The sequence below is a fragment of the Martes martes genome (genome assembly GCF_963455335.1).
Source record: "Martes martes genome assembly, chromosome: 7".
NCBI lineage: Eukaryota > Metazoa > Chordata > Mammalia > Carnivora > Mustelidae > Martes > Martes martes.
The window spans coordinates 145,807,230-145,951,408 of record NC_137894.1 but is presented as its reverse complement, the minus strand read 5'-3'; positions in this window follow the sequence as shown (position 1 = coordinate 145,951,408).

Below are 144,179 nucleotides of genomic sequence, written 5' to 3'. Positions count from 1 at the left end.
CCACAGCTCCAGTGGTCCCTGGGTGTCCTCAGCTTCCTGCTTCCCTACCTTTCCCTGAAGACTAAGGCTCTCATTCCATGAGAAAAGTGTGTGTGGTCCTCAACAGAACTGAGACTGTGACGTCTGTTCCCTTTCCAGATCCTGTGGGGCTCCACCTGTGACCCCAGGATGCTGCTTCTGAGGGCTTCCTCGGCAGATAAATTCTTTATTTCTGTGATGGACACAGGGTGCGTGGATCTCCATGCATTCCTGCTCTGAGTCATCTTCCTCCCATCCTGCCAGGAACAGCAGGGTATGGGGAGTCTTTTCATGATTTGTCTACATCCTACATGATAGGAATGCATGAGGACAGGATGATTTAATGATATGGTCCTGGAGAACCTCTCACTATAACACCTTTAACTCACATGATGACAAGAAATCCATTAAATATTCTATCTAAACCTTGTGATAGTTTATTTGTCATCAGGGATCTGCATTCACAATATGCCAAGATGCTGGTTCTTAGCCCCTGTGAGTATTTGTCACTCCTGAGAGTTTAAGTTTATTATTTGTCTCATGACCACAATTAGAAGGTATGTTGACATGAATTTGTTGATCTGAAGTTTGTTCTATTTAGTTCTTTAGCTCTTGCAACTCCAATCTGAGTAGTGAGTTTATTGAAATACAGAAACACAACATCAAAACTAATAATGTACTGTATGGTAAATAAAACAAATAGAGTTTGGAGAGGGGGAAAAGATGGTGGGGAACTAGGAGGAGGCACCGTTTCAACCTGTACCCTAAAGTGAGCTGATTACCTACCGAGGAACTCTGATCACCCATGAAATCAGCCTGAGATCAGAATTATACACATCTGGATCTCTACGGGGGCAGAAGACACCAGTGGGCAGGTAAAGCAGAGTGGGAATGTTCGACTGGTATCGGAAGATAAACAAAAGGGGGAGGAGGCCACCAGAAGTGACCCATTGGAAAGTACTACCCCAATACAAGAATGCCCTGTGACGGGACCAGCATTAACATGGAGTCAGGTTGAAAGCACTCAAAAAGATCAAAGGATCACAGGGGGGAATTGTGGGAATTGTGGCAGTTAGGGACAGGGGCTTAAGTCCCTGGACCAAGGACAGCCAACCCTGGCGCTGAGCCAGAGAGAGTGCGGCGAAGAGAAGAAACCACGTCTTGGTCCCTGAGCCAAGAGCAAGCACGCCTGAGGGTGCATGGGGTGCGGCTCCCATGAGGGGCTGGGATCCTTGCCAGCTGGCAGAAATACAGCCTTTTTGTAGTACCCACACGTGCACCATGCCACGCTATCACAGTCTGAGTCGTGCCCTGCGCCCTCTCCTGAGAGAAGTGCGCACAGGCGCCAGATGGGAGCTCTCAGTCCGGAAAGGCTGAGTACTTCCTGCCCACCAAGCAGGAAAATCTCAGTGTGCTATTGCTGCTTGAAACCTCTCTGGTGGTCTGGAGCTGCCCAGACAGCCACCACTGTTGTGGTTTTGTGTACAAACAGGAGTTTCTGTGTCCCCAGGGACCGCGAGTGGGAATGTGCTCTGCCAGCAGCAAAGGGGGAATTTTTGTGCTCTGGTGCACCCAGAGGGGAGCAGACTGAGACTTCTCTCTGAGAGGGAGGTCTGGGTGCAGTTTGCTTTCCTCTAAACCTCCAAAAACCATCAAGAGCCACCAAGGGGAGAGAAAACTAATGAACAAACAAACATAAAAACCTCCAGAGAACAAAAGCCTGAAAAACCGGTTTCCTCAGGGCCCACACCCTTGAGGGAGGTGGGAGGACTTAAATCAGGAAACACTGCCTGAAAACCTATGTGGCAGACCCCTCCCCCAGAAAGCCAACCGAAAAAAAAACAAAACAAACAAACAAACAAACAAAAACGATAAGAGAACCACAACTACTTCATAGATACAACTTTTATTTTTAATTCTTTCCCACTATTCTGGTTCATTTTTTAATTTATTTTTTATTTTTATATAGATATTTTTTTAGCCTATTTACCATCACAGTGAGATGTCCCATACATCAAATTCCATAATACCTTTTAACCTGAACTTTTTGATACATATAACCGTGATTCTCTATTGTTTTTCTATTTTTTATTGTTTTTAAATTTTATTTTACTTGAGTTCATTCTTTTTGTTATTTTTATTTTTTAATATTCACATAGAGTTAAACTTCAAGGTAATCCCCTTTCCCCAATCAATCCTACCCCTATAGGTAAGCCAATTTTCAATCTCCCATTATCTTAGGAAAGATGAGTCCTTAACAAAGATATCAAGATACATCCAGGAAGAATCAAAATAACTGTCCTCGCCCACACTGAGAATTTATAACCACTTTCCAATCTTTTTCTTCTGCCAGTGTTTCTGTGTATTTATGTTTGTCCATGTAGTATATAAATCTTATACTTGGGTTCTTTTTGACAAGGTTCTTTTTTTGTTTGTTTGTTTCCTTTTATATATATATTTTTTTTTCTCTTGTCATATACTTTAATCAGTCTTTTTATTTGTCTGTTTTTGTTTGTATACTTCATAAATCTTACCTTGGGGCCCATTTGGGCTGAGCCTTCTCTTTTATCTTTCCTTTTATTTTCCCGTCTCTCTCTCTCTCACTCTCTCTTTTTCTTTTTTTCTTTTGTTTGGGTGGGGACACTTGATTGCTCAGAAGTATTCCAGGGTGCACCTTGGCTGCACCACAGTTGATACATCCAGGTATATCTGTTCTGTCATCTCTCACCAAAATGACTAGGAGGAGGAATGCCCAAAAGAAGAAAAATTCAGAGGATGGGCCTTCTGCAGCAGAGCTAATGGCTATCAACATAGACAGTATGTTGAAAAGGAAATTCAGACTAACAATTATCCAGGCAATAGCTAGGTTGGAGAAAGCTATGGATGACCAAATGGAACGGAAACACACCAGAGAAGATGTCCACAATGTTAGGGCAGAACTGAAAGCCACCAGGGATGATGTTCAAAATGCTCTCAATGAGTTCCAATCTAATCTAAATTCTCTAAAAGCTAGGGTAAGTGAGACAGAAGATATAATTAGTGACCTGGAGGACAAACAGATAGAGAGAAAGGATCCGGAGGAAGCCTGGAACAAACAGCTTAGAAGCCACAAAAACAGAGTCAGGGAAATAAATGATGCCATGAAACATTCCAACATCAGAATTATAGGAATTCCTGAAGGGGAGGAGAAAGAAAGAAGTCTAGAAGATATGACAGAACAAGTTCTCCATGAAAATTTTCCCAATCTCGCGAATGGAAGCAGTGTTCATGTACTAGAGGCAGAACAGTCTCCCCCCAAGATTATAGATTCTCAAAAGTCCTCGAGACACCTGATAGTAAGAATGAGGAATTACAATTATAGAGAAACTCCCTTGAAGGCAGCTAGGACAAAGAAGCTCCTTACGTACACAGGAAAGCCCATCAGAATAACATCAGACCTGTCCACAGAAACCTGGAAAGCCAGAAAGGGCTGGCAAGATATATTCAGGGCACTAAATGAGAAGAACATGCAGCCAAGAATACTTTATCCAGCAAGACTGACATCCAAAATGGATGGAGATACAAAGAGTTTCCAAGACTGGCAAGGCTTAAAAGAGTATGCGACCACCTAGCCAACACTGCAGGAAATATTAAGGGGGTCCTATAAAAGAGGAAAAATTCTAAGAATAGCATTGAACAGAAATATAGGGACAATCGACAGAAAGAAAGACTTCAAAGGTAACACGATGTCAATAAAAATGTATCTCTCAATAATCACTCCCAATGTGAATGGCCTAAATGTGCCCATCAAATGGCACAGGGTTGCAGATTGGATAAAACGACAGGACCCATCCATATGTTGTCTACAAGATACCATTAAGAACCTAAAGATACACCCAGACTGAAAGTGAAGGGATGGAGAAGCATCTTTCATGGCAATGGGCCTCTAAAGAAGTATGGGGTAGCGATTCTCATATCAGATAAATTAGATTTTAAACTAAAGAATGTAGTCAGAGATACGGAAGGACACTACATCGTTCTTAAAGGGTCTATCCACCAAGATGATCTAACAATTGTAAATATCTAAGCCCCCAATATGGGGGCAGCCAATTACATAAGAAAACTGGTAATCAAGATAAAGAGTCATATTGATATGAATACATTAGTAGTAGGAGATCTTAACAGCCTCTCTCAGTAATAGACAGATCATCGAAGCAGAAAATCAATAAAGAAACAAGAGCATTGAATGACACATTGGACCAGATGGACCTCATAGATATCTACAGAACATTCCACCCTAAAACAACAGAATACTCATTCTTCTCAAGTGCACATGGAACCTTCTCCAGAATAGACCACATACTGGGTCACAAATCAGGACTCAACCGATACCAAAAGACTGAGATTATTCCCTGCATATTCTCGGATCACAGTGCTTTGAACCTGGAGCTCAGCCACAAGGAAAAGTTTGGAAGGAAATGAAACACCTGGAAGCTAAAGACGACCTTGCTTAAGAATGCTTGGATCAACCAGGAGATCAAAGAAGAACTTAAACAATTCATAGAAACCAATGAGAAAGAAGACACTTCGACCCAAAACCTATGGGACAGAGCAAAGGCGGTCCTAAGGGGGAAATACATAGCCATCCAAGCCTCCCTCAAAAAAATTGACAAATCAAACGCTCTCCCTTCACAGATGACATGATACTTTATATGGAAAACCCAAAAGACTTCACCCCCCTAACTACTACAACTCATACAGTAATTGAGTAAAGTGGCAGATTACAAAGTCAATGTACAGAAATCAGTGGCTTTCTTATACATTAACAATGAAAATACAGAAAGGCAAATTAGAGAATAGATTTTATTTACTCCAGCACCAAGAACCATAAGATACCTGGGAATAAAACAAACCAAAGAGGTAAAGGATCTGTACTTGAGGAACTACAGAACACTCGTGAAAGTTATTGAAGAAGACACAAAAGACCATTCCATGCTCTTGGACCAGAAGAATAAACATTGTTAAAATGTCTATACTGCCTAGAGCAATATATACTTTTAGTGCCTTTCTGCTCAAAATTCCACCGGTATTTTTCAAAGAGCTGGAGCAAATAATCCTAAAATTTGTATGGAATCAGAAGAGTCCCTGAATAGCTAAGGAAATGTTGAAAAACAAAAAGAAATCTGGCGGCATCACGTTACCTGATTTCAAGCTTTACTACAAAGCTGTGATCACCAAGACAGCATGGTACTGGCATAAAAACAGACACATGGACCAGTGGAACAGAGTAGAGAGCCCAGATATGGACCCTCAACTCTATGTCAAGTAATCTTCAACAAAGCAGGAAAAAATATACTGTGGAAAAAGACAGTCTCTTCAAAAATTGGTGCTGGGAAAATTGGACAGCTATATGTAGAAGAATGAAACTCGACCATTCTCTTACACCATACACAAAGATATACTCGAAATGGATAAAAGACCTCAATGTGAGACAGGAATCCGTCAGAATCCTAGAGGAGAACATAGGCAGTAACCTCTTCGATATCAGCCAGAGAAACTTCTTTCAAGATATGTCTCCTAAGGCAAAGGAAACAAAAGCAAAAATGAACTTTTGGGCCTTCATCAAGATCAAAAGCTTCTGCACAGCATAGGAAACAGTCAACAAAACAAAGAGTCAACCCACGGAATGGAGGAAGGTATTTGTAAATGACAGTACAGACAAAAGGTTGATGTCCAGGATCTATAAAAAACTCCTCAAACTCAACACACACAAAACAGATAATCATGTCAAAAACTGAGCAGAAGACATGAACAGACGCTTCTCCAATGAAGACATACAAATGGCTATCAGACAAATGGAAAAATGTTCATCATCACTAGCCATCAGGGAGATTCAAATCAAAATCACATTGAGATATCACCTTACACCAGTTAGAATGGCCAAATTAAGCAAGAAATGAAACAAAATGTGTTGGAGAGGAGGTGGAGAAAGGGGAACCCTCTTATATCGTTGGTGGGAATGCAAGTTGGTGCAGCCACTTTGGAGAACACTGTGGAGATTCCTCAAGGATTTAAAAATAGAGTTTCCTTATGACCCTGCAATTGCACTACTGGGTATTTACCCCAAAGACACAGGTGTAGTGAAAAGAAGAGCCATCTGTACCCCAGTGTTCATAGCAGCAATGGCCACGGTCGCCAAACTGTGGAAAGAGCCAAGATGCCCTTCAGCAAACGAATGGATAAGGAAGATGTTGTCCGTATACACTACGGAGTATGATGCCTCCATCAGAAAGGATGAATACCCAACGTTTGTAGCAACATGGACGGGACTGGAAGAGATTATGCTGAGTGAAATCAGTCACACAGAGAGAGTCAATTATCATGTGGTTTCACTTATTTGCAGAGCATAAAAAATAACACACAGGACATGGGGAGGTGGAGAGGAGAAGGGAGTTGAGGGAAATTGGAAGGGGAGATGAACCATGAGAGACTATGGACTCTGAAAAACAACCTGAGGGTTTTGAAGGGGCTGGGTTGGGAGGTTGGGGGAGCCAGGTGGTGGGTATAATGGAGGGCACGGATTGCATGGACCACTGGGTGTGGTAAAAACAAGGAATTCTTTTACGCTTAAAAGAAATTTTAATTAATTAATTAATTAATTAATTAAGTGGACATATTGTGCTCTATGTCATCTTTGGAAATCTGCCCATCATAAAAAAAAGCATAATAAATATGGGGGTATTGTCAAGTATTTGTCTCAGCAATAGAAGCCCTAGTAATAAAGGTACATTTCATTCAATTAAAAGATTATATATTCTAGAAAATTAAAGCTAGTGTGAGGTAACATGAAGATCAATAGTAATGTGGGGATAGAGTGAAGAAGGAATGAGTAAAGAAAAACTGCAAATGCAAGAAATTTTGTGGATAATGGATTTTCTTGTTCTGGACACTGTTGATTCGGACAACCGTGTTTCTCATATCACACTCTCTGCCTGGTGCAGTTCATCCTGCATCAAGCACACTCATCAAAACTATTACAAATAACACCAGAGATGACTTGGGATGAACACAGTGACAGTGAAACCTTAGAGACTTGAAAGAACACCTGCATGCACCCTGATACTGTATTTCAGATAAATTCTAGAACAAAGTCATCTTGTCCTCACTACAGGCAGGATCCCACGTTCCCTATAAGCCTGTGCATTCTGTCCTGAAGGGGACTCAGGGTGGGTAGTAGGTCCTGTGGAAGGAGCACAGGTCCAAATCCCGGGGCTCACTCTCACCCGAGTGTTCTTGGAGTGTTCTTGGACACCTCACAAAGCCTCCACAATTATGGGTGTAGGATTATGTTACTTTAAGGGGAAACATGTTACCTACACCCTCGATATGTGTGACTATGTGAGATCAAACTGGTAAATGGAAATCAAGCAGGTACTCTGAAAATCATATAATCAAACTTCATCTTTTCCCAAATCCTGTCAGCATCACCAAATCAAAGCAATACCTGCTCTGGTTACTGTCCTCTCTGTCAGTATAGATACAGTGCTGGCTATATAGTCAAGGGTCATGCACATAGGGTTCATCTTCTGCTGATTAAACCAGCCCAGCCCCGAGCCTGCAGCTGGGTTGGGAGCCCCAGTCTCGGGATTCCCAGGTTTTCCATTCAGGGTTCAGGACAGAACACAGACAGCTCATGATGGAGTTTATTCTTGGCTGGGTTTTCCTTGTTACTCTTTTCAAAGGTAATTTACAGAGAACAAGAAACATTGAATAAGAAAGTGGGTATGAGTAAGAAAAATAGTGAGTGAAGGAGAGTTTCCTGACCAGGATGTCTTGTGTCTGCAGGTGTCCATTGGGAGGTGCAGCTGGTGGAGTCTGGGGGAGACTGGGTGAAGACTGGGAGAGGTCCCTGAGAATCTCCTGTGCAGCCTCTGGGTTCACTTTCAGTGACTACGGCATGATTTGGGTGTGCCAGACTCTAGGGAAGGGGCTGCAGTGGGTCTCAGCCATTGTGAGTGGTGGTAGTTACATATACTATGAAGACACTGTGAAGGGCCAATTCACCATCTCCTGAGACAATGGCAAGAACATGCTGATTCTGCAGATGAACCGCCTGAGAGCTGAGGACACCACTGTGTGTTACTATAATGTGTGTACCCAGTGTGTACACACTTGGGGTGAGCCCAGACACAAACTTTCCTGCGCAGACACAAGGGTAGCTGGGCTGCAGGGGTGCTCGAGGCTCCAGGAGGCCCTCTGGTCACCAGAGGGAGCTCAGGTCCACAACAGGTCCTCAAGTTTCCAGGAGTCAGAACACTCAGAACACCAGGGGCTCTCAGGGCACAGGGGCTCTCAGGGCACCAAGGAGTGCTTAGGATAGAAGGATCAGATAACTCAGTGCTCTTGAGGTGCTCAGGACAGCAGGAGGTGCTCATATCAGCAGGCTGCACTCAAGAACCACAGAAACAAATCAGACCCAGGAGCAGGGGCAGTTGGCGGGGGGCTTTCTATCGAGATAGGGTGTTTCCCCTCTAGCCTCCCTAGATTCACTCAGGGATATATATGTTTATTTCTTCATTCTCTATTTTCTCGCATTCTCCATGCAGCCAACCAGAACAAGATAACATTGTCTATGTGTAGAGGAGATCTCACCAGTCCCTAGGGAACTTTCCTTCATCAACCTCATCCATATCCTGTTTGTCTTTCTCCAAAAAGGACCTGCAGGAATTCTCATCATCCCTGAGAAGCACCTGCACAGCCCAGGCTTTCTGAGAGCTTTGTACCTGTTCCCTGCCCTCAGCGGGTGCATACTGCCTCCACATGGTTATGAAAATACCCCCATGACATCTACCCACACTGGGTCCTTGTCCTCCTAGCTACAGTTTATCCTCTGGCTCATTATCCAAGTGGGTGGACACTGGTGATCAGGAACTGTCCCTCTGGAGGCACCGCTCCATCTCTTGGGTGGAAAGGCAGCCCACCTGATGGGATACACTCTCTGATTTCCCCCAATGAAACAGGCAGGGTGACCTGCAGGATGACAACCAGAGACAAAAACCTATCGCAGTACTGCTGGGTCCTGTTCTGGAGTCTAGGAGAGCAGCTTGGGGGATGTGTCTGAAACGTGTGTCCTGGCTTCCACACAGGAAACCCACATGAATCATCAGATCTGGCTGGTAGAGCCTGGATCCTTGCCCATCTGTTGCTATCCTTCAATTATCCCACAGAAAGTCACCATGACCTCACTCTGCCCTATTGTAACTTCTCCCTCAACCTGTCCTTTACCCTGAGCCCCATGTGGCTGGAGTCCTGTCACTCTATCCTGATCCCCACCAGGTGCCAGTTGTCGGGTGAGGCTCAATAACGAACGTCTACCATGATGACAGAACCCTAAAGTGGGACTAACCTGGGAACTGTAACCCAAAATATGATTCAGAAGAAAAATAATGAATCAACCACTGATGAGACAACACTGACATTTCCTCTCATGTCCCTGCTTTTGTCTCATTTTGGCTGGATTCCATATAGAATTCAAAAATAACTTCTGGTTTTCTAGCTCTCTTTGCTTTGTCTTGTTATTATTATAGAAGATGCCTATCATAGGGGGATAAGGTGTGGGTATAGACAGGTGTCTGTAGTTTATGGTTGGTCTTTCTATCCCGGACCTGAGACCATTGATGTCATCCTCACAAGAGAATCTCAGGTTACACCTCACTGAGGTGACACAGGAAGGCCTAAGGAGAGGAGAGAGGAGGGGGTGGTTCCCTTACCCCACACAAAATCTAGAATGAACTGGATGTTGGTATTTAACTTCCTCCAGTTCTTGAATTATCTGGCAAATTTCTTAAGAGGATCTTTCCCTACCTGGGAAGCACAGCAAAAGTTCATCCTTTCATTCCTGGGGGAATGATGTGGGGCTTCTGGACTTAAAACACAAACTTGTAGGACACCGCTACAGTTTATAGGCTACCCAGGCAGTGGTTTTTGTCACAGCCGCCTGATCAGACGAAGATCCTCTCACAACATCTCTGGTGGGTCTGAGAAGAGCTGGTGACTTTCAGTTGTTCAGCTTATTGGCAAATTACAGACTTCCAGGTTTGACAGATCTGACCGGAAACTACTTCCTCATGTCACACATGAATAATGGGGATTTGGTTTGTTGTTACATATTTAGTACTTGTTACTTTACTCCTCCAAATGAAAAGGGTTTTTTTTTCAATTTAATTTAAATTCATTTAATTAACATATAGTGTATCATTAGTTTTAGAGTAATGTTCAGTTACTCATCGGTTGCATATAACACGTAAAGTTCATTACATCACATATCATGCTTCATGTCCATCACCTACTTTCCCCAGACACCAGCCCCTCACCTCTAGCAACCCTTAGTTTATTTCCTAGACTTAAGAGTCTCTCGTGGTTTGTCTCACTCTCTGATTTCGTCTTATTTTATTTTTCCCTCCCTTCTCCCATGATCGTGTTTTTTTCTTAAATTCCGCACATGAGTGAAAGTATATGATAATTGTCTCTCCCTGGTCGACTTATTTCACGCTAGCATAATGCCTTCTAGTTACACCCATGTCTCTGCAAATTTTTTTTATGGAGAAGTAAATTCAATTATATATATATATACCACATCTTCTTTATCCATGAAAGTAATGATACAGGGTGTCATGGAACCTTGTTCATGGCTTCCAAAGAAATGGTTTAGTCATTTAATATTAAATGAGACATCTTTCATTAATTAAATCATTTTTAGTTTAATGATCATGACTTTTTATCTTAAATAGGGGGATGACTTCATGATGTTTACATTTGAACACATTACCTGATTAGAAGAGACTCTGTAGGAATATGTAATTTTTACACACACAGTTATGTTAGGTTTACCAGCATTTCATTACAATATGTGCATTTGGTTCTATCAGACACATCATCCAGGTGACCTGACTCAGGTTCAGGTGTTTCTCTACCCAGACCCCACTTCTCCACCTGAGAAGGGAGGTGCACAGGGCATCATAGACACTGGTCCACAGGGACTGACACATCACATTTGCCGTCCCTGGTCCCCTGGTCCCAGATCAGCACTCGCTTCTGCTCCTAAGGAAATTGCCTTACCCAGTGGCCTCCACAGCTCTGTACTCAGGCTCATTCTCAGTGGAAAGAGCTCTGGTAACACAGGGCCGGGGATGTGGCAAGGGTGTATATCCTCAAACAGATGTTCAGATGCGGAAACTCAGCATGCCAGGAATGTGTTTCCCCTCTGATGTGTCTTCTCTCTGAATGAGCCATTTCCTGATATTAAATATTCTCCTTTGTGAATATGCAAATGAGCCAAGGTGTACTCGCTTAAATATATACATGTTTGGGCCCTGAGATCATCACTGAACAACTGCACACAATCCTTTGTAGAAACCGTGAGAGCACAGCACCTTACCATGGACTGGAGCTGGAGAATCCTCTTCCTCGTGGTGTTGGCTACAGGTAAGGGATTCCCCCAGTCCTTTGGCAGAGGAGGGGAACAGTGCCAGTCAGCATGACTTCATCCCTCCTATGCCCTCTCCACAGGTGTCCACTCCCAGTTGCAGCTGCTGCAGTCTGAGGCTGAGGTGAGGAAGCCGGGGGAATCTGTGAAGGTCTCCTGCAAGGCATCTGGGTGCACCTTCACCAGCTATGCAATGAACTGGGTGCGACAGGCACCAGGAAAGAGCCTGCAGTCCATGGGATGGATCAACAAGAATACTGGGAATCCAACATATGCCCAGGGCTTCTCCGGTCGATTTGTTTTCTCCACGGACACCTCTGTCAGCACAGCCTATCTACAGATCAGCAGCCTGAACTCTGAGGACACGGCCGTGTATTACTGTGCAAGAGACACTGTGTGAGAACCCACATCCTGCCTGTGCAAGATACCCTGTATAAGGCTCATCTGTGCTGGGCTGAGAAGGTAACAAGGACAACAAAGCTAAAGACACTCTATGACTGAGGGCCAGGCACTTATTTTTTTTATTTTTTATTGTTATGTTATTTTAGTCACCATACAGCACATCATTAGTTTTTGATGTAGTGTTCCAAGACTCATTGTTTGCATATAACACCAGGGCTCCATGCAAGACATGTCCTCCTTAATACCCATCCCAGGCTAACCCAATCCCTACCACCCTCCCCTTTAAAACCCTCACTTTATTTCCCAGTATCCATAGTTTCTCATGGTTCATTTCACCTTCTGATTCCCATAAAATCATTTTTCCCTTCATTCTCCTAATGATCTCCATGCTATTCCTTATCTTCCACAAATAAGGGAAACCTATGATAATGGTCTTTCTCTACTTAACTTATTTCACTCAGTATAATTTCCTCCAGCCTCATCCATGCTGATACAAAAGTTGGGTATTCATCCTTGGTGATGGATGAGTAATATTCTGTTGTAGATGTGACCTGCATCTTCCTTATCCATTCCTCTGTTGAAGGGCATTTCAACTGTTTCCACAGTTTGGCCATTGTGGACATTGCTGCTATGAACACTGGGGCTCATGTGGCCCTTCTTTTCACTAATTTGTATCTTTGGGGTAAATATCCAGTAGTGCAATTGCCGGGTCATACGATAGTTCTGTTTTCATCTTTTTTAGAAACTCCAACTTTTTTCCAAAGTGGCTGTATCAACTTGCATTCCCCAACAGTATAAGAGGCTTCTCCTCTCTCTACAACTTCTCCAACATTTGTTGTTTCTTGCCTTCTCTTTTTTTAAATTTTACTTCATTTTTTTAGTGTTCCAAGATTCATTGTTTATGCATTGTCACTTTTGCCATTCTAACTGGTGGAAGGTGGTATCTCAACGTGTTGTTGTTGTTGTTGTTGTTGTTGTTGTTGTTACTGGTATGTAATTTATTTTTTTATTAATTTCTTATCAGTGTAACAGAATTCGTTGTTTATGCACCACATCCAGTGCTCCATGCCATATGTGCCCTCCATAATGCCCACCACCTGGTTCCCCCAACCTCCCACCCCCGCCCCTTCAAAACCCTCAATTGTTTTTCAGAGTCCATAGTCTCTCATGGTTCATCTCCTCTTCCCATTTTGATTTGAATTTCCCTGAAGGCTAATGATGATGAACACTTTTTCATGTGCCTCTGGGTCATTCGTATGTCTCCTTTGGAGTTCATGTCTTCTGCCCATTTTTTGACGTGATTATCTGTTTTTTTGAGTGTTGAGTTTGAGTTCTTTCTATATCTTGGATATTAGTCCTTTGTCTGTAGTGTCATTTGCAAATATCTTCTCTCATTTGTGCATTGCCTCTTTGTTTTGTTGACTGTTTCCTTTGCTGTGCAGAAGCTTTTCATCTTGATGAAGTCACAAAAGATCATTTTTGCTTTCATCCCCTTTGCCTTTGGAGACATGTCTTGAAAGAATTAGCTTGGCCAATGACGGAGTGGTAACTGCCTATGTTCTCCTCTAGGATTTGGATGATTCTTGTCTCACATTGAGGTCTTTCATCCATCTTGAGATTATATTTGTGTATGGTGTAAGTGAATGGTCGAGTTTCATTCTTCTATATATAAGTAATTTCCCCAGCACCACTTATTGAAGAGGCTGTCTTTTTTCCATTGGATATTTTTTCCTGCTTTGTCAATTACTTGATCAGAGAGTTGAGGGTCCAGGTCTGGACTGTCTACTCTGTTCCATTGGTCTAAGTGTCTCTTTTTGTACCAGTACCAAGCTGCTTTTTTTTTTCTTAGTTTCTTTTCAGTGTACCAGAATTCACTGTTTATGTACCATGCCCAGTGTTCCATGCATTGCATGCCGTCCATAATACCCACTACCATGCTCACCCAACCTCCCACCCCCACCCCTTCAAAATCCTCAGATTGCTGTCTTGGTGATCACTACTCTGTAATATAGCTTGAAGTCAGGCAACGTGATGCCCCCAGCTTTGTTATCATTTTTCAATATTTCCTAGTGGACTCAGGATCTTCTCTGGTTCTGTGCAAATTTTAGGATTGTTTGTTCCAGCACTTGATCAGGATGACATTGAAAGTACAGGTTGTATTTGGCAACATAGAAATATTAGCAATATTTATTCTTCCAAACCATGAGCATGAAATGTTTTTCCACCTTTTTGAGTCTTTTTCCATTTCTTTCATAAGTGTTCTGTAGTTTCTGGAGTATAGATTATTCACCTCATTGCTTAGGTTTATTCCAAGGTATCTTATTATTTTTGTGCTATTGTAAATGGAGTCAATTCTCTATTTTCTCTTTCCACAGGTTCATTGTAAGTATATACAAAAGCAACTGATTTCTGTGCATAGGTTTTGTGTCCTGCCATGTTACTGAATTGCTGCATCATTTCTAGCTGTTTGGGGGCGGAGTCTTTGGGGTTTTCCACATAAAGTATCGTGTCATCTGTGAAGAGAGAGAGTTTGAATCCTTCTTTGCCCATTTGAATACCTTTTATTTCTTTTTGTTGTCTGATTGCTGTTGCTAGAACTTCTAGCACTATGCTGAACAATAGTGGTTAAAGGGGGCAACCTTGTCATGTTCCTGATCTTAAAGGAATGATATTGGCTGTGGGATTTTCATAGATGGAATTTATGAAATTGAGGAATGTTCCCTCTATCCCACACTCTGAAGAGTTTTAATCAGGAAAGGATGCTGTATTTTACTGACTGCTATTTCTGCATCAATTGAGAGGACCATGTTATTCTTCTCTCTTCTCTTATTAATTTGTTCTATCACACTGACTGGTTTGCAAATGTTGAAAGGACCTGTCAGCCCAGGGAAAATTCCACTTGATAGTGATGGATAATCCTTTTAAAGTACTATGATGCAATTATCTAGGATCTACGTGACACTTTTGGCATCCATATTTATCAGGGATATTGGTCTGAAATTCTCTTAATTGATGGGGTCTTTGCCTGGTTTGGGGTCAAGGTAATGCTGACCTCATAGAATGAGTCTGGAAGTTTTCCATCTGTTTCTACTTTTTTAAAACGTTTCAGGAGAATAGGTATTATTTCTTCTTTGAATATTTGGTAGAATTCCACACAGAGTCCACCACGTCCTGGACTCCTGTTTTTGGAAGGTTTGTGATCATTGCTTCAATCTCATTACTGGTTATTGGTCTATTCCTGTTGTTAGTATCTTCCTGTTTCAGTCTTGGAAGTTTATAGGTTTCCAGGAATGCATCCATTTCGTCTACGTTGCTTAACTTGTTGACATATAGCAGTTGATATTAATTTCTGATGATTGTTTCTATTTCCTTGTTGTTAGTCATGAACACCCCACTTTCATTAATAATTTAATAATTTACTAATTTAATTTACATAACTTAATAATTTACTCAACAATTTACATAACTTAACAATTTAATAATATAATATTATAATATAACAATTTAATAATATAATATATAGTATAATTATATATAATAATATAATATAATAATTTAATATGATAATAAAACAATTTAATAATACAATATAATATAATTATAATATAATAATATAATAATTTAAGAGTTTGGGTCCTTTCTCTTTACTTTTGGATAAGTCTGGTCAGTGGATTATTGATCTTACTAATTCTTTCAAAGAACCAGCTTCTACTTTCATTGATGTGTTCTACTGTATTTCTGGTTTCTAATTCATTGATCTCTGCTCTGATCTTAATCGTTCCCCTTCTAATGCATAGGTTAGGCTTCATTTGCTTTGATTCTCTTCTTCCCAGGCAGCTTCCCTAGCCCTAGCAAGAGGGCGTGCTCCTCCAGATGCCAGTCAGGTTGGGGAGGAGATTGCTCCATGAGGAAGGCAAGACCACTTCCCCTGTGATCTCTCCCAGCGTGCCAGCTGCCTCACAGTCCACTTTCAGGATACTTCCTCTTCTCTGGAATGTTTGAATAATTACTCTCACACCTGATAAACACCTTTTCTCAGGAGACAGGATGGTGGAGAAGTAGGAGATGCTGTTCCAGCCAGTCCCCTAAAGTGAGCTGATTATCTACCAAAGAACTCTGATCACCCATGAAATAAGCCTGAGATTAGAATTATACACTTCTGGATCTCTATGGGTGCAGAATACGCCAGCGGACAGGTAAAGCGGAGTGGGAACATCGGACTGATATAGGAAGATAAAGAAGGGGGGGGAGCCACCAGAAATGACCCATTGAAAAGTAATAACCCAATATGAGAGTACCTTGTGATTGTGGACCAGCATTAACTTGGAGTCTGGTTGAAAGAACTCAAAAAGAGCAAAAAATCTTAAGGGGAAATTGGTTGAATCAGGTGGTTAGGGACAGGAACTTAAGCCCATGAACCCAGGACCACTACCCCTAGTGCTGAGCCAGAGAGAGTGCAGCAGAGAACGAGGCCTTGGTCCCTGAGCCGCCAACGTGCGTGAGAGCATCTGGGTGGCAGCTTGAGTGAGAGTCTGGTGTGGAAGCTACCTGGTGCTTTCTAGAACCTCAGCCTTTTGTACTCTGCATGCACACTGTGCGAATGGGGTCTGAGTCACGCTCCACACCCTCCCCTGAGAGAGGTCCTAGCCAGTGCTCTCTAGGACCAGGAGACTCTGAACACTCCCAGCCTGGGCCAGCATGAAAATCTCAGTGTGCTATCTCTAGTTGGGAACTCTCTGGAGGTCTGGAGCTGCACAGACGGCCATGGCAGAGGCAACCACAGGAAGCCAGCTCTCTGGACTAGTATTTCTCGTGGTTTTGGGTAAAAGCTGGAGTTTTTCTGACCACTGAGACTGTGACTGGGGACATGTTTTGCCAGCTTCAGGGGGGGGATTTATGTGCTCTGGAACACCCAGAGAGGAAGAGACTGAGGCTTCTCTCTGAGACAGGCCTGGGAGCAGTTTGCTCTCCTCTAGACCTTCAAAGAAATGCCAAAATCTGCAAAGGGAGAAAAAAAAAAAAAACTCCAAAGAACAAAAGCCTGAAAAACCAGTTTCCTCAGAACCCAGCCTCTTGAGAGGGGGCAGGAGGTCTCAACTATATCAAGATTGCCTGAAAAACCATGCAGCAGGCCCCTGCCCCAGAAAACCAGCAAAAAAAAAAAAAAAAAAAAGAACAACCACCACTACTTCATAGATACAACTTTTATTTTTAATTCATTCCCACTATTCTGGTTCTTTTTTTTATATAGATAATTTTTTTAAACTATTTACCATCACAATGAGATGTTCAGTACAACAAACAAATTCCATAATAACCTTTTAACTTGAACTTTTTTGATACATATACCTGTGTTTTTCTTTTGCTTTTCTATTTTTATATTTTTTTAAAATATTCGTATAGAGATAAGTTTCAAGGTAATCCCCTTTACCCAATCAATGCTACTCCTATATAAACCAGTTTTAATCCCCCATTATCTCAGTAAAGTTGCATCCTTTAACAAAGATATCAAGATACATCCAGGAAGGGTGAGGGGGAGTGAAGATGGCAGTGAAGTAGCAGGCTGAGATGACATCAGGTAGCAGGGGATCATCTAGATAGCTTATCAAACCATTCCGAACACCTACAAATCCAACAGGAGATCGAAGAGAAAAAGAGCAGCAATTCTAGAAACAGAAAGTCAAGTATCATATGGTTTCACTTATTGGTGGAGCATAACAAATAATATAGAGGACAAGGGTAGATGGAGAGGAGAAGGGAGTTGAGGGAAATTGGAAGGGGAGGTGAACCATGAGAGACTATGGACTCTGAAAAACAACCTGGGGGTTTTGAAGGGGCGGGGGTGGGAGGGTGGGGGAACCAGGTGGTGGGTATTAGGGAGGGCACGGATTGCATGGAGCACTGGGTGTGGTGCAAAAACAATGAATACTGTTACGCTGAAAATAAATAAAAAATTTAATTTAAAAAAAAAAAGAAAAAAGAAAATCAACCACTTTCTGAAAGTTAGGAAGTGAATCCAAGGCTACGGGAAGATAGACTGCATGGGAAGGGGCCAGCTTCCAGCAAGCAACAGAGCAACGGAGCACAAAATCAGGACTTTTAAAAGGCTCCTCCCCTGAGGGACATAACTCCAGAGGCTAAGCCAGGGTGAAGCCCACGTGGGACAACATGGTCCTCATTTCCCATGGGGTCAGAGAAGACAAGAAGGTATATTTGACCAAGTCACAGCTAAGAACCTCCCTAATCTGGAGAAGGAAACAAGCATTCAAGACCAAGAAACGGAGAAGATCCCTCCTAAAATCAATAAAAATAGATCAACACCATAGCATGAAATATTGAAGCATGCAAATCATAGAGCCAGGGAAGATATCCTTAGAGCAGAAAGGGGGAAGAGTTTTCTTACATACAAAGGGGGAACATCAGAATAACATCAGAACTGCCCACAGAAACCAGACAAGCCAAAGGGATGGTAGGATAGATTCAGGGTATAAATAGAAAGAGAATGCAGCCAAGAACACTTTATTCTGCCAGACTGTCATTCAGAAGGGATGGAGAGATAAAGAGCTTTCAGGGCAGGCAAAAACTGAAAGATTATGTGACCACCAAGACAGATCTGCTAGGAATATTAAAGGGGATTCTGTAAGACACAAAAACATGGAAGACCATTCCATGCTCAGGGATCAGAAGAATAAACATTGTGAAAATGCCAAAATTTTGACATTTTAGAGCATAGATTGATTAGAGCAATCTATACTTTCAATGCCATTCTGATCAAAATTACACCGGCATTTGTCAAAGTGCTGGAGCAAACAATCCTATAATTTGGAATCAGAAGGGACGCTAAATTGTAAAAGAAATGTTGAAAAAGAAAAACAAAACTGGGGGCATCACGTTGCCTGATTTCAAGCTTTACAATGAAGGGGTGATCACCAAGACAGCATCGTACCCACACAAAAACAGACACATAGACCAGTGGAACAGAGTAGAGAGCCCAGATATGGACCCTCAACTTTGTGGTCAACTAATCTTCGACAAAGCAGGAAAAAATTCTCTTAAATAAATGGTGCTGGGGAAACTGGACAGCTATATGTAGAAAGGAAACTTGACCATTCTCTTACTCTGTACACAAAGATAAACTCGAAATGGATAAAAGATCTCAACGAGAGGCAGGAATCCATCAGAACATAGAGAAGAACATAAGCAGTATTGATATCGATATCGGCCACAGAAACTTCTTTCAAGATATGTCTCCAAAGACGAAGGAAACAAAAGCCAAAATGCATTTTGGGGCTTCTTCAGGATCAAAGGCTTCTGCACAGCAAAGGAACCATCAACAAAACAAAGACAACCCACTGAACGCGAGAAGATATACGCAAATGACACTACACAGAGAGCTGATATCCAAAGTCTATGAAGAAGTCCTCAAGCTCAATACACACAAAACAGATAATCATGTCAAAAAATGGGCAGAAGACATGAACAGACGCTTCTCCAATTAAGACATACAAATGGCTAACAGACACATGAAAAATCATTCATCATCACTAGCCATCAGGGAGATTCAAATCAAAACCACATTGAGATACCACTTTACACCAGTTAGAATGACCAAAATTAACAAACAGTAATCAACGTGTGTTGGAAGGGATGTGGAGAAAGGGGAACCCACTTACACTGTTGGCGGGAATGCAAGTTGGTGCAGACACTTTGGAGAACAGTGTGGAGATTCCTCAAGAAATTAAAAATAGAGCTTCCCCATGACCATGCAATTGCACTACTGGGTATTTACCCCAAAGATACAGATGCAGTGAAAAGAAGGGCCCTCTGTACTCCAGGGTTCATAGCAGAATGTCCACAATAGCCAAACTGTGGAAAGAGCCAAGATGTCCTTCATCAGATGAATGGATAAAGAAGATGTGTTCCATATATACTATGGAGTATTATGCCTCCATCAGAAAAGATGAATACCCAACTTTTGTATCAACAGGAAGGGACTGGAAGAGACTATGCTAAGTGGAATAAGTCAAGGACAGAGAGTCAATTATCATATGGTTTCGCTTATTTATGGAGCATAAGGAATAACACAGAGGACGTGGGGAGATGGACAGGAGAAGGGAGTTGGGGGAAGTCGAAGGGGGAGATGAACCATGAGAGACTGTGGACTCTGAGAAACAAACTGAGGGTTTTGAAGGGGCGGAGGGTGGTAGGTTGGGTGAGACTGGTGGTGGGTATTATGGAGGGCACGTAATGCATGGAGCACTGCATGTGATGCATAAACAATGAATTCTGGAACACTGAAAAATTTAAGAAATTAAAAAAAATAATAAAATAAAATCTCTGAAAAAAAGTGGAGAGAATTCTGCAAATGAAAAGAAACTACAAAAGTATTATGAACCAGAATGAAACAGAAAGCCTACAGAAACAGGGACCTTATGGGCAATACAAAAGCAGTAATTTCATATCTTATGAAAGTTACTCTCAACATGAATGGGATGAATACTCCCATCCAGAGACACAGGGTTTCAGATTGGGTAAAAAAGCAAGACCCATGCATATGCTGTCTACTAGACACTCATTCTGAACCCAAAGATACATCATGATTGAAGATAAGGGGATGGAGAATCATTTACAGCGCCAACAGAACTGAAAAGAAAGACAGGGTAACAATTCTCATATCAGACAAAGTAGACTTTAAGCCAAAGGCTGTACTGAGATGTAGAGGGACACTATATCACACTGAAAGGATTTATCAAACTACAGAACTATTATGAAAGAAATTAAGGAAGACCCAAAGGGATGCAAAAACTTTCCATGCTCATAGATTGGAATAATAAACATCATCAAAGTGTCTATGCTGCCGAGAGCAATTTACACTTTAATACCATCTGTATCAAAATACCATCGACAATTTTCACAGCACTGGAACAAACAATCCTACAATTTAATGGAGCCCCAAAAGACATCTAATCACCAGGTAAATGTTGAAAAACAAAACCAAAGCTGGGACCATCACAATGCCTGATTTCAAGTTATATTACCAAGTCGCAGTCATCAAGAGAGTATGGTATTGGTGCAAAATAAACACATAGATCAGTGGAACAGAATAGAGACCCCAGAAATGGACCCTCAATTCTATGGTCAACTAATCCTTGACAAATCACAAAAGAACATCCAATGGAAAAAAGACAGTATTTTCCATAAATGGTTCTCAGAAAACGGGACAACCACATGCAGAAGAATGAAACTGGACCATTCTCTTACACTATACACAAATATAAACTCCAAATGGATGAAGGACCTCAATGTGAGACAGAAATCCATCAAAATGCTAGAGAACACAGGCAGTAACCTCTTCGATGCTGCCCACAGCAACTTCTTTGAAGACACCTCTCTAAGGCAAGGGAAACAAAAGCAAAAATTAACTTTTGGGACTTCATCAAGATAAAAAGCTTTTGCACAATGCAATATACTGTCAACAAAACTAAGAAAGAGTCCACGGAATGTGAGAAGATATTTGACATTACAGAAAGAGGGCTGGTATCCAAGACCTATAAAGAACTTATCAAACTCAACACCCCCCAAAAAAACAATTCAGTCAAGAAATGGGCAGGAAACAAGAACAGACACTTCTCCAAAGAAGACATAGAAATGGCCAACAGACACAAGAGAAAATATTCAACATCACTAGCCATCAGGGAAATGCAAATCAATACCACAATGAGATGTCAACTTATACCTGTTAAAATGACCAAAATCAACAAGACAGGAAACAAAAAATGTTGGCAAGGATGTGGAGAAAGGGGAACTGTCTCACACTGTTGGTAGGAATGCAAATTGGTATAGCCACTCTGGAATACAGTATGGAGTTTCCTCAAGTAGTTAAAAATAGAGCTACCTTTTGACCCAATTGCACTACTGGGTATTTATCCCTAAAATATATCTGTAGTGAAAAGAAGGGGAACCTGCAATTCAATGATCATAGCAGCAATATCCACAATAGCCAAACTGTGGAAGGAGCTGTGATACCCTTCCACGGGTGAATGGATAAAGAAGATGTGGTCCATATACACAATGGAATATTACTCAGCCAACAGAAAGGATGAATACTAACCACTTACATCGATAGAACTGGACGATATCATGCAAAGTGAAATAAATCAATCAGAGAAAGACAATCATCACAAGGTTTCACTCATATGTTGAATAGAAGAGACAGGGCAGAGGATCATAAAGGATAGGAGGGAAAACTGAAAGGGAAGAAATCAGAGAAAGAGAGACAATCCATAGGAAACATTTAGCTCTGGGAAACAAAGTGAGGGTTACAGAAGGGATTGGGTGGAGGGATGGGGAAGCTGGGTGATGATTAAGGATGGCATATGTTGTAATGAGTACTGGGTGTTATATGCAACGAATGAGTCATTGAACACTGCATCAAAAACTGATGATGTACCATAATTGACTGATTGAACATAATTAAAGAAAAGTCCTTGTTTCCTTGTTGAACTTTGTTTAGATGATCTGTCCATTGCTGTGAGTGGGGTGTTAAATATCCCTACTATTATTGTACTATTATCAACGTGTTTCTGCATTTTCATATTAATGAGTTTATATACTTGGCTGTTCCCAAGTTAGGAGCATAAATATCTAAAATTTATAGAACTTCTTATTGGCTAAACACTTTTATTATGATATAGTGCCCTTCTTCATCTCTTATTACTATCATTGGGTTAAACACTATTTGTCTGATATAAGGAAGGCTTCCCCAGATTTCTTTTAATGTCCACTGGCATGATCCATCGTTCTCCATTCCCTCACTTTCAAACTGAAGGTGTCTTTGGCTCTACAATTATTCTCTTCTAAGAAGGAAATGATGGGGACTGTCCACTGAGATCTGGAATACGACGGAGATGTCCACTCTCACCACTGTTCTTCAAGACAGTACTGGAAGTCTAGCTGCAGCAATCAGAAAACAAAAAGAAATAAAAGGCATCCACAATGGGAAAGTAGAAGTCAAACTTTCATGCTTCCCAGAGGACATGAAACTCAATATAGAAATCCAAAAATTTCTGGCAAAAAATTACTAGAACTGCTAAGCAATTCAGCAAAGTGACAGGATATACAGCAATGAACAGAAGTCAACTGCATTTCTATACACTAACAATGAGGCAGAAGAAGGGAAATCAAGCAATTGATCCCCATGACAATTGCACCCAAAAAAAAACCATACCTAAGAATAAGCCTAAACAAAGAGATAAAGGATCTGTACTCTAGAAACTACAGAACACATATAAAACAAATTGAGAAAGACATAAAGAAATGGAAAAAACATTCTATGTTTTTCCATTCTCAATAAAGCAGGAAAAAATATCCAATGGAAAAAAGTCCCTTCAGTAGATGGTTTGGGAAAGTTTGACAGCAACATGCAGAATAATGAAACTGGACCATTCTCTTACACCATACACAAAGAAGAACTCAAAATGGATGAAAAGCCAAAATGTGAGTCCAAGAATTCATCAAAATCCTAGAGAAGAATGCAGGCAGCAACCACTTTGATCTCAGCCACAGGGACTTCTTGACAGTCACATTTCCAAAGGCAAGACAAACAAAGGAACAATGAAGGATTGGTACTTCATCAAGATAAAGAGCTGCCCAGCAAAGGAAACAGTCTACGAAGCTAAAAGGCAACCTCAGAGGGAAAGAAGATATTCGTAAATGCCTTATAGATAAAGGGTTAGTATCCAAGATCTATAAAGAACTTAACAAACTCAACACCTTAAAACACCCAAATAATCCAGGCAGGAAATGAGTAGAATACACAAATAGGTATTTCTCCACAGAAGACAGACAAATGGCTAACAGACGCAAGAAAAACTGTTCAATATCACTTGGCATCAGGAAAAAAGAAGTCAAAACTGCAATGAGATACCACCTCACCAGAGTCAGTAAACATTAGTTGGCAAGGATGCAAAGAAAGGGCAAACCTTTCACACTGTTGCTGGGAATGTGAGCTGGTACAGCTACTCTGGAAAACAGTATGGAGTTTCCTCAAGACGTTAAAAATAGACCTACCCTACAACCCAGCAATTCCACTACTAGGTATTTACCCCATAGTACAGATGTAGTGAAAAGAAGGGGCGTATGCACCCCAATGTTCACAGCAGCAATGTCTACCATAGCCAAACTGTGTCAGGAGCTCAGATGTCCTTCAACAGAGGAATGGATAAAGAAGGTGTGGTTCATATATACAACGGAATATTGCTCAGCCTCCAGAAAGGACGAATACCTAACATTGGCATCAACATGAATGGAACTGGAGAACATTATTCTAAGTGAAATGAGTCAGGCAGAGAAAGATAATTATCACATGGTTTCCCTCATATGTGGAATATAAGGAATAGTGCAAAGGACAATAGGGGAAGGGAGGGAAAACTGAATGGGAAGAAATCAGAGAGCGAGACAATCCATGAGAGACTCTGGACATGGAGTAACATGTTGAGGGTTCAGAAGGGAGGGAGATGGGGAGATGGGGTAAGAGTGTGATGGATATTAAGGAGGGCACATGATCTAATGGACACTGGGGGTTAATGCAACTAGTTAATCATTGAACACTACATCAAAAACTAATGATGTAAAAATCCAATGATGTACTGTATGTTAGATAATTAAGCTTAATGAAAGAAGGATTAATACCTAAAATCCACAAAGAACTTACTAAACTCAACACCGAAAAATCAATTAATTGAGTCAAGAAATGGGGAGAACGCAAGAACAAACATTTCTCCAAAGAAGACATTCAAATGGCCAACAGACCCATGAAGAAATCCTCCACATCATTTAGCGTCAGGGAAATACAAATCAAAACCACAATATGATATGACTTCACACAGGTGAGAATGGCTACAATGACAAGACAGGAAACAACAAATGTTGGCAAGGATGTGGAAAAAGGGGAACCCTCTTCCAGTGGTGGGAATTCAACCTGGTGCAGCCACTCTGGAAACACTATGTCTGTGCACATCCCAGAGCTCAGGACACCCTGGGAAGTAAGACCATGGGATGGCAGGTAGTGGAAACAGCAATCTCTGGAGGGGAGGTGGAATCTGGTGACTTGGGGCCCTCAGGAATCTGACCACAGATTCCAGCCCTAGATGCAGGTGCAGAGAGAGCCTGGGAAGTGATGGGTTCCTGTAGGGCTCTGCAGTGTCCATTGCTGTGATAAAATACATGCTTAGGGCTCCTCTGTTTTCCTGCCTCTGAGTCTCAATTTCCCTTATAACTTCACACTCTGGGAAATGGTTCAGGTACCCCTGGTCTTCATTGATTCAGTCATTTCAAGATGCTAAATAACCCAAATGACCTTATTTACGTCCTCTCCATTTAAAGATGTTATCCTGCTTATGTAATGATTTAGGATTCAAAGGCATATTGCATGGGCTGTTATAGGGGAAGATCTGCTCCAGAGCTTAGACAAAATTACACAACAACCAATATCTACAAAGAGGCATCACCACCCTAAGTGGAAACTCTGCTTATTCATTAAAAAACTAACACATACCATTACTTGGGTGTCAACCCAAAGTTGACATCAAAATATTCTATCATCATGAAAATAAGGTTTTAAAAACATTGACAATTATGGACATTCCATTTGATGTGTTCATAATGATATGATTCCTCTCCAGTGTCTTAAAATAATATAAAATTATCTAAGTATCCATCTGTCATCTATCTGTTCTATAGTCATCTGATCTCTATTTGAAGTCTATTCATCCAACATAGCATTTATCCTCTTGCCCCAAGTCTTTCAGGAATATGAACATAACACCTACAATCTCTTATTAGACCTCTAATGTTTAGATCCTAATAATCTCCAGGTCACTAACACCATTTTCTTCAGGGTAGTATTTGAGTGTCATTAACTCAATGCCTGAATTAGTGACCATCTCTGTGCTGCTTAAGAGAAAATTACCCACTTTTCTTTAAAGCAAGATCCTCCTTCCAGAGATAACAGGCCCCTGTGTGAGGCAGATTTCTCAGGACAAGGGAGGCACCCTCCAAGCATAGGAACTGTAACTGCAAAACACAGAGTAGGTGCCTTGTGTTGGTGTCCATGCACTTGAGGAAAAAGATATCACTTACATGTTTTGCAGAGATCTTCGCAGAAAAAACGCACCAGCAGAGACCATCAGGATCAAAGGTCTCCAGATGCACCCATGCTGTGCAGGTAGTTGTTCATTTGGGAAGCTGTAGCTACAAAGTGTGGATCCCATTAAGTATCTTTTTGAAAAATAGTTTAGATTAAAATGAATTTTGAATCACTCATTTATTCAACATTTATTCTTTGCTCAGAAAGTGAGACCATCTATTGACCTGCTTCCAACACAGCTCATAGACCAAGGGCTCACCCATCCCAGAACAACATGCCTTGTGAGTTCAACAAGGAGATACCCACAGGTAGTCTTGGAAGGTCCAGAGGAGCCTGACTCTGTCCCTGTCAACTTCCAATGACAGGCTCCCTCCCACACATGCAAACTTCTCCTCGACCTCTAGGGTAAAATTCACTCTCGGGCGTATGAGCTCACAGCTCTCTCTTCAGACAGGGTGAGGTCTCTGAGGAAGTCAGAGCTGTGGTCTATGGGAATATGAGTTTCTAGGCCCTTCTCTGTGTCTGGTGACAGCTCCTCAAGGAGATGGTCCTGATGTCAGACATGGCACCATTGGGATGGTTGTGAGTGTCTTGAGTGACTTCGCCTTGTGCCCAGGTGTGTCCTGTCCCAGGTGCTGTTTCTGAAGTCAGGCTCATGACTGGTGAGGGGCTCACAGACCCTGCACCTCACCAATGTTGTCTCCGCATTCTCCGTGTCAAGCAGTAATTTCTGGTGGAACTGAATCCACCAACCCCAGGTGACTGGGGGCAGTGAATTGGTTTATAAATCATAGGTAAAGCACACATGACAGCCCATCCAACAAGAGCCACATGTCCATCTCCAGAGTCACATCCAAGAACGAGTTCTTGCAGCGACTGATCTCAGTGCCACCAAGGTCCTGGCCCTGTATTACTGTGTAGAGACATAGTGAGGGCATGTCAGTGTGAGCCCAGACCAAAACCTCCCTGCAGGGACACAGGAGAGGCTGGGCTGCAGGAACAGTCAGGACACCAGGGGGCGCTCAGGCCCACCCAATACAGGGTAGGTCTAGCTGCTGGTGAAGAAGGTGAATTGTTTTCCTTCTCAGCTAGAAAAATATGTACTGGGCTTGGGGGGTCTGGATTTGTACAGGTTCTGATATTTTATTATTATTGCATGTTATAATCATTGAGTTTTAGGTGAAATAATTTTTACACTAAAATATATTTTATATGTTCTCTGGAAATAAAAGATGAAAAATATATATTCCAAAGAAATAATAAGGTGCAACTATTTCCTCTTATTCTTCCAGATTTTATGAATATTTATTGATATTTCTAACTACAAAGCAATTAGATTTTAATATATAACTATACACAAATGCATAGTTTAAAAAATCCCTAGGGTAATCTATTTATTAAATATTTAATGAAGTATTATTATTAAATATTTTAATATTACTCAATACCATTAAACACTCTTATTAAACATTTCAGTATAATACTTCTATAAATAGCTCCTAAAGAATAAAATTGAATGATGGACAAAGTATCAGTATTTGGGATTATCCATGACTGACTTCAATATATCCATATACTATACATAAATCAATTTTCAATTTTTCACTTCAAACGTACTTATTCATTAGACTGTTGTTTGACAAAATCATTATTGCTCTGTGTTTTGAAAAGATGACATTGTCCTGAGATTCTCATCTGCAGTCTTGCTTCTGCAAGGCTCTAAAAATAGCCTCAAGGATGAACAGAAGCAGGTTTCTCCCAACAGTGTCCAAGGACAAGGGGTCTCTCCCTTCTTAGATCTGGTGATTCCTTCATCATCTGTTCACTCCTCATTATCCTCACCCAGCTCTTGTCCCAAACACACAGCATGAAACTTCATTCATAGAACTTTGACTGTTAGGCATTTATATGTCTGACATACTTTGGCAGTTACAGTTAACCACAAGAACATTCTAGAATCTTCATGTATTAGTCATAGTTCTCCTGCAGAACAGAACCCATAGCTCATTGGCATATATCACTGAAGAGTCTGAGAAGTCCCATGATCTACTATCACAAGGTGGATACCCAGAATGGCCAGTGATGTAAAACTCATCAGATTCTCAGGGAGGTCTAGTTGGAGATCCTGGGGACCTGATGGTGTAACTGCATCCAAGGGCAGGAGGTGACCAGTGTCCCTGCTCAAGCATGCACACAGGAAGTAAACATGTGGGAATTCCTCCTCCTTCAACATTTTATTCTTCTCAGAAGCATAATGGATTGGATAATGCCCACGTACACAGAGACCATGGATGCAAATGCCAATCACTTCTAGAAACAACATCACAGACACCCAGAGAAACAATGTTCAATCAGCTCACCCATGTCCCATTCACTTAACACATTGAGTTGACCATCAAGCATCAACGTTCCATAAACGTGGCATCCATATTTATTGCCTTAATCACACTCATTCTGCAAACAAAGAAAATACCACAGTCACAGTTTCACCATATATTATACAAATACCCTGCATACAAAAGAAGAAGAAGAAGGAGGAGGAGGAGGAGGGGGAGGAGGAGGAGGAGAAGGAGAAGAAAACACTCCAAACCCTTCCCCAGAAGAAAAGGTGAAGCTCTGAATTCAGTGGTGTTTTCTCTTCTCATTGATACCCCTCAGTTGAAATATTATGATGGAAAATTAAGAATTCATAATGCAATGGTGTAAAGTCAATACATATTCTGTTACATGGCAAAGAAAAAGACAGGGGACAAAACGAAGACATACCCATATTTTTAAAAATTAAGGAGGACATGAGCATGATAATTAAGGTCCTCTTTTCTGAAACTGGAAAAGACTGAAAACTGGGATATAGAGCTGCTTTTGTACTCTACCAATGATATATTCTCCCTGTTGTCAGTCAAATCTTCAAGATGTGCCAGGGATTACCTGATAGGATGACCAACATCCTCATTCCAGAAGGATCTCGACTTTGCCTCAAATTTGCAAGATGTTGCACTGAATTCATTCTGTAACCCTGCCTTCATTAGGGAATTTATGTCGTATAAAACAGGTGCTCCAGGGAGATGGAGAACATGATAAGACAAGTGAGTTTCCTTTGAGGAACTAACTGAAGGTTTTGGAGGGGATGGGGATAGGAGGTTGGGTGAGCATGGTGGTGGATACTGTGGAGGGAACATATTGCATGGATCAATGGGTGGGGTACATATTCAATGAATTCTGGAACACTGAAAAGAAATTCAAAAAAATAAATTAAAAAAATTAAAGTAATTAGAAAATAAATGATTTTTTAAATTTAAATTTTAAAATTTTTTAAAAGTTCCAAGTTTAACTGGTATGTGAATATCATGCAGAAACAAATGTGAACCAGGTTCAACTTTTTCTTCCCCGCTGGGGTAATTGTAAGACTCTCCCCATGACCATATATGTAGGTAAGGAGAGAGAAAGCAGTATAGCAGGACTGGGGATCATGGGCATGTGGAAAATACTCCATGTGACTTGCTTGTGTCTTCAGGATCTCTTCAGACACCATCATTTCTTCCATCAGCTGGTAGAGTATCACTGTACATGCTCCATTTTATGGCTTGGACATCCAAATAACACCCACTTCAGGATGGACAGCTCAATTTCCATGGCAACCTGGTGACTCGGGCTTGAACCTATAGTTCCTAAGAACCAGGAACAGGCTTCCAGCTATTTCTCAAAAGAATAATCATGATCTGCAGGGAATGGTGGGGCTTTACCCCAAAATTTTAAAGTCCAAGGCTATGATTTACCTATCGGGGACTGCCACAGCTCTTAACAAATTGTGTGGCACAAACTGGACATGGGAATGGGCATGGGGTGACCATCACCACTCCTACATCCTCTATATCCATGATAGTAGCACAGAACTTTTAATACAAGGTGCAGGGTGGGGATGAGAATGCTAGAGAGGATAGTCAGACGGAAGGGACCAAAACAGACAGAAGGAAAAACGGCAAAGCCAGCAATAATGAGACACAGTGAACAAATCCTCCAGGAATCCACAAGAGATACGAGGACTGGGGTGGAACTGCCCTTCTCATGGGATGAAGGATGGAGACCTCGAACTCTGGGGCCGATAGCTGGGCCCTCTCCTTAACCGCCTCTTTCTCTCACTCCATGGCCAATTAGTCAGCAAGTCTTGCCAGTGACAAGTTCAAGACACACTCAGAATCCAACCATTTCTCAGCCCTTCACTGCTGCCACCGTGGACTGAGCTCCTATCAGTTTTCACTTGGACACCAGCAAGAATCTCTTCACCTTCCAGACTCCAAGCTCCCATGTCCCTATCCAATTCCTAAATACTCTCCACACCAGAGTCAGTCAGAGAATCCTTTACCATCAGGACAAAGAGAGGATTGTAACTGGATTATGGTCTGTCTTCCCTCCTCAAAGGTAAGCCCCATGAAGGCAAGTTCTTCTATTTATGTTCATTGCTGCAATCACAGAGACCAGGCAGGGCTACAGTTTGTGCAGTTAGAATCAAATAAATATTAGTTAACGAATTACACAAACAGTTATAAAACTGTACACTAGACTTCTGAGTAAAGAATAAAGGATCTGCATTTTGTATTCATTTGTGGGTCTTCAGAATGGTCGGGGTCTGGAAATCATGTCTTTTTTGTCATCATCACTGAGACTACAGTGGCCTCTTCATAACGTTCACTGCATGAACTAGTGGAAAGAATGTCCGATAGGTTGACTACCTTATATGGTGCCTAGAACTGGCCTGGGCAGAATATGGATGCTGTTCCGTCACCATGCACAAGAGCAGGTACATGTAAAGAGTAGAGTTCTTAAGTAATGGCCAATCTGCAGGAAAACCACTATTCAACGTGGGATGAATGAATTCTGCACCAGCAACACACAGTGCAGAGGTGATGAAGATAACTCTTGTCTTCGAGGACTAAGAAAATTGTAGGCATCTGTGCTTCTACCTGCTTGTGAACAAGTACCACGGCAGTATACGTGTTCTAAGGGAGATGCACACAGGGAACATTGGGAGACACGAAGAAATAAGTGATCGTCTTACCTGAGGAGGCCACATGGTCAAGGAAGGACTTATGAGAAAGTTTTTTACCTGAGCTGAACCAAGGCTTAGGACGATGTCTAGTGGATGAGGAAAAGCACATTGAGGGAAGAAGGCACAGGCTGTGTGAAGGCCCAGCACACATGGTTGCCTTCCCGAGTGGATGCTGGGAGGAAGTTAACAAAATGGGGAAAGACAGGAAATGCTTATAGCACACGTTCCTCTAAGAACAGAACCTGTGCTTTCCAACACTCATGGACACTGCTCCTCTCAAAGTACCCATTTTCCCCTAGAAAGGTGACCAATAAAGGGGCTTAACAGAGTTGAAAACACTGGGAGACAAAATCAGAGAAGGGAATCAACTATCTGGCTTCCACTCCAGTTTATGGGAGGACTGATGCATGTATGTAGAGCACGGTGTTCCCTGTGATTGTCACCACTTACAAGGAAGAATGTGGCTTCACACCAGTTCTGTCCCAAAGCATGACATGGCTGCCAGGAGGCTCCATGTAGGGCAACACAGTCTTCTTCCTGGTTGTGCAATTCCTGAGGCATTCCCATTGGAGTTCCGTTCCTCTCTTCTAAATACACTTTGTACAAAGAAACAGACAGAATCTGAAGGAGAGATCATGTTTTCAGGAAAGCATAATGGTTCTTATTTTCCGATTAAAATAGAAAACTAGGAGGGTGGCAGAGTAGCAATAAATTTGCACTGTTTTGACAGAGACTACATTCTAGTCACAGTTAATACCCACAGTCAAGGTCCACAATGGCTCAAAGGAAGTAAGTTCTTGGAGTCAATGGGAGACACACATGTGTCGAGCCTCCTAATGAGCCTCAGTAATGCAGGGAAACTATTCTCAACAAAAGGAGATTCCACGCGTGTCAGGTACACTCTGTGGGGTTGTGGGCAGGTGTGGCTGCAGAAATGGGTCCTCTCCATGCACTGGTGACAAGGAAAGAAGGCTCCTGGTTTGAGGCAAAAAGCATCTGCTGTTCCCAGGTGGTGCCTGCAGCTCACAGCTGAGGTTAGCAGTGGAACTGAGTGGAGAATGTGGGAGTTATGGGCATAGTCAGAGGCTGGCCACTTGACCTGACATCCACAGGCTGGTGCCTGAGTGTCGGATTTGTTTGTGCACAGGTTTCTTCTGCAGCAGAACAGCTCCCCCCATGCTGTGCTTCCTCCTGGTGCCTCGTGTCTTCCACTGGCAGGTCTTTCTGAGCTTCTAACTTAAAGTTCTCTGGTCCACCTCTTGCTGCCTTTGGTTCTCTTCTCCACAGCCAGCAGAATCGGTTCCTGAACAACAAGGGAGTTCTTCTATTTCTGGAACGAAGAACGCCTGGGTCAAGAGGGTGTGTGGATGAGGCTTGCAGCAAGTGGCTTCTTTCTGCTCTTCCAGATCTTCCTCCAGCTGCTGCTTCCTACTGCTGCCTTCAGAGTTGTCAGTCATTAAAACCAGTGACTCCTGATACAGACAGCAGCACGGCTGTATCCACAAGGATTGATTCTGGGACAAAGATGCCCCACAAAGAAAGTACATAGCGTACAATGACCCATTTATGAATTCTACAGAATTAAAGCTAGTATAAGGTGACATGAGAAAGAAAAATAGTTATATGAGGACACAGTGAACCAGGAAAAGGGAAGGAGTAATTCCAGAGGAAAATGCTGGAAATTTTAGGGAGAATTGGAGCACTCAGTGTCAATAATGTTGATTGTGACACCTGTGTTTATCATATCACACACTCCGTATGTGTGCCATTCGTCTTGTGTCAAATATTCACATCGAAATAATTATAGGTAATAACAAAGGTGACTCTTGCAGTACACAGATAAAGTAAAATGTTAAAGATATGAAAATACACCTACACAATGCTGATTTTCTCTGTATTTATGGTAAAGTATAATATAAGCAAAATCAATCCATCCCCGTTACAGGGGGGTTCCACATTCCTCATAGCCTGACATTCTGTTCTGCAGATGATTTGGGGTGGGGGACAGCAATTCCTGTTGGGGGAGCACTGACCTAGATCCTGCGGCCAATCTCACCCCATATATGTTCATGGACACCTTACAAACCAAGTATACACCCTGGAAAGTTATATAATAAAAAACTTTTTTTTTCAAAATTGGTCATTAACACTAAATTAAAGGCATTCACAACTGCATGGGTAACTGCCTCTCTGTAAGAATAGATCCCCAAGGTGAATATATAGCCAGAGGACATGCAAATAGGGCCTTCCCTCTGCTGGTTTAACAAGCATAGACAAGACCCTGCAGCTGGGAGAGGAACCCCAGTCCCGGGATATACAGGTGTTCATTCAGTGATCAGGACAGAATACAGACAACTCACCATGGAGTTTGTGCTTGGCTGGATTTTCCTTCTTGCTCTTTTAAAAGGTAATTTATGGGGAAAAAAAAGAAATCGAGTATATGAGTGGATATGAGTGAGAGAAACACTGGATATGTGATAGTTTCCTGACCAAGGTGTCTTCTGTCTGCAGGTGTCCAGTGTGAGGTGCAGCTGGTGGAGTCTGACGGAGAACTGGTGAAGCCTGGGGGGTCCCTGAGACTCTCCTGTGCAGCCTGTGGATTCACCTTCAGCAAATACGACATGCACTGGGTCCGCCAAGCTCCAGGAAAGGGGCTGCAGTGGGTCGCAAGTATTAGTGATGGAAGTATGTCTTCATTGGAGAAGTGTCTGTTCATATCTTCTGCCCAATATTTAATATGATTGTCTATTTTGTGTGTGTTGAGATTGAGGAGTTTTTTCTTTTTTTTTCTTTTTTTTAATTAAATTTTTTATTTATTTTCAACGTAAAAGTATTCATTGTTTTTTCACCACACCCAGTGCTCCATGCAATCCGTCCCCTCCCTAATACCCACCACCTGGTTGCCCCAACCTCCCACCACCCGCCCCTTCAAAACCCTTAGGTTGTTTTTCAGAGTCTGTAGTCTCTCATGGTTCACCTCCCCTTCCAATTTCCCTCAACTCCCTTCTACTCTCCATCTCCCCTTGTCCTCTATATTATTTGTTATGCTCCACAAATAAGTGAAACCATATGATACTTGACTCTCTCTGTTTGACTTATTTCACTCAGCATAATCTCTTCCAGTCCTGTCCATGTTGCTACAAAAGTTGGGTATTCGTCCTTTCTGATGGAGGCATAATACTCCATAGTGTATATGGACCACATCTTCTTTATCCATTCATCCGTTGAAGGGCATCTTGGTTCTTTCCACAGTTTGGCGACCGTGGCCATTGCTGCTATAAATATTGGGGTACAGATGGCCCTTCTTTTCACTCCATCTGTATCTTTGGGGTAAATACCCAGCAGTGCAATTGCAGGGTCATAGGGAAGCTCTATTTTTAATTTCCTGAGGAATCTCCACACTGTTCTCCAAAGTGGCTGCACCAGTTTGCATTCCCACCAACAGTGTAAGAGGGTTCCCCTTTCTCCACATCCTCTCCAACACACGTTGTTTCCTGTCTTGCTAATTTTGGCCATTCTAACTGGTGTAAGGTGGTATCTCAATGTGGTTTTGATTTGAATCTCCCTGATGGCTAGTGATGATGAACATTTTTTCATGTGTCTGGTAGCCATTTGTATGTCTTCATTGGAGAAGTGTCTGTTCATATCTTCTGGAAAAAAGACAGTCTCTTCAATAAATGGTGCTGGGAAAACTGGACAGCTATATGTAGAAGAATGAAACTCGACCATTCTCTTACACCATACACAAAGATAAACTAGAAATGGATAAAAGACCTCAACGTGAGACAGGAATCCATAAGAATCCTTGAGGAGAACATAGGCAGTAACCTCTTTGATATCAGCCACAGCAACTTCTTTCAAGATATGTCTCCAAAGGCGAAGGAAACAAAAGAGAAAATCTACTTTTGGGATTTCATCTAGATCAAAAGCTTCTGCACAGCAAAAGAAACAGTCAACAAAACAAAGAGGCAACACACGGAATGGGAGAAGATATTTGCAAATGACAGTACAGACAAAAGGTTGATATCCAGGATCTATAAAGAACTCCTCAAACTCAACACACACAAAGCAGACAATCATATAAAAAAGTGGATAATCTTTTTAATGTGCTGTTGGATCCTGTTTGCTAGGATCTTGTTGAGAATCTTAGCATCCATATTCATCAGGTATATTGGTTTGAAATTCTCCTTTTTGGTGTGGTCTTTTCCTGGTTTGGGGATCAGGGTAATGCTGGCTTCATAAAAAGAGTCTGGAAGTTTTCCTTCTGCTTCAATTTTTTGAAACAGCTTCAGGAGAATAGGTGTTATTTCTTCTTTGAAGGTTTGATAGAATTCCCCAGGGAATCCATCGGGTCCTGGGCTCTTGTTTTTTGGGAGGCTTTTGATCACTGCTTCAATCTCGGTACTAGATATCGGTCTATTGAGGTTGTCAATTTCTTCCTGGTTCAATTTTGGGAGTTTATAGTTTTCCAGGAATGCATCCATTTCATCTAGGTTGCTTAGCTTATTGGCATATAACTGTTGATAATAACTTCTGATGATTGTTTCTACTTCCTTGGTGTTAGTTGTGATCTCTCCCTTTTCATTCATAATTTTATTAATTTGGGCTTTCTCTCTTTTCTTTTGGATTAGTGTGGCCAATGGTTTATCGATCTTATTGATTCTTTCAAAAAACCTGCTTCTAGTTTCATTGATATGTTCTACTGTATCTCTGGTTTCTATCTCATTGATCTCTGCTCTAATCTTGATTATTTCCCTTTTTGTGTGTGGCGTTTGCTTAATTTATTTTTGATTCTCCAGTTCTTTAAGGTGTATAGACAGCTGGTGTATTTGGGATTTTTCAATTTTTTTGAGGGAGGCTTGGATGGCTGTGTATTTCCCCCTTAGGACTGCCTTTGCTGTATCCCATAGGTTTTGGAGTGAAGTGTCTTCATTCTCATTGGTTTCCATGAATAGTTGAAGTTCTTCTTTGATCTCCTGGTTGATCCAAGCATTATTAAGCAAGGTGGTCTTCAGCTTCCAGGTGTTTGAGTTCCTTCTGACCTTTTCCTTGTGATTGAGCTTCAGTTTCAAAACATTGTGGTCTGAGAATATGCAGGGAATAATCTCAGTCTTTTGGTATCAGTTGAGCCCTGATCTGTGACCCAGTATGTGGTCTATTCTAGAAAAGGTTCCATGTGCACTCGAGACGAATGTGTATTCTGTTGTTTTAGGGTGGAATATTCTGTATATATCTATGAGGTCCATCTGGTCCAATGTGTCATTCAATGTTCTTGTTTATTGATTTTCTGCTTGGACGATTTGTCTATTACTGTGAGAGACATGTTAAGATCTCCTACTATTAATGTATTTATATCGATATGACTCTTTATCTTGATTAATAGTTTTCTTATGTAATTGGCTGCTCCCAAATTGGGGGCATAGATATTTACAATTGTTAGATCATCTTGGTGGATAGACCCTTTAAGAACAATGTAGTGTCCTTCTGTATCTCTGATTACTGTCTTTAGTTTAAAATCTAATTTATCTGATATGAGAATCACTACCCTGGCCTTCTTTTGAGGCCCATTGGCATGAAAGATGCTTCTCCATCCCTTCACTTTCAGTCTGGGTGTATCTTTATGTTCAAAATGGTATCTTGTAGACAACATATGGATGGGTCCTGTCGTTTTACCCAATCTGCAACCCTATGTCGTTTGATGGGCGCATTTAGGCCATTCACATTGAGAGTGATTATTGAGAGATACATTTTTATTGACATCGTGTTACCTTTGAAGTCTTTCTTTCTGTCGATTGTCTCCATATATTTCTGTTCAATGATATTTTCAGGATTTTCCTCTTTTATAGGACCCCCCTTAATATTTCCTGCAGTGTTGGCTTGGTGGTCGCATACTCTATTAAGCCTTGCCAGTCTTGGAAACTCTTTGTATCTCCATCCATTTTGGATGTCAGTCTTGCTGGATAAAGTATTCTTGGCTGCATGTTCTTCTCATTTAGTGCCCTGAATGCATCTTGCCAGCCTTTTCTGGCTTGCCAGATTTCTGTGGACAGGTCTGATGTTATTCTGATGGGCTTTCCTGTGTACGTAAGGAGCTTCTTTGTCCTAGCTGCCTTCAAGGGAGTTTCTCTATAATTGTAATTCCTCATTCTTACTATCAGGTGTCTCGAGGACTTTTGAGAATCTATAATCTTGGGGGGAGACCTTTCTGCCTCTAGTACATGAACGATGGTTCCATTCACCAGATTGGGAAAATTTCGTGGAGAATCTGTTCCGCTATATCTTCTAGACTTCTTTCTTTCTTCTCCCTTTCAGGGATTCCAATAATTCTGACACTGCAATGTTTCATGGCATCATTTATTTCCCTAATTTTGTTTTTGTGGCTTCTAAGCTGTTTGTTCCAGACTTCCTCCTGATCCTTTCTCTCTATCTGTTGTCCTCCAGATCACTAATTCTCTTTTGTCTCAGTTACCCTAGCTTTTAGAGAATTTAGATTAGATTGGAACTCATTGAGAGCATTGTGAACATCAACCCTGGTGGCTTTCACTTCTGCCTGAATCTATTCCATGTTGTCATTAATTGTTTTCTCTAACCTAGCCATTGCCTGGATAATTGTTACCCTGAATTTCCTTTCTGACATACTGTTGATGTCCATATTGAATAGCTCTGATGGTGAGCACACACAGTCTGAATTATTTCTCTGTTGGGAATTCCTCCTCCTAGTCATTTTGGTGAGAGATAGTTGAACAAATGTGTAGTTGAATGTATCAACTCTGACCCAGACAAGCTGCACCCTGGAACACTTCTGAGCAATCAGGGGTCCCCTCCAAAGAGAAAGAGAAAAGAAAAAAAGAGAAAGTGATAGGGAAAAAATGAAAGAAAAAAAAAAAGAGAAGATCCAGCTAGAATGGGCCCCAAGGTAATATTTATAAGGTATACAAACAAAAAAGGACAAACAAAAAGACTGACAAAATAAATGACAAGAAAAAAAGAATCCAGCCAAAATAAACCTCAAGTATAAGATTTATGTAATACCAGAACAGAAACAAATACACAGAAACACTGACAGAAGAAAGAGATGAGAGGGTGGTTATAAATCCTCGGTGTGCGCCAGAAAGTTTACTTTGATTCTTCCTGGGTGTATCTTGATATCTTTGTTAAAGGACTCAACTTTTCCGAGATGAGGGGGGATTAAAACTGGTATATATATCGAGGTAGTAGTGATCGGGGAAAGAGGATTACCTGAAGCTTATCTCTATATGAATACTTTTAAAAACAGAAAAGCAAAAGTAAAACACACTTATATGTATCCAAAAAGTTCAAGTTAAAGGTTATTATGGAATTGGTTGTATTCAACCTCTTGTTGTGATGGTAAGTAGGTCAAAAGATATTTAAAAACTTTAAAAGAATGAGAATAGTGGGAACAAATTAAAAATAAAAGTTGTATCTATGAATTATACAGGTTTTAGGGCAATATTGGGAGCTTAACATCTTCCCCACCCCATATTGGGTTTCTACAGTTTTATGGGGACACTGGTGGTTGTCCTCTCCTTTTGGTTGGTGTGGGGGGGCTGGCTTTCTGGAGGAGGGGCCTTCTGTATTGTTTTTCAGCCTGTCTTACTTGGGTTTTGTCCTCCTGCACCCTATCACAGGGCTGGGCTCTGAGGATACGTTTTTCAGGCTTTTGTTCTCTGAAGGTTTTCCCCTCCTCTGGTGGCTTTTGGCAGTTCTTCAGTGGTTTAGGGGAAAGCAAAGTGCACCCAGACCTCTGTTTCAGAGAGAAGCCTCAGTCTGTTCCCCTCTGGGTGGTCCAGAGCACACAGATTCTCCCTCTGCCAACTCCCACCAGCAGAGCATGTTCTCAGCCACCTTCTCAGGGGTCGCAGGAGCTCCAGATTGTCTCTACACCCTGGTGCTAGTAAAACCATGATATTGATCTAGGGAACTTTTTTCCAGTGGCTGCTTTTACCAGGCTGCTGTCTGGGCAGGTCCAGACCACCCTACAGATCCCAACCAGAGGCAAAACACTGAGACTTTCATGTCAGCCCAGGTTGGGAGTGTTCAGACTCTATAACGGTCCTAGAACCCACCAGCTAGCACCCACATGGACCTTTCTTTGGGGAGGGTGTGGAGCATGGCTCAGGCCCCAGTTGTGCAGGGCGTGTGTAGAGTGCAAAAGGCTGTTGTTCTAAAGAGCGCAGGATGGCATCCACCCAGACTCTCTCACGTGGGTGCCAGCAGCTCAGGGACCATGGCCTGCATTCTTCACTGCACTCTCTCTGGCACGGCACCAGCAATGTCCGTCTTGGGTCCATGAGCTTAAGCCCGTGCCCCGGACCGACCAATTCCACAAGTTGCCCCTTAAAATCTTTTGCTCTTTTTGAGTGCTTTTAACCAGTCTCCGAGTTAATGTTGTTCCCCAATCACAGGGGACTCTCGTATTGGGGTATTACTTTCCAATGGGTCACTTCTGGTGGCTCCCTACTCCTTCTGTTTATCTTCTGATATCAGTCTGATGTCCTACTCTGCTTTACCTGTCCACTGGCGTCTTCTGCCCCCATAGAGATCTAGAAGTGTATAATCCTACATCTCAGACTGATTTCATGGGTGTTCAGAGTGCTCTGGCAGATAATCAGCTCGCTTTAGGGGACCAGTTGAAACAGTGTCTCCTACTTCTCCACCATCTTCTCTGCCTCCTTTAATTGAATTTAAAGTAAAGAAGTAAAATAAAATAAAACCTTCAGTTTCAGAAAAAAAAACAAGAAAAACAAAGAACAACAAAAACAACAACAAAAAAGGTTACCAACATCAGATGGTTTTCTCTGTGAAAGCTAAATATTGAAAGATAAATGAAGGCTAATACATCACAATCTCTTCCAAAAAAAAACTGATGGGAAAGAAATATGCCCCATTTCATTGTATGACACCAGCATTACTCCAACACCAAAGCCAGGCAAGGACCACACAAGAAGGGAAAGTTCAGGTTAATATCTCCCTTGAACATGCCTGCAAAAATCCTGGTGGAATGAATGCAAATGCACACTGAAATGGTCGTACATGATGACCTAGTGTGAATCACCTCTCAAATGCAAGGTTCCTTCAACATACACAGATCAATAAATGGGACAAACTGCTTCAACAAGTGAAGGATTGAATCTACATTAACCTCTCCATTCGTGCCTAAAACCGTTTGAAAAACTCAACACATGTTTATCACTTAAAAATCTCAAAAATTGAAGAACAGATGGAAATTACTTCCACATAATCATGGTCATATATGAAAAGTCTAATACACCTGACATCATATTCAACAGTGAAAACATGAGGCCTTTCCTGTCCCTGAGAAGCCAGACAAGGATGCTCGTTCTTACCATAAGGATTCAACATAGCATCCTGAAGGAGAATAAAATACGCAATCCCAGTATGTCATCTGGTCCCTGGGTTATTGTGAATGAAAGTCACTTGAGAACCTGCCAGTGGACAGACAGACTGAGCCTCCATTATCCATAACATCAAGAAACAAATCTGTGGGAAAGTTTGCTTCCCTGTACCAGGAAGGGAGAACCATCCTCAGCCACATAATAGGGAACATAGGGCCCAGAACACTCTGCAAACAAATCTTGTTATTTGCTAACCAAAACCCAAATATTTACATCAAATCTTCACAAATCCAATGTTTTGTTGTCTAAGAGGAACAAGTGCTGCCTACTTTGGTCATTCTCTAAGTGGCATATTTTTGGGAGCTCATGCACATGCAAACTGAAATTCATTTTCCTCTTAGACCTGGCCTATGTCCATTGAGTTGTTAGGCCAAAAACCCAGAAGAAAAGAAGGGAAAACTTTATGAGCCTCACGTGGAAAACCTTTGCAAAGAGATTGGCAATAAAAAAATAAAAGATATTAAAATCAATAGACAAGAAAAAATATTTGTTTCCATATGACATGGTCTTATACATAGTCAAACCCCACAAACTCCATAAAAAAAATCTTAGAACTACTTAACGATTTCAAGGAAGCTTCAGGGTACAAAATCAACATTCAACATACAAAATAAAGCAATGCTTCCATACACTAACAAGAAATTATCTAAAAAAGAAATTAACAAAATAATTTCATTTCCACTGGTACCGTAAATAAAATAACTAGGACTAAACTTCATTAAAGGGGTAAAATAATGTATATTTAAAATGACCTACATTAATGAAAGACTTTTAAAAATGCACACAGAAATGATAAGACAACTCTGTGGCAAAAATCGACAAGGCAAGAAACTGTAAATGTTGCAGAAGTTATGGAGAAAAGGGAGTCCTCTTACACTGTAGGTGGGAATGTACAATGGTGAAACCAGTTTGGAAATCAGTGTGGAGTTTCCTCAAAAAATTAAAAATAGAGCTACCCTCCGTGGTAAATAAAATAAAACAAACATAACACAATAAAAAATAATAAAAGGAAATAAATAAAAACATGCACATAAAAAAATAGAGCAACCCTAAGATCCAGCAATTGCACTACTGGATATTTACCCCAAGGATACAGATGCAGCGAAAAGAAGGGCTAATGAATTCTAATGTTCATAGCAGGAATGTTCACAATAATGAAACTGTGGAAAGAGCCAAGATGCCCTTCAACGGATGAATGGATAAAGAAGATGTGGTCCATATATACAATGGAATATTACTCAGCCGTCAGAAAGGATGAACACTGAGTTTTTGATTCAACATGAATGGGACTGGAGGAGATTATGCTGAGGGAAATAAGTCAAACATAGAAAGCCAATCGTCATACGATTTCACTTAATTTTGCAACATAATGGATAGCGTGGAGGACATTAGCAGAAGGAAGGGGTGAAGGGGAGAAATCAAAGTGATAGATGAGCCATGAGAGACTATGGACTCCAGGAAACAAACTGAGGGTTTTAGAAGGGAGGGGGGATGGATGATCCTGGTGATGGTTATTAAGGAAAGCACAGGTTGCAAAGAGCACAGGGTGTTATACGCAACCAATGAATAATGGAACACTACATCAAAAACTAATGATGTGCGGCATAGTGAGTAACATAACACAACAATTTTTAAAATTCTGTAATAGAAAAAAGAAGAAAAGACAATTCTGTTCATACATTAAAATACTACATACTGACACAGTGCCATCTAAACAAAGTGATCTACAAACAATGGGATCTTTGTTTTTAACTTGTAAAGAATTGAACCTACGTCTGGAGCTAAATATATACTCAGAGGACATGCAAATAGGGTCTTCCCTCCACTGAATAAAACAGCCCAGCCTGGACCATGCAGCTGTGAGAGGAGCCCCAGCCCTGGGATTTCCATGTGTCCACATCCACTGAACAGGACAGAGCACAGAGAACTCACCATGGAGTTTGTGCTTGGCTGGGTTTTCCTTGTTGCTCTTTTAAAAGGTAATTTCTGGAGAATAAGAGACGTTGAGGATGTGAGTGGATATGAGTGAGAGAAACCATGGGTGTGTGACAGATCCCTTACTTGGATATCTTGTGTCTGCAGGTGTGCAGTGTGAAGTGCAGCTGGTGGAGTCTGGGGGAGACCTGGTGAAGCCTGGGGGGGGGTCCCTGAGACTCTCCTGTGCAGCCTCTGGATTCACCTTCAGTAGTACTGGCATGAGCTGGGTCCGCCAGGCTCCAGGGAAGAGGCTACAGTGGGTCACAGGTATTTGGTATGATGGAAGTATCACAAGCTATGCAGACTCTGTGAAGGGCCAATTTGCCATCTCCAGAGACAAGGGCAAGAACACGCTGTATCTGCAGATGAACAGCCTGAGAGCCGAGGACATGGCTGTGTATTACTGTGCAACAGACACAGTGAGGGGACATCAGTGTGAGCCCAGACACAAACCTCAAACTACAGTGGTATTAGACCAGCAGAGGGTGCACACTAATCACCAATTCTGTCCTTAAGCCCTAGGAGCGACTGCAGATGGAAGTTCTGGGAGGTTTCCTATCAGAGCCTGGGGTTTCCTCTCCTTAGAGCACTTTCCCTATGGGAGCCTCATTGGCATTATTCTGTGCTTACCTATTCACTCTCTGACTTAGAAACTTAATTGTAACAGGAAAACTAACATGCTAACATGCAAAAAAAAAAAATGGGAGTCAGTTACATTAGTTTCCTCTTGTCCTTAAATACCAATAAATTACAAATATCCTGATGCAAGTCAACAAAACTTTTAAAAGAATCACAGTGACACTCACTGTGGATCACAAAAACCTCCAGCAAAGCCAGAAGATCACACACACACACACACACACACACACACACACACACACGAGTAGAAAACCTCTGTCACCATCATGTAATTTCTCTTCAGCAAAGGTGGTCCTAGACAGAAGTACACAGCATACAGGAAAACCTCAAGAAGCAAGAAAAATATCAAATAAACCACTAACATTACACCTAAAGGTGCATTAAAAAGAACAACTAAAACCTACATATAGCAGAAGGAATGTAATGGCAAGATTAGAGCAGAAAGAAATTATGTAGAAACTAGGAAACAACAGAAGAGGTGAAAGAAACCAGGGTCTGATTCATTTTTTAAATCAATTAGGTAAAATATAGTACATCATTGATTTTTTTCTTGAATTTCTTTTCAGTGTTCCATAATTCATTGTTTATGCACCAAACCCAGTGCTCCATGCAATACGTGCCCTCCATAATACCCACCACCAGGATCACCCAACTTCCCACCTCCTTCCCCTCCAGAACCCTCAGTCTGTTTCCCAGAGTCCACAGTCTCTCATGGTTCATCTCCCCCTCCAATGTCCCTCAACTCTCTTCTCCTCTCCATCTCCCCATGTCCTCCATGATATTACTTATTCTCCACAAATAAGTAAAACCATATGATAATTGACTCTCTCTGCTTGACTTATTTCACTCAGCATGATCTCTTGTGGTCCATTTTGATGCAAAAGTTGGGTATTCATTCTTTCTGATGGAGGCATAATACTCCATAGTATATATGGACCATATCTTCCTTATCCATTCGTTCGTTGAAGGGCATCGTGGTGCTTTCCACAGTTTGGTGACTGTGGGCTCAATGGAGTTTTGATTTGAATCTCCCTGATGACTAGTGATGATGAACATTTTTTCATGTGTCTGGTAGCCATTTGTATGTCCTCATTGGAGAATTGTCTGTTCATATCTTCTGCCCATTTTTTGACATGATTATCTGTTTTCTGTGTGTTGAGTTTGAGGAGTTCTTTATAGATCCTGGATATCAACCTTTTGTCTGTACTGTCATTTGCAAATATCTTCTCCCATTCCGTGGGTTGCCTCTTTATTTTATGGCTTTTTCCTTTGCTGTGCAGAAGCTTTTGATCTTGATGAAGTCCCAAAAGTTCATTATTGCTTCTATTTTCTTTGCCTTTGGAGACATATCTGGAAAGAAGTTGCTGTGGCTGATATCATAGTGGTTACTGCCTATGTTCTCCTCTAGGATTCTGACGGATTCCTGTCTCACGTTGAGGTCTTTTATCCATTTCGAGTTCATCTTTGTGTATGGATTTAAAGAATCATCAAGTTCCATTCTTCTGTACTTAGCTGTTCAATTTTCCCAGCATGGCTTTCTTTTTTCCACTGGATATTTTTTGCTGCTTTGTCAAAGATTATTTGACCATAGAGTTGAGGGTCCACATCTGAGCTCTGTATTCTGTTCCACTGGTCTATGTGTCTGTTTTTGATCCAGTACCATGTTGTTTTGGTGATTACACCTTTGTAATATTGATTGAAATCAGGCAACATGATGTCTGTAGCTTTGTTTTTCTTTTTTTTTTTAAATTAAATTTTTTATTTATTTTCAGCTCAACAGTATTCATTGTTTTTTCACCACACCCAGTGCTCCATGCAATCTGTGCCCTCCCTAATAACCACCACCTGGTTCCCCCACCCTCCCACCCCGCCCCTTCAAAACCCTCAGGTTGTTTTTCAGAGTCCATAGTCTCTCATGGTTCACCTCCCCTTCCAATTTCCCTCAACTCCCTTCTCCTCACCATCCACCCTTGTCCTCTATATTATTTGTTATACTCCACCAATAAGTGAAACCATATGATACTTGACTTTCTCTGTTTGACTTATTTCACTCAGCATAATCTCTTCCAGTCCTGTCCATGTTGCTACAAAAGTTGGGTATTCGTCCTTTCTGATGGAGGCATAATACTCCATAGTGTATATGGACCACATCTTCCTTATCCATTCATCCGTTGAAGGGCATCTTGGTTCTTTCCACAGTTTGGCGACCGTGGCCATTGCTGCTATAAACATTGGGGTACAGATGGCCCTTCTTTTCACTCCATCTGTATCTTGGGGGTAAATACCCAGCAGTGCAATTGCAGGGTCATAGGGAAGCTCTAGTTTTAATTTCCTGAGGAATCTCCACACTGTTCTCCAAAGTGGCTGCACCAGTTTGCATTCCCACCAACAGTGTAAGAGGGTTCCCCTTTCTCCACATCCTCTCCAACACACGTTGTTTCCTGTCTTGCTAATTTTGGCCATTCTAACTGGTGTAAGGTGGTATCTCAATGTGGTTTTGATTTGAATCTCCCTGATGGCTAGTGATGATGAACAGTTTTTCATGTGTCTGGTAACCATTTGTATGTCTTTCTTTTTCTACATTTCCTTGGCAATTTGGGGTCTCTTCTGGTTCCATACCATTTTTAGGATTCTTTGTGTCAGCACTTTGAAAAATGCTGATCTTATTTTGGTTTGGATGGTATTGAAAGTATAGATTCCTGTGGGCAGCAGAGACGTTTTAACAATGTTTATTCTTCAGATCCATGAGAATGAAATGTTTTTCCATCTTTTTGTGTTGCCTTCAATTTCTTTCATGAGTGTTCTGTAGTTCCTCAAGTATAGATCATTTACCTCTTTGGTTAGGTTTATTTCACGGTATCTTATGTTTTTTGGTGCTATTGTAAATGGAATCGACTTCCAATTTCTCTTTCTACCATTACATTCTTAGTGTATAAGAAAGTAACTGAATTTTGTGCATTGATTTTATCTATGTAATGACTTAGGTTTGAAAGGCATGATCTATTAGCTCTGATAAGGACAGATCTGCCCCAGACCCTTAGGAAAATTAAATCAACCAATATCTACAAGGAGGTATCACTAACCTATGGGGAGGCTCTACTTATTTAAAGTAATACAATAGAACCCATGAATTTTAACCCTCAGGAGGGAAAGACCTCAGGGGACTGAGGGTACCTTAGAGATCGTAGGGACTTGATCCAAGATTCCTGCTCACCTCTGAATATAATAAATATAGCAGGATGTTGTAGCCTAAGGAGCTGAGTGAGGAGCTCAAGTAAAGGAGGTAAGTATGAGGACATATCCTTTCAACAGGACAATCTGTAGTGGTTACACTGAGAGGGTAAATCCTCTCATGTTGGGTAAATGGGGAAGGGAAAAGAGGAGTCCCTGCATCTCTGCAAGGGTCTGTGACGCCTGCTGGTGCACTGGGACCATCAGGGTGACTCACAATCCCTCTGACTCAAGAACCATGGAGCTCATGATCCAGGACAAGAGGTTGGTTGGTGGCTGGTCTCCTCTCGATGGTTTCCAGCTAAGTGTTCTGTTAAATTCTCCCAGTCAGAAACACAGTAAACAGTTTGTAAATCTGTGGAAATAGAGAAGAGTCCTACATTTTCAGAATAAACCATCATAATGACAAAAAACAGATTGCCAAGAATGAAGCATTGGGATAAATATTATTTATATCATCATGGAAATAAATATGAGCATAGAAATACAATGATCACCATTTCAGAAATGAAGAATTGCCTATAACTAACAGCATGCCTTCTGATCTCAGGTGTTCTGACATTGTTTAACCAATAATTCTATTCTTTTATCTTTATTTAAAGTTTTCCATTATGTGTACAGAGAGAACAGGCATAGATGCCCCTTGTGGTTGTTGATAACCCACAGCATCTCCAGAAGCTCTGTGAGTCTCTGTCAAGGCTTCTCAGTGTCTCCAAGTTTCTATGACAGAAAGAACTGATCTCCACACATCAGTCTACTGGGACTTCTGGAAATTCAGGAAGCCTGAAAATCTCATGTCCAGCTCTGTCCTGCAGGGGGTTCAAGGGAGCAAACAGGTCCCATGGTGAGGACCACAGACTCAGACACTGGGGCTCAACTTCACCTGCTGTGCTCACCTGGAAATTCACACAACGATTCCGTGCTGCAGTGCGTACATATCCACCTGTAAAGCAGTGGTAAAACTGGTACCTAAATCACGATGATGGGGTTCATATGTGAAAAAAGGAAAATAATGGGTGCTAAACAGTTTCTCTAGCAAAATAACAAAATAAAAGGGTGCGGCATGAAAAAATGTTCATCATCACTAGCCATCAGGGAGATTCAAATTAAAACCACATTGAGATACCACCTTACACCAGTTAGAATGGCCAAAATCAGCAAGAGAGGAAACAACGTGTGTTGGAGAGGATGTGGAGAAAGAGGAACCCTCCTACACTGTTGGTGGGAATGCAAACTGGTGCAGCCACTTTGGAGAACACTGTGGAGATTCCTCAGGAAATTAAAACTAGAGCTTCCCTATGACCCTGCAATTGCACTGCTGGGTATTTACCCCAAAGATACAGATGTAGTGAAAAGAAGGGCCATCTGTACCCCAATGTTTATAGCAGCAATGGCCACGGTCGCCAAACTGTGGAAAGAACCAAGATGCCCTTCAACGGATGAATGGATAAGGAAGATGTGGTCCATATACACTATGGAGTATGATGCCTCCATCAGCAAGGATGAATACCCAACTTTTGTAGCATCATGGACAGGACTGGAAGAGATTATGCTGAGTGAAATAAGTCAAGCAGAGAGAGTCAAGTATCATATGGTTTCACTTATTTGTGGAGCATAACAAATAATATAGAGGACAAGGGGAGATGGAGAGTAGAAGGGAGTTGAGGGAAATTGGAAGGGGAGGTGAACCATGAGAGACTACAGACTCTGAAAAACAACCTGAGGGTTTTTTTTAATTAAATTTTTTATTTATTTTCAGCATAACAGTAGGTTTTGAAGGGGCGGGGGGTGGGAGGTTGGGGGAACCAGGTGGTGGTATTAGGGAGGGCACGGATTGCATGGAGCACTGGGTGTGGTGAAAAAAAACAATGAATACTGTTATGCTGAAAATAAATTTAAAAAAAAAGCGTGCGGCTTCATGAAAGATATCATGGTGACCAAACTCCCCCAGGACCCTCACAACTGCTCTAGGTCACTGCCATCATGAGGATGCTACCTGGAAATTTGTTACATACTCAGAGAACATGCAAATAGGGCCTTCCCTCTGTTGATTAAAATAACCCAGCCCTGACTCTGCAGTTGGGAGAGAAGCCCCAGCCCAGTATTTCCAGGTGTTCCAATCAGTAATCAAGACAGAACACAGACAACTCACTATGGTGTTTGTGCTTGGCTGGGTTTTTCTTGTTGCTCTTTTAAAAGGTAATTCATGCTGAACAAGAGACCTTGAGTGTGAGAGTGGATACGAGTGAGAGAAACAGTGGGTATGTGACAATTTCCTGACGAGGATGTCAAGTGTCCTAAGGTGTCCAGTGTGAGGTGCAGCTGGGGGAGTCTGGGGGAGACCTGGTGAAGCCTGGGGGATCCTGAGACTCTCCTGTGCAGCCCCTGGATTCACCTTCAGCTGTTACCATGAGCTGGGTCCGCCTGGCTCCAGGGAAGGAGCTGCAGTGGGTCACATGCATTAGCAATGATGAAAGCAGCAAAAGCTACACAGACTCTGTGAAAGGCCAATTCACCATCTCCAGAGATAATGGCAATAATACATTGTATCTGTATATGAACATCCTGAGAGACAAGGAGAGAGCCGTGTATTACTGTGCAAAGACACAGTGAGGGGACATCGGTGTGAGCCCAGACAGAAACCTCACTGTAGGAGAGGATAGGGACCACCAGAGGGTGCACACTCCTCACCAATTCTGTCTTTAAGCCCAGGAGAAGATGCAGATGGAGGTTATGGGAAAGTTTCCTGTCAGGATCTGGTGATTCCTCTCCAGAGAACACTTTCCTTCAGGGCCCTTTCTGCACACATGATTCTGTGCTTAACTCTTCACTCTCTGACTTTGAAAATTTGTCCTAATGGGAAAACAATTATATTAAAATGCACAAAATACAGAGTCACTCGTGTTGTTTATTCCTGTCCCTAAATACCAATGAATCACGAGTATCCTGATGCTCATCAACTGAACCTTTTTTTTTTTAAAGGTTTTATTTATTTATTTGATAGACAGAGATCACAAGAGGGCAGAGAGACAGGCAGAGAGAGAGGAGGAAGCAGGCTCCCTGCTGAGCAGAGAGTCCGATGCGGGGCTCAATCCCAGGACCCTGGGATCAGGACCTGAGCCCAAGGCAGAGGCTTTAACCCACTGAACCACCCAGTTGCCCCATCAACTGAACCTTTACAGGAATCCCAGAGGCACTCAGTATGCATCACAGGCCCACCCAGCTCAATGTACAAACTTGATATAAGGAACATAAAGTGCATGCTGCACATGAGGCCACAGAGGCATCAATAATCCAAACTAAAAGAAGAAAGTATCTTTGGGGGGGGGTGCCACTGTCTTAAACAAAGCTGAGAGCATTAATGTTAGTGACAATAACAGAAAGCACTGAAATGCCACCAGCTACAGTGTGGATGTGGAGCCTGAACATTAAACACACTCACACACACACACACACACACACACACACAAGTATAAAAACTTCATCACTTTCACCTAATTAGCATGGGTGGTCCTAAGACAGAAACACACAGCACACGAGAAGACATCAGGAAGCAAGGAAAATCTAAAAGACACCACCTAAATTTACACCTGAAGGAGCTAGAGAAAGTAAAATGACTGAAGCCTAAATACAGCAGAAGGAAGGAAATACTAAAGACTAGAGCAGAAATAAATGATACAAAAACCAAAAACAGCAGAACAGATTAAAAAAACCAAGGTCCAGTTCTTTGGAAAAAATAAAATAAAATTGAGAAACCTCTGCCTAGATTTATCATAAAGAAAAGAGAAAGCCCCAAATAAATAAAACCAGAAACCAATATGTTTCTCTGTGGAACAAAGAGGGTTTTGGAGGGGTGGGGACCAGGGGATGGGGTAACTTGGGGATGGGTGATAAGGAGGGCACAAGCTGGGAGTAGCAGTGGGAGTTATACACAAATAATGAATTGTTGAACACTACATCAAAAACTAATAATGTACTATATGGTGACTAACTGAACATAATTTTTAAAAGAATTTAAGCAGATAATGTTGTGAGAAAATAAATTAATAAATCTATAATTCTAGGATCAACATTCCCCAATCCAAATCTTGAAATTATATTCAAAATTTTGTGTTTAAACTAGGGGTGGTTGTGGGGGATGGGGTAACTGGCCAAAGGGCATTAAGGAGGGTACTTCATGGAATGAGCACTAGGTGTTATTTGCAAGTGATGAATCACTAAATCTACCTCTGACACCAATAATGCACCATGTGTTAACTGAACTGAATTTGAATTAAAATACTTTAAAGTATAATATAAGAAATCAGTCTGCTCAAGTGTGTCATTCAAAGTTCTTGTTTTGAAAAATGCAGGTTTAATTTTCATCAGGATAGCAATGAAATTATAGATTGCTCTGGGCAGTATACATATTTAACAATGTTTATGGAACATGGAACGTTTTTCATCACTTTGTGCTGAAACAAACAATCCTAAAATTTGTATGGAACCAGAAAACATCCTGAATTGCTAAGGAAATGTTGAAAAAGAAAAACCAAGCTGGAGGCATCACGTTTCCTGATTTCAAGATATACTACAAACCTATTGTCCCAAAGACAGCATGATACTGGCACAAACACAGACACATAGACCAGCGGAACAGAGTAGAGAGCCCAGTAACGGACGTGCAACTCTATGATCAAATAATCTTCAACAAAACAGGAAAAAATATCCAGTAGATAAAAGAGAGTCTCTTCAATAAATGGCGCTGGGAAAATTGGACAGCTATGTGTAGAAGAATTAAACTTGGTCGTTCTCTTACCCCATACACAAAGATAAACTGGAAATGGATAAAAAGCCTCTATGTGAGGCAGTAATCTATCAAAATTCTAGAAGACAACATAGGCATTAACCTCTTCTACATCAGCCACTGCGACTTCTTTCAAGACATGTCTCCAAAGGCAAAGGAAGCAAAGGTGAAAATGAACTCTTGGGACTTTGTCAGTATCAAAAGCTTCTGTACAGCAAAGGAAACAGTCAACAAAACAAAGAGGCAAACCATGGAATGGGATAACATATTCGCAAATGACATTAGACAAAGGACTGATATCCAAGATCTATAAAGAACTCCTCAAACTCAGTGCACACAAAACAGAAAATCATATCAAAAAATGGGCAGAAGATATGAACAGACACTTCTCCAATGAAGACATACAAATGGCTAACAGACACATGGAAAAATACTCATCATCATTAGCCATCAGGGAGATTCAAATCGAAACCACATTGAGATACCACCGTATACCAGTTAGAATGGCCAAAATTAACAAGACAGTAAACAAGTGTTGGGAAGGTTGCCTAGAAAGGGAAACCCTCTTACACTGTTGGTGGGAATGGAAATTGGTGCAGCCACTTTGGAGAACAGTGTGGAGATTCTTTAAGAAATTAAAAATAGAGCTTACCAATGTCCCTGCAATTGCACTACTGGGTATTTACCCCAAAGATACAGATGTAGTGAAAAGAAGGGCCACCTGTACCCCAATGTTTATAGCAGCAATGGCCACCATTATCAAACTGTGGAAAGAACCAAGATGCCCTTCAACAGACGAATGGATAAGGAATATGTGGCCCATATACACTATGGAGTATGATGCCTCCATCAGAAATGATGAATACCCAACTTTTGTAACAACATGGATGGAACTGGAAGAGATTATGCTGAGTGAAATAAGTCAAGCAGAGAGAGTCAATTATCATATGGTTTCACTTACTTGTGGAGGAATAAGGAATAACATGGAGGACATGGGGAGGTGGAGATGAGAAAGGAGTTGGGAGAAATTGGACGGGAGAGAAACCATGAGAAACTGTGGACTTGGAGGAACTAACTGAGGGGTTTGGAGGGGAGAGGGGTGGGAAGTTGGGTGAGCCTGATGGTGGGTATTGTGGAGGGCACTCTTGCATGGACCACTGGGTGTGGTGAAGAAACAATGAATTCTGAACACTGAAAAGACATCTAAATAAATAAATAGAAATTTTTAAAAAAAGAAAGAAAGAGAGCAAACAGGAGACTAATCCACCTGGAGTTACCACACTCCAATTTCAAGCTGGATTACAAAGCTGTTGTCATCAAAACGGTATGGTGCTGGCATAAAGACAGACACACAGGACAATGGAACACAACAGAAAGCTAGAAAACTGATAGTCCTGGTACTTTTGTAAAGTTTATTCATTCATATATTAAAAGTATAATTAAATTTGGCTCTGATAGAATTCTTAACTCTGAATGGGAATTTATGTTATTGATGTCCTTTTCCAATGTTTCCTACCAATAAATGCATTTTTTTAAGATTTTATATATTTATTTGACAGACAGAGATCACGAGCAGTCAGAGAGACAGGCGGGGAGTGGGGGGTGAAGCAGACACCCCAGCCCAACAGAAAGCCCACTGTGGGGACTCGATCCCAGGAATCTGGGATCATGACCTGAGCCAAAGGCAGAGGCTTTAACCCACTGAGCTGCCCAGGCACCCAATAAATGCATTTTTTAAAACAAACAAACAACAAAAGAATACTGCATATTGTCACAGTGCCATCTAAAAAAAGTGATCTACAAACAATGCAATCTTTGTCTTTAACTTGTAAAGAATTGAACCTACCTCTGGAGCTAACTATATATTCAGAGGACATGCAAATAGGGTCTTCCCTCCACTGAATAAAACAGCCCAGCCAAGACCATGCAGCTGGAACAGGAGCCCCAGCCCTGGAATTTTCAGGTGTCCACATTCACTGATCAGGACAGAACCCAGAGAACTCACCATGGAGTTTGTGCTTGGCTGGGTTTTCCTTGTTGCTCTTTTAAAAGGTAATTTCTGGAGAACAAGAGACGTTGAAGATGTGAATGGATATGAGTGAGAGAAACCATGGGTTTGTGACAGATTCCTGACTGGGATGTCTTTTATCTACAGGTGTCCAGTGTGAGGTGCAGCTGGTGGAGTCTGGGGGAGACCTGGTGAAGCCTGGGGGGTCCCTGAGACTCTCCTGTGCAGCCTCCGGTTTCACTTTCAGTGACTACACCATGAACTGGGTCTGCCAGGCTCCAGGGAAGGGCCTTCAGTGGGTCGTATATATTAGCAGTGATGGAAGTAGCACAAGCTATGCAGACTCTGTGAAGGGCCGATTCACCAACTCCAGAGACAATGGCAAGAATACGCTGTATCTGCAGATGAACAGCCTGAGAGCCGAGGACACGGCCGTGTATTTCTGTGCAAGATGCACAGTAAGGGAACATCACTGTGAGCCCAGACACAAACCTCAAACTACAAGAATAACAGACCAGCAGAGGGTGCACACTCCTCACCAATTCTGTCTTTAATCCCAGGAGCAGGTGCATATGGAGTCTATGGCAGTTTTCCTGTCAGGGACTGGGGTTTCCTCTTCATAGAGCAGTTTCCCCAAGGGAGCCTCCTTGACATTATTCTGTGCTTACCTATTCACTCTCTGACTTAGAATCTTAGGTGTAACAGGAAGAAAAATATACTAACATGCAAAAAAAAAAAAAAAGAGCCAGTTACATTTGTTTCCTTTTGTCCTTAAATACCAATAAATTACAAATATCCTGATGCAGGTCAACAAAACCTTCATCAGAATCTCAGTGGCATTCACTGTGGATCACAAGAACCTCCAGCAGAGCCAGAATATCACACACGTGCGCACACACACACACGCACACACACACACACGAGTATAAAACCTCCACTGAAAAAATAAAATTGAATTTAAGAAAAGAGTAGAAAACCATTATCACCATCCTGTAATTTCTCTACAGCAAATGTGGTCCTAAGACAGAAACACACAGCATACAGGAAGACCTCAAAAAACAAGAAGAATCTCAAATAAACAACCTAACATTATACCTAAACGTGCTAGAGAAAGAGCAACTACTGATCCTAAATATAGCAGAAGGAAGGAAATAGCAAGATTGGAGCAGGAAGAGATTATATAGAAACTAAGAAACACAGAACAGATCAAAGAAACCAGGGTCTGCATATGCTTTTTCTAACTCAATTAGCCAAGGTATAGGACACCATTGACTTCTGATATAATATTCAATGCTCCATCTGTTCGGTATAAAACACTGTCCTCATCACGTCACGTGATACTTTGGGGAAAAAACCACAATACACATGAGAATCCTCCACTTAAATTTACCAAAATAAAAGAGAAAGGGTCCAAATAAATAATAAAGGACTCAATGGGGCCCAGTGTGTCATCCAAAGCCCTTATTTCCTTGGTGCATAAACAATGAATTCTGGTTCAATTTTGGGAGTTTATACTTTTCCAGGAATGCATCCATTTCATCTAGGTTGCTTAGCTTATTGGCATATAACTGTTGATAATAACTTCTGATGATTGTTTCTACTTCCTTGGTGTTAGTTGTGATCTCTCCCTTTTCATTCTTAATTTTATTAATTTGGGCTTTCTCTCTTTTCTTTTGGATTAGTGTGGCCAATGGTTTATCGATCTTATTGATTCTTTCAAAAAACCAGCTTCTAGTTTCGTTGATACGTTCTACTGTATCTCTGGTTTCTACCTCGTTGATCTCTGCTCTAATCTTGATTATTTCCCTTCTTACGTGTGGAGTTGGTTTGATTTGTTGTTGATTCTCCAGTTCTTTAAGGTGTAGAGACAGCTGGTGTATTCTGGATTTTTCAATTTTTTTGAGGGAGGCTTGGATGGCTATGAATTTCCCCCTTAGGACCGCCTTTGCTGTATCCCATAGGTTTTGGAGTGAAGTGTCTTCGTTCTCATTGGTTTCCATAAATTGTTTAAGTTCTTCTTTGATCTCCTGGTTGATCCAAGCATTCTTAAGCAAGGTGGTCTTCAGCTTCCAGGTATTTGAGTTCCTTCTGAAATTGACAACCTGAATAGACCGATATCTAGTAACGAGATTGAAGCAGTGATCAAAAACCTCCCAAAAAACAAGAGCCCAGGACCTGATGGATTCCCTGGGGAATTCTATCAAACTTTCAAAGAAGAAATAATACCTATTCTCCTGAAGCTGTTTCAAAAAATTGAAGCAGAAGGAAAACATCCAGACTCTTTTTATGAAGCCAGCATTACCCTGATCCCCAAACCAGGCAAAGACCCTACCAAAAAGGAGAATTTCAGACCGATATCACTGATGAATATGGATGCTAAGATTCTCAACAAGATCCTAGCAAACAGGATCCAACAGCACATTAAAAAGATTATCCACCATGACCAGGTAGGATTCATCCCTGGGTTACAAGGATGGTTCAACATTCGCAAATCAATCAATGTGATAGAACAAATCAATAAGAGAAGAGAGAAGAACCACATGATCCTCTCCATTGATGCAGAAAAAGCTTTTGACAAAATCCAGCATCCGTTCCTGATTAAAACGCTTCAAAGTATAGGGATAGAGGGAACATTCCTGAACTTCATCAAATCTATCTATGAAAAACCCACAGCAAATATCATCCTCAATGGGAAAAAGCTTGCAGCCTTCCCATTGAGATCAGGAACACGACAAGGATGCCCACTCTCACCACTCTTGTTCAACATAGTATTAGAAGTCCTAGCAACAGCAATCAGACAACAAAGAGAAATAAAAGGTATCCAGATTGGCAAGGAAGAAGTCAAACTCTCTCTCTTCGCAGATGACATGATTCTTTATATGGAAAACCCGAAAGACTCCACCCCCAAACTACTAGAACTCATACAGCAATTCAGTAATGTAGCGGGATACAAAGTCAATGTCCAGAAATCAGTGGCTTTCTTATACACTAACAATGAAAATCCAGAAAGGCAAATTAGAGAATCGATTCCATTTACTATAGCACCAAAAACCATAAGATACCTCGGAATAAACCTAACCAAAGAGGTTAAAGATCTGTACTCGAGGAACTACAGAACACTCCTAAAAGAAATTGAAGAAGACACAAAAAGATGGAAGACCATTCCATGCTCTTGGATGGGAAGAATAAACATCGTTAAAATGTCTATACTGCCCAGAGCAATCTATACTTTTAATGCCATTCCGATCAAAATTCCACCAGTATTTTTCAAAGAGCTGGAGCAAATAATACTAAAATTTGTATGGAATCAGAAGAGACCCCGAATTGCTAAGGAAATGTTGAAAAACAAAAATAAAACTGGTGGCATCACGTTACCTGATTTCAAGCTTTACTACAAAGCTGTGATCACCAAGACAGCATGGTACTGGCATAAAAACAGACACATGGACCAGTGGAACAGAGTAGAGAGCCCAGATATGGACCCTCAACTCTATGGTCAAATAATCTTTGACAAAACAGGAAAAAATATCCAGTGGAAAAAAGACAGTCTCTTCAATAAATGGTGCTGGGAAAACTGGACAGCTATATGTAGAAGAATGAAACTTGACCATTCTCTTACACCGTACACAAAGATAAACTCGAAATGGATAAAAGACCTCAACGTGAGACAGGAATCCATCAGAATCCTCGAGGAGAACATAGGGAGTAACCTCTTTGATATCAGCCACAGCAACTTCTTTCAAGATATGTCTCCAAAGGCGAAGGAAACAAAGGCAAAGATGAACTTCTGGGACTTCATCAAGATAAAAAGCTTCTGCACAGCAAAAGAAACAGTCATCAAAACAAAGAGGCAACCCACGGAATGGGAGAAGATATTTGCAAATGACAGTACAGATAAAAGGTTGATATCCAGGATCTATAAAGAACTCCTCAAACTCAACACACACAAAACAGATAATCATATTAAAAAATGGGCAGAAGATATGAACAGACACTTCTCCAAGGAAGACATACAAATGGCTACCAGACACATGAAAAAATGTTCATCATCACTAGCCATCAGGGAGATTCAAATCAAAACCACATTGAGATACCACCTTACACCAGTTAGAATGGCCACAATTAGCAAGACAGGAAACAACGTGTGTTGGAGAGGATGTGGAGAAAGGGGAACCCTCTTACACTGTTGGTGGGAATGCAAACTGGTGCAGCCACTTTGGAGAACAGTGTGGAGATTCCTCAGGAAATTAAAAATAGAGCTTCCCTATGACCCTGCAATTGCACTGCTGGGTATTTACCCCAAAGATACAGATGTAGTGAAAAGAAGGGCCATCTGTACCCCAATGTTTATAGCAGCAATGGCCACGGTCGCCAAACAGTGGAAAAAACCAAGATGCCCTTCAACGGATGAATGGATAAGGAAGGATGAATGGATGAATGGATAAGGAAGGATGGATATGGATGAATGGATAAGGATAAGGTCCATATACACTATGGAGTATGATGCCTCCATCAGAAAGGACGAATACCCAACTTTTGTAGCAACATGGACAGGACTGGAAGAGATTATGCTGAGTGAAATAAGTCAAACAGAGAAAGTCAAGTATCATATGGTTTCACTTATTGGTGGAGCATAACAAATAATATAGAGGACAAGGGTAGATGGAGAGGAGAAGGGAGTTGAGGGAAATTGGAAGGGGAGGTGAACCATGAGAGACTATGGACTCTGGAAAACAACCTGAGGGTTTTGAAGGGGCGGGGTGGGAGGGTGGGGGAACCAGGTGGTGGGTATTAGGGAGGGCACAGATTGCATGGAGCACTGGGTGTGGTGAAAAAACAATGAATACTGTTACGCTGAAAATAAATAAAAAATTTAAAAAAAAGCCACTAATAAGCATTTCAAAAAAAAAAAAAAAACAAAAACAAAAACAAAAAAAACAATGAATTCTGGAACACTGAAAAAAAATTTTAAAAACATGGAAAATGTCTATATTCTCTTTTAATATTTACTTAGCCAACATATAGTACATCATTACTTTTTGTTGTAGTATTCAAAGATTCATTACTTGTGTGTAACACCCAGTGCTCATCACATCACCTGCCCTCCTTAATCCCCATCACCTGGCTACCCCATCCCCCACCAATCTCACTTCTGTAACCCTTGTTTGTTTCCCAGAATCCAGAGTCTCTCATGGTTTGTCTCCCTCCCTGATTTTTTTTTTCATTTTTCAGTGTTCCAAGATACACTGTGTATGCACCACAACCAGTGCTCCATGCAGTACGTGCCCTCCTTAATACCCACCACCAGGCTCACCCATCCCTCCACACCCTCCACTCCCAAACCCTCAGTTTCTTTCTCAGAGTCCATAGTCTCTCATGCTTCATATCCCCCTCCAATTTACCTCATTTCAGTTTTCCTTCAATCTCCTAATGTCCTTCATGTTATCCTTTATGCTCCACAAGTAAGTAAAACCATATGATAATTGACTTTCTTTGTGGTCCTCGTCACTATTCTTATGTTCCACATGGAGGTGAAACCATAGGATAATTATCTTTCTCTGCTTGACTTATTCTACTTGACATAACACCCTCGGGTTCCATCCAAGTCGATGAAATCGTAGGTATTCATCCTTCCTGATGGCTGAGTAATATTCCATTTTATGTTTGGACCATATCTTCTTTATCCATTCATATGTGGAAGGACATCTCAGCTCCTTCCACAGTTCCATTATAGTGAAATTAATAGTGACATAAATCCTATGAATATTGGAATTCATGTGCCCCTTTTTTCACTACATTTATCTTTGGGGTAAATACACAGTAGTTCAATTGCAGGGTCATAGGGAAGCTCTATTTTTAATTTCTTGAGGAATCTCCACACTGTTTTCCATAGTGGCTGCACCTAATTGTATTCCCACCAACAGTATAAGAAGGTTCCCCTTTCTTCACATTCTCTCCAACACGCGTTGTTTCCTGTCTTGCTAATTTTGGCCATTCTAACTGGTGTAAGGTGGTATCTCAGTGTGGTTTTAATTTGAATCTCCCTGACGACTAGTGATGATGAACTTTTTTTTTATGTGTCTGATAGCCATTTGTATGCTTTCTTTGGAGAAGTGTCTGTTCATGTCTTCTGCCCATTTTTTGACATGATTATCTGTTTTGTGTGTGTTGAGGTTGAGGATTGAGGAGTTCTTTATCGATCCTGGATATCAGCCTTTGGTCTGTACTGTCATTTGTGAATATCTTCTCCCATTCCGTGGGTTGTCTCTTTGTTTTGTTGACTATTTCCTTTGTTGTGCAGAAGCTTTTGATCTTGATGAAGTCCGAAAAGTTCATTTTTGCATTTGTTTCCTTTGCCTTTGGAGACATATCTTGAAAGCAGTTGCTGTGGCTGATATCGAAGTGGTTACTGACTATGTTATCTTCTATGTTCTGATGGATTCCTGCATCCCGTTGAGGTCTTTTATCCATTTTGAGTTTATCTTTGTGTACGGTGTGAGAGAATGGTTGAATTTTAACAGGAATGACATCGAAAGTATAGATTGCTTTAGGCAGTATAGACATTTTAACAATATTTATTCTTCTGACTCATGAGCATGGAATGGTCTTTCATCATTTTGTGTCTTCTTCAATTTCTTTCATGAGTGTTCTGTAGTTCCTCCAGTACAGAACATTAACCTCTTTGGTTAGGTGTATTCCCAGGTATCGTATGATTCTTGGTGTTATAATAAATGGAATTGATTCTCTAATTTCCCTTTCTGTATTTTCATTGTTAATATATAAGAAAGCAACTGATTTCTGTACATTGATTTTGTATCTTGCCACGTTACTGAATTGCTGTATGAGTTCTAGTAGTTTGGGGGTGGAGTCTTTTCAGTTCTCCATAAAAAGTATCATCACTAGCCATCAGGGAGATTCCAATCAAAACCACATTGAGATACCACCTTACACCAGTTAGAATGGCCAAAATTAGCAAGACAGGAAACAACGTGTGTTGGAGAGGATGTGGAGAAAGGGGAACCCTCTTACACTGTTGGTGGGAATGCAAACTGGTGCAGCCACTTTGGAGAACAGTGTGGAGATTCCTCAGGAAATTAAAACTAGAGCTTCCCTATGACCCTGCAATTGCACTGCTGGGTATTTACCCCCAAGATACAGATGGAGTGAAAAGAAGGGCCATCTGTACCCCAATGTTTATAGCAGCAATGGCCACGGTCGCCAAACAGTGGAAAGAACCAAGATGCCCTTCAACGGACGAATGGATAAGGAAGATGTGGTCCATATACACTATGGAGTATTATGCCTCCATCAGAAAGGACGAATATCCAACTTTTGTAGCATCATGTACAGGACTGGAAGAGATTATGCTGAGTGAAATAAGTCAAACAGAGAGAGTCAAGTATCATATGGTTTCACTTATTGGTGGAGCATAACAAATAATATAGAAGACAAGGGTAGATGGAGAGGAGAAGGGAGTTGAGGGAAATTGGAAGGGGAGGTGAACCATGAGAGACTATGGACTCTGAAAAACAACCTGAGGGTTTTGAAGGGGCGGGGGGTGGGAAGTTGGGGGAACCAGGTGGTGGGTATTTGGGAGGGGACGGATTGCATGGAGCACTGGGTGTGGTGAAAAAACAATGAATACTGTTACTCTGAAAATAAATAAAAAATTTAATAAAAAAAAGAATATGTGGTGTATATATACAATGGAATACTATTCAACAATCAAAAGAAATGAAATCTTGCCATTTGCGACGACGTGGATGGAACTAGATGGTGTCACGCTTAGTGAAATTAGTCAGTCGGAGAAAGACAACTATCATATGATCTCCCTGATATGAGGAAGGGGAGATGTAATGTGGGGGGTTTAGGGGTAGGAAAGGAATAAATGAAACAAGATGGGATCGGGAGGGAGACAAACCATAAGAGACTCTTAATGTCACAAAAGAAACTGAGGGTTGCCAGAAGGAGGGGGTAGGGATAGGGTGGTGGGGTTATGGACATTGGGGAAGGAATGTGCTATGGTGAGTGCTGTGAAATGTGTAAACCTGGTGAATCACAGACCTGTACCCCTGAGGCTAATAAATCATTATATGTTAATACAAAAATTTTAAAAAATTATAAAAAAAAGAAAGAAATGGCCTGTGCAGAGACCCTGATCTCCTCTGTCCCGCTGAAAGTTGGACATGAGTCTCCCGTGGGAAAGGCACCCTCCCTGGACCATAATGAGACAGAGGTCCTTAGCACCAGAAATAGTAGTTTAAGGCCCAGAAGACTGTACAAACACACCTTACTTCCTTACTAATTTGAATTTGTTAGTTTATGTTTCCAAAACGGAAGTGTCACACGCGAAAAGCCAGAATAGAGGAGATGAGTCTGCTTCTGGCTTGGATGAAATATCTCCTCACAAGAGCTTGATGTGTGTAGAGGGTCCTCGTGGGTCTCCTTCAAGGTCAGCATTGCTGCTGGGGCCTGGGAGCACTCTGGTGATAGCAACAGTGTGCCATCCTTCAGCCTGTACTCAGGGCCATGGAAAATTGGACCACACACAAAGTACACCAGCATAGTCAGAGCCTGTGTCCCCCAGGCTTGGGAGTCTGGGCACTGGGCTCATGAACAGCAAGAGGAGGCCTGAAAATTGCAAAGACTCTGGGCTGTGCTTGCTGCTGCTGGCATAGTGTGGACACCAGCAGGTGTGAGCCTGGTCCTGTGGCTGAGACAGTCAGGAACAGTCATCCCCTGACCATCATTGGACTGTAGCTGGGAGCCCTGGTGACCCCATACCTGTGGGGGAAGGGGACCTGAGAATTGGACGAGGAAGAGCACTGCCAAGTCAGCTGACTCAGAGGACACTGTTCCAGGTCACCTGCTAAGTGGGGCAGCAGAGGGACAGGCGAGGGTGTCATCTCTCTCTGAGACCTGCCTCATTTCCATAACACCACTCGTCACTAGGACTGCTCTGGTTCTGTCTATTCAGGGGACACCATTCTGCTGGTCATCTCCACTTCTGACACCGGCCCCTTGGATCTCAGGCAGCGCTTTCACCTAGATCTGTGTTTCTGCCAGCGACTTCATAGATAATTCTGGATAAACAATGGACTAAGAGTAGGGACAGATATTGGTCAAGATGACTAGGAACCAAGGAACAGATCTGTGGCCCAGGATGGGGTGTCCAAGACTTGGTCAGGAAACGGTAGGGACCCAGTCTCAAGATGATGTCATTGTTGTCCCTGAGCATGCCTACAATCTCCTCCTTAGACAGATATGTGTTAGGGTTAGGGTTAGGTTTAGGGTTAGCTCTAACCCTAAGCCTAATGTTCCACAAGTAAGTGAAACCACATGATAATTGACTCTATCTGCTTGACTTATTTCACTTAACATAGTCTCCTCCAGTCCGGTCCATGTTGATACAAAAGGTGGGTATTCGTCCTTTCTGATGGAGCCATAATACTCCATTGTATATATGAACCATATCTTCTTTCTCCATCCAGCCGTTGAAGGGCATCTTGGCTATTTCCACAGTTCGTTGACTGTGGACATTCCTGCTATGAACATTGGGGTACAAATGGCCCTTCTTTCACTACATCTGTATCTTTGGGGTAAATACCCAGTAGTGCAATTATAGGGTCATAGGGTAGCTCTATTTTTAATTTCTTAAAGAATCTCCACACTGTTTTCCAAAGTGGCTCTGCCAACTTGCATTCCCACCAACAGTGTAAGAGGGTTCCCCTTTCTCCACATCCTCTTCAACACATGTTGTTTATTGTCTTGTTAATTGGCCATTCTAACCGGTGTAAGGTGATATCTCAATGTGGTTCTCATTTGAATGTCCCTGATAGCTAATGAGGATGAACATGTTTCATCTGTCTGATATCCATTTCTATGTTTTCTTTGGAGAAGTGTCTCTTCCTGTCTTCTGCCCATTTTTTTAAACGATTATGTGTTTTTTGGGTGTTGAATTTGAGAAGTTCTTTATAGATCTTGGGTATCAGCTCTTTTTCTGTAATGTATTTTGTGAATATCTTCTCCAATTCTGTAGTTTCCCTCTTTGTTTTGTTGACTATTTTCCTTGCTGTGCAGAAGCTTTTGATCTTGATGAAGTCCCAAAAGTTCATTTTCGCTTTTGTTTCCTTTGCTTTTGGAGATGTTGTGAAAGCAGTTGCGGTGGCCAGTGTCAAAGAGGCTATTGCCCATGTTCTCCTCTAGGATTTTGATAGATTCCTGCCTCACGTTGAGGTCTTTTATCCATTCTGAGCTTATCTAGGTGTATGGTGTAAAAGAATGGTCGAGTTTCATTCTTCTACACATAGCTGTACAATTTTCCAAGCACCATTTATTGAAGAGACTTTCTTTTTTCCACTATATATTTTTTCCTGCTTTGTAGAAGGTTATTTGACCATAGAGTTGAAGGTCCATATCTGGGCTCTCTACTCTGCTCCACTGGTCTATGTGTCAGTTTTTGTGCCAGTACCATGCTGTCTTGATGATCACAGCTTTGTAGTAAAGCTTGACATCAGGCTTGTGATGCCCCCAGCTTTGTTTTCCTTTTTCAACTTTTCCTTTTTGATTCAAGATCTTTTCTGTTTCTATGTAAATTTTCAGATTATTATTCCCAGCACTTTGAAAAACGTTGTTGGTATTTAGATCAGGATGGCATTGAAAGTATAGGTTGCTCTTAACAGCATATTATGACAATGATACATTATATGATATAGATATATAGATATATAACAGATATATGACACGGATATATTAATGATATTAATTCTTCTAAACCATGAGCATGAAATGTTTTTCTATCTTTTTGTGTCTTCTCCAATTTCTTTCATATGTGTTCTGTAGTTCCTTGAGTATAGTTCCTTTACTTCTTTTGTTAGATTTATACCAAGGTATCTTGTGATCTTTGCTATTGTAAATGGAATCGATTCTCTAATTTCTTTTTCCATGGGTTCATTGTTAGTTTATAAAAAAGCAACTGATTTCTGTGTATTGGGTTTGTATCCTGCCACATTACTGAATTGCTGTATGAGTTCTAGCAGTTTGGGGGTGGAGTCTTTTGGGTATTCCACATAAAGTATCATGTCATCTGCAAAAATAGAGAGCTTAACTCTTTGACCATATATTTATTTCTTTTTGTTGCCTCATCACCATTGCTAGACTTCTAGTACTATGTTGAACAATAGTGGCGAGAGGGGGCAACCTTGTCGTGTTCCTGGTCTTAAGTGGAAAGTTCTCAGCTTTTCCCCATTGAAGATGACACTCGCTGTGAGTTTTTCAAAGATGGAGTTTATGAAATTGAGGAACGTTCCCTCTATCCCTACACTCTGAAGAGTTTTAATCAGGAAAGGATGTTCTATTTTACCGAATGCTATTTCTGCATAAATTGAGAGGACCATGTTGTTCTTCTCTCCTCTCTTACTAATTTGTTCTATCACATTGACTGATTTGCAAGTGTCGAATGGATCTTGCAGCTCAGAGAAAATCCCACCTGGTTGTCATGGACAATTCTTTTAATGTACTATTGTATGTTATCATCTAGGATCTTGTTGAGAATCTTGGCATCTATATTCATTAGGGATATTGGTCTGAAATTCTCCCCTTTATGGGGTATTTGCCTGATTTTGGACTCAAGGTAATGCTGGCCTCATAGAATGAGTCTGGAACTTTTTCATCTGTTTCTATTTTTTTTTAATGTTCAGGAGAATAGGTATTATTTCTTCTTTGAATATTTGGTGGAATTCTGCACAGTAACCAACATGTCCTGGACTCCTGTATTTGGGAGGTTTGTCATTATTGCTGCAATCTTGTTACTGGTTATTGATGTATTCATGTTGTCAATTTCTTCCCGTTTCAGTCTTGGAAGTTTATAGGCTGCCAGGAATGCAACCATTTCTTTTAGGTTGCTTAACTTATTGACATATAGCTGATGATAATAATTTCTGATGGTTGTTTCTATTTCCTTGGTGTTAGTCATTATCTCTCCCCTTTCATTCATAATGTAATAATTTGGGAACTTTCTCTTTTCCTTTGGATAAGTCTGGCCAGTGTTTTATTGATCTTATTAATTCTTTCAATGAACCAGCTTCTATTTTCATTGGTATGTTCTACTGTATTTCTGGTTTCTAATTCATTGATCTCTGCTCTAATCTTAATTGTTCCCCTTCCAGTGCATAGGCTAGGCTTAATTTGTTGTTGATTCTACAGTTCCTTAAGGTGTAATTGTAGTTGGTGTATTTACAATTTTCTTTTCTTTCTTTCCTTCTTCTTTTTTTTTTTTTTTGAGTGAGGCTCAGATGGCTATGTATTTCCCCCTTAGGATCACCTTTGTCATGTCCCATAGGTTTTGGACTGATGTGTTTTGATTCTCATTGGTTTCGATGAATTGTTTAAGTTCTTCATCGACTTCCTGGTTGATCCAAACATTCTTGTGTAGGATGGTCTTTAGCTTCCAAGATGTTGAATTCCTTCCAAACTTTTTCTTGTGATTGAACTCCTTTTAAAGCATTATGGCCTGAGAAAATGCAGGCAGTAATCTCAGTCTTTTGGTATCAGTTGAGATCTGAATTGTCACCCAGTATGCGGTCTATTCTGGAGAAACATCCAAGAGTGCTTGAGAAGAATGTGTATTCAGTTGTTTTAGGGTGGAACGTTCTGTATATATCTATGAGGTCCAACTGGTCTAGTGGGTCATTCAAAGCACTTGTTTGTTGATTTTCTGCTTACATGATGAGTCTATTGTTGATACTGCAGTGTTGAGGTCTCCTAAAATTAGGGTATTACTAACAATATGTCTTTTTCTTGTTTTTAACAGTTGGCTTATGTTGTTGACTGCTCCCATGTTGGGGGTATAGATGTTTACAATTGTTAGATCTTCTTGGTGGATAGACACTTTTAGCACAATGTTGTGTCCCTCTGCATCTATTACTACAGTGTAGCTTAAAATCTAATTTGTCTGATATGAGAAGGGCTACCCCAGCTTTCTTTGCAGTCGTTGTCATGAAAGATGGCTCTCCATCCCTTCACTTTTAGTCTGGACGTATGTTTAGGTTCAGAATGAGTGTCTTGTAAACAGTATGTGGATGGGTCCCATCTTCTTATCCAATCTGCAACCCTGTGCCATTTTATGGGAGCATTTAGGACGTCCATGTTGAGAGTGATTATTGAAAGATATGATTTTATTGTCATCATGCTGCTTGTGAAGACCTTGTATCCATAGATTGTCTCTATAAATTTCTGTTCTATAACACTCTTGGCATCTTTCTCATATTAAGAAGCCACCCTTTAATATTTCCTATAGTTTGGCTTAGTGCTTACATATTCTTTCAGTCTTGGAAGTTCCTTGATTCTCCATCCATTCTAGGTGAGAACCTTGCCAGATAAAGTATTCTTGGCTGCACATTCTTCACATTTATGCCCTGAATATATCCTACCAGTCCTTTCTGGGTTGCCAGGACTCTGTGGACAGGTCTAACATTATTCCGATTCTCCTTCCTCTGTAGATAAGGAATCTTTTCCCCATAACTGCCCTTAAGATGGTTTCCTTGCTTTTAAGATTTGTGTTTTTTACTACTACATGCCATGGCATTAGTTTATTACCTTGATCTTGGGAGGGGTCCTCTCTGTCTCTAGGACGTGAGTGCTTATTTCATTCCCCAGGTAAGGAATGTTCTCAGCTAGGACTGGCTCAAATATATGTTTTAGTCTTCTCTCACTCTCCACCCCCTAAGAGATACCAATACTTATATATTCATGCAATACCTATGTATGAAACATACATGGGTAAGTTTCATGGGTTCATTTATTTCTTGAACCCTGTTTTCATGGATTCTAAGCCGTGTGTTCCAGGCCTCCTCCTGATCCTTCTTTTCTATCAGTTTGTCTTCTACATCACTAATCCATTCTTTTGCCTAATTTTCCCTGGCTGTTAGAGTATCCAGATTAGAATGGATCTTACTGATAGCATTTTTAAGTTCTGCCCGATCATCTCTCACTTCTGCCCTTAGAGAATCTATGTTCACATTAATGGTTCTCTCCAACCTAGCCATTGTCTGTATAACGGTTACACCGAAGTGTATTTACAACATCTTGCTTATATCCAAATCCATTGGTTCTGTGGCAGAGGTCACAGTCTCCAAATTTTCCCTATGTTGGGTATTCCTCCTCCTAGTCATTCTGTTGAGGAGTGGTTGAGGGAATGTACAAAGCCCAAGTTATTGACCACAACCCAAGCAAAATGCACCTGTTTTATAGGGAACTTAGGGTTATAGGCCTCTTTTTCGTTCACCCAGTCTTCTGGAGAAGGGGTCTGCAGCAGCGTTACTCAGGCAACGCTTATTAAGCAAGGTTGCTCTGCCCCTTGTGGGTGGATGGGCTCAGTGAAAGTCGGTTTTGGAGGGCTTTTTTTCTCTCAAAGTTTTTCCTGATGGCTTTCTGTGTCTCTTCAGAGAGTCAGAGCAGAAATAACTGTATTCAGGCTTCTCTATCAGAACTGAGAGATCACAGTCTGTTCTTCAGAAAGTCCTCCAGGCCACACTGACTCCATTTTTGTCTGTGCTGCTAAGAACCATAGTGTCTTGGGTTGTGCACCCCATAGCAGCATTCCCAGCCCTTGCTACAAGGTCCAGGCACATCTCTGCCTTTTGTGCTTCTAAAACAACCAGCCACCCCAAGTTTGCATGCAAGACACTGCAGCTCCATGTTTCAGAGAGGCACGTACCCTAAAGTCCTTTCTCTGCTGCTACTGGTCTGTAAATCTGTGCGTGATCAGCAGCACAGGAAAATTTTGCACTCCAGGGTTGCAGGACCATGGAAGATTCCTCCCCCTTCCATTTATATTCTGTTATCTACCCCACAGAATCATGGTTCCACACTTCATGTCTCAAAACTGTCAACCAGAGATATTCTGTAGGTATAGATCCTGATATATCTTCTTACACCTCAGACTGATTTTGTGGGTGTTCAGAGTGCTCTGGTATGTCTCCAGCTCAATTCAGGGGACCAATTTAAATAAGGTCCCCTACTCCTCCGCCATCTTGCCTCCGTCTAGACTCAACATTTTTAAAAACATGTACAGTACTATATCCCCTTCTGACTCAGTTCAGTAGAGGGCTTCCAGGACCATTCTTATCTTTGGAAAGGTTGAGATTTATTTTCTGGGGATGTTCTGAACTTCAAGATACCGGGCACTTGCACTGAGCCTTAATCCTTAGTTCCTATCCCCTAATCCTGAAATCTAAACCTAACTCAAACACTAATACTTAAACATAACACTCTGAAGGAAATGAATAAATAAATAAATACTAATTCCCTTCTGTGAAACTGAGCTTCAGAAAACAACTACATAACCCCAATGTTCATAGCAGCAATGGTCGCAGTTGCCAAACTGTGGAAAGGACTGAGATGCCATTCAACAGATAAATGGATAAAGATGATGTGGCCCATATATACTATGGAGTATGTTGCTTCCATCAGAAAGGATGAATACCCAACTTTTGTATCAACATGGAAGGACTGGAGGAAATTATGTTGAGTGAAATAAGTCAAGCAGAGAGAGTCAATTATCATATGGTTTCACTTATTTTTGGAACATAAGGAATAACTTGGAAAGGAAAAGTGAATTGGGGGAAATTGGAGGGGGACACGAACCATGAAAGACTGTGGATTCTGAGAAACAAACTGAGGGTTTAGGAAGGAAGGGGGCAGGAGGTTATGTGACCCTGATGCTGGGTATTAAGGAGGGCACATATTGCATGGAGCACTGGGTGTGATGCATAAACAATGAATTCTGGAACACTGAAAAAACTTAATTTAATTAAAAAAAATCAACTACATAATAAGAAAACCCTCCCAAGTTGGATAAACTCCCACCTTGATGCAAATGTGTGCCTCCACACTACTTCCGGTTAGCTGTTGTTGTGGAAAGTGTATAAATAACACATTCTCTGAACACGCCACCTTCAAGTCTAGGATAGGAAGAAACTTTATTGAAATACCTGAAACTGGAAATGATCCCAATTCTAAAAAACTACTTAAAAATAAAATTCTCAATAAATGGTTCTGGGAAAACTGGACAGCTATATGTAGAAGAATGAAACTTGACCATTCTCTTACACAGTAAGATATTTGCAAATGACCGTACAGACAAAAGGTTGATATCCAGGATCTATAAAGAACTCCTCAAACTCAACACACACAAAACAGACAATCATATTAAAAAATGGGCAGAAGATATGAACAGACACTTCTCCAATGAAGACATACAAATGGCTACCGGACACATGAAAAAATGTTCATCATCACTAGCCATCAGGGAGATTCCAATCAAAACCACATTGAGATACCACCTTACACCAGTTAGAATGGCCAAAATTAGCAAGACAGGAAACAACGTGCGTTGGGGAGGATGTGGAGAAAGGGGAACCCTCTTACACTGTTGGTGGGAATGCAAACTGGTGCAGCCACTTTGGAGAACAGTGTGGAGATTCCTCAGGAAATTAAAACTAGAGCTTCCCTATGACCCTGCAATTGCACTGCTGGGTATTTACACCAAAGATACAGATGTAGTGAAAAGAAGGGCCATCTGTACCCCAATGTTTATAGCAGCAATGGCCACGGTCGCCAAACTGTGGAAAGAACCAAGATGCCCTTCGACGGATGAATGGATAAGGAAGATGTGGTCCATATACACTATGGAGTATTATGCCTCCATCAGAAAGGACGAATACCCAACTTTTGTAGCAACATGGACAGGACTGGAAGAGATTATGCTGAGTGAAATAAGTCAGAGGAAGTCAAGTATCATATGTTTTCACTTATTGGTGGAGCATAACAAATAATATAGAGGACAAGGGTAGATGGAGAGGAGAAAGGAGTTGAGGGAAATTGGAAGGGGAGGTGAACCATGAGAGACTATGGACTCTGAAAAACAACCTGAGGGTTTTGAAGGGGTGGGGTGGGAGGGTGGGGGAACCAGGTGGTGGGTATTAGGGAGGGCACAGATTGCATGGAGCACTGGGTGTGGTGAAAAAACAATGAATACTGTTACGCTGAAAATAAATAAAAAATTTAATTAAAAAATATTCTCCTGTGTTCATTGTCGAAATGCTGCCAATAAATAAAATTGAGGATTTTTGCTACACACAACCACATGGATATATTCCCAAGGATTGATGCTGAGAAAAATAATCCTTAAAAATAAAAGGACATACAGTAAAACTAACATTTTTACATTCTAGAATATTGAACCTAGTGTAAGGTAACATGAGAAAGATCAATAGTTATGTGGGGACAGAGTGAAGAAAGGAAGAGAAGGAGGAATTCAAGGGAAAATACGGGAAAATCTAAGGGGACATGACCTTATCACTCTTGAGAATGTTGACTCTGACCCAGTATTTCCCATATCACACACTCCACACGTGTGAACTTCATCCTGTGTCAAATACACACACCACAGCTATTACAGATAATCCCAGAGATGACTCAGGAGGAAGGCAGAGATAGTGCAATGTCAGAGACTTGAAAACACACCTCAGACCCTGATTCACTCTGTATTTCAGGGAAACTAGAGTAAGCAAAACCACCCTGTCCCCATACAGGAAGGGTTCCACATTCCTCGTGACCCTGCTATTTTGTTCTGCAAGTGTTTCAAAAAGGCAGGAGGTCCCATGGAGAGGAGCACAGGTATACATCCTGAAGCTCACTCTCACCCCATATGTGCTCTTTCACATCTCACAAACCCTTTACAATTCTGGATGTAGGTTCACATCTCTTTCTGTGGTAACATTACGTCTGTGCCCCAAGATTTGTGTGAATATGTAAAAACTACATAGCACATGAACCCCAAGTGTTTACGTTGGAAAATCATTTAATCAAAAATCCTACTTTGCAAATGTCAATACCACCAATTCAAAAGCAATCACATCTGATCTGGTGGTTGCCCACTCTCTAAACACAGATCCCAAGCTAGGTGTATGCCCTTCAACGGATGAATGGATAAGGAAGATGTGGTCCATATACACTATGGAGTATTATGCCTCCATCAGAAAGGACGAATACCCAACTTTTGTAGCAACATGGACAGGACTGGAAGAGATTATGCTGAGTGAAATAAGTCAAGCAGAGAGAGTCAAGTATCATATGGTTTCACTTATTTGTGGAGCATAACAAATAATATAGAGGACAAGGGGAGATGGAGAGGAGAAGGGAGTTGAGGGAAATTGGAGGGGGAGGTGAACCATGAGAGACTACAGACTCTGAAAAACAACCTGGGGGTTTTGAAGGGGCGGGGGGTGGGAAGTTGGGGGAACCAGATGGTGGTTATTAGGGAGGGCACAGATTGCGTGGAGCATTGGGTGTGGTGAAAAAACAATGAATACTGTTACGCTGAAAATAAATTAAAAAAAGAAGACATGCAAATAAGACCCTCCTTCTGCTGATTAAAGCAGCCCAGCCTTGACCCTAGAAATGAGAGAGGAGCCCCAGGCCCAGGAATTCAAGGTGATCCCATGTAGTGATCAAGACAGAACACAAACAACTCACTGTGGATTTTGTGCTTGTCTGGGTTGCCCTAGTTACTATTTTAAAAGCTAATTTATGTTGAAAAGGAGACATTGAGTATGTGACTGCATATGAGTGAGAGAAACAGTGGAGATCTCGTGTCTGCAGGTGTCGATGTGACTTGCCATTGGTGAAGTCTGGGGGAGACCTTGTGAAATCCTTGGAGTCCCTGAAACATTCTTGTGCAACTTGTGGGTTCACCTTCAGTATCTACAGGATGAGCTGGGTCTCCCACGTTCCAGGGAAAGGGCTGCATTGGTCTAATATATTAGCCTTGTTGAAATAGCATAAGTTGGAGAACCTGGAGATCTGAAAGAGTAATTGTCTCCAAAGGCAGAAGGACAGGACTGTTCCTCTTCCAGATCAAGCATGTTCCAGGTCAAGCATACAGGAAAGAAGAATGAGGGAATTCCTCCCTCCACATTTCATTCTATTCAGAACCTTAATGGATTGTATGATGCCCACTGGCCCAGAGACCATGGCTGCAAATATCAGTCTCTTCTGGAACAGCATTATAGTCACCCACAGAAGCAATGTTTAATCTGAGCACCCATGACCCAGTCACTTTGACACATAGACTTCACCATCACACATCAACCTTCTATAAATGTGGGCATCAAACTCGTTCTAAATACAGAGAAAATAACATAGTCATAATTTCACCTTATATGAAATAAATATCCTGCATATAAACAATAACGTGAAACACCTTTCCAGAGGATTAGGTGAGGCTCTTGAGTGATGTTTACTCTTCTCCTCAATAAACTGTAACTGAGCTATTATGATGTACAATTAAGTGTTCTTAAATGCACTGATCAAGCAAGATGGTAAAAGAGTCGGAGACTTCATTTCATCTGCTTTCCTGAATTTAGCTAGATAACTGTCTAACTCAGCATTTCTATGAGTTCAACCTGAGAGGTACGGGAAAAAATGCTGGAATTCTATAAATAGAAAAAGAACCACTTTTTTCATGGAAGGCATGTCTAGAAGTGAAACAAAGGAGATATATCAGAAGATAAACAACAGCGGAGGGAACTTCAGAAAGCCAGACAACATAAGTGATACAGCCCCTGATGGCAAAACCAGAACCTTTAGAAATCTGCTCCAGTGAGAGAAATTTCTGCTTTAAACGTGCTCTTTGGTAAAGGGGAAGGAGCAGAATCTTAGGTGGGACTGTGTGGTCTCAGGATCATGGAGACACAGACAAATGGGAATGCCTGAACTTGCAGAGTTCCTCAGCATTGGATCAGAGAAACTGGTTATGGTCTGAGAACTTGGGAGGGGCTCTCAGCTCAGTTCTCTATAAACCCGGAGCCCTGCCATCTCTGGGTGACAGATCTCAGTGTGGGGGAGGGATGTTGCAAACACCAAAAAAAGTGGTGGACCTCCGCCATCCCACAGGAGGGGAGGCTCAGGATTGCACATGACCAGGTGACCACTCTCCATGGGGGATCTTGAGGACAGAAAGGCAAGACCCAGGGGCACTGGTGCAGGTGCACACCACAGGAGTCTAGACGGTTCCACACACAAAAGGGAAGACCTCTTATCCCTGAGTGTTTACTGTAGAAAGGAGCTGGGATCATTCAGCTCGCGGGCTGGAGAGCATCATATGGCTATTTTTATTCTCATCCTCTAAAGAGACTCAAATGCCTTCAGGGAACAAAAGCCACAGAGAAAAACTAGAAACAGCTTACCCTGACCCAGACACCTGGAAAAGGGTGGTACAACTCCACTGACACAGAGACACCGGGTGGAGGTGCAGCAGGACCCTCCCCAAGAAGAAGAGCTTGAAGGACACTGAACTTCACGTGTACAGAGAACTCAGCACTGCACGACTCCAGCTCTAGGGGAAAATACTACACAGAATTTGAGGTTGTTTCTCATGACTCATTGCTATTTCAGTTTAAAATTTTCTTTTTCTTTTCTCTTTTATTTTCTTTTCAATGACTTTACTATTTTAACAACTCTGTTTTGAAGTATTTTTTAACTAGAATTTCAAACATGTACTTTTTATACATATATTCTTCATTTTTGGCTTACTTTCACTGTATTCAATTATTTTATATATATATATATATATATATATATATATATATATATATAAAGTTTTCCTTTCCTTACAATTTGGGATTTCGTTTCTTCTAACACGCAGACCAAAATATATGAAGGACCAAGTGGATCCCCCTGTTTTGTCCACCCGGCAGATTATATTCTCTCTTCCATACCCAACATTTTTGTTTGTTTGGTTCTGACCTCTTCAGACTTGTCCAGTGTGTATTTTGTTTGAGTTTGGGTAGATATTTGTGCTTTTGTTCACTCATTCATCCATCCTTCTCTGGGCAAAATGGCTAGAGAGAGGAATTCAAAGCAGAAGAAAGATCCAGAGGTTAAAACTCTCTGCTACAGATGTAATCTATAAAATAAAATTGAAAATTGTTTAAATAAATAAATTAATTAAAATACAATAAAAGTGGACAGCCACATACAGAGGAATGAAACTGGAAAACTTCCTTACACCACACAGAAAAATAGGCTCAAAGTGGATGAAAGACCTCAATGTGAGACAGAAATCCATCAAAATCCTTGAGGAGAACACAGGAAGCAAACTCTTCAACCTCAGCCACAGCAACGTCATCCTGGAAACACTGGCAAAGGCAAGGAAAGCAAGGGCAAAACTGAGCTATTGGGACTTCATCAAGATCAAACTTTTTGGACAGCAAAGAAAGTAGTCAACAAAACCAAAAGACAACTGACAGAATGGGAGAAGATATTCACAATAACATATCAGATAAAGGGCTAGTATTCAAAATCTATAAAGAAGTTATCAAACTCAACACCTAAAGAACAAATAATGCAATCAAGAAATGGATAGAAGACATGAATGGACATTTCTGCAAAGAAGACATACAGGTGGCCAACAGTCACATGATAAAATGCTCCACATCATTCGGCATCAGAGAAATACAAATCAAAACCACAATGTGATACCACCTCACACCAGTCAGAATGGCTAAAATTAAGAAGTCAGGAAATGACAGATGCTGGAGAGGATGCAGAGAAAGGGGAACCCTCCTACACTGTCGGTGGGAATGCAAGCTGGTGCAACCACTCTGGAAAACAGTATGGAGGTTCCTCAAAAAGTTGGAAATAGAGTTACCTATGACCCAGCAATTGCACTACTACCCTATGACTCATGAATCACATTAGTGGGTATTTACCCTAAAGATACAAATACAGTGATCTGAAGCGGCACGTGTACCCAAATATTTATAGCACCAATGTCCACAATAGCCAAATTATAGGAAGAACGTAGATGCTCATCAACAGATGAATGGATAAAGAAGATGTGGTATATATACACAATGGAATTCCATTCAGCCATCAAAAGAAATGAAATCTTGCCATTCGCAATGATGTGGATGGAACTGAAAGGTACTGTGCTAAGTGAAATCAGTCAATCAGAGAAAGACAATTATCATATGATCTCCCTGATATGAGGAATTTGAAAGGCAGAACAGGGGTCCGTTGGGGGTAGGGAGGAAAAAAATGAAACAAGATGGGATTGAGAGGGAGATAAACCATAAGGGACTCTTAATCACACAAAATAATCACACAAAATGCTGGGGGTTGTGGGAGTAGGGATAGGGTGGTTGGGTTATGGACATTAGCAAAGGTATGTGCTTTGATGAGTGCTGTGAAATGTGTAAGCCTGATGATTCACGGTCCTGAATCCCTGGGGCAAATAATAAATGTTAATTAAAATAAATTTTAAAATAAGAAAAATACAGTAAAATAAAATTATACTACATTCACTCCTTGGGTAACTGCCAAACATTAAAATAAATAATTCCTGCTACAGACAACAACATGCTTGAATTTTCAAGAATTTGTACAGAGCAAAAAAAAAAAAAAAAAAAAAGAAAGAAAGAAAAAGTCCTACAAACAAAATTACATACAATATAAATTCTTCAAAACTAAAACTAGTCTAAGTGACATGAGAAAAGGCCTTAATTGTGTGGGTACACAGTGAACGGAAGTGGAAGGAGAAATTCCAAAGAAAATACAGGAAGTTTTATGGAGAATTGCTTTGTTCACTCTGGATAATGTTGATTCTGACACCGGTGTTTATCCTATCACACACTCTGCCTATATGCCATTCATTCTATTCAAAAAACACTCACCAAAATTCTTACAAATAATCCCAGAGAGGACTTGGGAGGAAAACATAGACATTGAAATGTTAGAAAATACACCCGCACAAACTCTGATGCTCTCTATATATCAGGGCAACATAAAGGAGGTAAAAATCATCCCATCCCCATTACAGGAGGGGTTCCATATTCCTCACCAGCCTGCTCACTCTGTCCTCCACGTGGTTCAGGGGAGAGTGTGTCCTGTGGGGATGAGCACAGCGCCACATACTTGGGCTCACTATCACCCTGTGTGTGCTCTTGGACAACTCACGAAACCCTCTAAAATTCTGGGTGTAGGTTTACATTTCATTATGGCATAACATGACATCAATCCCACAACATTTGTGTGAATATGTAAAAAGAAAGCACATATCTAAGAATATATTCTGGGAAGTTATATAATGAAAACCATATTCTATTCTTAAGTGTCCAATGCCCCCAAAACTAAGGCATTCACATCTCTTCTGGCCATTAACCTCTATGGTCACATAGATCCCAAGCCGAATATATAGTCAGAGAACATGCAAATAGGCCCTCCATCTGCTGGTTAAAAAGAGCCCAAACCTGACTCTGCAGCTGGGAGGGGAGCCTCAGCACCAGGATTCCCAGATGTTCCAATCAGTACTCAGGACAGGACACAGACAACTCACAATGGAGTTTGTGCTTGGCTGGGTTTTCCTTGTTGCTCTTTTAAAAGGTAATTCATGGTGAACAAGAGACGTTGTGGACATGAGTGGATATGAGTGAAAGAAACCATGCATGTGTGACGGTTTCCTGACTGGGATGTCTTGTGTCTACAGGTGTCCAGTGTGAGGTGCAGCTGGTGGAGTCTGGGGGAGACCTGGTGAAGCCTGGGGGGTCCCTGAGACTCTCCTGTGCAGCCTCTGGATTTACCTTCAGTAGCTATGCCATGTACTGGGTCCGCCAGGCTCCCGGGAAGGGGTTGCAGTGGGTCGCAAGTATTAGTGGTAGTGGAGGTAGCACATACTACGCAGACTCTGTGAAGGGCCGATTCACCATCTCCAGAGACAACGGCAAGGACATGCTGTATCTGCAGATGAACAGCCTGAGAACCGAGGACACGGCCCTGTATTACTGTGTGAAGGACACAGTGAGGGGAAATCAGTGTGAGCCCAGACACAAACCTCACTGTAGGACGGGCTCTGGACCACCAGGTGGTGCACACTACTCTCCAATTCTGTCCTTAAGCCCCAGGAGCAGATGCAGATGAAGGTTATGGGCAGGTATGCCGTCAAGATCTAGTGATTCCTCTCCAGAGAACACTATCTCTCAGGGACCTTCTCTGCACACATGATTCTGTGCTTACCTCTTCACTCTCTGACTTTGAAAATTTGTTCTAATGGGAAAACAATCATACTAAAATGCACAAAATACAGAGTCACTCACGTTGTTTATTGATGTCCATAAATACCAATGAAACACAAATATCCTGGTGCTCATCAGGTGAGCCTTTACAGGACTCCCAGCTGCTCTCACTGTGCATCACAGGTCCACCCTGCTCAATGTGCAAACTCCCTAGAAGCAGCATAAAGTGCCCACTGGACATTAGGCCACCAGAGGCATCAACAATCAAATGCAAAAGAAGAAAGGGTCTTGGTTGGGGCATCACTGTATTTTACAATGCTCACAGCATCAATGTTAGTGACAACATGGGAAAGCAGTGGAAACCCCTCCAGTTGTGAATGTGTAGTCTGGACATCACACACACACATGCATAAACACACACACACACACACACACACACACATACACACACACACACGAATATGAAACCTTTTTCACTTTCCCCTAATTTCTCTGCAGCAAAGGTGGCCCTAAGAAAAAAATACACAGCATACAGGAAGACCCCAAGAAGCAAGAAAAATCTGAAAGAAACACTCTAACGTTACACCTGAAGGAGTTAGAGAAGGTTGATGACTAAAGCCTAAATACAGGAGAAGGAAGGAAATAGTAAAGATTAGAGCAGCAATAAATGATATCAATACAAAACAAACAAAAACTAGCAAACAAACAAACTCAAAACAGAACAAAAAAGCAAGGTCTCATTTCCTGGAGAAAAAGAAAGAACAATAAAATTGAAAAAGCTCTGCCTAGATTTATCAAAAGGAATAGAGAAAATGCAAATAAATGATAACAGAAATCAGTATGTTTCTCTGTGGAACAAGCAGGGTTTTGGAGGGGTAGGACTGGCTGGATGGGGAAACTCGGTGATGGGCAATAAGGACACATGATGGGTAAGCACTGCGTGTTACACAAAAATAATGAATTGTTGAACACTACATCAAAAAATAATGATGTAGGGGGAAGACAAGATGGCGGGGAAGTAGGAGGAGGCGTTGTTTCAACCTGTACCCTAAAGTGAGCTGATTACCTACCAAAGAACTCCGATCACCCATGAAATCAGCCTGAGATTAGAGTTATACACATCTGGATCTCTATGGGGCAGAAGACTCCAGTGGGCACATGCATTCCAGTGTGCATCTTGACTGCACCACGGTCAATACATTCAGCTACATCCGTTCAGCCATCTTTCACCAAAATGACTAGGAGGAGGAATGCACAACAGAAGAAAAATACAGAGGATGGGCCTTCTGCAACAGAGCTAATGGCTATCAACATAAACAATATGTCGGAAAGAGAATTCAGGCTAACAATGATCCAGGCAATAGCTGGGTTGGAGAAAGCCATGGATGACCAAACGGAATTGATTAGGGCAGAATTGAAAGCCACCAGGGATGAGGTTCCAATGTTAGGGCAGAACTGAAAGCCACGGGGATGATGTTCACAACACTCTCAATGAGTTCCAATCTAATCTAAATTCTCTAAAAGCTAGAGAAAGTGAGACAGAAGATAGAATTAGTGATCTGGAGGACAAAAAGATAGAGAGAAAGGATCAGGAGGAAGCCTGGCACAAACAGCTTAGAAGCCACAAAAACAGAATCAGGGAAATAAATGATGCCATGAAATGTTCCAACATCAGAATTATTGGAATTCCTGAAGGGGAGGAGAAAGAAAGAAGTCTAGAAAATATAGTGGAACAAGTTCTCCATGAAAACATTCCCAATCTCGCAAAAGGAACCAGCGTTCAGGTACTAGAGACAGAACGGTCTCCCCCCAAGATTATAGATTCTCAAAAGTCCTCGAGACATCTAATAGCAAGAATGAAGAATTATAATTGTAGACAGGCTCTCCTGAACGTAGCTAAGACAAAGAAGCTCCTTACGTACTTAGGAAATCCCATCAGAATAACGTCAGACCTGTCCACAGAAACCTGGCAAGCCAGAAAGGGCTGGCAAGATATATTCAGGGCACTAAATGAGAAGAACATGCAGCCAAGAATACTTTATCCAGAAAGACTGACATCCAAAATGGATGGAGAGATAAAGAGTTTCCAAGACCAGCAATGTTTAAAAGAGTATGTGACCACCAAGCCGACAGTGCAGGAAATATTAAGAGGGGTTCTATAAAAGACGAAAAATACTAAGAATATCATTGAACAGAAATATAGAGACAATCGACAGAAAGAAAGACTTCAAAGGTAACACGATGAAAATAAAAATGTATCTCTCAATAATAACTCTCAATGTGAATGACCTAAATGCACCTATAAAATGACACAGGGTTGCAGATTGGATAAAACGGCAGGACCCATCCATATGTGTCTACAAGAGACCCATTTCGAAACTAAGAATACATCGAGACAGAAAGTGAAGGGATGGAGAAGAATCTTTCATGCCAATGGGCCTCCAAGGAAGGCCGGGGTAGAGATTCTCATATCAGATAAATTAGACTTTAAACTAAAGACTGTAAGCAGAGATACAGAAGGACACTACCTCATTCTTAAAGGGACTATCCACCAAGATGATCTAACAATTGTAAATATCTATGCCCCCAATATGGGAGCCGCCAATTACATAAGAAAACTATTAATAAAGATAAAGAGTCATATTGATATGAATACATTAATAGTAGGAGATCTTAACACACCACTCTCAGTAATAGACAGACCATCGAAGCAGAAAATCCATAAAGAAATAAGAGCATTGAATGACACATTGGACCAGATGGACCTCATAGATATATACAGAACATTCCACCCTGAAAGAACAGAATACTCATTCTTCTCAAGTGTACATGGAACCTTCTCCAGAATAGACCACATACTGGGTCACAGATCAGGAATCAACGGATACCAAAAGACTGAGATTATTCCCTGAATATTCTCAGATCACAATGCTTTGAAACTGGAGCTCAATCATAAGGAAAAGTTTGGAAGGAACTCAAACACCTGGAAGCTAAAGACCACCTTGCTTAAGAATGCTTGGATCAACCAGGAGATCAAAGAAGAACTTCAACAATTCATGGAAACCAAATAGAATGAAGACACTTTGGTCCAAAACCAATGGGATCCAGCAAAGGTGGTCCTAAGGGGGGAAATACATAGGCATTCAAGCCTCCCTCAAAAAAATTGAAAAATCCAGAATACACCAGCTGTCTCTACACCTTAAAGAACGGGAGAATCAACAACAAGTTAAAACAACTTCACACGTAAGAAGGGAAATAATCAAGATTAGAGCAGAGATCAATGAGGTAGAAATGAGAGATACAGTAGAACATATCAATGAAACTAGAAGCTGGTTTTTTCAAAGACTCAATAAGATCACTAAAACATTGGCCACACTAACCCAAAAGAAAAGAGAGAAAGCTCAAATTAATAAAAATATGAATGAAAAGGGAGAGATCTCAACTAACACCAAGGAAGTAGAAAAAATCATCAGAAGTTATTATCAACAATTATATACTAATAAGCTAAGCAACCAGATGAAATGGATGCATTACTAGAAAACTATAAACTCCTAAAAGTGAACCAGGAAGAAATTGACAACCTGAATAGACCGATATATAGTAACGAGATTGAAGCAGTGATCAATATCCTCTCAAAAAACAGAATTCTACCTGGAGAATTCTACCAAATTTCAAAGAAGAAATAAGACCTACTCTCATGAAAATATTTCAAAAAATTGAACCAGAAGGAAAACTTCGAGACACTTTATATGAAGCCAGCATTACCCTGATCCACAAACTGGGGAGAGGCCACACCAAAAAGGGAATTTAAGACCAATATCACTGATGAATATGGGTGCTAAGATTTTCAACAACATCCTAGCGAACAGGATCCAACAGCACAATAAAATGATTATCCACCATGACCAGGTGGGATTCATCCCGGGGTTACAAGAATGGTTCAACATTCGCAAATCAATCAATGTGATAGAGCAAATCAATAAAAGAGAGAAGAACCACATGGTCCTCGCAATTGAAGCAAAAAAAGCATTTGACAAAAACCAGCATCTGTTCCTGATTAAAGTGCGTCAAAGTATTGGGATAGAGGGAACATTCCTGAACTTCATCAAATCTATCTATGAAAGACCCACAGCAAATATCATCCTCAAAGGGAAAAAGCTTGCAGCCTTCCCGTTGAGATCAGGAACACGACAAGGATGCCCACTCTCACCACTCTTTTTAAACATAGTATTAGAAGTCCTAGCAACAGCAATCAGACAACAAAGAGAAATAAAAGGTATCCAAATTGGCAATGAAGAAGTCAAACTCTCTCTCTTCACAGATGACATGATACTTTATATGGAAAATCCAATAGACTCCACCCCCAAACTACTAGGACTCAGACAGCAATTCAGTAAAGTGGCAGGATAAAAAGTCAATGTACAGAAATCAGTGGCTTCCTTATACACTAACAATGAAAATACAGAATGGGAAATTAGAGAATCGATTCCATTTACTATAGCATCAAGAACCATAGGATACCTGGGAATAAACCTAACCAAAGAAGTTAAAGATCTGTACTCAAGGAACTGCAGAACACTCCTAAAAGAAATTGAAGAAGACACAGAAAGATGGAAGACCATTCCATGCTCTTGGATCAGAAGAATAAACATTGTTAAAATGTCTATACTGCCCAGAGCAATCTATACTTTTAATGCCATTTTGATCAAAATTCCACCGGTATTTTCCAAAGAGCTGGAGCAAGTAATCCTAAAATTTGTATGGAATCAGAAGAGACACAGAATTGCTAAGCAAATGTTGAAAACACAAAATAAAATTGGCCGCATCACGTTACCTGATTTCAAGCTTTACTACAAAGCTGTGATCACCAATACAGCATGGTACTGGCATAAAAACAGACACATAGACCATTGGAACAGAGTAGAGAGCCCAGATAGGGACCCTCAACTCTATGGTCAAATTATCTTGGACAAAACAGGGAAAAATAGTGTAAAAAAGACAGTCTCTTGAAAAAATGGTGCTGGGAAAATTGGAGGCTATATGTAGAAAAAGGAAACTCGACCATTCTCTTACACAATACACAAAGATAAACTCTAAATAGATAAAAGAACTCAATGTGAGGCAGGAATCCGTTGGAATCCTAGAGGAGAACATAGGCAGTAACCTCTTTAATATCACCCACAGCAACTTCTTTCAAGATATGTCTCCAAAGGCAAAGGTCACAATAGTGAAAGTGAATTTTTGGGATTTCATCAAGATCAAAATATTCTGCACAGCAAAAGAAACAGTCAACAAAACAAAGAAGCAATGCACGGAATGGAGGATGATATTCGCAAATGACAGTACAGCCAAAGGGCTGATATCCAAGATCTATAAAGAACCCCTCAAATTCAATAGAAACAAAACAGATAATCACGTCAAAAAATGGACAGAAGACATGAACAGACACTTCTCCAATGAAGGCATACAAATGGCTATCAGACAAATGAAAAAATGTTCATCATCACTAGCCATCAGGGAGATTCCAATCAAAACCACATTGAGATACCACCTTACACCAGTTAGAATGGCCAAAATTAGCAAGACAGGAATCAACGTGTGTTGGAGAGGATGTGGAGAAAGGGGAACCCTCTTACACTGTTGGTGGGAATGCAAACTGGTGCAGCCTCTTTGGAGAACACTGTGGAGATTCCTCAGGAAATTAAAACTAGAGCTTCCCTATGACCCTGCAATGGCACTACTGGGTATTTACCCTAAAGATACAGAAGTGGTGAAAAGAAGGGCCATCTGTACCCCAATGTTCATAGCAGCAATGGGAATGGTCGCCAAACTGTGGAAAGAACCAAGATGCCCTTCAACGGACAAATGGATAAGGAACATGTGGTCCATATACACTATGGAGAATTATGCCTCCATCAGAAAGGATGAATACCCAACTTTTGTAGCAATATGGACAGGACTGAAGGAGATTATGCTGAGTGAAATAAGTCAAGCAGAGAGAGTCATTTATCATATGGGTTCTCGTATTTGTTGAGCATAAGGAATAACACAGAGGATATGGAGAAATGGAGAGGAGAAGGGATTTGGGGGAAATTGGAGGAGGAGACAAATCATGAGAGACTGTGGACTCTGAAAAGCAAACTGAGGGTTTTGGAGAGGAGGAGGATGGGAGGCTGGGTGAAGCTGGTGATGGGTATTATGGAGGGCACGTATTGCATGGAGTACTTGGTGTAGTGAATAAACAATAAACTTTGGAACACTGAAAACAATTTAAAAAATAAATATATTTTTTAAATGCTTTAATAATCCCATGAAAAGACAGTAAATGGGGGATTTTGTTGTGGGTCAATTGAAAATTTGTGATGACTCTGCCAAGTCAAAGGCAAAGAATTAGTCTTTCTAATAAGGCTTCCCATTTGTATAGTAGAAGATGAAGGAACGAGCCTTATGGTTGTAAGTAATGAATCATTGGACTATAAAGACTGATGAGTAATTCCTGCAAGAACTATAAAAATTAGTGAAAGAGAAAACAAGTGACCAATAGTTGTAAGGGATAAACAGAGTCCCTGGGCGATGGGAATGGAAATACCTAAGAACATGATGTTAATAAAACTATTAGAAGTAGGAAGAGGAATCTCCACACTGTTCTCCAAAGTGGCTGCACCAGTTTGCATTCCCACCAACAGTGTAAGAGGGTTCCCCTTTCTCCACATCCTCTCCAACACACGTTGTTTCCTGTCTTGCTAATTTTGGCCATTTTAACTGGTGTAAGGTGGTATCTCAATGTGGTTTTGATTGGAATCTCCCTGATGGCTAGTGATGATGAACATTTTTTCATGTGTCTGGTAGCCATTTGTATGTCTTCATTGGAGAAGTGTCTGTTCATATCTTCTGCCCATTTTTAATATGATTGTCTGTTTTGTGTGTGTTGAGTTTGAGGAGTTCTTTATAGATCCTGGATATCAACCTTTTGTCTGGACTGTCATTTGCAAATATCTTCTCCCATTCGGTGGGTTGCCTCTTTGTTTTGTTGACTGTTTCTTTTGCTGTGCAGAAGCTTTTGATCTTGGTGAAGTCCCAAAAGATCATTTTCGCTTTTGTTTCCTTTGCCTTTGGAGACATATCTTGAAAGAAGTTGCTGTGGCTGATATCAAAGAGGTTACTGCCTATGTTCTCCTCGAGGATTCTGATGGATTCCTGTCTCACGTTGAGGTCTTTTATCCATTTCGAGGTTATCATTGTGTATGGTGTAAGAGAATGGTCGAGTTTCATTCTTCTACAAATAGCTGTCCAGTTTTCCCAGCACCATTTATTGAAGAGACTGTCTTTTTTCCACTGGATATTTTTTCCTGTTTTGTCGAAGATTATTTGACCATAGAGTTGAGGGTCCATATCTGGGCTCTCTACTCTGTTCCACTGGTCCATGTGTCTGTTTTTATGCCAGTACCATGCTGTCTTGGTGATCACAGCTTTGTAGTAAAGCTTGAAATCAGGTAACGTGATGCCACCAGTTTTATTTTCGTTTCTCAACATTTCCTTAGCAATTCTGTGTCTCTTCTGATTCCATACAAATTTTAGGATTATTTGCTCCAGCTCTTTGAAAAATACTGGTGGAATTTTTATTGGAATGGCATTAAAAGTATAGATTGCTTTGGGCAGTATAGACATGATGCCCTTCAACAGATGAATGGATAAGGAAGATGTGGTCCATATACACTATGGAGTATTATGCCTCCATCAGAAAGGACGAATACCCAACTTTTGTAGCAACATGGACAGGACTGGAAGAGATTATGCTGAGTGAAATAAGTCAAGCAGAGAGAGTCAAGTATCATATGGTTTCACTTATTTGTGGAGCATAACAAATAATATAGAGGACAAGGGAGATGGAGAGGAGAAGGGAGTTGAGGGAAATTGGAGGGGGAGGTGAACCATGAGAGACCATGGACTCTGAAAAACAACCTGAGGGTTTTGAAGGGGCGGGGGGTGGGAGGTTGGGGGAACCAGGTGGTGGGTATTAGGGAGGGCACAGATTGCATGCAGCACTGGGTGTGGTGAAAAAACAATGAATACTGTGATGCTGAAAATTAAAAAAATTAAAAAAATTAAAATAATTTAAAAAAAAAAACAAAAAACAAACAACAACAACAAAAAACAAAACAAAACAAAAAGAAGTAGGAAGAGGGCTTACCCAAGATCTCTGGTGAAATTTCTCCAGTCCCCAAGGTCACCAGCTGGTTCTCAAGGTCTTGTGTTTCTTGTGTGCACACAGCGACCAGAAGCTTCCTTTGGGTCCATGAGAATGCTCAGATTGAGGTGCTGGATGGTCTCAGGTCCTGCGGGGTGTCAGGTCCTGCGGGGTCACAGGAGGTTCGGGGGTTTCCGAGTGTAGCAGAGCTCACAGGTATTGGAGCAGGGAAGCCAACTACAGAGACGGAGCTGAGGAGTGAGCTCTCAGTTCAGGGTTACCTTAAACCGGCCACCGCTCTTTGAGCAGGGATCCCACAAGATCTGGGAAGACTCCCCTGGAAGAGTACAGGGATCTGTGGGGTTTGGGGACTCCAGGCAGTACTGGGTCCCAGGCTGGGTGAGATCAGAGTGCAGCCGGAGGCCAGAGAGACAGGAGTGATTGAGCGCTTTTCTCCGAGGGCCCACGGAGGAGTGGGGCCCCGAGCTCTTGGCTCTTCTGGCCAGAGACTGGAAGGCCACCATTTTCATTCCTGTCCTCCGAAACTCTACGGAAAGCACTCAGGGAACAAAAGCTACCAAAAGCGAACCCAAGCGGATGTTGTAGCCCAGCCTCTGGTAAGGGTGGTGCAATTCAGCCTCAGGCAAAGACACTTGAGAATCACTACAACAGACCCCTCCCCCAGAAATCCACAAGAAATCCAGGCAAGACCAAGTTCACTTACCAAGGAGAACTGCGGAATCCAGAGGAGGAGAAAGCAAAGCATGGAAGTCATGGCTCTCTCCCCATGATTCTTTAGTCTTGCAAAGTTAATTAAATTTTTTTAATTTTATTTTTTTATTATTCTAATATTTTTAATTTTACTCTCACCTCTTTTAACATTTTTTAACTAGTTTATCTTAACAATACCCTTCTTAAAAAATCTTTTTGAACCTTCATTATTATAGTCATATTTTATCCATCATTGTATCTAACCTTATATTTGTGTACACATAGAGTTTTTTCTTATAAGAAATTTTGGGATACAACTTCTTCTAATAGACCAAAATATACTCTAAATCTAGCACAGGGCTTTGATCTAGTCTGCAGCATCAGCAAATTCTCTCCACTTTCTTTTACTTTACACTCCCAAACACCTTATCTTATCAACTCCTTTTTTAGATTTTTTTTAAAATTTTCATCTTTATAGTCATATTCCATCCCTTCATTGTGTTTACCCTTATATATGTTTTTCACTCTTTAAAATTTGGGGAGCTATTTTCTTCTAAGAGAGCAAAATACTCCCCAAATTAAGTGGGTGACACTGTTCTATTCACCAGTCTAATATATATTTTTTCTATTTTATATTTTTTCTTTATTTTTTTCTTTATTAATTTTCTTTTCTGAACTTCTTTTTACCCCCTTTCTTCCCCCAGTGATTTAGGGTCTCTTCTCATTTGGTTTAAGTACATTCTTCTGGGGTCTTTGCCACCCTTTTACTATTTTATTGGCTCCTTCATATATTTTTATCTGGATAAAATGACCCAACTTTTGTAACAACATGGATGGTACTGGAGGAGATTATGCTGAGTGAAATAAGTCAAGCAGAGGGAATGAATTAACATATGGTTTCAGTTATTTGTGGAGCATAAGGAATAACACGGAGGACATGGGAGATGGAGAGGAGAAGTGATTGGGGGGAAACTGGAGGAGGGGAATGAACCATTAAGAGACTGTGGACTCTGAAAAAAACCCCAACAATTTTGGATTGGAAGGGAGTGGGGGTTAGGTGAGCCTGCTGGTGGGTAATATCGAGGGCACATATTGTATGGAGCACTGGGTGTGGTGCATAATGAATGAATTCTGGAACACTGAAAAGAAATTTTAAAAAAGAAATCTTAATTTTCCTTCATAATATTTCAGTGGGAACCTATCAAGGGGGACAGTAAACACCACTTAATATTTTTACCCCCTCTTCGGAGAAGGATTTAGAGAGTCCTTTGTTGTATGCAGGATGCTTGTATCATATCTGCTGAAACTCTAACTATGACTGTTTTTTACTTGGTAAACGAGTGTGATTAAGGCAATGAACATGGATGCCCGGTTTTCAGGAGTTGATGAGTGGTGGTTAATGCTATATGTCAAATCACAGGGACATGGGTGCCCAGATTGAACATAGTTTCTCTGGGGCTTTGTGAGGCTGTTTCCAGGAGAGATTGATGATTTTATCCATGGTCGCTGTGTACGTGGGCATCATCCAATCCATTAAGCTTCTGAATAGAATAAAGGGTTGTGGGAGGAGGAATTCCCTCATGTTTACTTCCCGTGTGCATGCATGAGCAGGTACACTGGTCACCTCCTGCCCTTGGAATCAGCTATACTGTCAAGTCCCCAGGATCTCTGACTACACCCCAATGAAAATCTGATGAGACCTTGATCACTGGCCATCCTGGGTCCATTGTGATAATAGATCATGGGACTTCCCAGACTTTTCAGTGATGTATGCCAGTGAGCTATGTGTTCTTCAGGAGAACTCTGACTAATACATGGAGATTCTAAAATGTTCTTGTAGCTTATTGTAACTGTGATTCCCTCTGTAATTCAGGTAAACTCTAGAACAAACAAAACCATCCTGTCCCCACTACAGGGTTAGTACAGGAAACAATGTGTGTTAGAGAGGATGTGGAGAAAGGGGAACCCTCTTACACTGTTGGTGGGAATGCAAGTTGGTGCAGCCACTTCGGAGAACAGTGTGGAGATTCCTCAAGAAATTAAAACTAGAGCTTCCCTATGACCCTGCAATTGCACTACTGGGTATATACACCAAAGATACAGACATAGTGAAAAGAAGGGTCGTCTGTACCCCAATGTTCATAGTTTCAGTGGTCCCAGTTGCCAAACTGTGGAAAGAACCATGATTCCCTTCAGCGGACGAATGGATAAAGAAGATGTCGTCCATACACCCTATGGAGTATTATGCCTCCATCAGAAAGGAAGAATATCCAACATTTGTATCAACATGGACATGACTGGAAGAGATTATGTTGAGTGAAATAAGTGAACAGAAAGAGTCAATTATCATTTGGTTTCACTTTCTTGTGGAGCATAAGGAATAACATGGAGGACATTGGGAGAAAGGAAAGAAAAAGTGAATTGGGGGAACTTGGAGGGGGAGATGAACCATGAGAGACTGTGGACTCTGAGAAACAAACTGAGGGTTTTGGAGGGGAAAGGGTGGGGGGTTGGGTTACCTGGTGGTGGGTATTAAGGAGGGCACGTCGTGGTTGGAGCACTGGGTGTGGTGCATAAACAATAAATTCTGGTACACTTAAAAGAAATTTAAATATTTCTTCCTGGTTCAACAAAATTGAACCAGGAAGAAATTGACAACCTGAATAGACCGATATCTAGTAATGAGATTGAAGCAGTGATCAAAAACCTCCCAAAAAACAAGAGCCCAGGACCTGACGGATGCCCTGGGGAATTCTATCAAACTTTCAAAGAAGAAATAATACCTATTCTCCTGAAGCTGTTTCAAAAAATTGAAGCAGAAGGAAAACTTCCAGACTCTTTTTATGAAGCCAGCATTACCCTGATCCCCAAACCAGGCAAAGACCCTACCAAAAAGGAGAATTTCAGACCGATATCACTGATGAATATGGATGCTAAGATTCTCAGCAAGATACTAGCAAACAGGATCCAACAGCACATTAAAAATATTATCCACCATGACCAGGTAGGATTCATCCCTGGGTTACAAGGATGGTTCAACATTCGCAAATCAATCAATGTGATAGAACAAATCAATAAGAGAAGAGAAAAGAACCACATGATCCTCTCCATTGATGCAGAAAAAGCTTTTGACAAAATCCAGCATCCGTTCCTGATTAAAACGCTTCAAAGTATAGGGATAGAGGGAACATTCCTGAACTTCATCAAATCTATCTATGAAAAACCCACAGCAAATATCATCCTCAATGGGAAAAAGCTTGCAGCCTTCCCATTGAGATCAGGAACACGACAAGGATGCCCACTCTCACCACTCTTGTTCAACATAGTATTAGAAGTCCTAGCAACAGCAATCAGACAACAAAGAGAAATAAAAGGTATCCAAATTGGCAAGGAAGAAGTCAAACTCTCTCTCTTCGCAGATGACATGATTCTTTATATAGAAAACCCGAAAGACTACACCTCCAAACTACTAGAACTCATAAAGCAATTCAGTAATGTAGCAGGATACAAAGTCAATGTCCAGAAATCAGTGGCTTTCTTATACACTAACAATGAAAATACAGAAAGGCACATTAGAGAATCGATTCCATTTACTATAGCACCAAAAACCATAAGATACCTCGGAATAAACCTAACCAAAGAGGTTAAAGATCTGTACTCGAGGAACTACAGAACACTCCTAAAAGAAATTGAAGAAGACACAAAAAGATGGAAGACCATTCCATGCTCTTGGATGGGAAGAATAAACATCGTTAAAATATCTATACTGCCCAGAGCAATCTATACTTTTAATGCCATTCCAATCAAAATTCCACCAGTATTTTTCAAAGAGCTGGAGCAAATAATACTAAAATTTGTATGGAATCAGAAGAGACCCCGAATTGCTAAGGAAATGTTGAAAAACAAAAATAAAACTGGCGGCATCAGGTTACCTGATTTCAAGCTTTAATACAAAGCTGTGATCACCAAGACAGCATGGTACTGGCATAAAAACAGACACATGGACCAGTGGAACAGAGTAGAGAGCCCAGATATGGACCCTCAACTCTATGGTCAAATAATCTTTGACAAAACAGGAAAAAATATCCAGTGGAAAAAAGACAGTCTCTTCAATAAATGGTGCTGGGAAAACTGGACAGCTATATGTAGAAGAATGAAACTTGACCATTCTCTTACACCATACACAAAGATAAACTCGAAATGGATAAAAGACCTCAACATGAGACAGGAATCCATCAGAATCCTCGAGGAGAACATAGGGAGTAACCTCTTTGATATCAGCCACAGCAACTTCTTTCAAGATATGTCTCCAAAGGCGAAGGAAACAAAGGCAAAGATGAACTTCTGGGATTTCATCAAGATAAAAAGCTTCTGCACAGCAAAAGAAACAGTCATCAAAACAAAGAGGCAACCCACGGAATGGGAGAAGATATTTGCAAATGACAGTACAGATAAAAGGTTGATATCCAGGATCTATAAAGAACTCCTCAAACTCAACACACACAAAACAGATAATCATATTAAAAAATGGGCAGAAGATATGAACAGACACTTCTCCAAGGAAGACATACAAATGGCTACCAGACACATGAAAAAATGTTCATCATCACTAGCCATCAGGGAGATTCCAATCAAAACCACATTGAGATACCACCTTACACCAGTTAGAATGGCCACAATTAGCAAGACAGGAAACAACGTGTGTTGGAGAGGATGTGGAGAAAGGGGAACCCTCTTACACTGTTGGTGGGAATGCAAACTGGTGCAGCCACTTTGGAGAACAGTGTGGAGATTCCTCAGGAAATTAAAAATAGAGCTTCCCTATGACCCTGCAATTGCACTGCTGGGTATTTACCCCAAAGATACAGATGTAGTGAAAAGAAGGGCCATCTGTACCCCAATGTTTATAGCAGCAATGGCCACGGTCACCAAACTGTGGAAAGAACCAAGATGCCCTTCAACGGATGAATGGATAAGGAAGATGTGGTCCATATACACTATGGAGTATTATGCCTCCATTAGAAAGGACGAATACCCAACTTTTGTAGCAACATGGACAGGACTGGAAGAGATTATGCTGAGTGAAATAAGTCAAACAGAGAAAGTCAAGTATCATATGGTTTCACTTATTGGTGGAGCATGACAAATAATATAGAGGACAAGGGTAGATGGAGAGGAGAAGGGAGTTGAGGGAAATTGGAAGGGGAGGTGAACCATGAGAGACTATGGACTCTGAAAAACAACCTGAGGGTTTTGAAGGGGCGGGATGGGAGGGTGGGGCAACCAGGTGGTGGGTATTAGGGAGGGCACAGATTGCATGGAGCACTGGGTGTGGTGAAAAAACAATGAATACTGTTATGCTGAAAATAAATAAAAAATTAAAAAAAAAGAAATTTAAATAAATGAATATTTTTTTTGAAAGAACAAAAAAAGCAAACAGGAAACTAAGCCACCTGGAGTCACCACACTCCAATTTCAAGCTAGATTACAAAGCTCTTGTCATCAAAACAGTATGGTACTGGCATAAAAACAGACACACAGGACAATGGAACACAACAGAGTTTGGAAAATGCTAATCCTAGTACTTTGGGCGATGTTTATTCCTTCATATATTAAAGGTTGATATCCAGGATCTATAAAGAACTCCTCAAACTCAACACACACAAAACAGATGATCATATTAAAAAATGGGCAGAAGATATGAACAGACACTTCTCCAATGAAGACATACAAATGGCTACCAGACACATGAAAAAATGTTCATCATCACTAGCCATCAGGGAGATTCCAATCAAAACCACATTGAGATACCACCTTACATCAGTTAGAATGGCCAAAATTAGCAAGACAGGAAACAACGTGTGTTGGAGAGGATGTGGAGAAAGGGGAACCCTCTTACACTGTTGGTGGGAATGCAAACTGGTGCAGCCACTTTGGAGAACAGTGTGGAGATTCCTCAGGAAATTAAAAATAGAGCTTCCCTATGACCCTGCAATTGCACTGCTGGGTATTTACCCCAAAGATACAGATGTAGTGAAAAGAAGGGCCATCTGTACCCCAATGTTTATAGCAGTAATGGCCACGGTCGCCAAACTGTGGAAAGAACCAAGATGCCCTTCGACGGATGAATGGATAAGGAAGATGTGGTCCATATACACTATGGAGTATTATGCCTCCATCAGAAAGGACGAATACCCAACTTTTGTAGCAACATGGACAGGACTGGAAGCGATTATGCTGAGTGAAATAAGTCAAACAGAGAGTCAAGTATCATATGGTTTCACTTATTTGTGGAGCATAACAAATAATATAGAGGACAAGGGTAGATGGAGAGGAGAAGGGAGTTGAGGGAAATTGGAAGGGGAGGTGAACCATGAGAGACTATGGACTCTGAAAAACAACCTGAGGGTTTTGAAGGGGTGGGGGGTGGGAGGGTGGGGGAACCAGGTGGTGGGTATTGGGGGGGGGCACAGATTGCATGGAGCACTGGGTGTGGTGAAAAAACAATGAATACTGTTACTCTGAAAATAAATAAAAATTTAATTTAAAGTAAAAAGAAATAGGCAGAGAAACTAAATAGACACTTTTCCAAAAAAGACATACAAATGGCCAACAGGTACATTAAAAGATGCCCAACATCACTAGTCATCAGGGAAATGTAAATTGAAACCACAATGAGATATCTTTTCACTCCTGTTAAAATGGCTATTACCAAAAAGACAAAAAATAACAAGTATTGGCAAGGAAGTGGAGAAAAGGAAATCCTATGCCTTGTTGGAGGGAATATTTTCCTCAATGGAAAACAATATGGAGCTTCTTAAAAAATTAACACTAGAACAACCATATGATCCAGCAATCCTGCTTCTGTGTATATAAAGGAAAGGAAATTAGTATCTTTTTTTTTAAATATTTTATTTGCTTATTTGACAGACAGAGATCACAAGTAGGCAGAGATGCAGGCAGAGAGAGAGGGGAAGAGGCAGGCTCCCCGCTAAGCAGAGAGCCCGATGCAGGGCTCAATCCGGGGACTCTGGGATCATGAACTGAGCTGAAGGCAGAGGATTTAACCCACTGAGCCACCCAGGCACCCCAGGAAATTAGTATCTTAAGGAGATATCTGCATTCCCATGTTCATTGTAGCATTATTTACAACAGCTAAGATATAGAAATAACCTAAGTGTCACACACACACACACACATATACAAAACGGAATATTTATAAACCACAACAGAATACTATTCAAGCCATTAGAAAAAAGAGATCTTCCATTTGCAGTAACATGGATGTGTCTGAGGGCATTATGCTATGTGAAAAAAAGTCAGACAGAAAATAAATACTGTATGATCTCACTTTAAAAAAAAAGGTATATTTAAACTTGGCTCTGATAGACTTACTATCTGAATGGTAATTTACAATACTGATGATCTGTTCCAATATTTCCTACCAATAAATGCATTTTTTAAAATATTTTATTTATTTGTTTGACAGACAGAGACCACAAGTAGGCATAGAGGTAGGCAGGGTGGAGGGGAGCAGGCCCCAACTGAGCAGAAAGCCTGATGGGGGCCTCAATCTCAGGACTCCTGAAACATGACCTGAGCCACAGGCAGAGGCTTTAACCCACTGAACCACCCAGGCGCCCAATAAATACATTTTTTTAAACAAACAAACAAACAAACAAACAAAAAGAATACTATATGTTGTCAAAGTGCTATCTAAACAAAGTGGTCTACAAACAATGGAATCTTTGTTTTTAACTTGCAAAGAATTGAACCTACCTCTGGAGCTAACTATATACTCTGAAGATATGCAAATAGGGTCTTCCCTGCACTGAATAAAACAGCCCAGCCCAGACCATGCAGCTGGGAGAGGAACCCCAGCCCTGGGATTCCCAGGTGTCCACATTCACTGATCAGGACAGAACACAGAGAACTCACCATGGAATTTGTGCTTGGCTGGGTTTTCCTTGTTGCTCTTTTAAAAGGTAATTTATTGAGAACAAGAGACATTGAGTATGTGAGTGGATATGAATGAGAGAAACCATGGGTGTGTGACAGTTTCCTGACTAGGATGTCTTGTGTCTGCAGGTGTCCAGTGTGAAGTGCAGCTGGTGGAGTCTGGGGGAGACCTGGTGAAGCCTGGGGGGTCCCTGAGACTCTCCTGTGCAGCCTCTGGATTCAGCATCAGTAACAATGAAATGAACTGGGTCCGCCAGGCTCCAGGGAAGGGGCTGCAGTGGGTCGCATATATTAACAGTGGTGGAAGCACATACTACGCAGACTCTGTGAAGGGCCGATTCACCATCTCCAGAGACAACGGCAAGAACATACTGCATCTGCAGATGAACAGCCTGAGAGCCGAGGACACGGCCGTGTATTTCTGTGCAAGAAGCACAGTAAGGGGACATCACTGTGAGCCCAGACACAAACCTCAAACTAAAAGGGTATCAGACCAGCAGAGGGTGCACACTCCTCACCAATTCTGTCTTTAATCCCAGGAGCAGGTGCAGATGGCAGTTATGGCATATTTCCTGTCATAGTCTGGGGTTTCCTCTCCATAGAGCAGTTTCCCCAAGGGAGCCTCCTTGACATTATTCAGTGCTTACCTATTCATTCTCTGGCTTAGAAATTTAGGTGTAACAGGAAGACAAACATGCTAACTTGCACAAAACACAGTCAGTTACATTAGTTTCCTCTTGTCCTTAAATACCAATAAATTACAAATATACTGATGCAGATAACAAAACCTTTAAAGGAATCTCAGTGGCACTCACTGTGGATCAAAAACCTCCAGCAGAGGCAGAAGATCACACACACACACACACACACACACACACACACACACACACGTGAGTATAAAACCTCTATCACCATCATGTAATTTCTCTGCAGCAAAAGTGGTCCTAAGACAGTAATACACAGCATACAGGAAGACCTCAAGAAACAAGAAAAAATATCAAATAAACCACAAACATTACAACTAAAGGTGCTAGGAAAAAAAAATCAACAACTGAAACCTACTATATCAGAAGGAAGGAAATAGCAAGATTAGAGCAGAAATAAATTATATAGAAATTAGGAAACAACAGAAGAGGTTAAAGAAACCAGGGTCTGATTCAATTTTTTAAAAAAATCAATTAGCCAAAATATATCACATCATTGATTTTTTTTCTTAAATTTCTTTTCACTGTTCCATAATTCATTGTTTAGGCACCAAACCCAGTGTTCCATTCAACATGTGCCCTCCATAATACCCACCACCAGGCTCAACCAACTTCCCAACAAAACCCTCAGATTGTTTTTCAGATTCCACAGTCTCTCATGGTTCATCTCCCCCTCCAATTTCCCCCAAATCCCTTCTCCTCTCCATCTTCCCATGTCCTCCGTGTTATTACTTATTCTCCACAAATAAGCAAAACCATATGATAATTGACTCTCTCTGCTGGACTTATTTCACTGAGCATAATCTCTTCCAGTCCCATCCATGTTGATACAAAAGTTGGGTCTTCATCTTTTCTGATGGAGGCATAATACTCCATACTGTATATGGACCACATCTTCCTTATCCATTCATCCATTGAAGGTTATCTTGGTTCTATCCACAGTTTGGCGACTGTGGCCATTTCTACTATGAACATTGGGATACAGATGGCCCTTCTTTTCACTATATCTGTATCCTTGGGGTAAATATCCAGTAGTGCAATTGCAGGGTCATAGGGAAGCTCTATTTTTAATTTCTTGAGGATCTCTGCACAGTTAGCAGAGTGGCTGCACCAACCTGCATTCCAACCAACAGTATAAAAGGGTTCCCCTTCACATCCCCTCTAACACACGTTATTTACTGTCCTGTTCATTTTGGCCATTCAAACTGGTGTAAGTGCGTATCTCAATGTGGTTTTGATTTTAATCTCCCTGACAGCTAATGAGGATGAACATTTTTCATGAGTCTATTAGCCATTTGTATGTCTTCATTGGAGAAGTGTTTGTTCTTGTCGTCTGCCCTTTTTTGACATGATTATCTGTTTTGCGTGTGTTGAATTTGAGGAGTTCTTTATACATCCTGGATATCAGCCATTTGTACTGTCATTTGCGAATATATTCTCCCATTCTATGGGTTGCCTCTTTGTTTTGTTGACTGTTTCCTTTCCTGTACAGAACCTTTGATCTTGATGAAGTCCCAAGAGTCCATTTTCGCTTTTGTTTCCTTCTTCTTTTGAGACATGTCCTGAAAGAAGTTTCTGTGGCCGATGCTGAAGACGTTACTGCCTATGTTCTCCTCTAGGATTCTGATGGATTCTTCTTGCCTCACGTTGATGTCTTTTATCAATTTCGAGTTTATCTTTCTGTACAGTGTAAGAGAATGGTCGAGTTTCATTCATCTACACATAGCTGTCCAGTTTTCCCAGCACCATTTATTGAAGAGGTTGTCTTTTCTCCACTGTGGATTTTTTCCTGCTCTGTCAAAGATTATTTGACCATAGAGTTGAGGGTCCATATCTGGGCTCTCTACTCTGTTCCTATGTGTTTTTTGCCAGTACTATGCTGTCTTGGTGATCACAGCTTTGTAGTAAAGCTTGAAATCAGGCAACGTGATGCCCCCAGTTTCGCTTTTCTTTTTCAACATTTCCTTAGCAATTCGGGGTTTCTTTTGATTCCATACAAATTTTAGGATTATTTGCTCAAGCTCTTTGAAAAATGCTGCTGGAATTTTGATTGGAATGGCATTGAAAGTATAGATTGCCCTAGGCAGGATAGAGATTTTAACAATGTTTATTCTTCTGATCCAAGAGCATGGAATGGTCTTCTATCTTTGTGTGTCTTCTTCAATTTCTTTCATGAGTGTTCTGTAGTTCCTCCAGTACAGATCCTTTACCACTTTGGTTAGGATTATCCCCAGGTATCTTACGGGTCTTGGTGCTATAGTATATGTAATTGATTCTCTAATTTCCCTTTCTGTATTTTCATTGTTTGTGTATAAGAAAGCAACTGATTTCTGTACATTTATTTTATATCCTGCTGACTCACTGAATTGCCTTATGAGTTCTAGTAGCCTGGGAAGGAGTCTTTTGGGTTTTCCATATAAAGTATCATGTCATCTGCAAAGAGAGATAGTTTGGCTTCTTCACTGCCAATTTGGATACTCTTTATTTCTCTCTTTTGTCTGATTGCTGCTTCTAGGACTTCTAATACTATGCTGAACAAGAGTGGTGAGAGTGGGCATCCTTGTAGTGTTCCTGATCTTAAAGAGAAGGCTGTCAACTTTTTCCCATTGAGGTTGATATTTGCTGTGGGTTTTTCATAGATAGATTTGATGAAGTTGAAAAATGTTCCCTCTATCCTTGTACTCTGAAGCATTTTATTCAGGAACGGTTCTTGGATTTTGTCAAATGATTTTTCTGCATCAATTGAGAGGACCATGTGGTTGTTCTCTCTTCTCTTATTGATTTGTTCTCACATTAATTGATTTGCGAATGTTGGACCATCCTTGCAACCCAGGGATAAATTGCCATGGTGGATAATCTTTTTAATGTGCTGTTGGATCCTGTTAGCTAGGAGCTTGTTGAGAATCTTAGCATTCATATTCATCAGGGATATTGGTCTCAAATTCTCCTTTTTGGTGTGGTCTTTGCCTATTTTGGGGATCAGGGTAATGCTGGCTTCATAAAAAGAGTCTGGAAGTTTTCCTTCTGCTTCAATTTTTTGAAACAGCTTCAGGAGAAGAGGTATTATTTATTCTTTGAAAGTTTGGTAGAATTCCTCAAAACCACAGGTCCTGGGCTCCTGTTTTTTGGGAGGTTTTGATCACTGCTTCAATCTCATTACTAAATATTGGTCTGTTCAGGTTGTCAATTTCTTCCTGATGCAACTTTGGAAGTTTATAATTTTCCAGGAATGCACCCATTTCATTGAGGTTGCTTAACTTATTGGCATATAATTGTTGATAATAATTTCTGATGATTGTTTCTACTTTCTTGTGTGTTAGTTGTGATTCTCTCTCTTTTCATTCATAATCTTATTAAATTGGATCTTCTCTCTTTTCTTCTGGATTAGTTTGGCCAATGGCTTATCAATCTTATTGATTCTTTCAAAAAACAAGCTTCTAGTTTTGTTGATGTGTTCTAACTTCATCTCTAGTTTCTATCTCATTGATCTCTGCTCTACTATTTATTACGTCCCTTCTTGTGTGTGGAGTTGGCTTACTTTGTTGTTGATTCTCTAGTTCCTTAAGTGTAAAGACAGCTGGTGTATTCTGGATTTTTCAATTTTTTTGAGGGGGCTTGGATGGCTATGTAATTGCCTTTATAACGGCCTTGGCTGTATCCCATAGGTTTTGGACCGAAAGTGTCTTCATTCTCATTGGTTTCCATGAGTTAAGTTCTTCTTTGACTTTCTGGTTGAAGCAAGCATTCCTTAAGCAAGGTGGTCTTAGCTTCCAGGTGTTTGAATTCCTTCCAAACTTTTCCTCTCGTTGAGCTCCAGTTTCACAGCACTGTGGTCTGAGAATATGCAGGGAATAATCTCAGTCTTTTGGTATCAGTTGCATCCTGATTTGTGACCCAGTGTGTGGTCTATTCTGGAGAAAGTGCCATGTGCACTTGAGAAGAATGAGTATTTTGTTGTTTGAGGGTAGAATGTTCTGTATATATTGATGAGGTCCATCTGCCCAATGTGTCATTCAATTCTCTAGTTTCTGCAATGATTTTTTGCTTGGGTGATCTGTCTTTTACTGACAGTGGCATGCTGAGATCCCCTATGATTAATATGTTCATATCAATATGACTCTTTATCTTGATTAACGGTTGTCTTATGTAGTTGACTGCTCCCACTTGGGGGCATAAATATTTACAATTGTTAGATCTTCTTGGTGTATAGACCTTTTAAGAATGATGTAGTGCCCATCTTTATCTCTATATCTAATAAAAACGGGACTGAGGAGGAGCTGTTCGGGGCGACAGTCTTTTCTACTGATGTCCCCTGCTCCATCTCTCTTGCAGCTGACTTGTTTGTGTCTCATTCTTCTCCTGTGTGCTGTCAGGAATTGGCACCTACCTGGTCATGTTGGATAATCTATTTAATATACTGTTGGATCCTATCAGCTAGGATATGGTTGAGAATCTTGGCATCCATATTCAACAGGAGTATTGGTCTGAAATTGTGTTTTTTTTTTTTTTTTTTATAGTGTCTTTCCTGGTTTGGGAAAGAGGGCAATGCTGGTTTCATAGAAAGAGTCTGAAAATTTTCATTCTGTTTCTATTTTTTGAAAGAGTGTCAGGAGAATAGGTATTAATTCTTTGAATGTTTGGTAGAATTTCCCAGGGAATCCGTCAGGTCCTGGGCTCTCCGTTTTTGATCACTACTCCAGTCTCATTACTAGATATCAGTCCATTCAGGTTGTCAATTTCTTCCTGATTAAGTTTTGGAAGTTTATAGTTTTCCAAGAATGCATCCATTTCATCTAGGTCGCTTAACCTATTGGTATATAACTGTTGATAATAATTTCTGATGATTGTTTTTATTTCTTCGGTGTTGGTCATGATCTCTCCCTTTTCATTCATAATTTTGTTACTTTGGGTCCTCTCTCTTTTCTTTTGGACTAGTTTGGCCAGCGGTTTATCGATCTTATTAATTTTGTAAAAAAACAGCTTCTAGTTTCATTGATATGTTCTACTGTACATCTAGTATCTAACTCATTGACCTCTGCTCTAATCTTGATTATTTCCTTTCTTGTGTGTGGAGTTGGCCTAATTTGTTGTTCATTCTCCAGTTCTTTAAGGTGTAAAGAGAGCTGGTGTATTCTGGATTTTTCAATTATTTTTTTTTTTGAGGGAGGCTTGGATGGCTATATATTTCCCCCTTAAGGCAAACTTTGCTGTATCCCATAGGTTTTGGACTGATGTATTTTCATTCCCATTGGTCTCTATGAATTATTTAAGTTATTCTTTGATTTTCTGGATGATCCAAACATTCTTGAGCAGGATGGTCTTTAGCTCCCAAGTGTTTCAATTCCTTCCAAACTTTTTCTTGTAGTTGAGCTCTAGTTTCAAGGCATTGCGTGCGGTGTGAGAATATGCAAGGAATAATCTCAGTCTTTTGGTATCATTTGAGCCCTAAATTGTGACCCAGTACATGGTCTATTCTGGAGAATGTTCCATGTGTGCTCAAGGAGAATGAGTATTCTATTCTTTAAGGATGGAATGTTCTGTATATATCTATGAGGTCCACATAGTCCAATGTTTAGTTCAAAGCTCTTGTTTCTTTATTGATTTCTTGCTTGGATGATCTTTCAATGACAGTGGCATGATAAGATACCACGCAATCAATGTATTCATATCAATATGACTCTTTATTTTATTAACAGGTGGCTTATGTAAATGGCTGCTCCCATATTGGGGGCATAAATACTTACAATTGTAAGATATTCTTGGTGGCTAGACCCTTTAAGTATGATGTGGTGTCGTTTTGTATCTCTGACTACAGTCTTTAGTATAAAATCTAATTTATCTGATATGAGAATTGCTACCCCAGCCTTCTTTTGTGGCCCGTTGGCATGAAAGATTCTTCTCCACCCCTTCATTTCCAGTCTGGATGTATCTCTAGGTTCCAAGTGAGAGTCTTATAGACAGCATATGGACAGGTCCTGTTACTTTATCCAGTCTGCAATCCTGTGTCATGTTCTGGGAGCATTTAGGCCTTTTGCATTCAGAGTGATTATTGAAAGATACACTTTTATTTACATCATGTTGTCTTAGAAGTCCTTCTTTCTATATTGTCTCTTTAAATTTCTGGTCTATGTCACTCCTGGGTTCTTTCTTCTTTTATAGAACACCCCTTTATATTTCTAATACTGCTGGCTTGGTGGTCACATACTCTTTTAAACCACGCCAGTCTTGGAAGCTCTTTATCTCCATCCATTTTGAATACCAGCCTTGCTGGTTACATTATTCTTGACTGCATGTTCTTCCCATTTAGTGCCCTGAATATGTCTTTCCAGCCCTTTCTGGCTTTCCACGTTTCTGTGGACAGGTCTGACATTATTCTGATGGACCTTCCTCTGTACGTAAGTAATCTCTTCCCCCTTGCTGCCCTTAAGACCTTCTGTCTAATATTATGATTTGTGTATCTCACTGTTAAGTATCTGGAGGTCTTTCTAGTCTTGTTTATGTTGGGGGGTATCCTTTCTACCTCTAGGACACGAAAACTTGTTCCCTTCCCTAGGTAAGGGAAATTTTCATCCAGAATTTGTTCATCTATATCTTCTAGTCTTCTCTCTTTCTCCATCCCCTCAGGAATCCCAATAATTCTGATGATGGAACATTTCATGGCATCCTGTATTTCCCTAAATCCGTTTTCATGGCTTCTAAGCTTTTGTTCCAGACCTCCTCTTGATCCTTCTTCTCTATCAGTTTGTCTTCTAGATCACTAATACAATTACCTCCCTCATTTATGCTAGCTGTTAGAGTCTTGGATCTCACTGGTAGCATTTTTTAGTATTTCCAGATCAGCCCTCACTTCTGCCCTTAGAGTTTCTATGCTGCCACTAATGGTCTTCTCCAACCTAGAAACTGCCTGGATAATTGTTATCCTGATTTCCCTTTCTGACATAATGTTTATGTCCATATCCAATAGTTCTGTGGCAGAGGGCATGGTCTCTGAATTTTTCCTCTATTGGGTGCTCCTCCTCCTAGTCATTTTGGTGATAGGTTGTTAAGGGGATCTACAGATCTAGGTAAGATGCAATCTGGAAAGTTTCAGAGTAATCGGAAGTCAGTGCTAAAAAGAAATAAAAAAGAAAAAGAAGGGAAAAAAAGAGAAAACCAGCCAAAATGAGCCACAGAAGTAAGATTTATAAGGTACATAAATGAAAATGAACAAACAAAACGACCAACAAAAGTAAAAGATAAGGGGAAAAAAGAAAAAGCAAGAGAAAATGAACCCCAAGAATAAGATTTATGTAGTACAAAAATAAAAAAAACAAATACACAGAAACACTAACAGAAGAATAAGTTGGGAAGGTGGTTATAAACCCTCCATGTGGGCCAGGAAATTTATTTTGGTTCTCTCTGGGTGAATACTGTTATCTATGTTAAAGGACTCAACTTTCCAGAGATACAGGGAAATTAAAACTGGTTTATATATACGGGTAGTATTGAATAGGGTAAAAGGATTATCTTGAAGCTTATATCTATATGAATAAAAAAGAAAAGGAAAGAAAAAGCAACACAGGTATACATATGAAATGTTGAAGTTAAAAAGTTATTATGGATTATGTTATATTAAACCTCTATTTTAATGGAAGTAGGGCGAAAAATTAAAAGAACAAGAATCATGAGAACAAAATCTAAAAAAGAAAGATAGATAGAAGGAAGAAAAGAAAGAAAGAAAGAAAGAAAGAAAGAAAGAAAGAAAGAAAGAAAGAAAGAAAAGTTGCGTCTATGAAATATACAGAGTTGGGGGCAATACCGGGAACTTAGTATATTGTTTTCCCCTGATGTTGGGGGTTTACAGTTTTATGGGGACCCTGTGGTGGTCATCTTCTCGTTCTTTCATCTTGTCTTCTGGGGGAGGGGGCTGCTGCATTGTTTTTTAGTCAGTCCTGCTTGGGCTGAGTCATCCTGCCCCCTATCAAGGAGCTTGGCTCTGTGGAAACCGGTTTCTCAGGCTTTTGTTCTCTGAAGGATTTTGTTCTTCAGTAGCTATTTTGGCTTTTGGGAGGATTAGTGGAAAGTAAACTGACTGCATCCAGAACTCTACCTCAGAGAGAAGCTTCTGAGATCATAGCTGAGGGTGTGCACCACCTGTGGGGGGATGCGGTGTTGTGGAGTTTGCAAAGGCAGAGTCTGTGTGGTCTGGACCAAGCAGAGCAGAGGAGACTGAGGCATAGTTTCTCCTAACAATAACTTTCATAAAAAAATCTTTTTTGAACCTTCCTTATTATAGTCATATGTTATCCTTCATTGTATATAACTTTATTTTTTGTATACATATAGGGGTTTTTTCTTCTAAAAAATTTTGGGATACAAATTCTTCTAATAGATCAAAATATACCCTAAATCTAGCCCAGGGCTTTGTTCTAGTCTCCAGCCTGAGGAAATTCTCTCCTCTTTCTTCTTTTTTATTCTCCCAACCAACTTATCTTATCAACTCCTTTTTTAGAAAATTTTTAAATGAAACTCCACCTTTATAGTCATTCCTTCATCGTGTTTACCCTTATTTTGTGCGTTTGTATATATGAATATATATACATATATATTTTTCTTTTTCATTCGTTAAAATTTTGAGAGGTAGTATCTTCTAAGAGACCAAAATACTCACAAAATTAAGTGGGTGACTCTGTTCTATTCACCAGTCTAATATATATATATATATATATACACATATATATATATATGTACATATATATATTTCTTTTTTTATATTTTTCTTTCTTTAATTTTTTTTTCTGAACTTCTTTTTACCTTCTTTCTTCCCCCCACAATTTGAGGTCTTTTCTGACTTGGTTAAAGCACACTTCCCTGGGGTCTTTGCCACCCTTTTAGTATTTTAATTTCTCCTTCATATATTCTTAACTGGATAAAATGACAAGGTTGAAAAACTCACCATAAAAAAAAAGAAAGAAAAAAGAACAAGAGGCAGTACAGAAGGGTAGGGACCTAATCAATATGGACATTGGTAATATATCAGATCTAGAGTTCAGAATGGCAATTCTCAAGGTGCTAGCTGGGCTTGAAAAAGGCAGGGAAGATATTAGAGAAACCTCTCTGGAGAAATAAAAGCGCTTTCTGGAGATATAAAAGAACTAAAATCCAACCAAGTTAAAATTCAAAAAGGTATTAATGAGGTGCAATAAAAAATGGAGGCTCTTACTGCTAGGATAAATGAGGCAGAAGAAAGAATTAGTGATATAGAAGACCAAATGACAGAGAATAAAGAAACTGAGCAAAAGGGAGACAAACAGCTACTGGATCACCAGGGGAGAATTTGAAAGATAAGTGAAACCATCAGATGAAACAACATTAGAATAATTGGGATTCCAGAAAAAGAAGAAAGAGAGAGGGGAGCAGAATGTATATTGGCAATAATTATTGTAGAGAATTTCCCTAATATGACAAAGGGAACAAGCATCAAGATCCAGGAGGTGCAGAGAACTCCCCTCAAAATCAATAAATTTAGGTGCACACCTTGTCATCTAGTAGTATTTTACAAGTCTTAGCGACAAATAGAAAATCCTGAAACCAGACCGGGACAAGAAGTCTGTAACATACTATAGTAAAAATATTAGATTGGCAGTGGACTGACCCACAGAGACCTGGCAGGCCAGAAAGAACTGGCATGATATATTCAGAGCATTAAACAAGCAAAACATGCAGCCAAGAATACCATATCCAGCTAGGCTACCATTGAAAATAATAGAGATAAAAAACTTCCAAAACAAACAAAAACTAAAGGAATTTGCAAACACCAAACCAGCTCTACAGGAAATATAGAAAGGGGTCCTCTAAGCAAAGAGAGAGCCTAAAAGTAACAGACCAGAAAGGAACAGAGACAATATACAGTAACAGTCACATTACAGGCAATACAATGGCACTAAACTCATATCTCCCAATAGTTACCCTGAATGTTAATGGGCTAAATGCCCCCAATCAAAAGACATAGTGTATCAGAATGGATAAAAAAAATCAATATGCTGTCAACAAGAAACTTATTTTAGACCCGAAGACACCTCCAGATTTAAAGTGAGGGGGTGGAAAACAATTTACCATGCTAAAGGACATCAAAAGAAAGCTGGGGTGGCAATCCTTAGATCAATTAGATTTTAAGCCAAAACCTATAATAAGAGATGATGAAGGACACTATATCATACTCAAAGTGTCTGTCCAACACAAAGATCTAACAATTTTAAATATCTATGCCCCTAACATGGGAGCAGCCAACTATATAAACCAATTAATAACAAAATCAAAGAAACACATCGACGATAGTACAATAATAGTAGGGGACTCTAACACCCCCTCACTGAAATGGGCAGATCATACAAGCACAAGGTCAACAAGGAAATAAAGGCCTTAAATGACACACTGGATGAGATGGATATCGCAAATATATTCAGAACATCCCACTCCAAAGCAACAGAATATGTATTCTTCTCTAGTGCATATGGAACATTCTCTAGAATGACTACATCCTGGGTCACAAATCAGGTCTCAACTGGTACCAAAGATTGGGATTATTCCCTGCATATTTTGAGACCACAATGCTTTGAAACTAGAACTCAACCACAGGAGAAAATTTGGAAAGAACCCAAATACATGTAGACTAAACAGCATCCTTCTAAGGAAAGAATGGATCAACCAGGAAATTAAACAAGAACTGAAAAAAAATCATGAGAACAAATGATAATGAAAACACAAGGGTTCACAATCTGTGGGACACAGCAAAGGCAGTCGTGAGAGGAAAGTATAGAGCAACACAAGCCTTTCTCAAGAAACAAGAAAGGTCTCAAATGCATAACCTAACCCTACACCTAAAGGAGCTGGAGAAAGAACAATGAAGAAAGCCTAAACCCAGCAGGAGAAGAGAAATAATAAAGACCAGAGCATAAATCAATGAAATAGAAATGAAAACAAACAAACAAACAAAAACAACAACAAAACAAACAAACACACAAAAAAACCATTAGAACAAATCAACAAAACCAGGAGCTGGTTCTTTGAAAGAGTTAATAAGATTGATAAACCCCTGGCCAGACTTACCAAAAAGAAAAGAAAAAGGACACAAATAAATAAAATCATAAATGAAAGAAGAGAGATCACAACCAACACCAAAGAAATACAAATAATAAGAACATATTATGAGAAACTATACACCAGCAAATTTGACCCCCTGGAAGAAATGGATGCATTCCTAGAGACATATAAACTATCACAACTGAACCAGGAAGAAATAGAAAACCTGAACAGACCCATACCCGGTAGGGAGATTGAAGCAGTCATCAAAAATCCATGGAGCACTGGGTGTGGTGAAAAAACAATGAATACTGTTACGCTGAAAATAAATAAAAAAAATTAATTAAAAAAAATCCAACAAACAAGAGCCCAAGGCCAGATGGCTTCCCAGGGGAATTATACCAAACATTTAAAGATGAATTAATTCCTATTCTCCTGAAACTGTTCCAAAGAATAGAAATGGAAGGAAAATTTCCAAACTCATTGTATGAGGCCAGGATCACCTTGATCCCAAAACCAGACAAGGATCCCATCAAAAAAGAGAATTATAGACCAATATCTTTGATGAACACAGACGCAAAAATTCTCACCAAAATACTACTCAATAGATTCCAACAGTACATTAAAAGGATTATTCACCACGACCAAGTGGGATTTATTCCAGGACTGCAAGATTGATTCAACAACCGCAAATCAATCAATGTGATACAATACATCAATAAAAGAAAAAAATAGGAACCATATGACACTCTCAATAGATGCTGAAAAAGCATTTGACAAAGTAGCATCCTTTTTTGATCAAAATTCTTCAAAGTGTAGGAATAGAGGGCACATACCTCAATATCATCAAAGCCATCTATGAAAAACCCACCGTGAATATCATTTTCAATGGAGAAAAATTGAGAGCTTTTCCACTAAGGTCAGGAACACGGCAGGGATGCCCATTATCACCACTGCTATTCAGCATAGTATTAGAAGTCCTAGCCTCAGCAATCAGACAACAAAAAGAAATTAAAGGCATCCAAATCAGCAAAGAAGTCAAACTATCAGTCTTTGCAGATGACATGATACTATATGTAGAAAACCCAAAAGACTCCATTCCAAATCTTCTAGAGCTTGTACAGGAATTCAGTAAAGTGTCAGAAAATAAAATCAATGGACAGAAATCAGTTGCATTTCTTTACACCAACAAGACAGAATAAAGAAAAATTAAGGAGTCAATCCCATTTACAATTGCACCCAAACCATAAGATACCTAGGAATAAACCTACCCAAAGAGGAAAAGAATCTATACTCAGATAACTACAAAGTACTCATGAAAGGAATGGAGGAAGACACAAGAGAATGAAAAAATGTTCCATGCTCATGGATTGGAAGAACAAATATTGTGAAAATGTCTGTGCTACCTAAAGCAATCTGCACGTTTATGCAATCCCTACCAAAATCCCATCCATTTTTTTTTCAAAGGAATGGAACAAATAATCCTAAAATATATATGGAGCCAGAAAAGACCTCGAATATCCAGAGGAATATTGAATAAGAAAGCCAAAGTTGGTGGCATCACAATTCCAGACTTCAAGCTCTATTACAAAGCTGTCATCATCAAGACAGTATGGTAGTGGCACAAAAACACACACACAGATCAATGGAACAGAATACAGAGCTCCCAGAAATAAATCCTCAGCTCTATGGTCAACTAATCTTCCGCAAAGCAGGAAAGAATGCCCAATGGAAAAAAGACAGCCTCTTCAAATGGTTTTGGGAAATTGGACAGCCACATGCAGAAAAATGAAATTGGAACATTTCCTTACACCACACACGAAAATAGACTCAAAATGGATGAATGACCTCAGTGTAAGACAGGAATCCATCAAAATCCTTGAGGAGAACACAGGCAGCAACCTCTTCGACCTCAGCTGCCTCAGTCGACCTACAACCCAGGAATTGCACTACTGGGTATTTACCATAAAGATACAAACTTAGTTATCCGAAGGGGTACGTGCACCTGAATGTTTATAGCAGCAAAGTCCACAATAGCCAAACTATGGGAAGAACCTAGATGTCCATCAACAGAGGAATGGATACAGAAGATGTGGTATATATATATATACAATGGAATACTATGCAGCCATCAAAGCAAATGAAATCTTGCCATTTGCAATGATGTGGGTGGAACTAGAGGGTATTATGCTTAGCGAAAAAGTCAATCAGAGAAAGATAATTATCTTATGATCTCCCTCATATGAGGAAATTCAGAGGCAACATGGGGGGATTGGGGGGTCGGAAAAGAATAAATTAAACAAGATGGGGTCAGGAGGGATACAAACCATAAGAGACTGTTAATGTCACAAAACAAACTGAGGGTTACCAGGGGGAGGGAGTTAGGGAGAGCGTGGTAGGGGTATGGACATTGGGGAAGGTATATACTATGGTGAGTGCTGTGAAGTGTGTAAACCTGGTGATTCACAGACCTGTACCCCTGGGACTAATAATACATTATATATATATATATATATATATATATATATATATATATATATATTTTTTTTTTTTTAATTTTCAGCATAACAGTATTCATTGTTTTTTCACCACACCCAGTGCTCCATGCAATCTGTGCCCTCCCTAATACCCACCACCTGGTTCCCCCCGCCCCTTCAAAACCCTCAGGTTGTTTTTCAGAGTCCGTAGTCTCTCATGGTTCACCGCCCCTTCCAATTTCCCTCAACTCCTTTCTCCACTCCATCTCCCCATGTCCTCCATGTTATTTGTTATGCTCCACAAAAAGTGAAACCGTATGATACTTGACTTTCTCTGTTTGACTTATTTCACTCAGCATAATCGCTTCCAGTCCTGTCCATGTTGCTACAAAAGTTGGGTATTCGTCCTCTCTGATGGAGGCATAATACTCCATAGTGTATATGGACCACATCTTCCTTATCCATTCATCCGTTGAAGGGCATCTTGGTTCTTTCCACAGTTTGGCGACCATGGCCATTGCTGCTATAAACATTGGGGTACAGATGGCCCTTCTTTTCACTCCATCTGTATCTTTGGGGTAAATACCCAGCAGTGCAATTGCAGGGTCATAGGGAAGCTCTATTTTGAATTTCCTGAGGAATCTCCACACTGTTCTCCAAAGTGGCTGCACCAGCTTGCATTCCCACCAACAGTGTAAGAGGGTTCCCCTTTCTCCACATCCTCTCCAACACACGTTGTTTCCTGTCTTGCTAATTTTGGCCATTCTCACTGGTGTAAGGTGGTATCTCAATGTGGTTTTGATTGGAATCTCCCTGATGGCTAGTGATGATGAACATTTTTTCATGTGTCTGGTAGCCATTTGTATGTCTTCATTGGAGAAGTGTCTGTTCATATCTTCTGCCCATTTTTTAATATGATTGTCTGTTTTGTGTGTTTTGAGTTTGAGGAGTTATTTATAGATCCTGGATATCAACCTTTTGCCTGTACTGTCATTTGCCAATATCTTCTCCCATTCCGTGGGTTGCCTCTTTGTTTTGTTGACTGCTTCTTTTGCTGTGCAGAAGCTTTTGATCTTGATGAAGTCCCAAAAGTTCATTTTCGCTTTTGTTTCCTTCGCCTTTGGAGACATATCTTGAAAGAAGTTGCTGTGGCTGATATCAAAGAGGTTACTGCCTATGTTCTCCTCGAGGATTCTGATGGATTCCTGTCTCACGTTGAGGTCTTTTATCCATTGCGAGTTTATCTTTGTGTATGGTGTAAGAGAATGGTCGAGTTTCATTCTTCTACATATGGCTGTCCAGTTTTCCCAGCACCATTTATTGAAGAGACTGTCTTTTTTCCACTGGATATTTTTTCCTGTTTTGTCGAAGATTATTTGACCGTAGAGTTGAGGGTCCATATCTGGGCTCTCTACTCTGTTCCACTGGTCCATGTGTCTGTTTTTATGCCAGTACCATGCTGTCTTGCTGATTATTTTCAGGTTTATGTAAAATCCATTGGGCCTGACCTGTGTACTTCTTTATATGTGTGCTATCTTTAATAAAAATGTGTTCAGAAATAATTAAAAAAGAAACTGAAAATAGAGCTACCCTATGACCCAGGGATTGCACTACTGGGTGTATACCCTAAAGATACAAACATGATGCTCCGAAGGGGCACGTGCACCCGAATGTCTATAGCAGCAATGTCCACAATAGCCAAACTATGGAAAGAACCTAGATGTCCATCAACAGATGAATGGATAAAGAAGATGTGGTATATATACACAATGGAATACTATGCAGCCATCAAAGGAAATGAAATCTTGCCATTTGTGACGACGTTGATGGAACTAGAGGGTATTATGCTTAGCAAAATAAGACAATCGGAGAAAGACAACTATCATATGATCTCTTTGATGTGAGGAAGTGGAGATGCAATGTGGGGGGGTTGGGGGGAGGTAGGAAAAGAAAAAATGAAAGAAGATGGGATCGGGAGGAAGACAAACCATAAAAGACTCAATCTCAAAAAACAGACTGAGGTTTGCTGGGGCGAGGGGGGATGGGAGAAGGTGGTGGGGATATGGATATGGGGGAGGGTATGGGCTATGATAAGTGCTGTGAAAGGTGTAAACCTGGCGATTCAAAGACCTGTATCCGGGGAGGAGTCAAGATGGCGGAGAAGTAGCAGGCTGAGACGACATCGGGTAGCAGGAGATCAGCTAGATAGCTTATCTAACCATTGTGAACACCTATAAATCCAACGGGAAATCGAAGAGAAGAAGAGCAACAATCCCAGAAACAGAAAATCGATCACTTTCTGAAAGGTAGGACCTGCGGAGAAGTGAATCCAAAGCGACGGGAAGATAGACCCCGGGGGGAGGGGCCGGCACCCGGCAAGCGGCGGAGCGACGGAGCACAAAATCGGGACTTTTAAAAGTCGGCTCCACTGGGAGACATCGCTCCAGAGGCTAAACTGGGGGGAAACCCAGGCGGGGTCAGCATAACCCCAGGACCCGCGGGGTCACAGAAGGACTGGGGATGTCTGAGTGCCGCAGAGCTCGCAGGTATTAGAGCGGGGAAGCCGGCTATAGCGACAAAGCCAAGGAGTGAGCTCTAAGCCCGGGGTTACCTTGTGCCGGTCGCAGGCTGGGTGGGCTCGGAGCGCGGCCGGAGGCCACGGAGACAAAAGCGACCCGGCGCTTTTCTCCAGCTCCAGCAATTGACTGCTTTCCTCGAGGCGCGACCGCAAGCCAGGGAGGCGGGGCTATTGGGCGCTTTGCTCTGAGAGTGCACTGAGGAGCGGAACCCCAAGCTCTCGGCTCCTCCGGGCCGAGAGATTGGGAGGCCGCCATCTTCATTCCCGTCCTCCGGAACTCTACGGAAAGCGCTCAGGGAACAAAAGCTCCCGAAAGCGAACCCGAGCGGATTACTTAGCCTGGCCCCTGGCAAGGGCGGTGCAATTCCGCCTGCGGCAAAGACACTTGAGAATCACTACAACAGGCCCCTCCCCCAGAAGATCAACAAGAAACCATCCAAAACCAACTTCAGTCACCAAGAACAGCGGAATTCCACAGCAGGAGAAAGCAAATCCTACCTGGACAAAATGACAAGGCGGAAAAACTCACCTCAAAAAAAAGAACAAGAGGCCGTACCGAAGGCTGGAGACCTAATCAATACAGACATAGGTAGCATGACAGATCTAGAGTTCAGAATGACAATTCTCAAGGTTCTAGCCGGGCTCGAAAAAGGCATAGAAGATATTAGAGAAACCCTCTCCGGAGAGATAAAAGCCCTTTCTGGAGAAATAAAAGAACTAAAATCTAACCAAGTTGAAATCAAAAAAGCTATTAATGAGGTGCAATCAAAAATGGAAGCTCTCACTGCCAGGATAAATGAGGCAGAAGAAAGAATTAGTGACATAGAAGACCAAATGACAGAGAATAAAGAAGCTGAGCAAAAGAGAGACAAACAACTACTGGAACACGAGGAGAGGATTCGAGAGATAAGTGACACCATAAGACGACACAACATTAGAATAATTGGGATTCCAGAAGAAGAAGAAAGAGAGAGGGGAGCAGAAGGTATATTGGAGACAATTATTGGAGAGAATTTCCCTAATATGGCAAAGGGAACAAACATCAAAATCCAGGAGATGCTAAGAACGCCCCTCAAAATCAATAAAAATAGGTCCACACCTCGTCACCTGATAGTAAAATTTACAAGTCTTAGCGACAAAGAGAAAATCCTGAAAGCAGCCCGGGAAAAGAAGTCTGTAACATACAAGGGTAAAAACATTAGATTGGCAGCGGACCTATCCACAGAGACCTGGCAGGCCAGAAAGAACTGGCATGATATATTCAGAGCACTAAACGAGAAAAACATGCAGCCAAGAATACTATATCCGGCTAGGCTATCATTGAAAATAGAAGGAGAGATAAAGAGCTTCCAGGACAAACAAAAGCTGAAAGAATTTGCAAACACCAAACCAGCTCTACAGGAAATATTGAAAGGGGTCCTCTAAGCAAAGAGAGACCCTAAAAGTAGTAGATCAGAAAGAAACAGAAACAATATACAGTAACAATCATCTTACAGGCAATACAATGGCACTAAATTCATATCTCTCAATAGTTACCCTGAATGTTAATGGGCTAAATGCCCCAATCAAAAGACACAGGGTATCAGAATGGATAAAAAAACAAAACCCATCCATATGCTGCCTACAAGAAACTCATTTTAGACCCGAAGACACCTCCAGATTTAAAGTGAGGGGGTGGAAAACAATGTACCATGCTAATGGACATCAGAAGAAAGCTGGGGTGGCAATCCTTATATCAGATCAATTAGATTTTAAGCCAAAGACTATAATAAGAGATGAGGAAGGACACTATATCATACTCAAAGGGTCTGTCCAACAAGAAGATCTAACAATCTTAAATATCTATGTCCCTAACATGGGAGCAGCCAACTATATAAACCAATTAATAACAAAATCAAAGAAATACATCAACAGTAATACAATAATAGCAGGGGACTTTAACACTCCCCTCACTGAAATGGACAGATCATCTAAGCAAAAGATCAACAAGGAAATAAAGGCCTTAAATGACACACTGGACCAGATGGACATCACAGATATATTCAGAACATTCCATCCCAAAGCAACAGAATATACATTCTTCTCTAGTGCACATGGAACATTCTCCAGAATAGACCACATCCTGGGTCATAAATCAGGTCTCAATCGGTACCAAAAGATCGAGATCATTCCCTGCATATTTTCAGACCACAATGCTCTGAAGCTCGAACTCAATCACAAGAGGAAATTTGGAAAGAATGCAAATACATGGAGACTAAACAGCATCCTTCTAAAAAATGAATGGGTCAACCAGGAAATTAAAGAAGAATTGAAAAAATTCATGGAAACAAATGATAATGAAAACACAACAGTTCAAAATCTGTGGGACACAACAAAGGCAGTCCTGAGAGGAAAATATATAGCAGTGCAAGCCTTTCTCAAGAAACAAGAAAGGTCTCAAATACACAACCTAACCCTACACCTAAAGGAGCTGGAGAGAGAACAACAAAGAAAGCCTAAACCCAGCAGGAGAAGAGAAATCATAAAGATCAGAGCAGAAATCAATGAAATAGAAACTAAAAAAACAATAGAACAAATCAACAAAACTAGGAGCTGGTTCTTTGAAAGAATTAATAAGATTGATAAGCCCCTGGCCAGACTTATCAAAAAGAAAAGAGAAAGGACGCAAATAAATAAAATCATGAATGAAAGAGGAGAGATCACAACCAACACCAAAGAAATACAAACAATTATAAGAACATACTACGAGCAACTCTATGGCAACAAATTTGACAACCTGGAAGAAATGGATACATTTCTAGAGATGTATAAACTACCACAACTGAACCAGGAAGAAATAGATAACCTGAACAGACCCATAACCAGTAAGGAGATTGAAACAGTCATCAAAAATCTCCAAACAAACAAAAGTCCAGGACCAGACGGCTTCCCAGGGGAATTCTACCAAACATTTAAAGAAGAATTAATTCCTATTCTCCTGAAACTGTTCCAAAAAATAGAAATGGAAGGAAAACTTCCAAACTCATTCTATGAGGCCAGCATCACCTTGATCCCAAAACCAGACAAGGATCCCACCAAAAAAGAGAATTACAGACCAATATCCTTGATGAACACAGATGCGAAAATTCTCACCAAAATACTGGCCAATAGGATCCAACAGTACATTAAAAGGATTATTCACCACGACCAAGTGGGATTTATTCCAGGGCTGCAAGGTTGGTTCAACATCCGCAAATCCATCAATGTGATACAATACATTAATAAAAGAAAGAGTAAGAACCATATGATACTCTCAATAGATGCTGAAAAAGCGTTTGACAAAGTGCAGCATCCCTTCCTGATTAAAACTCTTCAAAGTGTAGGGATAGAAGGCACATACCTCAACATTATCAAAGCCATCTATGAAAAACCCACCGCAAATATCATTCTCAATGGAGAAAAACTGAAAGCTTTTCCGCTAAGGTCAGGAACACGGCAGGGATGTCCGTTATCACCACTGCTGTTCAACATAGTACTAGAAGTCCTAGCCTCAGCAATCAGACAACAAAAAGAAATTAAAGGCATCCAAATCGGCAAAGAAGAAGTCAAACTATCACTCTTTGCAGATGATATGATACTATATGTGGAAAACCCAAAAGGCTCCACTCCAAAACTGCTAGAACTTATAGAGGAATTCAGTAAAGTGTCAGGATATAAAGTCAATGCACAGAAATCAGTCGCATTTCTTTACACTAACAACAAGACAGAAGAAAGAGAAATTGAGGAGTCAGTCCCATTTACAATCGTACCCAAAACCATAAGATACCTAGGAATAAATCTAACCAAAGAGGCAAAGAATCTATACTCAGAAAACTATAAAGTACTCATGAAAGAAATTGAGGAAGACACAAAGAAATGGAAAAATATTCCATGCTCATGGATTGGAAGAACAAATATTGTGAAAATGTCTATTTTACCTAAAGCAATCTACACATTTAATGCAATCCCTATCAAAATCCCATCCATTTTTTTTAAAGAAATAGAACAAATAATCCTAAAATTTATATGGAACCAGAAAAGACCTCGAATAGCCAAAGGAATATTGAAGAAGAAAGCCAAAGTCGGTGGTATCACAATTCCAGACTTCAAGCTCTATTACAAAGCTGTCATCATCAAGACAGTATGGTACTGGCACAAAAACAGACATATAGACCAATGGAACAGAATAGAGAGCCCAGAAATAGACCCTCAACTCTATGGTCAACTAATCTTCGACAAAGCAGGAAAGAATATCCAATGGAAAAAAGACAGCCTCTTCAACAAATGGTGCTGGGAAAATTGGACAGCCACATGCAGAAAAATGAAATTGGACTATTTCCTTACACCACACACGAAAATAGACTCAAAGTGGATGAAGGACCTCAATGTGCGAAAGGAATCTATCAAAATCCTTGAGGAGAATGCAGGCAGCAACCTCTTTGACCTCCACCGCAGCAACTTCTTCCTAGGAACATCGCCAAAGGCAACAGAAGCAAGGGCAAAAATGAACTATTGGGATTTCATCAAGATCAAAAGCTTTTGCACAGCAAAGGAAACAGTTAACAAAACCAAAAGACAACTGACAGAATGGGAGAAGATATTTGCAAATGACATATCAGATAAAGGGCTCGTATCCAAAATCTATAAAGAGCTTATCAAACTCAATACCCAAAGAACAAATAATCCAGTCAAGAAATGGGCAGAGGACATGAACAGACATTTCTGCAAGGAAGACATCCAGATGGCCAACAGACACATGAAAAAATGCTCCACATCACTCGGCATCAGGGAAATACAAATCAAAACCACAATGAGATACCACCTCACACCAGTCAGAATGGCTAAAATTAACAAGTCAAGAAATGACAGATGCTGGCGAGGATGCGGAGAGAGGGGAACCCTCCTACACTGTTGGTGGGAATGCAAGCTGGTGCAACCACTCTGGAAAACAGTGTGGAGGTTCCTCAAAAAACTGAAAATAGAGCTACCCTATGACCCAGCAATTGCACTCCTGGGTATATATCCTAAAGATACAAACGTGGTGCTCTGAAGGGGCACGTGCACCCGAATGTTTATAGCAGCAATGTCCACAATAGCCAAACTGTGGAAAGCGCCTAGATGTCCATCAACAGATGAATGGATAAAGAAGATGTGGTATATATACACAATGGAATACTATGCAGCCATCAAAAGACATGAAATCTTGCCATTTGCGACGACGTGGATGGAACTAGAGGGTATCATGCTTAGCGAAATAAGTCAATCGGAGAAATATAACTATCATATGATCTCTTTGATATGAGGAAGTGGAGATGCAAGGTGGGGGGGTTTGGGGGGAGGTAGGAAAAGAAAAAATGAAAAGATGGGATTGGGAGGGAGACAAACCATAAAAGACTCAATCTCAAGAAACAGACTGAGGGTTGCGGGGGGGAAGGGGGATGGGAGAGGGTGGTGGGGAAATGGACATTGGGGAGGGTATGTGCTATGATGAGTGCTGTGAAATGTGTAAACCAGACGATTCACAGACCTGTACCCCTGGGGATAAAAATACATTATATGTTTATTAAAATAAAAAAAAAAAGAAATATGTATCATGGGAGGCCACAGACCATGTGCCAGCTGCAGCGATTGGCCCTCGTGCTAGTTGACCTTGTGGTCCCATGTGAGTTTATGGGCCTCTCTGAAAAAGGTTATGACCATGTACCATGGAAAACAAGTTTATAACCAAGTCTTCTGAAGAAAGCTCTCCTACACTGGCTGTTAACCTTTGATACAGAACTCTGTCAAGTGGTTTCTGAAATTCCAGGATCACTGGCACTCCTTTTATTAAACTCATCAGTGCTGTCCTCTGAGGGGTTCGCTGCTCGCCGTGTGGGAATGACTTGCCGGGCCCAAAAGCATGTCAGCTGTGTCTGGCCAAGATGTGCTCCACAAGTTATCAAACAAGGGCCCATCATTTTCAGTGGTTACATGGCTTTTGAATTGTGAGTCTACAGTGAAATCCCGGGATGACGGTAGAAGTTTATGACAAAAATGACCACCCAAGAGCAGAGCAAACATAGGATTTTAAGATTGATTAACTGTATTGTTTCTCATTGCCCTTAGACATCCGCTGAGCTCACTAGATCTTAGTAAGTAATACACTTTGCACGTTGTCAATGTGACCAACAGAGCAAAAAAATTACTGAATCTGTGTAAATCCTAATATAGTTGTTGTCATTATATCAAAATCAGAACATCAAAAAAAAAAAAAAAAACAAAGACCTGTATCCCTGGGGATTATAATACATTATATGTTTATTAAAATAAATAAATAAATTTCATTTAACACATCCGGGGTCTTAAATTCCTAATTCTGGCGCTAAGGACATCTCTCTCTTTCTGGTACAGAGAGGGAGCCTTTCCCATTGGACACTTATCTTCAGGTTTCAGGGTGATGGGGACCTGACAGGGTGCACGGCTATATCTCAAGTATCTTTAATTACAGAGGCATGTGTGGGGTGACATATTCTGCTTCCCTTTGCCATGTTATACTGGAGTAGAGACACTGCAGTAAATACTCCATTAGCCCAGCCAGGGTCCACCCTGCAGGACAGGGTCTGGGCTGCATCAGGTGCTCAGGACCACCCAGCACAGGGCTGCTGACCCAGGAATGGGTACCCAGGGCTCTGGGGACATCTTTCCTCTCAGAATTCAGGGTTTCCTTTTGCAGAAAACAATGTCACATATAATTAGAACAGAGAAAGCTAAAGGGTGTATAGATATCCTGTTCTATCGGTAGTATTTACCAAACTCAAGGCAATGAGAAGCATATTTGAAGAGAATGATTTTAGATGTCTTAATTGTAAAGAGATGGAGGAACGAATGCACTTCTAAACTCATGGGTGCAGCATTTTGGAGACATACTGATGCACAAGTAAGTTATTCAGATATCAGAGCCAAGAACAGGTTCAACGTGTCTCTCTGTCATTCCAAGGTGCGGTTGCATGAGGAGCATTTCCTGGGCTTTTTTTCCTTCAGTGGAGAACCTCTGTCTAAACACAGTTCAGGGAGCTGCAGGGTACCCACGTCTTCAAACAAGTATTAGGACATGGGTCCTCACCATGTGACTGAGCCCAGTCCCTGTGATGTATATCTGCTTCTTATTTTGATGGGTCTGGTCTTGAGTATGAAATACTATTCCTTATGAATATGCAAATAGTCCACGATGCATCATGTTAAGTATGGGAATATCTGTGCACTGAGAGCATCACCCAACAACTGCACCCTGCACTACAGAATCCTCTGAGAGCATAGCTGGTCACCACCATGACTTGGAGCTGGAGAATCCTCTTATTGGTGGCACTAGCTACAGGTAAGTGACTCCCAGTCTCTGGGCTGAGGAGGAGAAAAAGGCCAATCAAAGATCAGTTCATCCCCACCTTCTCTCTTTCCAAAGGTGTGTACTCCCAGGTGCATCTGTTACAGTCTGGGGCTGAGGTGAGGAATCCTGGAGCATCCGTGAAGTTCTCCTGCAAGGTATCTCAATACACATTCAATGACTACTATATGCACTGGGTGCGACAGGCCCCAGAATGAGGGCTTGAGTGCATGGGACGAATTGACCCTGAATATGGTGCCACAAAAATTGGACAGAAATTTCAGACTAGAGTCACGCTTACGGCAGATACATCCACAAGCATGGCCTACATGGAACTGAGAAGTCTGAGGACACGGCTGTGTATTACTGTGCAAGACACAGTGTGAGAAACCGCATCCTGCATGTGTCAGAAACCATGAGAAGGGACAGCTTTGTTGGTGGATTGAGGAGGAAGGGGACAAAATACTCCTGACTTCCTTATACAAATAAGTCAGAAGTTTGGGACAAAAACACTGCTTTCATGTGCACACCAATCTCTGTAGAAAGATTTGAAGAGTCCAGAAATGATGAAGAAAGATAAAGCTTAAATACCTTGCATTTAAACTGTTTCTTTATTAGTTTTTCCAAAGGAATATTTGCAACCTCTATGTGAATTGAGGGGATGTTTGTTGAAGCATCATTTCTGAAGAGTTGGGAGGAGTCAGGCTGCAGAGTTCAGGACTGTAGCTCAGTCCCTAACAAGTTCTGAACTTCTTCCTCTATTTTTGAAATATGACCATGTGCTTGGTGAAAAGAAATGATATGAAATGGAGGGATTTCTATGGGTGAATGTCTATGCCCCAACTCTGTTTAAGCATCACACACATTACATTCTGGTAGAAGACTCATGAACTCATGGTCACAAGTCACGGTCTGACAGATGTGCCAAGTTCAAGCTCACTCTACAGCAGATCCTCATCCTTGAAGTCACCCTTTCTGTGCTGAGTTCCTGCAGAGACTCCTCACCATGGACTGCTGCCCGAAAGGGTCCCTGTCCCTGGGGCAGTTCCACAGAACAGGAGCTGCAGGGGGAGATGTCTGTAAGACTCACTACCTGCCCTGTAGTATTTCCTGTGATCACTGGATCCTGGTACCACACACAGGGCCCAGGTCTACACATGTTTGATCTCCTACTGCCTGGAGGTTTACATGAAATCAAATCCACTAGGCTACACTCATTGCTGGCAGGGCTGCACCTCTGCAGAAGCTCTGGGGTTGAGTCTATTCCTCTGGATTTCCAGAGCTTCACCCCTTGCATTTTCAGACTCATGACCCCTTACTCCAACTTACCAGCAAGAAGACCATTGATGATCTCTGGTCACATGATGCAATTCTTCTACTGGAGCCTAACCTCCCTCTGTTGCCTCTCATAAGAGCACTTGACATGACATTAGGAACCACCCAGATTCTCCCAAAAAGAAGTTCTGCCATTTTACTTAAGTATAGTTGACACACAGTGTTGCATGTTTCTGGAGGACAACAGAGTGACTGGACAAGATTATATGGTGTGCTGAGATCACCACAGGGGTATCTGTCATCAGGAACGTATCTGAATCTTAAGATCTCTATGTTAATGAAGTAAGACTATGTGTTTCCCCCTTAGGACCACCTTGGCTGTATCCCATAGGTTTTGGACTGAAGTGTCTTCATTCTCATTGGTTTCCATGAATTGTTTAAGTTCTTCTTTGATTTCCTGGTTGATCCAAGCATTCTTAAGCAAGGTGGTCTTTAGCTTCCAGGTGCTTGAATTCCTTCTGAACTTTTCCTTGTGGTTGAGCTTCAGTTTCAAAGTGTTGTTATGTGCAAATATGCAGGAAATAATCTCAGTCTTTTGGCATCAGTTGAGCCCTGATTTGTGACCCAGTATGGGGTCTAGTCTAGAGAAGGTTCCATGTGCACCCCAGAAGAAAGAGCATTCTGTTCTTTTAGGGTGGAATGTTCTCACTACAATGACAAGACAGGAAACAACAAATGTTGGGAAGGATGTGGAAAAAGTGGAACCCTCTTGCACTGTTGGTTGAAATTCAACATGGTGCAGCCACTCTGGAAACAACATGTCGGTGCACATCCCAGAGCTCAGGACACCCTGGGAAGTAAGACCATGGGATGACAGGTAGTGAAAGAAGCAAGCCCTGGAGGGGAGGAGGAATCTGATTAATTGGGGCCCTCAGGGCCCTCTGACCACGAGTCCCAGCCCCAGATGCAGGTGCAGAGAGAGCCTGGGAAGTGACAGTTTCCTGTAGGGCTCTACAGTGTCCATTGCTGTGAGCAAACGCATGCTTAGGGCTCCCCTGTTTACCTGCCTCTGAGTCAAAATTTCCCTTATAACCTCACAATCTGGGGAAATGGTTCAGGTACCCCTGAGCCTTAATTGATTCAGTCATTGCAAGATGCTAAAAAACACAAATGATCTTATTTACACCCTCTCCATTTAAAGATGTGATCTTGCATATGTAATGATTTAGGTTTCAAAGGCATAACCCATGGGCTGTTATAGGGGAAGATCTGCTCCAGAGCTTACACATTATACAACAACTGGTATCTACAAGGAGGCATCACCACCCTAAGTGGAAACTGCTCATTCATTAAAAAAACTAAACCTTACCTGGGTGTGAACCCAAAGATGACACCAAAATATTCTTTCATCATGAAAATATGGTTTTAAAAACAATGACAATTATGGACATTCCATTTTTTGTGTCCATAATGATACAATTCCTCTCTAGAGACTTTTCTTTAAATTTTTTATTTCTTTTCAGTGTAACAGTATTCATTGTTTTTGCACCACACCCAGTGCTCCATGCAATCCGTGCCCTCCCTAATACCCACCACGTGGTTCCCCCAAACTCCCACACCCCGCCCCTTCAAAACCCTCAGGTTGTTTTTCAGAGTCCAAAGTCTCTCATCTATTTTTAATTTCTTAAGGAATCTCCACACTGTTTTCCAAAGTGGCTGCACCAACCTACATTCTCATCAACAATGTAAGAGGGTTCCTCTTTCTCCACATCCTCTCCAACACATGTTGTTTACTGTCTTGTTAATTTTGGCCATTCTAACCGGGGTAAGGTGGAATTTCCACGTTTTTTTTAATTTATTTTCAGCATAACAGTATTCATTGTTTTTTCACCACACCCAGTGCTCCATGCAATCTGTGCCCTCCCAAATACCCACCACCTGGTTCCCCCAACCTCCCAACCCCCACCCCTTCAAAACCCTCAGGTTGTTCTTCAGAGTCTGTAGTCTCTCACGGTTCACCTCCCCTTCCAATTTCCCTCAACTCCCTTCTCCTCTCCATCTACCCTTGTCCTCTATATTATTTGTTATACTCCACAAATAAGTGAAACCATATGATACTTGACTCTCTCTGTTTGACTTATTTCACTCAGCATAATCTCTTCCAGTCCTGTCCATGTTGCTACAAAAGTTGGGAATTCGTCCATTCTGATGGAGGCATCATACTCCATAGTGTATATGGACCACATCTTCCTTATCCATTCATCCGTCGAAGGGCATCTTGGTTCTTTCCACAGTTTGGCGACCGTGGCCATTGCTGCTATAAACATTGGGGTACAGATGGCCCTTCTTTTCACTCCATCTGTATCTTTGGGGTAAATACCCAGCAGTGCAATTGCAGGGTCATAGGGAAGCTCTAGTTTTAATTTCCTGATGAATCTCCACAGTGTTCTCCAAAGTGGCTGCACCAGTTTGTACCATGACCAGGTTGGATTCATCCTGGGGTTACAAGGAGGGTTCAACATTCGCAAATCAATCAATGTGATAGAACAAATCAATAAGAGAAGAGAGAAGAACCACATGATCCTCTCAATTGATGCAGAAAAAGCTTTTGACAAAATCCAGCATCGTTCCTGATTAAAACTCTTCAAAGTATAGAGATAGAGGGAACATTCCTAAACCTCATCAAATCTATCTGTGAAAGACCCACAGCAAATATCATCCTCAATGGGAAAAAGCTGGCAGCCTTCCCGTTGAGATCAGGACACGACAAGGATGTCCACTCTCACCACTCTTGTTCATCATTGTATTAGAAGTCCTAACAACAGCAATCAGACAACAAAGAGAAATAAAAGGTATCCAAATTGGCAAGGAAGAAGTCAAACTCTCTCTCTTCGCAGATGACATGATTCTTTATATGGAAAACCCGAAAGACTCCACCCCCAAACTACTAGAACTCATACAGCAATTCAGTAATGTGGCAGGATACAAAGTCAATGTCCAGAAATCAGTGGCTTTCTTATACACTAATAATGAAAACAGAGAAAGGCAAATTAGAGAATCAATTCCATTTATTATAGCACCAAGAACCATAAGATACCTCGGAATAAACCTAACCAAAGAGGTTAAGGATCTGTACTCGAGGAACTACAGAACACTCCTAAAAGAAATTGAAGAAGACACAAAAAGATGGAAGACCATTCCATGCTTTTGGATCGGAAGAATAAACATCGTTTAAATGTCTATACTGCCCAGAGCAATCTGTACTTTTAATGCCTTTCCAATCAAAATTCCACCAGTATTTTTCAAAGAGCTGGAGCAAATAATCCTAAAATTTGTATGGAATCAGAAGAGACCCAGAATTGCTAAAGAAATGTTGAAAAACAAAAACAAAACTGGTGGCATCACGTTACCTGATTTCAAGCTTTACTACAAAGCTGTGATCACCAAGACAGCATGGTACTGGCATAAAAACAGACACATGTATTTACCCCAAAGATACAGATGGAGTGAAAAGAAGGGCCATCTGTACCCCAATGTTTATAGCAGCAATGGCCACGGTCGCCAAACTGTGGAAAGAACCAAGATGCCCTTCAACGGATGAATGGATAAGGAAGATGTGGTCCATATACACTATGGAGTATTATGCCTCCATCAGAAAGGACGAATACCCAACTTTTGTAGCAACATGGACAGGACTGGAAGAGATTATGCTGAGTGAAATAAGTCAAACAGAGAAAGTCAAGTATCATATGGTTTCACTTATTGGTGGAGCATAACAAATAATATAGAGGACAAGGGTAGATGGAGAGGAGAAGGGAGTTGAGGGAAATTGGAAGGGGAGGTGAACCATGAGAGACTATGGACTCTGAAAAACAACCTGAGGGTTTTGAAGGGGCGGGGTGGGAGGGTGGGGGAACCAGGTGGTGGGTATTAGGGAGGGCACAGATTGCATGGAGCACTGGGTGTGGTGAAAAAACAATGAATACTGTTACGCTGAAAATAAATAAAAAATTAAAAAAACAAAACAAAACAAAAAAAAACAGACACATGGACCAGTGGAACAGAGTAGAGAGCCCAGATATGGACCCTCAACTCTATGGTCAATTCCTCTCTAGAGTCTTTTAAAATAATATAAAATTATCTAAGTATCCATCTGTCACCTATATGTTCTATAGTAATCTGTTCTCTAGTCATCTGTTCTCTATTTGAAGTCTATTTATCTAACTCAGCATTTATCCTCTTGCTGGAAGTCCTTCAGGAATATGAACATAACACCCACAATCTCTTATTAGACCTCTAATGATTAGATCCTAATAATCTCTGGGTCATTAACACCATTTCCTTCAGGGTAGTATTTGAGTGTCACTAACTCCATGCCTGAATTAATGATCATCTCTGTGCTGCATAAGAGAAAATTTGCCCATTTTCTTTAAAGCAAGATCCTCCTCCCAGAGATAACAGGTCCCTGCGTGAGGTGGATTTCTCAGGACAAGGGAGGCACCCTCTAAGCATAGGACTTTAACTGCAAAACACAGAGTAGGTGCTTGTGTTGGTGTTCATGCACTTGAGGACAAAGATACCACTTACAGGTTGTGCAGACAATTTGGCAGACAAAGACCATCAGAAGAGACCATTAGGATCAAAGTTCTCCAGAAGCACCCATGCTCTGCAGGTATTTGTTCATTTGAGAAGCTGTAGCTACATAGTACGGATCCCATTAAATATCTTTTTGAAAAATAGTTTAGATTAAAATGAATTTTGAATCACTCGTTTATTCAACATTTATTCTTATGCTCAGAAAGTGAGGCCATCTATTGACCTGCTTCCAACACAGCTCAATGACCATGGGCTCACCCATCCCAGAACATCATGCCTTGTGAATTCAACAAGGAGATACCCACAGGTGGTCCTGGAAGGTCCAGAGGAGCCTGACTCTGTCCCTGTCGTCTTCCAAGGACAGGCTCCCTCCTACACATTCAAACTTCTCCTCACCTCTAGGGTAAAATCCACTGTCAGGCAGTAGGAGCTCACAGCTCTCTTTTCAGACAGGGTGAGGTCTCTGGCGAAGGTAGAGCTGTGGTCTGGAGGAATATGAGTTTCTGGGCCCTTCTCTGTGTCTGGTGACAGCTCCCCAAGGAGATGGTCCAGATGTCAGACATGACACCATTGGGATGGTTGTGAATGTCGTGAGTGACTGGGCCTTGTGCTCAGGTGTGTCCTGTCCCAGGTGTTGCTTCAGGAGTCAGGCTCATGACCGGTGAGGGGCTCACAGACCCTGCACCTCACCATCACCACCTCTGGATTCTAAATCTCATGCAATAATTTCTGGTGGAACTGAATCCACCAATCCCAAGTGACTGGGTGCAGTGAATTGGTTTATAAATCATAGGTAAAGCACACATGACACTCCATCCAACAAGAGCCACATGTCCATTTCCAGAGTCACATCCAAGATCGAGTTCTTGCAGCTGAGAGATCTCAGTGCCACCAAGGTCCTGGCCTTGTATTACTGTGAAGAGACATAGTGAGGGCATGTCAGTGTGAGCCCAGACCCAAACCTCTCTGCAGGGACACAGGAGAGGCTGGGCTGCAGGAACAGTCAGGACATCATGGCGCATTCGGGTCACTAGGGGGCGCTCAGGCCCACCCAATACAGGGTAGGTCTAGCTACAGGCGAAGAAGGTGTTGTTTTCCTTCTCAGCTAGAAAAATATGTACTGGGCTTGGGGGGTCTGGATTTTTACAGGTTCTGATATTTTATTAGTATTGTATGTTATAATAATTGAGTTTCAAGGTGAAATAATATTTACACTAAAATATATTTTATATGTTCTCTGGAAATAAAAGTTGAAAAATATATATTCCAAAGAAATAATACCCAGAAATAATAATGTGCAACTATTTCCTCTTATCCTTCCAGATTTTATCAATATTTATTGATATTTCTAATTACAAAACAATTGGATTTTAATATGTAAGTAAATGCATAGTTTAAAAAATCCCTAGGGTAATCTATTTACTAAATATTTTAGTGAAGTATTATTATTAAATATTTTAATACTATTTAATACTATTAAACACTCCTACTAAATATTTCAATATAATACTTTATAAATAGTTCTTAAATAATAAAATTGAATGGTGGACAAAGTATCAGTATTTGGGATTATACATAACTGACTTCAATATATCCATATACTACACATAAATCAAATTTAATTTTTCATTTCAAATGTACTCATTTATTAGACTATTCCTTTGACAAAATCATTATTGCTCTGAGTTTTGAAAAGATGACATCGTCCTGAGATTCTCATCTGCACACTTGCTTCTGCAAGGCTCTAAGAATAGCCCCCAGGATGAACAGAAGCAGATTTCTCCCAACAGTGTCCAAGGACAAGGGGTCTCTCCTTTCTTAGATCTGGTGATTTCTTCATAATCTTTTCACTCCTTATTATCCTCATCCAGCTCTTGTCCCAAACACACAGCATGACACTTCATTCATAGAACTTTGATTGTTAGGCATTTATATGTCTGACATACTTTGGCAGTTAGAGTTAACCACTAGACATACTAGAATCTCCATGTATTAGTCATAGTTCTCCTGCAGAACAGAACCCATAGATCATTGGCATACATCATTGAAGAGCCTGAGAAGTACCATGATCTACTATCACAAAGTGGAGACCCAGAATGGCCAGTGATGTAAGTCTCACCAGGTTCTCAGTGGGGTCTAGCAGAAAACCTGGGGACCTGATGGTGTAACTGCATCCAAGGGCAGGAGGTGACCAGTGTACCTGCTCAAGCATGCACACAGGAAGTAAACATGAGGGAATTCCTCCTCCCTCAACCTTTCATTCTACTCGGAAGCATAATGGATTGGGTGATGCCCACGTACACAGAGACCATGGATGCAAATTCCAATCACTTCTAGAAACAACATCACAGACACCCAAATAAACAATGATCATTCCGCTCACCCATGTCCCAGTCACTTAACACGTTGAGTTAACCATCAACCATCAATGTCTCATAAACTGGGCATCCATATTCATTACCTTAATCACACTCATTCTGCAAACAAAGAAAATAACACAGTCACAATTTCACCATATATTATACAAATATCCTGCATACAAAAAAGAAAGAAAGAAAGAAAGAAAAGAAAAAAAGAAAAAAACTCCAAACCCTTGCCCAGAAGAGGAGATGAAGCTCTTCAGTGGTGTTTTCTCTTCTCATTAATATCCCTCAATTTAAATATTATGATGGAAAATTAAGAATTCTTAAATACAATGATGTAAAGTCAATACATCTTATGTTACATGGCAAAGAAAAAGACAGGAACAAAACAAAGACATGCCCATATTAAAAAAAAAATAAGGAGGACATGAGCATGATAGCTAAGGCCCTCATTTCTGTAACTGGAAAAGACTGAAAACTGGGATATAGAGCTGCTTTCATACTCTACCAATGATATATTCTCCCTGTTGTCAGCCAAATCTTCAAGCTGTGCCAGGCCTTTACCTGACAGGATGACCAACATCCTCATTCCAGAAGGATCTCGACTTTGCCTCAAATTTGCAAGATGTTGCCACTGAATTCATGTTGTAATCCAGTTTTCATTAGGGAATTTCTGTCGTATAAAACAGGCGCTCCAGTGAGGTGGAAAACATGATAACACAATTTGAGTTCCCTCTGAGGAACTAACTGAAGGTTTTGGAGGGGATGGGGATAGGAGGTTGGGTGAGTCTGGTGGTGGGTATCATGGGGGGTACGTATTGCATGGAGCACTGTTTGGAGTGTATAAACAATGAATTCTGGAACACTGAAAATAATTTTAAAAATAAATAATTTTAAAAAGAAATTAAAAATAAATAAAAATTGTTTAAAATTTTTTAAATTAAAAAAATTAAAAAAAAATTAATTTTTTTTAAAAAAAGTTCCACCTTTAAATAGTGTCTGAATATCATGCAGAAACAAATGTGAACCAGGTTCAACTTTTTCTTCCCCTCTGAAGTAATTGTAGGACTCTCCCCGTGAGGCCACATGTGCAGATTGTGAGAGAGAAAACAGCATAGCAGGACTGGGGATCATGGGCATGTGGAAAATACTTCATGTGCCTTGCTTATGCCTTCAAGATATCTTCAGACACCATAATTTCTTTCATCACCTGATGGAGTATCACTGTACATGCTCCAATTTATAGATTGGACATTCAAATAAGTCCCACTTCAAGATGGACAGCTCAATTTCCATGGCAACCTAGTGACTCAGGCTTGAACCTATAGTTCCTAAGATCCAGGAAGAGGATTCCAGCTATTTCTCAAAAGAAGTATCATGATCTGCAAGTAATGGTGGGGCTTTACTCCAAAATTTTAAAGTCCAAAGGGACTGGAAGAGATTATGCTGAGTGAAATAAGTCAAGCAGAGAGAGTCAATTATCATATGGTTTCACTTATTTGTGGAGCATAAGAAATAACAGGGAGGACATAGGGACATGGAGAAGGGAAGGGAGTTGAGGGAAATTGGAGGGGGAGATGAACCTTGAGAGACTATGGACTCTGAAAAATAATCTGAGGGTTTTGAAGCAGCGGGGGGGTGGGAAGTTGGGCCAGCCTGGTGGTGGGTATTGTGGAGGGCACATATTGCATGGAGCATTGGGTGTGATGCATAAACAATGAATTCTAGTACACTGAAAATAACTAAAAAGTAAAAAAAAAAATAAATAAAAACAATTTAAAAGTCCAAGACTGTGATTTACCTATAGGCGTCTGCCACAGCTCTTAAATTGTGCAGCACAAACTGGACATGGGAATGGGCATGGAGTGACCATCTCTACCCCTACACCCTATATATCCATGATTATAGCACTAATCTTAGCAGTTCTTCAAGGAACGTGTATCAGCATAATGTCTTATTCTTCTAGAAAGAGGTAATTATATGCATCAGTATGTTCATCCTCACAAGATATCACTACACCTCCACTAAGAATGGCTTAGTAGAGCCATGAGCCTAAAAAGGCTGACAATACCACATGCCAACAAGCATGTACAGAATGTAGAACTATTACTTATTTCCAGCTGAAATTTCACCTGCAGAAAGAATATATGTAATTAGATCCCATGGTAAGAGTACCTGAGAAGACCCAGGCTCCCTCCTCTACAAGCTGGTGGGGGATGGTGGAGTAAATCATTCTCAGTCTGTTGGATGGAGAACCAGGGGATCCCTTGGTGTATTGCTCAGTCCAAGAGTAGGAAAGGAAAAGAAGAGATGAGCAGCTCAGGCAATGAGATTGGAAAAAAAGGGTGACTTCCTCCTTCTTACGCCTTTGTTCTCTTCAGGTTCTCAATGGGTTGGAGGATACTTACCTCAACTCAGAAAGGAAACCTGTTACATGGCAGGGATCCAATGCTAATCTCACCTAGAAGCACACTCACTCCTATGGAATTTTAAGGTCCCTGTGCAAGACTTGTAGAATCAGCCAGGTCTGTGCCTTCTGTAGTGTGGGGGATGGACACCTCTGTGACCTCAACTTTCTAAGGGGACCAAGAAAAGTGTAAGTGTCTTCCTTTTTCAATATCTTCGATATATTCTCGATTCAAATATGGTGTGATAAGCACCCAGTGCTTTATATATTGAGGGTTAAAATAGCACTCTGCTGTTGTATTTCAGAATATCTTACTTATTTCCCTTTCTCCTCTGATCCAGTGGTCCTATGAACACAACTGCTATTTTAATGTAGAAAGCCCACTGAATATTGTTCAATTAGTATATCATTTTGCAGTAAGTGACTATTGCCACGTGAGGCCCAGGTACATAATCTCACCCAATAAGTCACAAGTAGAAGAAAGAATTGGTCAACAATGAGACAGGCACTTTGAGCACTCAGAGGTGCTCCTAAAGGATGAGAATGGCAGGGATATTGTCAACAGCACTCAGTATCCCAGCCCAGCAGACACTGCTGCATTGTGAATGGTTTGGCTGGATGGCAGTGCTCTTGATGCACAGGATCCTTTCAGGAATGGAAAGGACTGGATCCGGAGACAGAACACAAGTCTTCTGCTCACCCTGTGGGGTCAAAGGGACTGATCTAAGAAAACCTAAATTGAGGTTGACCAGAACTGCACCTGAAAATGAATTCCTCCATCTTGTCATTTTCTCTAAGATTCTACCCTCTCTTGTGTGTTACGAAAGTCAGTTATGTTCCCTCCTCCTGAAAGTAACAGCTTTATGTAGAAGAGGTCAATAGTGTTGAGGGCTTGGTGCTTCAGAGAGGTCTCTGGTGTATGTTGTTTGTTCTCTGCTGTTCCGTTTTAGCTGGATTTTCCTTCAGGCCAGTTTTCTCCAGAGCCTCTCCTTGCCTGCAGTGGGCAGCGTTCGGTCCCTGGCCAGAATGTTTGGAGTTTTAAGTAGGTGTGCTCTGCTGGGCTTGTTAAATGAGACCTGATACCACTTCCTTAGAACTGAGGCCCTGCAGAATTCTCTGGTCAGGAGATGTGGGGTGTGCAGAGTGCAGCCACTCTGGAGAACAGGATGTAGATTCCCCAAATACTTACAAGTAGAACTACACTATGATCCAGCAATCACAAGACTAGATATTCACCCAAAGAGCACAAAAAGACTAGTTCACAGAGAACCTCACACCCTTATATTAACAGCAGCATTATTTACAATACCAAACTATGGAAACAGCCCACGTGTCCACTCATTGATGAATGATAAAGAAGAGTTGGTATATGAAGAGAGAGTGGAATGTTACTCATAAAAAAGAATGAAATCTTGCCATTTCCAATGACTTGGATGGAGCTGGTGAGATTTACACTAAGTGTATTAGGCAGTGAAAGACAAATATCATATTATTTCGCTCATATGTTAAATTTAAGAAACAAAATAAATGAGGAAAGGGGGGAAAGAAGGAGACAAAACAAGAAACACACCCTTAACTACAGACAACAGACTGACGGTTACCAGAGGGGTGGCAAATGGAGGTGGGTTATGTAGGTTTTGGTCTTGTTAAATATGCCCTATGTTAAATAACTGTAATTTAAATAAAAACTTAAAAAATAACTGCAAACAGGGATTGTGTTCATTCTTCTGAACTTCACAACATACCACAGAAGGATTTTTCCAGTAAACAAAGCTGATATTATTCAGGGATTTGCTAATTACCACTTCTGTGAAACTGAATGGTTAACAAGCTACCAAGATCCAAATTCCTGAACTCCTATTACTATAAAGTGACTCCTACTGGGAAATATAACTAATCCTTAGAGTTTTAAGTTTTCATAGCTTGAAGGGTTAGGGAGTCCATTGCCTGTTTTTAAATTTTCATTCTTGACTATTCATTTGCTTTATTTTAACTTTTGCATAATTGCCTTCTGTTTATGTCCTTTGTATGTGACAGAAGAATAGAACAACACAACTCTTAAACATTAACATACTCCACATATCTCAACTCTACTCAATTGAACCAGTAACACCAGGAAGCTCTTGGAAAGATGCGGATGACATCATATGAGGGGCAAGACTAAGGTCCAGTCCTGAGGCCCTGATCATGGCAGGGCTGATCCACATGTCAGGTGTGGTGGAAGAAATGATACTCTGTTGGAGATGCTTCAGTGTGAAATCACTGCTAGGTCACAAGATAGTTCTATTTTCAACTTTTTTAGGAACCTCCACACTGTTTTTCAATGTGGCTGTATCAACTTGCATTCCCACCAACAGTGTAAGAGGGTTCTCCTCTCTCCACATCCTCTCCAACATTTGCTGTTTCTTGTCTTCTCACCTTATTTCAAATTTTATTTTATTTTTTCAGTGTACCAAGATTCATTGTTTATGCAGTCACTTTTTACCATTCTAACTGGTGTAAGGTGGTATCTCAATGTGGGTTTTTTTTTTTTGTCTCATTTTATATTTATTCAAAATGATGACCTAAGTTTGTTTCCTTCAAAAGGTCCACAGAATACAGCAAGAGGATGTTTTAAGTGGTCATTTTTGTTTTGTTTTGTTTTGTCTTAATTTTTTATTTCTTTCAAGCATAACAGTATTCGTTGTTTTTTCACCACACCCAGTGCTCCAATGAATCCATGCCCTCCCTAATACCCACCACCTGGTTCCTCCAATGCCCCACCCCCGCCCCTTCAAAACCCTCAGGTTGTTTTTCAGAGTCCATAGTCTCTCATGGTTCAAATTTCCCCAATAGCTAATGATGATGAACACTTTTTCATATGCCTGTTGGCTATTCATATGTCTCCTTTGGAGAAGTGTCTGTTCATGTCTTCTGCCCATTTTTTGACATGATTATCTGTTTTTTTTGAGTGTTGAGTTTGAGTCTTCTTTATAGATCTTGGATATCAGCCTTTTGTCTGTAGTGTCATTTGCAAATATCTTCTACCATTCTGTGGGTTGCCTCTTTGTTTTGTGGACTCTTTTCTCTGCTGTGCAGAAACTTTGATCTTGATGAAGTTCCAGAAGTTCATTTTCTATTTTGTTTCCTTTGCCTTTGGAGACATGTCTTGAAAGAATTTGCTGTGCCCAATGTCAGAGAGGTTACTGCCTATGTTCTCCTCTAGGACTTTGATGGATTCCTGTCTCACATGGAGGTCTTTCATCCATCTTGAGTTTATACTTGTGTATGTTGTAAGACAATGGTCAAGTTTCATTCTTCTGTATATAGCTGTCCAATTGTCCCAGCACCATTTATTGAACAGACTGTCTTTTTTCCATTGGTTATTTTTCCTTGCTTTGTCAATTACTTGACCATATAGTTGAGGGTCCATATCTGGGCTTTCTACTCTGTTCCATTGGTCTGTGTGTCTGTTTCGCTGCCACTACCATGCTGTCTTGGTGACCACAGCTTTGTAGTAAAGCTTGAAATCAGGCAATGTGATGCCCCCAGCTTTGTTTTCCTTTTTCAACATTTCCTTTTTGATTCAGTATCTTTCTGGTTCCATGTTAATTTTAGGATTGTTATATCCAGCACTTTGAGAAATGCTGATGGCATTTAGATCAGGATGTCATTGAAAGTATAGGTTGCTCTTGACAGCATAGATATATTAACGATATTTATTCTTCTGAAGCACAAGCATGAAATGTTTTTCCATCTTTTCCTGTCTTCTTCATTTTTTTTCATATGTGTCCTGTAGTTCCTTGAGTACAGATCCTTTACCTCTTTTTTAGGTTTATTCCAAGGTATCTTATGATTTTTGGTACAATTTAAATTGGAATCTATTCTCTAATTTCTTTTTCCACAAGTTCATTGATAGCGTATGTAAAAGCAACTGATTTGTGTGTATTGGGTTTGTATCCTGCCACATTACTGAACTGCTGTATGAGTTCTAGTATTTGGGGGTGGAGTCTTTTGGGTTTTCCACATAAAGTATCATGTCATCTGCAAAAAGAGAGAGCTTAACTCTTTAATTTATATTTTAATGTATTTAATTTATAAATAAATATATTTATTTCTTTTTGTTGTCTGATCGCTGTTGCTAGACTCCCAGTACTACGTTGAACAATAGTGGAGAGAGGGGCAACCTTGTCATGTTCCTGATCTTAAGGGGAAAGTTCTCAGCTTTTCCCCATTGAGGATGACATTTAATGTGGGTTTTTCATAGATGGAATTTATGAAAGAGGAATGTTCCCTCTATCCCTACACTTTGGAGAGTTTTAATCAGAAAAGGATGCTGTATTTTACCAACTGCTATTCCTGCATCAATTGAGAGAACCATGGTTTTCATCTCTCTTCGTTATTAATTTGTTCTATCCCATTGACTGATTTTCAAGTGTTGAATGGATCTTGCAGCTCAGAGAAAATCCCACCTGGTTTTCACGGATAATCCTTTTAATGTACGATGGTATGTTATTAGCTAGGATCTTGTTGAGAATCTTGGCATCTATATTCATCAGGGATATTGGTCTGAAATTCTCCTCTTTGATGGGGTCTTAGCCTGCTTGGGGGCTCAAGGTAAAACTGGCCTCGTACAATGAGTCTGGAACTTATCCATCCGGTTTTATTTTTTTGTAAAAATGTTTAGAAGTATAGGTATTATTTCTTCTTTGAGTATTTAGTAGAATTCCCCACAGAATCCAGCATCACCTGGACTCCTGTTTTGGGGAGGTTTGTGATCATTGCTGCTATCTTGTAATTTGTTATTGATCCATTCAGGTTGTCAATTTCTTCCTGTTTCAGTCTGGGAAGTTTACAGGTTTCCAGAAATGCATCCATTTCATCTAAGTTGCTTAACTTATTGGCATATAGCTATTGATAATAATTTCTGATGATTCTTTCTATTTCCTTGGTGTTAATCATGATCTCTCCCCTTTCATTCATAATGTAATAATTTGTGTCCTTTCTCTTTTCCTTTGGATAAGTCTAGCCAATGTGTTATTGATCTTATTAATTCTTTCAATGAACCAGCTTCTAGTTTCATTGATATGTTCTACTGTATTTGTGGTTTCTCATTCATTGATCTCTGCTCTAATCTTAATTGTTTCCCTTCCAGTGCATAGGTTAGGCTTAATTTGTTGTTGATTCTCCAGTTCCTTAAGGTTTATACGTAGTTGGTGTCTTTAGGTCTTTCTTTCTTTCTTTCTTTCTTTCTTTCTTTTTTTTTTTTTTGCGAGGCTTAGATGGCTATGTATTTCCCCCTTAGGACCACCTTTGCCAGGTCCCATAGGATTTGGACCTATGTGTTTTCATTCTCATTGGTTTCCATGAATTGTTTAAGTTCTTCTTTGATTTCCTGGTTGATCCAAACATTTGAGTAAAATGGTCTTTAGCTTCTAAGATTTTTAATTCCTTCCAAACTTTTTCTTGTGATTGAGCTACTTTTGAAAACATTATGGTCTGATAATATGCAGGGAATAATCTCAGTCTTTTGGTATCGGTTGAGACCTGATTTGTGACCCAGTATGTGGTCTATTCTGGAGAAAGATCCATGAGTGCTTGAGAGGAATGTGTATTCTGTTGTTTTAGGGTGGAATGTTCTGTATGTACCTATGAGGACCAACTCATCTAGTGGGTCACTCAAAGCTCTTGTTTGTTGATTTTATGCTTAGATGATGAGTCTATTGTTGATACTAAAGTGCTGAGGTCTCCTACAACTAGGGTATTACTATCAATATGTCTTTTTTTTTTCCTTGTTGTTAACAGCTGGCTTATGTTGTTGACTGATCCCATGTTGGGGGTATAGATAAGCACAATTGTTAGATCTTCTTGGTGGATAGACATTTTTAGCACGATGTAGTGTCCCTCTGCATCTGTTACTACAGTCTAGCTTAAAATCTAATTTGTCTGATATGAGAATGGCTACCCCAGCTTTCTTTGCAGCTGTTGTCATGAAAGATGACTCTCCATCCCTTCAATTTCAGTCTGGATGTATGTTTAAGTTCAGAATGAGTCTCTTGTAGACAGCATGTGGATGGGTCCCGCCTTCTTATCCAATCTGCAACCCTCTGCCATTTTATGGGAGCATTTAGGACGTTCATGTTGAGAGTGATTATTGAAAGATATGATTTTATTGTCATCATGTTGTTTGTGAAGACCTTGTATCCACAGATCATCTCTGTAAATTTCTGTCCTATAACAGTCTTGGCATCTTTCTCATATTTAGGACTCCCCCCCCTTAATATTTCCTGTAGTTCTCGCTTAGTGGTTACATATTCTTTCAGTCTCTGTCAGTCTTGGAAGTTCCTTGACTCTCCATCTATTCTAAGTGAGAACCTTCCCAGATAAAGTATTCTTGGCTGCACATTCTTCACATTTATGCCCTGAATATATCCTACCAGCCCTTTCTGGCTTGCCAGGACTCTGTGGACAGGTCTGACATTATTCTGATTCTCCTTCCACTGTACATAAGGAATCTCTTCCCCATAACTGCCTTAAGATTGTATCCTTGCTTTTAAGATTTGCGTATTCTACTACGATGTGCCGTGACATTGGTTTATTTTCCTTGATCTTGGGAGAGGTCCTCTCTGCCTCTAGGACACGAGTGCTTATTTCATTCCCCAGATGAGGGATGTTCTCAGCTAGGATTGGCTCAAATATATGTTCTAGTTCTCTCTCTCACACCACCCCCAAGAGAATTCAATAACTCTGACATAGGTATGTTTCATGGGGTCATTTATTTCTTGAACCCTGTTTTCATGGATTCTGAGCTGTGTGTTCCAGGCCTACTCCTGATCCTTCTTTTCTATCAGTTTGTCTTCTACATCACTAATCCATTCCTCTGCCTCATTTACCCTAGTTGTTAGAGTATCTAGATTAGAATGGATCTTACTGACAGTATTTTCAAGTTCTGCAAGATCATCTCACACTTCTTCCCTGAGAGAATCTATGTTGCCATTAATGGTTCTCTCCAACCTAGCCATTGTCTGTATAACTGTTACACTGAAGTGTATTTCCGACATCTTGCTTATATCTATATCCATTAGTTCTGTGGCAGAGGTCACAGTCTTCAAATATTTCCTATGTTGGGTATTCCTCCTCCTAGTCATTGTGTTGAGGAGCAGTTGAGGGAATGTACGAAGTCCAAAGAATTTACCACAACCCAATCAAATGCACCTGTTTTATTGGTACTTTAGGGTTGTAGGCCTCTTGGTCTTCACCTTGTCTTCTGGAGGAGGGGCCTGCTGCAGCTTTACTCCAGCAACGCTTATTGGGCAGAGTTGCCCTGACCCTTCTGGGTGGATGGGTTCAGTGAAATCTGGTTTTGGGGGGCTTCTGTTCTCTGAAAATTTTCCCTGGTGGCTTCTGTGTCTCTTGCGAGAGTCAGAGCAGAAATAACTGTATTAAAGCTTCTGTATCAGAACTGAGAGATCACATTCTTCAGAAAGCCCTATGGGCCACACTGACTCCATTTTTGTCTGTGCTGCTAAAAACCACAGTGTCGTGGGTTGTGCACCCCACAGCAGCATTCCCAGCCCTTGCTACAAGGTCCAGGCACGTCTCGGCCCTTTGTGCTTCTCAAACAACCAGCCACCCCAAGTTTCCATGCAAGGCACTGCAGTTCCATGTTTCAGAGAGGGGCTACCCTAAAGTCCTTTCTCTGCTGCTACTGGTCTGTGAGTCTGTGTGCGACCAGCAGAGTAGGAAAATTTTGCACTCCAGGTTTGTAAGAGCTTTGTTGCTATTTAAGTTTTAAAATTTAAAATTTTAAAATTTTCTTTTCTTTTCTTTTTTTTTCTTTGCAATGACTTTCTTATTTTAACAACTCTGTTTTTAAGTCTTAATCTAACTAGAATTTTGTACACTTAGTTTTTATACATATATTCTTCATTTGTGGCTTCCTTTCACTGTATTCAATTTTATTTAGTATATATTATATTTTGTATATATTTTATTTAGTGTGTGTGTGTGTGTATATATATATATATATATATATATATATATATATATATATATATAAAGTTTTGCTTTCTTTACAATATTGGGATTTAGTGTCTTCTAATACACAGACCAAAATATATTCAGGACCAATTGGGTCACCCTGTTTTGTCCACCTGGGAGATTACATCCCTCTGGGTGGTACAGAGCACACAGACTCCCCCTCTGCCAACTCCCACCAGAAGAACTCGTTCTCAGCCACCTTCTCAGGGGTCAAAGGAACTCCAGCTTGTCTCTACACCCTGGTGCTTATAAAACTATATTGATCCAGGAAGCTTGTTGCCAGTGGCTGCCTTTGCCAGGCTGCTGTCTGGGCAGGTCCAGACCGCCCTACAGATACCAACCAGAGACAGCATGCTGAGATTTTCATGTAGGCCCAGGCTGGGAGTGTTCAGACTCTATGCCAGTCCTAGCACCCACCAACTAACACTCGCACGGACCTTTCTCTGGGGACGGTGTGGAGCATGGCTCAGGCCCCAGTTGAGCAGCGCCTGTGTAGAGTACAAAATGCTGTGGCTCTAAAGAGCACAGGATAGCATGCACCCAGACTCTCTCACGTGGGCACCAGTGGCTCAGGGACCATGGCCTGGATTATTCACTGTACTCTCTCTGGCACGACACCAGCAGTGTCCGTCTTGAGTCCCTGAGCTTAAGCCCGTGCCCCAGACTGCCCAACTCCACCAGTTTCCCCTTAAGATCTTTTGCTCTTTTTGAGTGCTTTTAACCAGTCTCCAAGTTAATGTTGTTCCCCACTCACAGGGCACTCCCGTATTGGGGTATTACTTTCCAATGAGTCTCTTCTGGTGGCTCCCTCTGCCTTCTGTTTATCTTCTGATATCAGTCCAATGTACCCACTCTGCTTTACCTGTCCACTGGTGTCTTCTGACTCTGTAGAGATCTAAAAGTGTATAATCCTACATCTCAGACTGCTTTCATGGGTGTTCAGAGTGTTCTGGTAGATAATCAGCTCACTTTAGGGGACCAATTGAAACAGTGTCTCCTACTTCTCCACTATCTTCTCCCCTCTTTTAATTGAATTTGAATTAAAGAAATAAAATAAAACAAAACATTCCCTCTCAAAAAAAGGAAAAAATAAACAAGAAAAACAGAATAAAAAATTCCAATGTCAGATGATTTTCTCTGTGGAAGCTAAATATTTAAGGAAAAAATAAGGCTAATACATTGCAATCTCTTCCAAAAAAAACTGATGAGCAAGAAATATGCCCCAATTCATTGCATGACACCAGCTTTACCCCAACACCAAAACCAGGCAAGGACTGCACAAGAAGGGAAAGTTCAGGTTACTATCTCCCCTGAACATACCTGCAAAAATCCTGACATACTGAACACAAATGTGCACTGAAATGATCATACATGATGAGCTAGTGTGTATCATCCCTCAGATGCAAGGTTCCTTCAACAGACACAGATCAATAAATGGGACAAACTGCTTCAACAGAGTGAAGGATTGAATCTACATCATCCTCTCCATCGATGCCTAAAATCATTTCAAAAAATCAACGTATGTTTATCACTTAAAAATATCAATGACTGAAGAACAGAAGGAAATTACTTCTACATAATCATGGTCATATATGAAAAGCCAAATACACCTGAAACCATATTCAACAGTGAAAACATGAAGCCTTTCCTGTCCCTGAGAAGCCAGACAAGGATGCTCATTCATACCATAAGGACTCAACATAGCATCATGAAGGAGAATAAAATGTGCAATCCCAGTATGTCATCTGGTCCCTGGGTTATTGTGAATGAAAGACACTTGAGAACCTGTCAGTGGACAGACAGACAGAGCCTCCTTTGCCCACTAACAGCAAGAAATAAATATGTGGAACATTCCCTTCCCTGTACCAGGAGGAGAGAACCATCCTCAGCCACAGAAGAGGGACCTTAGGACCCAGAACACTGTGCAAACAAATTTTGTTAGTTCTTCACTAATTCACTAACCCAAAATCAAATCTTTGCATCAACTCTTCAAAAATCCAATGCTGGGTTGTCTAAGAGGCACAAGTGCAGCCTACTTTGGTCATTCCCTAGGTGGCATATTTTCGGGAGCTCATGCACATGCAAACTGAAGTTCATTTTCCCCTTAGACCTGGCCTATGTCCATTGAGTTATTAGACCAAAAACCCAGAAGAAAAGAAGGGAAAACTTTTTAGCTCTCACCTGGAAAACCTTTGAAAAAAGATTGACAATAATAAAATAAAAGATACGAAATTCAATAGACAAGAAGAAAAAAATACTTGTTTCCATATGACATGGTCTTATACACAGTCAAACCCCACAAACTCCATTAAAAAAGATCTTAGAACTACTTAATGATTTCAAAGAAACTTCAGGGTTCAAAATCAACATACAAAATAAAGCAATGCTTCCATACACTAACAAGAAATTATCCAAAAAAGGAAATTAACAAAATAATTTCATTTACACTGGTATAAATAAAATAATTAGGACTAAGCTTCATTAAAGGGGCAAAATAATGTATACTAAAAATGACCTACACTAATGAAAGACTTTTAAAAATGCACACAGAAATGATAAGACAACTCTGTGGCAAAAATCAACAAGGCAAGAAACAATAAATTTTGGAGAAATTATGGAGAAAGGGGAGCCCTCTTACACTTCAGGTGGGAATGTACATTGGTGAAGCCACTTTGGGAACCAGTGGAGAGTTTCCTCAAAAAATTAAAAATAGTGCTACCCTTCATGGTGAATAAAATAAAACAAACATAACACAATAAAAATATTAAAAATAGAAATAAATTAAAACATAAATATGGTGAAAAAACAATGAATACTGTTACGCTGAAAATAAATAAAAAATTAAAAAAAAATAAAAATAAAATCTCAAATAAAAAAAAAATATATATATAAAAAAAACATAGAGCTAGGCTATGACTTAGCAAGTGTAGTACTTGGTATTTACCCAAAGATACAGATGTAGTGAAGAGAAAGGCCATCTCTACTCCAGTGTTTATAGCAACAATGGCCACAGTCGCCAAACTGTGGAAAGAACCAAGATGCCCTTCATCAGATGAATGGATAAAGAAAACGTGGTCCACATATACAATGGAATATTACTCAGCCATCAGAAAGGATGAATACTGAATTTTTGATTCAACATGGATGGGACTGGAGGAGATTATGCTGAGTGAAATAAGTCAAACATAGAAAGCCAATTGTTATACGATTTCACTTATTTGTGCAACATAAGGAATAGCGTGGAGGACATTAGCAGAAGGAAGGGGTGAAGGGGAGAAATCAAAGTGGCAGATGAACCATGAGAGACTACGGACTCCAGGAAACAAACTGAGGGTTTTAGAAGGGAGGAGGGTAGGGGGATGGATGAGCCTGGTGATGGGTATTAAGGAAGGCACAGGTTGCAAAGTGCACTGGGTGTTATAAGCAAACAATGAATCATGGAACACTACATCAAAAACTAATGATGTGCTGTATGGTGAGTAACATAACACAATAATTTTTAAAATGCTGTAATAGAAAAAAGAAGAAAAGACAATTCTGTTCATATGTTAAAATACTACATACTGACACAGCGACGTCTAAACAAAGTGATCTACAAACAATGGAATCTTTGTTTCTAACTCGTAAAGAATTGAACCTACATCTGGAACTAAGTATATACTCAGAGGACATGCAAATAGGGTCTTCCCTCCACTGAATAAAACAGCCCAGCCCGGACCACGCAGCTGGGAGAGGAGCCCCAGCCCTGGGATTTCCAGGTGTCCATATTCATTGATCAGGACAGAACACAGAGAACTCACTATGGAGTTTGTGCTTGGCTGGGTTTTCCTTGTTGCTCTTTTAAAAGGTAATTTATGGAGAACAAGAGACATTGAGTATGTGAGTGGATATGTGTGAGAGAAACCATGGGTGTGTGATGGATTACTGACTGGGATGTCTTGTGTCTGCAGGTGTCCAGTGTGAGGTGCAGCTGGTGGAGTCTGGGGGAGACCTGGTGAAGCCTGGGGGGTCCCTGAGACTCTCCTGTGCAGCCTCTGGATTCACCTTTAGCAGCTACTACATGAGCTGGGTCCGCCAGCCTCCACAGAAGGGGCTGCAGTGGATCGCATATATTAGCAGTGATGGAAGTAGCACAAGCTATGCAGACTCTGTGAAGGGCCGATTCACCATCTCCAGAGACAACAGCAAGAACACGCTGTATCTGCAGATGAACAGCCTGAGAGCTGAGGACACAGCCGTGTATTACTGTGTGAGAGACACAGTGAGGGGACCTCAGTGTGAGCCCAGACACAAACCTCAAACTACAAGCCTATTAGACCAGTAGAGGGTGCACACTATTCACCAATCATGTCTGTAATCCCCAGGAGCCACTGCAGATGGAAGCTATGGCAGGTTTCCTGTCAGGGTCTGGGGTTTTCTGTCCATAGAGCAGTTTCCCCAAGGGATCCTCCTTGACATTATTCTGTGCTTACCTATCCACTCTCTGACTTAGAAACTTAGTTGTAACAGGAAGAAAAATATACTAACATAAAAAAAAAAGAGTCAGTTACATTAGTTTCCTCTTGTCCTTAAATAACAATAAATTACAAATATCCTGATGCAGGTCAATAAAACCATTATAAGAATCTCAGTGGCACTCACTGTGGATCACATGAACCTCCAAGTGGCCAGAAGATCACACACACACACACACACACACACACACACACACACACACGTATAAAACCTCCACTGAAAAAATAAAATTAAACTTAAGAAAAGAATAGAAAACCTCTATCAACATCCTGTAATTTCTCTGCAGCAAAGGTGGTCCTAAGACAGAAATACACAGCATACAGGAGTACCTCAAAAAGCAAGAAAAATCTCAAATAAACAAACTAACATTACACTTAAAGGTGCTAGAGAAAAAGAAACAGCTGAATCCTAAATATAGAAGAAGGAAGGAAATAGCAAAATTAGAGCAGAAAGAGATTATGTAGAAACTAAAAAACACAGAACAGTTCAAGAAACAAGGGTCTGAATATTTTTTTTCTAAACCAATTAGCCAAGGTATAGTACATCATTGACTTTTTAAAAAAAAATTTATTTATTTGACAGAGAGAAAGAGATCACAAGTAGGCAGAGAGGCATGCAGAGGGAGAGAGGGGAGGAAGCAGGCTACCTGCGGAGCAGAAAGCCTGACGTGGGGCTCGATCCCGGGACCCTGGGATCATGACCAAAACCGAAGGCAGAGGCTTTAACCCACTGAGCCACCCAGGCACCCCACATCATTGACTTTTGATATAATATTCAATGCTCCTTCTGTTCGGTATAAAACCCTGTGCTCCTACTGTTTATTTACTGCAAAGATACAGATGTAGTGAAAAGAAGGGCCATCTGTACCCCAATGTTTACAGCAGCAATGGCCACAGTCGCCAAACTGTGGAAAGAACCAAGATGCCCTTCAGTGGATGAATGGATAAGGAAGATGTGGTCCATATACACTGTGGAGTATTATGCCTCCATCAGAAAGGATGAATACCCAACTTTTGTATCAATGTGGATGGGACTGGAGGAGATTATGCTGAATGAACTAAGTCAAACAGAGAGAGTCAATTATCATGTGGTTTCACTTACTTGTGGAGTTTAAGGAATAACATGGAGGACGTGAGGAGATGGAGAGATGAAGGGAGTTGAAGGAAAATGGAGGAGGACACAAGCCATGAGAGACTTTGGATGCTGAGAAACAAAATGAGAGTTTTGGAGGGGTGGAGAGTGGGAAGTTGGGCCAGGCTGGTGGTGGTTATTGTGGAGGGAATGTATTGCATGGAGCACTGGATGTGGTGCATAAATGAAAAGTAATTTAAAAAATTAAAAAAAAATTAAAAAAGAAAAGACTGTTGTGGGGCACCTGGGTGGCTCAGTGGGTTAAGCCTCTGCCCTCGGCTCAGGTCGTAGTCTCCGGGTCCTGGGATCGAGCCCCACATTGGACTCTCTTCTCAGTGGAGAGCCTGCTTTCCTCCTCCCCCTCTCTGCCTGCTTTTCTGCCTACTTGTGATCTCTCTCTGTCAAATAAATAAATAAATAAAATCTTTTTAAAAAGAAAGAAAAAGAAAAGACTGTCGCCCCAAACAACTCTTCAGTCCCATTTTTATTAGGTATGGATAGTAATCAACAGAATAGCCAAAGAAGGCCAAACATTAATCATATGCCTTGTAGATAAATAAGAAGAAATGCAAAATATGTCAGATCAAGCAGTATGAAGTTTATAGTTGAACAAGGACCTTCAGATGACTTATCTAATTAGCCATAGGTGTTGGGGGGGAGGGGAGATAACGGAAAAATGAAGCAGGCAGCTTCCACCCTGAGCAGGGCAGGCATTCCCAGCTGCTTGGCTTCAAGGCCTTATATCGTCCTCGCCCCCGGAGGCCTGTTGCCGGTACGTGTTTTTCTTAAGGCTACATCTAAACGTGCTTGGTTACTCGTATAATTTCCCATGGGTTATACTTTAAGTAATACAATGTTCTGAGGGACAGTTACATTTCCCTCTTATCCTGCAGCTGGGAGAGGACCCCCAGCCTTGGGATTCCCAGGTTTTGCATTCTATGACCAGGACAGAACACAGACAACTCACAATGGAGTTTGTGCTTGGCTGGGTTTTCCTTGTTGCTATTTTAAAAGGTAATTTCTGGAGAACAAGAGACATTGAGGATGTGAACAGATATGAGTGAAAGAAACCATGGCCTTGTGACAGTTTCCTAACCAGGATGTCTTGTGTCTGCAGGTGTCCAGTGTGAGGTGCAGTTGTTGGATTTCGAGGGAGAACTGGTGAAGTGTGGGGTTCCCAGAGATTCTTCTGCATAGCCTATGAATTCACCTTCAGTAGTAATGGCATGAGCTGTGTCCACCAGGCTCCAGGGAAGGGGCTGCAGTGGGTTGCATGTATTAATGCTGATGGACATAGCACAACTTTGCAGGCTCTGTGAAGGAGCGATTCACCAATTCCAGAGACAGTGGCAAGAACGTGCTTTATCCGCAGGTGAACAGTTTGAGAGCCAAGGACAGAACCGTTTATTAATTTGTAAATCACATATTGAAACTATTTCAATGTGAGCCCAGACACAAACCTCCCTGCAGGGACAGAGGAAAGGCTGTGCTGCATGGGGACTAAGGACACGGGACTCTCAGGACACCAGCAGACAATCAGGTCACCAAGGGGATCTAGGGTCACCAGAGGGTGCTCAGAACATTTGGG